The sequence below is a fragment of the Hibiscus syriacus genome, unplaced genomic scaffold, assembly GCF_006381635.1.
Source record: "Hibiscus syriacus cultivar Baekdansim isolate YM2019G1 unplaced genomic scaffold, ASM638163v2 tig00111166_pilon, whole genome shotgun sequence".
NCBI lineage: Eukaryota > Viridiplantae > Streptophyta > Magnoliopsida > Malvales > Malvaceae > Hibiscus > Hibiscus syriacus.
The window spans coordinates 116,841-261,019 of record NW_024063008.1 but is presented as its reverse complement, the minus strand read 5'-3'; the positions used below and the strand labels follow the sequence as shown (position 1 = coordinate 261,019).

General features: G+C 35.4%; 9 protein-coding genes, 1 long non-coding RNA gene and 2 pseudogenes across 14 annotated transcripts in view; 6 read left to right on the top strand and 6 right to left on the bottom strand.

Annotated features, from left to right (window-relative positions):
* Window positions 1-33,165: 33,165 nt before the first annotated feature.
* Window positions 33,166-35,815, top strand: LOC120155130 (protein NRT1/ PTR FAMILY 6.3-like). Its single transcript, XM_039166697.1, has 5 exons — window positions 33,166-33,319; window positions 33,405-33,582; window positions 33,691-33,730; window positions 33,824-34,410; window positions 34,742-35,815. The coding sequence occupies exons 1-5, from the start codon at window positions 33,208-33,210 to the stop codon at window positions 35,595-35,597; spliced, it is 1,773 nt and encodes a 590-aa protein (XP_039022628.1). The 5' UTR covers window positions 33,166-33,207; the 3' UTR covers window positions 35,598-35,815.
* Window positions 35,816-57,830: 22,015 nt separating this feature from the next.
* On the top strand, window positions 57,831-60,922 carry LOC120155272 (annotated as a pseudogene).
* Window positions 60,923-63,419: 2,497 nt separating this feature from the next.
* LOC120155322 (acid beta-fructofuranosidase-like) lies at window positions 63,420-66,929 on the top strand. Of its 2 annotated transcripts, XM_039166872.1 has the most exons (7): window positions 63,420-63,908; window positions 64,083-64,091; window positions 64,935-65,791; window positions 65,890-66,051; window positions 66,139-66,374; window positions 66,461-66,548; window positions 66,633-66,929. In XM_039166872.1, the coding sequence occupies exons 1-7, from the start codon at window positions 63,518-63,520 to the stop codon at window positions 66,840-66,842; spliced, it is 1,953 nt and encodes a 650-aa protein (XP_039022803.1). In that variant the 5' UTR covers window positions 63,420-63,517; the 3' UTR covers window positions 66,843-66,929. The 2 variants fall into 2 exon arrangements, with proteins under 2 accessions (XP_039022803.1, XP_039022804.1); XM_039166873.1 differs by lacking the exon at window positions 66,461-66,548 and having other exon boundaries at window positions 63,421-63,908; window positions 66,633-66,791.
* A 3,544-nt stretch (window positions 66,930-70,473) lies between these two features.
* Window positions 70,474-73,898, top strand: LOC120155131 (monocopper oxidase-like protein SKU5). Of its 2 annotated transcripts, XM_039166699.1 has the most exons (10): window positions 70,474-71,037; window positions 71,193-71,302; window positions 71,377-71,647; window positions 71,732-71,870; window positions 72,083-72,449; window positions 72,642-73,007; window positions 73,100-73,178; window positions 73,295-73,494; window positions 73,582-73,716; window positions 73,759-73,898. In XM_039166699.1, the coding sequence occupies exons 1-9, from the start codon at window positions 70,897-70,899 to the stop codon at window positions 73,679-73,681; spliced, it is 1,773 nt and encodes a 590-aa protein (XP_039022630.1). In that variant the 5' UTR covers window positions 70,474-70,896; the 3' UTR covers window positions 73,682-73,716; window positions 73,759-73,898. The 2 variants fall into 2 exon arrangements, with proteins under 2 accessions (XP_039022630.1, XP_039022629.1); XM_039166698.1 differs by having other exon boundaries at window positions 73,582-73,898.
* Window positions 73,899-77,242: 3,344 nt separating this feature from the next.
* Window positions 77,243-77,905, bottom strand: LOC120155164 (NAC domain-containing protein 7-like). The gene is made up of 2 exons (XM_039166743.1): window positions 77,513-77,905; window positions 77,243-77,482 (listed from the first exon to the last, which is right to left on the bottom strand). Exons 1-2 carry the CDS (start codon window positions 77,849-77,851, stop codon window positions 77,258-77,260), a joined length of 564 nt encoding a protein of 187 aa, XP_039022674.1. The 5' UTR covers window positions 77,852-77,905; the 3' UTR covers window positions 77,243-77,257.
* Window positions 77,906-77,944: 39 nt separating this feature from the next.
* LOC120155271 (NAC domain-containing protein 7-like) lies at window positions 77,945-78,564 on the bottom strand. The gene is made up of 2 exons (XM_039166844.1): window positions 78,342-78,564; window positions 77,945-78,243 (listed from the first exon to the last, which is right to left on the bottom strand). The coding sequence occupies exons 1-2, from the start codon at window positions 78,499-78,501 to the stop codon at window positions 77,945-77,947; spliced, it is 459 nt and encodes a 152-aa protein (XP_039022775.1). The 5' UTR covers window positions 78,502-78,564.
* An 8,963-nt stretch (window positions 78,565-87,527) lies between these two features.
* On the bottom strand, window positions 87,528-100,769 carry LOC120155269 (vacuolar-processing enzyme-like). The gene is made up of 4 exons (XM_039166843.1): window positions 100,538-100,769; window positions 100,286-100,450; window positions 99,949-100,190; window positions 87,528-87,549 (listed from the first exon to the last, which is right to left on the bottom strand). Exons 1-4 carry the CDS (start codon window positions 100,586-100,588, stop codon window positions 87,528-87,530), a joined length of 480 nt encoding a protein of 159 aa, XP_039022774.1. The 5' UTR covers window positions 100,589-100,769.
* A 6,844-nt stretch (window positions 100,770-107,613) lies between these two features.
* On the bottom strand, window positions 107,614-111,338 carry LOC120155185 (vacuolar-processing enzyme-like). 3 transcript variants are annotated; one of them, XM_039166768.1, is made up of 9 exons: window positions 111,074-111,338; window positions 110,822-110,986; window positions 110,483-110,725; window positions 110,166-110,365; window positions 109,966-110,014; window positions 109,639-109,851; window positions 109,345-109,569; window positions 109,082-109,251; window positions 107,614-107,770 (listed from the first exon to the last, which is right to left on the bottom strand). In XM_039166768.1, exons 1-9 carry the CDS (start codon window positions 111,296-111,298, stop codon window positions 107,680-107,682), a joined length of 1,581 nt encoding a protein of 526 aa, XP_039022699.1. In that variant the 5' UTR covers window positions 111,299-111,338; the 3' UTR covers window positions 107,614-107,679. The 3 variants fall into 3 exon arrangements, with proteins under 3 accessions (XP_039022699.1, XP_039022700.1, XP_039022701.1); XM_039166769.1 differs by having other exon boundaries at window positions 109,345-109,548; window positions 111,074-111,335; XM_039166770.1 differs by lacking the exon at window positions 107,614-107,770 and adding an exon at window positions 108,368-108,388.
* On the top strand, window positions 107,743-108,340 carry LOC120155186 (auxin-responsive protein SAUR36-like). The gene has a single exon (XM_039166771.1). It carries the CDS (start codon window positions 107,844-107,846, stop codon window positions 108,330-108,332), a length of 489 nt encoding a protein of 162 aa, XP_039022702.1. The 5' UTR covers window positions 107,743-107,843; the 3' UTR covers window positions 108,333-108,340.
* Window positions 111,339-117,954: 6,616 nt separating the features above from the next.
* On the bottom strand, window positions 117,955-118,715 carry LOC120155268. Its single transcript, XM_039166841.1, has 2 exons — window positions 118,136-118,715; window positions 117,955-118,091 (listed from the first exon to the last, which is right to left on the bottom strand). Exons 1-2 carry the CDS (start codon window positions 118,713-118,715, stop codon window positions 117,955-117,957), a joined length of 717 nt encoding a protein of 238 aa, XP_039022772.1.
* A 3,604-nt stretch (window positions 118,716-122,319) lies between these two features.
* On the top strand, window positions 122,320-123,119 carry LOC120155368 (annotated as a pseudogene).
* A 14,409-nt stretch (window positions 123,120-137,528) lies between these two features.
* Window positions 137,529-144,179, bottom strand: part of LOC120155216 — a 10,331-nt gene continuing 3,680 nt past the window's right edge. The window contains exons 4-5 of the long non-coding RNA XR_005518950.1: window positions 138,322-138,372; window positions 137,529-137,561 (exon numbers count right to left, since the gene is read on the bottom strand). This is a non-coding gene — a long non-coding RNA (uncharacterized LOC120155216). The remainder of the gene's footprint in view (window positions 137,562-138,321; window positions 138,373-144,179) is intronic.

Below are 144,179 nucleotides of genomic sequence, written 5' to 3'. Positions count from 1 at the left end.
ATTTTTTTTTGAGGCAAAACGCTTTAAGTGAGGGGGAGTAGAGTGTAGGATTGAATTTCATTTCGCTTATCTTTATGCTTTGAATCTAGTATGTGTTGGTTGAATTGGTCGGAAATTTCATTAATTATCTTTGTCTTGTTGAAATTTTTTGGAATGCTATGCTTTGCTTGGGAACACATAATTGTTTAGGTTAGGATATTCTTGATAACGAATAGCATGAATTGTGATAAGTTGGTAGTTTTGTGATATTCCATGACTTTGTTGGTTGAAATGTGATTAGCCCAATGCATGAAACAATTTGGTGAGATTTGAGCCTTTACGAGCATATCATTTTCGCTCTCATTTTGTTTGATTGAGTGTGTCGAATTTGGCATTGGTATTCTAGAACCTGCATGTTAAATACTGTCGAGATTACACATGAACATGATGCTTAAAAATGATTTGGGCACCTTAGGATTAACCATTCCGTTTCCCCACTAAATAGCCTACCCATGCATATTTTCCCTTAGTTAAACACTTTTGAGCCTATTCCCGCTTCTTTGTTTTCACCATATTCATAAACCCGAGCCTTTTTATTTTATCCCTCTTTTCTACCTTTTTCAGGGCAAGTGAATAATTTTTGCCATTGTATTCTCCATCAAAAAAATGTTGAATGAAAAAAAAAGCAGCTGTTCGAAAAAAGAGAGACTGTTCGAAAGAAAAAAAGAACACAAAAAAAACATGAAAAAAAATGCAAGACAAAACAACAAAATTGTGAAAAATGCATTTCGATAAGAAATTTGTTGTTTGATATTTTGTTGTTTTTTTTTTATCTTGTTGTGCTTAATGTTTTGATGGAGTTGAGATTATTATTTGTTAGTTCCTTGCCTTGAACATTTCGCCTTATGTTTAGCCTTTTCCCCACCTTTACCTAAGCCCCGTTACAACCAATAAAAGACCCTTTGATTTATGCATCTTGTTCTTATTAGTAGTGGAGATTTGATTTACTTACAGGCTTATGGTAATACTGTGTAAATTCTGACATTGAGCGTTTCTTTACTCCAAACACATGGAGTGATTTGAGTGAATCCCGGTAAGGTATTGAGTTATGAGCATTGAAATTAATGAATGAATGGATATTACAATTGCACTTGACTTGTTCTAATTGGTGATGTTCAATTGATTGATTTCTTGACTTGAATAGTTATTGTGGTCTCTACCTTGCTTCCCTAAATGTGAAACTTGAGAAAGAATGTTTAATGAAGTTTTTGACTGATTTGGTTAATCATACTTGAGGACAAGCATGAGATAAGTGAGGGGGAATTTGATGAGTGTTCAGAATAGTTAATATTTGCTCGTTATTTCTTCAGTTTTGTGGATTTATTGCTGTTGATTTGGTCGTGTTGTGCTTGTTTTCGTACAGGTCATTGTTTTCCAGAATTTGTGACAAAACGGGCGAATTCTGCATTTTTTTATTATTTGGTCACGGCTGGAGACATGGGCACGACTCTGGGCACGACGCGGTATGACGTGGCAGTTTCTAGAAGGTCCAGTCAGCGGCGGTTTCTAGAAGACTTCTTCCGCACGCCTTCTGGAAGATTGACGAGTAGAGTTGCATTAGGAGACTAGTTTAAGTTTGAATTTAAATTTAAAAACAATTATCTTTTGTATTATTTTATTATTTTCTTTGCTTATCCTTTAGGCTTTGAGAGGCTATAAATACCCACTTGGGGTAAGCCTAAAATCATCATTCAGAATACATTCTTCTTTTCTCTCTAGTTTTTATAAAAGTTTTCTCTTTTCCTTTTCAAGTTCTTTTTATTTTTCTTTATTTTCAAGTTTTATTTTTATGCTAAGTATGAATTTTGTCATGCTTAGCTAAACTTTTCATAAGCCGAGAGCTGTCGCGATGATTCAATTCCAACGGGAGAATTGAAACGGTCCCTTAATATCTTCGGAATCTCTCTCTCAATCTCTGCGCTTATTTTTTCAAAATCAAAACAGTTTTCAAAAATCGAAGATTGACTTTGGTCAAGAAGTTGTTGCGATTAAACGTGTGGGAGGAAGATTCGGCTTATAGAAAGCAATTCGACTTCCTGGGAACACACTTGGCGAGATAGCTTCGCCAAGAGGGAATTGAGATCGGAATTGACGGTTATAGAAACAACAATCCGAGTCGGTCGCCACGAACTTAAACGGTATTTGATCTACGACAATAGATGTTGTTAGAATCAACTACCGAAGCTGGAATCAAAGATTGCCTTGGGTATTCGGTATACAAGATAGAGTCACAAGGATAGCCCTTGTAGACAAAGTAACCGACGTGAATCCCGAAGAGAAAATCTTATTCGATGATCTAAAAGATATTGAATCAAAGCGAAGCTTGAGGCTACTTTTACCGTATTTATTCACAATCTTCATACTCTTATTTTTATTTAAATTGTTTTTTTATTTATTTTTACCAATTTAATCTCATATTACAAACCCCCCATTTTACTATTTTCGCCTGGTTAGAACCATTCAAACATTAAATTATGATTTTCTAAGTCCTGAGGATTCGACCCTTATTTCTCTATACTACGTATTTCCTTTATTTATTGATTGAGAATAATGAATTATTTTGACATCGAAAACGACAGTTGTCAAACTCCCTCAAGAATATACCCCAATTCTTGATAACACTCTTTTCTCAAAGAGAAATACAAATTTGCAAACTTACAAGAAAAATCTCACAAGGCAAATATGTTTGCACAATTCTAGAACAAAGAAAGAACACTCAAGAATATATACAATTGAGCACAATAAGTGTTCTTGAAAGAAAAATGAATATTGAATGAAAAATAGGCTTGAAATGCTCAAACTTGAGGTTTGATGCTTTCTCTTTGATTCTCTCTTGATTCTAATTGCTTGATGTTTCTTGTTATTGATCAATGGCTTCTAAGCTTGCTTAAATACACCTTGAATCACTTCTGAACGTTGGGGATGATTAGAGAAAATAATATAGCCGTTTTAGTGTGAAAATAATTAATAAAACAATTTTGAGCGTGGGGGAATCGATACCCCCTATGGGGAATCGGTTCCCTAAGTGTAAAATTCAAATATTTCGACCGTTATACAAGGGGGAATCAGTTCCCTCCGAGCATACTGGAATTCTCAGAGCCAAACCATTCAGGGGGAATCGGTACCCCCTTGGGGGGGAATCGGTTCCCTCTGAGCAATCTGGAATTTTTGGCTTTGAAATGGTTCGAAATACTTTGTAAAATTATTTTGAAATTGTTTTAAGATTAAAACTTAATTTTACACTTTGAGTAAGGATTAAAAATGATCTTTGAAAGATTTGGAGTAATGTTTTGATATTCGAATAATTGTATCGAATATACTTAGAAAATCATTTGGAAAATCTTAAAATTCATTTAACTTAATTTGTTATATCGAAATATCAAAATGTTTTCAACAAAGACATAACCTGATAGTCTTACTTCAGGAGTACAGAGAGGTGTTCGCCTGGTCGTATCAAGACATGCCAGGATTAGACACAGATATGGTAGTCCACAAACTTCCTATCAAACCAGAATACTCCTTAAGATCAAGGAAGAAGTCAAGAAACAATTTGATGCTGGTTTTCTTCAAGTAGGCAAATACCCGGAGTGGGTGGCCAACATAGTACCTGTGCCAAAGAAGGACGGGAAAGTATGCATGTGTGTCGTTTATCGGGACCTTAACAAGGTAAGTCCCAATGACAACTTTCCTCTGCCACACATAGACACTCTGGTGGATGATACAGCCAGGAACAACTACTTTTCATTCATGGATGGATTTTCGGGGTATAATCAGATCAAGATGCATCCTGAAGATATGAAGAAAACCACTTTTATCACAATGTGGGGAACTTTATGTTACAAAGTGATGCCCTTTGGATTAAAGAATATTGAGGCAACATATCAGAGAGCCATGGTGACCCTGTTCCATGATATGATACACAAAGAAATTGAGGTTTATATCGACGACATTATTGTCAAGGCACAGACCGAAAGTGAATATGTCGAGCATTTGAGAAAGCTTTTCCAGAGATTGAGAAAGTTCCATCTCCGACTGAACCTTAGCAAGTGTACCTTCGGGAAATTGTTAGGCTTCGTGGTCAGCAGAAAAGGCATTGAGGTTGATCCTGACAAAGTTAAGGCTATCCAGAATCTACCTCCCCCCCGAACACAGAAAGAGGTCCGAGGTTTTCTGGGCAGATTGAATTATATAGCTCGGTTCATATCTCAGTTAACTGCTAAATGTGATCCAATCTTTCGCCTTCTCCGAAAAAACAGCCCTGGAGCATGGGATGAAAACTGTCAGATTGCATTCGAGAAGGTGAAGGAGTACATGTCTAATTCTCCTATTTTAATGTCCCCCATCCCAGGCAAACCTCTGTTATTGTATCTATCCATATTCAAGAACTCAATGGGGTGTGTCATGGGTCAACATGACGAATCTGGAAGAAATTAAAGAGCCATCTACTATCTGAGCAAAAAGTTCACCGATTGCGAGGTCAGATATCCTCCTATTGAGAAGGGTTGTTGTGTTTTATTCTGGGCTACGAAAAGACTTAGACAATACATGTTGTATCACACCAGTTGGTTGATTTCCAAGCTAGATCCACTAAAATACATGATGGGTGTACCCGCTCTATCTGGAAGGTTAGCTCGATGGCAGATGTTATTGTCTGAATTCGACATCGAGTACGTGAATTAGAAAGCAATCAAAGGAAGTGCCATATCAGATTTCTTGGCAAATATAACCGATGAGAGTTATGAGCCCTTAAATTTTGATTTCCCGAACGAAGACTTGATGGCTTTATCCTTAGAAGAAGCAAATACTTCAACAGATAGTTCCTGGAGAATGTATTTCGATGGGGCATCAAATGCACTAGGACATGGCATCGGGGAAATACTGATCTCTCCAGATGGGAGTCACTACCCATTTACCATCAGACTGAACTTCGATTGCACCAACAACATGGCGGAGTATGAAGCCTGTGTCTTGGGAATTCGAGCTGCACTGGGGCAAAATGTAAAGACCTTGCAGATATATGGAGATTCAACATTAGTAATCTATCAGCTCCGTGGAGAATGGGAAACCAAAGATACAAAACTGATGGAATACCGGAAGTTAATACTGGATCTGCTCGAATTCTATGAAGTCACCTTCCACTATGTGCCAAGAGAAGAAAATCAAATGGCTGACACTTTAGCTACCTTGGCAGCCGCATTCAAAGTTGGCGGAAAGTCTGAAATGATGCTAATTGACATGCAGTTGTATGAGTACCCGGCTCATTGCTACCAGATTGAAGAAGTAAATGACACTAAGCCTTGGTACTACGAAATTTTACAGTATATCAAGCATCGAAGTTATCCAGAAGAAGCCACTGAAACTGATAAAAGAACCATCAGAAGGATGACAGTGGATACGTCCTTGACAGGGAAGTCTTATACAAGAAAAGCCATAATCAAGTTTTGTTAAGGTGCGTCGATGTTGAAGAGACAAAGATGATAATAGAAGAAGTACATGACGGAGTTTGTGGAGCACATGCAAATGGACATATGATGTCGAGACAAATAATGAGATGCGGATATTTCTGGTCCACACTAGAAAGTGATTGCATCAACTATGCTAGAAAATGTCATAAATGTCAGATTTACGGTGATAAAATAAATGTTCCACCTCATCCGCTTCATGTCATGACATCACCATGGCCTTTTTCTATGTGGGGCATGGATGTAATTGGGCAAATCCATCCGAAAGCTTCGAATGGTCATCGTTTCATCCTTGTAGCTATCGATTATTTCACTAAGTGGGTAGAGGTTGCTTCCTATGTCAGTGTCACTCAATCTGTTATCTGTAAGTTTTTGAAGAAAGAGATCATATGTCGGTATGGTTTACCTGAAAGAATTATTACTGATAATGCTACAAACTTGAACAATAAAATGATGAAGGCTGCTTGTGAGCAATTCAACATAAAGCATCACAATTCTACTACTTACAGACCAAAGATGAACAACACAGTAGAAGCATCAAACAAAAACATTAAAAGGATAGTGGAGAAAACGATCGAGACTTACAAAGACTGGCATGAGAAGTTGTCTTTCGCTTTATTCGCTTACCGAACCTCAGTACGAACCTCGACTGGGGCAACTCCATTTTCATTAGCTTATGGAATGGAAGTAGTACTGCCAATTGAAGTAGAAATTTCGTCGTTATGGGTCTTGACAGAAGTTAAATTGGATGACGCGGAATGGGTGCAATCCATATACGATCAGCTTAATCTGATAGATGAAAGGAGACTGAAAGCCATTTACCATGGTCAGATCTATCAGAAACGAATGATTTGAGCACATGAAAAGAAGGTACGCCCGAGAATATTCCGTGAAGGAGATCTAGTACTAAAGAGAATTTTGACAGTTCAGAAAGATTTCCGAGGGAAATGGACGCCAAATTAGGAAGGACCTTATGTCGTGAAAAAGTTCTTCTCCGGAGGAGCACTTGTCCTGGCTGAAATGGACGGACCTGACCTGCCACATCCTATCAATTCAGATGCAGTCAAGAAATACTTCGCTTAGGATGAAAACCTGAAAGGGCATCCTAAGTCGGAAAAAAAAAGGAAAAACGTTTAGGGTGAAAACCCGAAAGGGCGCCCTAAATTGAAAAAAATGAAAAAGAGAAAAAACAAAAGAAAAAGAGAAAGAGCAAAAAGGTGGGTTCAAGATGAAAACCCGCAAAGGGCGTCTTGTAACCAAGGATGGGTCCAAATTGAAAACCCAAAAGGGCGATTTGGATAATTCAAGGAATCCAGACGGTTGAAACTCCCCGGCATCTAAATTTCCCACAGACTCAACAAGTCGGAGAAAGGTTACACTCTCTTGAATGTTGTCGCATTTTCAAAGATCCTTTGGCAAATGTTGTATTCAAGGTCACCTAACGGCTTTTCAGCTCGGAAGTGCCCACATTATTGAAATCTAAGACATTCATTTACAACTCGTCATATCTTCACCTTCCAGAATGTTTGTCATGTATTATTTGTTCTTTTTTCCCATGAATAAAAGACAATCTTCTTCTCTAGACCAATTCCTTTTGAGCATCTTGGATTGAGCTTAAGCTTAATGATTTATTTACTAATGCAAAAGATATTCGTATATTACTGTACAAAGATTCATTGAAAAGTACAGGTACTCGGAAGCCGATCAAGGCTCATGCACAAACTTGAGTTGGTCGAGAAGTATTTCTCAGATCAAGAATAAAAAACATCAGATTTGAATATTTGAAGAATTCAACACTAGGGATCGAAACTTCAAGATTCCAGACAGATTTTAGCTAGAGTCAATTTCAACTTCACAGCGAAGGATATTGGACTCAAGACAACAAAAGTTCAACTTCGCAACGAGGGGACGACTGGTTGTCAACAAACAATCTCCCAATTTCAGAGCCAATAGCGAAGGATATTGGACTCGAGACGACACAAGTTCAACTTCACAACGAAGGGACGGCTGGTTGTCAACAAATAATTTCCCAATTTCAGGGTCAATTTCAACTTCACATCGAATGATATTGGACTCGATACCACAAGTTCAACTTCACAACGAAGGGACGGCTGGTTGTCAACAAATAATTTCCCAATTTCAAAGCCAATTTCAACTTCACAGCGAAGGATATTGGACTCGAGACGAAACAAGTTCAACTTCACAACGAAGGGACGGATGGTTGTCAATAAATAATTTCCTAATTTCAGGGTCAATTTCAACTTCACATTGAAGGATATTAGACTCAAGACAACACAAGCTCAACTTCACAGCGAAGGGGCGGTTGGCTGTCAACAAACAATTTTCCAGTTTCAGAGCCAATTTCAACTTCACGGCGGAGGATATTGGACTCGGAACAATACAAGCTACTTGGATTTCAACTTCACGACGAAGGATATCTAATTCTTATGCTCAACTTCACGACGAAGGGGCCATATACATATACAACTTCACAATGAAGGGTATCATACCCCAACGGATTGACTTAACTTCACGATGAAGGGGTCATCTGTAACATCACAACACCAAAGTCTTCAAGTCAAGTTCCACCTTCACGACGAAGTATCTTGAGCCATAAAACGATTCAGAGGCCACTTTTCAAAAGCTTTGAGCTCGTTTTCAACTTCACGACGAAGGATTTCGTGCTCAGAATTTTTCAATTTTGACTCAACCTCACAATGATTTCAACTCTACGACAGAGGATATTCGATATGGATAAAATTTTTGTCTTGTAATCTTTGCTCCATTTTCGTTACACGATAATGAGCAAAGAAGGGCAGCTGAAGACACCAGATTTTGTCCTGCCAACCGAGGAGTCTTCATGTAACCAAAAAAGAAGAGTTGGATTAGGACTCAAATACTAGTCTAAAATAGAGTTGGATTAGAACTCAAATACTAGTATAAAATAGTATTTTTTTAGTACTATAAATAAGCCTTGTAATTACCACACCAGGGGACACGATTATCATACGGGATTACGCACACACAAAAATACCCAAAGCAAATATGCAATAAGCCCCAAAGATTCGCTTGTAATTTTCAACAGAGAAATAAAAAAGGTATTTTTACTTATATTGCTTCGATTCTCGCTTGCATGTGGCTTGTTTCACTTCTTCTTTTTCGTTTTTACTTTGAAAGGGCCGATGAACACATGGGAATCGAGATCTTTTCTCTTAGATCTACGCTTCCCCGAGGCTTATTTTGAAAAACCGATTTGATTTTCGGTTAAAGGAGGGGAAGAGCTTTTTAAAAATCTATATTAGTCCCTTTATTTATTATATGGATATTTTATTCATTTATTTTTATTCATGTTATTATACGTATATATATATATATATTAAATTATTTTCATTGATTTTTTTACTATATTTTATTTATATATATATATATATATATATCTTTAATATTTTACTTATAAGTCTATTATTATTATATATATTGTAATTATCTTTATCTAGTTATATTTTTTTTATACTTTTAATAGTTTATTTATATACCTATTATTAATATATATATATATTCTTAATTATTTTTATTTGATTATTTCTTTATTTACGTAATATATCTTATAACTTTATATATATATATATATATATATTTTTTTTATTTTCATTTTTTTATTCATTATTTATTTTTTAAAAAATCTTGTGTCTTTATCATTATTATTATTAAACATTATATATATATACTAACTTAAAGGGCCCATTTTTTTGTTTTATTTCTAACTAAAGTCTCTCCTACTTTCTCTTTTTGTCTTATTTCTGACTAAAGCCCCCCACTTTCGGTGAAGTGAGAGGGTAGCTTTTCTATTTTAAATATTTGTTGTATATATATAGCTTATTATTTTATTAATACTTTGATGTATATATATATATATATATATATATATATATATATATATATATATATATATATATATATATTCCTTTTCAAATATTACTATATATTACTTTACTATTTTTTCCCTTATCTTATTTATTTATTTTATTTATTTTCCTTTTATTTTATTCTCTTTATCTTATTTGTTTTCTTTACCTTATTTATCTAACACATTTCTCGATTTTTAAGGATATTTTCAAATCAATCTAAAGTAAGTAATCAGGATCAAATTTTATCTTTTTATTTAAAATTACAATTTTCTTAATTTAAGACAACTGAAAATTATGTGGTACCGAAAGGGCGGTTCAATGGTGCTAATTCTTCCTTGACCGTAACCGACTCCCGAACTCGACACATTTCTGGTACAACGCAGATCAGGTAAAATGGTGTCCGACCCACCTAAATTCGTTTTAAAGTGATCGGTGGCAACTCCAATCCACATTTTGCTAATCCCCATTAGATTGCAAAACCATTATCATAAAAGAACAGCATGACTACAGATGAAGCTACAATGTGGATCCTGACCAGGTAAACGAATTAGTGTGTCATCTTATAATCAAATGAAACAATGTACCAAAGAACACGATAACGATGTCGGTTTAATTGCCACATCAGACAATGACATCGTGTTTGTTCTAAAAATTATAATGCGTGGTGGATGATGAAATCTTTGGTTACCCTAATTATGTCCCAATGCTGAATTTTTTTTTAAAAAAAATTAGTCTATAATTAATCCATATAACTATTTTATATTTTTCATTGTTTGACTTGCAAGAGTTTGTGCCGTCCATTCATTAGGCAATAGATTATCATTTCAAAACCAGTTTACATATATGAAAACTTGGGGCGACCCTAAGTTCTTTTTCCTTGTCTTAATTTAGAAAACAATAATAGCACATCATCCAATTATAGTATTACACGTGGATAAGTTTGATTCTCTCTCTTCTATTATGGGACTATTTTAGTGAGAAGTCAACGTACCAGAGTGGTTTATCGTTTTCGATCTTCGAAGTTTTGTGAACAGCTACAGCTTAGCCACTTGTCATATATAATTTGTGCAGTGTATTGGCTCTTGGAGAAGGTGAAGAAATACATGAATATTCTACTCTGTTGTCATTACAAAACCTTAATGATACAAACATTTAATACATTATAGTGTAATTGCTGTCATTACGAATCCGAAACAGAAAAAGGAATTGGACATGCGAAGATGAATTGAGTAGTACCAATAAGAGCAATAGCATTTTTTGAAAATTTTATATAATTTTAATATTTTAATTTTTATTAATAATATATTTTCACTTATAAATCTATCTTTAATATATAAAAAGTATTTTTTTATTGACTTGTTTTCTTTTTCTTTATCTTTCTAGTAAACTCAAACCCTAAGGCTGGATCAGTGTGGAGAAAGCATGAGTGGCGGAGAATGAATCCGAGAAGAGAGAATCTTAGGAATCAGAGTTGTCGGGTGTTCCATTTGTGGGGACGATTAGGTTCTTTCGCTGGCAAACATGAAATGACCTTTCCAGAATCCAAAAACCAATGCTAATTTTTTTCCTGATTAAATATTTGGTGCAATTATTGCTTTAATGTCAGAGTATCCACTACTACAAACTAAATACAATCCAGCTATTCATTTATAATTATAATTAGATACATGTCACCCTCTTAACTATATTTTAGAACATATATCCTCTTATTAATTCAGTATATGTAAATATAAAATAGAAATGCTCCAAGACGAAAGCTTTGCGTTAGCTATTAGAATGAAACAAATCCTTAAACTTTAGTTAAGTCAATTTCAGTATTACTTGTATTAGTATATTAGGCCTCTCGTTTTCATCTTAATAATAAATAAATATTTTATTAACTTTTATTCTATTTTCTATAACTGTAACTTTTTCTGACCATTAGAATTTGAAATTAAAATTAAAAGAATGTAACCAAAAATAAAAATTATTTTTATTGAAGTCGTGGGCAATAATAGAATGTTCATGCGAAAGATAAAATCCTCACGAGGAAGCCGGTGCAGCTTCATGCGGACGTTGTCATGCAATGATAGATCTAGAAATACTTTTTAAGGTAGGCATATATATATATTAATAATAAGAAATTTTCGTATGAGATAAACATAAATAAAATTTTAAGATGAACACCGATAATAAAATGAACAACTAATATAAAAAAATTCTGATTTCAAAATAAACACGTACTCACTCTGATCAAGCCTTATATTCGTCACTAATGTGATGTAAGGAGGTGCACCCACCTATATCCCCCAACTTTTCTGATTTCACCCCATCCTCTCGTCTCCTTCTCCAATTAAATTCCATTTCCACAACAACAAACCCTTATGATAACTTCCCAATATTTTTGCATTTTCATTCAAATACAATCTTCTAGTAATTTCCGCATCAACAAAATTTTAGTTATATAACTAATTAGGAATATATAAGTGAAAATAAAATACAATTAACAAAGAATATATCATATACAAAAGACAATATTTAATATAGTTCATACTTTACTTATCTCTATGTGTGAAAGAAACAATAATCAACTATAAACGTAAAATTCATAAAGAATACAAATACATAAAATTCTCTTATATCTTGAAATTTAACATTCTTCCAACACTTCTACAAAATTTATATATATAACATAAAGTTTAAAAATTAAAAAAATCGTGAAAATGATTAATCTTTTTGAAATAATTATCTCCCATACATGCTCCATATTCACATAGAAAATAAAATTTCGTCACTAAAAATCCTTACTTTATGAGAATTATTACCTAAATAATTCTAATCACCAAGTAATATTCAATCACTAATATTAAAATAAAATTTAATTTAATTATTAATTAAAATTTAATTAAACATGTAATATAGCTCATGTTGCTAATTAAACACAATAGATATATCAACGCTCAATCAGTCAAAAATAAAATCAAACACATAAAAAAGATATAATTCAATTACACAATATAATTTTTTTTAGTTTTACATACATTTAAGACCGTTGGATGGATGAAAATAGACGGTTGAGATTATCAGTAGAAAAGAAGAAGACATTCACTGGAAAATAAACAAGAAGTCGTCATCTATTTTTACCTTATTGTTTTAAATTTGTGTAAAATTAAAATATCTTGGGATTTACATAAGAATTTACAAATTGTCCACCAAAAGTGACGATAGTAGGATTCAAACTTAACTTTACAAACTCAAATTTCTAAATAGCAACCACTTGAACCAACACTCATTGCCAATATTATCCTATATGATATAATGAAATTTTAGTTTTTGATCTTCAACATCATGAAATTTTTTAATTATAACAATGTAAAATAAAATAATACTCAATTTATAAAAACATATTAAAATTAAAGCGTCTTATGTATTGATATATTCATCCAACTCAGCAGATACGATTAAAAAAATAATGAAAAGCAATGAGTCATGGTCATGCAACATATACAGTAAACCCATGGCAGTAGGTGGGTAGGGACAAGTGCAACCAAGATTTTGACCTTCAATTCGTAAGCTGGTCAGGGGCATTGGGTGGTGTTCATAGCATGAGAAATATGAACCGTTACGAAAAGATTTTGTAATGGATATTTCCTAACATGGTTTCTTACAATTGGTGATGCTTAACGTTTGGAAGAGGAGATCGACCAAATTAATGTCGCTTTTTGCGTGACTAGTAATAATGATTAATGTGAAAACCCAAAGCAACTTGTATTAAAATATCAGTTTCTTTTAGGAAAAAAGTTAATTTAATAAAATTAAGTTTTATGCATAAAATCTTTAACAACAATTATATCGACTTGGAAATAATGGATTCCAATTACATCCCGAGTGGTAGGCGAATACCGGCTTCAAATACTGAAAAAAATTATTTTATTTAATTTTGTAGCTGCAATTAAGAGTTAATTATCATTTTATTAATTTACTAAGTAACTGTTGACCGAAGTTTAAGATTTTAGTTAATGGAAAATGAATAAGGTCCTCTAGCAAGTTCGGTCGAGTATAAAACATTTGAAAGAGGAGCAAAACTTTTTTTAAAAGGGATTATTTTTTTTATTAATCTAAGATAAATATATAATAATATCTTTTTATAGAACACATTTAACAATTTGACATTGATCGCTTTTTAGATGATAGTCCGTAGAAATCAGTTGTTGAGTTGTAATTATTCTTAGTTGTGTTGTACTCTTTTCCTCCAATTAGGTATAGGGAGGTTTTTAATGAGGCACACAACTTAGGTCTTGGGTTTCGCTTTTTCATATCCTTAATAAAACATATTTTGTTGAGCAAAAAAAAAAAAGACATTGATCGCTTAGATTTTTTGCATTTGTGGTGTTCGAACTCGAAAGTCAAGGAATAATAACAACTTTTTTATCACCTAAGTCGCTTAATTCACGCAGGATTGCATATTTAAATGAGTTGATAATTTGTGTGCATAAAAGGAAATGTTACATTTCCTAAAAGTCTTGAGTTTGAGTAACAATATATGTAGGACATATATATATTGTTAATAAGTTAAAAAATTTTGAACATTAGGTATAATTAAAAAAATAATAGTTGACGTGATATTACCTTATGTTGACACGTCATCATCACTATTAATTTTTTTAGGGTGGGTGACCAAAATAAAATCAAAACGTAACGTTAAACATGATTTTAAAACAAAAAATATTAGGTAACAAAAATGAAATAAAAGTGATAGTTGAGATACTAAACGTATAGTTTACCCTTGTTTTTATAATATGTTATTTACCTTTACATAGTGTCGGAACCGTCTTTCGGTTGGGCCCCGGAATTGGGCTTCGACTTAGAAAAATGTGGATTGGAGTCGCCACCGATCATTTATTTAAAAATAAATGGGTTGACCGGGTACCTTATTTCTTACCTGATCTGCGTCTTACCAAAGATGTGTCGGATTCGGGAGTCGGTTACAGTCAAGGAAGGGTTGGCACCCTTGAACTGCCCTTTCGGTACTATATAATTTCCAGTTGTCTTAAATTAAGAAAAATTGAAAGTTTAAATTTAAAGGTAAAAACAATGATCCAAGCTACTTACTTTAAATTGTTTTAAATTGCGCCCTTAAGAGAACCAAAAAACACATTAGATAAAAAGAATGAAAACGAAATAAAGAAAGCAAAATGGGAAAACAAATGAAATGATGAAAACAAAAGAAAAATAACTAAATAAAATAAACAAATAAATAAAAAAGGTAAGAATCATCAAACAGAAATGAGTAAATTACATAGAACAGAGGGAAAAATGATGTTAACAATGCAAAGAAAAAAAAAATAATAAATAAACAAATAAACAACGGGGTTAAAAGAAAAAGGTAAAATAAGTAAATAAACGAATATAACAATTATGCATGTGGACAAAATGTGTACTGAGAAATAATAAAAATAATAAATCAAAGGTGTAATATAATAAAAAAAATTAGAATATAAATACATAAGATAGTAATAACGAATATATGTATTGTAATAATGATAAATAAACAAAGGGAATAGGAAGATAAAAAACGTAAAATAGTGTATATATAAAAATAACCAAAAAAATATAAGCGATAAAAAATACAATTAATTATATATGCATACAAGTATAAGGATGGTTTGAAAGAGATCCAGTTTGGGGTCGAAATTAAAAAACGTAAAAGTCAAATTTTGGGTCAGAATGAAAGTTTTGAAAAAGCAGAGGGCCAAACGGGAGTTTCCCCATTCTATTTTGAAAACGCGTGGATCTGGGGTGAAACCGAGTAGGCAAGCGGGTCTTAACCGACCCATGGGTCGTGCATATATGCTAACGCTTAGGGTTAATGCTTCATTTTCCCTTCTTCTCAAAAAAAACGTTCCCTTCTCCTTTAATATGTTCTCGCCTGTTCTTCAGAAATGAAGAACAGGGCCATGGTTCTTCGTGAACCTGTAAAACGCCACCATACGCCGCCTCGCCGTCACCGTTGAACGGCGCCGGCCGTCGTTCATCGGCTGTAAAACTCGCGTTTTTATATATTTTTTTTTGATCTCGAAAGCTTTTTGAAATTCCTTTCTAAAAACAAAGATTGTTTTTCAAAAATCGACTAAAAAAACGTAGATCTGAATTTTTTTTTTTTTTTTGAAAAACGAAGGGCCTCCCTCTCGTTCCTCGGCCGAATGGTTCTTGGTGGTTCAAAAACTCAACAATAATGGCATGCAAGCAGTGTAAGGGAACCGAATCGAAAAACAAAGGTAAAAGCGATACCTTTTATTTATTTCTCTTTCGAAATTTACAAGAGATTTGCTAGTTTCCTGTGTTTTCTTGTGTACCCTCTCGTAATGTTTGTGTATCTCGTGTGTGTGAGATTGTGTGAAAGTTACTGTGTATGGGCTCAAGTGTAAACTCTCTCTGTAAATCCCCTCCTCCTTTTCTTTTTTTTTCCCTCCTTAAAACGGGTTTGATTACACTTATTTATAGTAAAAACCTATTTTGAGTCCTAATAGGACTCTAACATTTGTTGGTTGTGGATGAGCCTTGCGAGATTCTTGCGTCGTTGGTGGTGTTGATGGGGACGTTGGATCCGTGAAGTGCGGCTGAGGAAGACGTGATGAACCAGGGGACTTCGGGGCTTCTGGATGAGATGCAAGAAGCGACGGCGTGCTAGGGTTTTCTAGAAACCCTGATTTTTAGAACGGGTCTTGGGTTACACGTGATGTTGGTTTTGTTTGTGATGGGCCTGTATACAAACATGAAAAATACATAAGTATGCATATTATATAATATAGTTAGTAACTATCATATAATATTTACAACAGATAGAATTTAGTGTCTTCAGCTGCCCCTCTTTGCTCATTATCGTGTAACGACAATAGAGCAAAGATTAAAAGACACAAATTTCGGCCATATCAAATATCCCCTGTCGAAGAGTTGAAATCCGATACGGAAACTGATTCGTCAATACGAAATGACCCCCTCGTCGTGAGGTTGAGTCAAAACTGGAAAATTCTGAGTCTGAATCCTTTGTTATGAAGTTGAAATCGAGCTCAGAGTACTGGAAGTATTTCATGGATTGTCTTCTAGCCAAAGATACTTCGTTGTGAAGTTGAAATTGAATCTGAATGAAATTTTGTTGACAAGCAGCGGTCCCTTCGTCGTGAAGTTGAACTTGCGTTGTCTGGAGTCCAATATCCTTCGTTGTGAAGTTGAAATTGGCTCTGAGATTGGGGAGTCGTTGTTGACAAGCAGCGGTCCCTTCGTCGTGAAGTTGAACTTGCATTGTCTGGAGTCCAATATCCTTCGTTGTGAAGTTGAAATTGGCTCTGAGATTGGGAAGTTGTTGTTGACAAGCAGCGGTCCCTTCGTCGTGAAGTTGAACTTGCGTTGTCTGAAGTCCAATATCCTTCGTTGTGAAGTTGAAATTGGCTCTGAAATTGAGAAATGTTCGTTGACAACCAGCGGTCCCTTCTTCGTGAAGTTGAACTTACGTTGCCTGGAGTCCAATATCCTTCATTGTGAAGTTGGAATTGGCTCTGAAATTGAAAAATGTTTGTTGACAACCAGCGGTCCCTTCGTCGTGAAGTTGAACTTACGTTGTCTGGAATCCAATATCCTTCGTTGTGAAGTTGAAATTGGCTCTGAAATTGAGAAATGTTTGTTGACAACCAGCGGTCCCTTCGTCGTGAAGTTGAACTTGCGTTGTCTGGAGTCCAATATCCTTCGTTGTGAAGCAGAAATTGGCTCTGAAATTGAGAAATGTTCGTTGACAACCAGCGGTCCCTTCGTCGTGAAGTTGAACTTGCGTTGTCTGGAGTCCAATATCCTTCGTTGTGAAGTTGAAATTGGCTCTGAAATTGAAAAATGTTTGTTGACAACCAGCGGTCCCTTCGTCGTGAAGTTGAACTTACGTTGTCTGGAATCCAATATCCTTCGTTGTGAAGTTGAAATTGGCTCTGGGTAAAACCTGCAAAGATATGCATATATGTGATGTTATGGATGTCATGCTCTTAGGTATGCCTAAAATGCATATGCAACACATGTTATTCTGGGCTCTGGAGAGTAATCTCGATCTCCGGTGGCCTGTCGTTGTTGACTCTTGAGCTTGGAGTTCCGATCTCTGATCTTGAATTCTTCAAATGTTTGATGATTTTTTTTTTTTTTTTGAAGATGCTCCTCAACCCTCTCAAGCATGTGCATGAGCCTTGATCGGCTTCTGGATACCTGTACTTTTCAATGAATCTTTGTACAGTAATATGCGATTATCTTTCATAAAAATAAATAAACCATTAGGTTTAAATCTAATTCAAGATGCTCAAAAGGAATTGGAGGAAAGATGGTCTTTATTCATAAGGGAGGAGAAGAACAAATAATACATAGCAAACATTCTAGAAAATGAATACACAATGATGTGTAAATGAATGTCTTAGATCTCGATAACGTGGGCACTTCTGAGTTGAAAAAGCCGTTTGGTGACTTTGAATGCAACCTTTGCCAAAGGATCTTTGAAAATGCGACACAATTTGGGAGGATGCAACATTTCTCCGATTTGTTGAGTTCGTAGAAGATTCATGTATCGGGATGTTTCCACCGTTGATATCCAAATCGCCCTTTCCGGGTTTTCAACTTGGACCCATCCTTAGTTGCAAGACGCCCTTTTGCGGGTTTTCATCTTGAACCCACCTTATTTCCTCTTCTTTTTCTTTTTTCTTTTTTCAATTAGGGTGCCCTTTCGGGTTTTCACCCTAAACGTGTTTTTTTTTTTTTCAACTTAGGACGCCCTCTCGGGTTTTCATCCTAAGCGAAGTATTTCTTGACTGCGTCCGAGTTAATGGGATGTGGCAGCTCAGGTCCGTCCATTTCAGCCAGGATAAGGGCTCCTCCGGAGAAAGCCTTCTTCACGACATAAGGTCCTTCCCAATTTGGCGTCCATTTTCCTCGGAAATCTTTCTGGACTGGCCAAATTCTTTTTAGCACTAGATCCCCTTCACGGAATATTCTTGGGCGCACCTTTTTGTCGTGTGCTCGGATCATTCGTTTCTGATAGATTTGACCATGATGAATGGCTTTCAGTCTTTTTTCATCTATCAGATTAAGCTGATCATATCTGGATTGTGCCCACTCTGCATCATCTAGTTTGACTTCTGATAAGACCCTGAGAGACGGAATCTCGACTTCAATGGGTAGCACTGCTTCCATTCCATAGGCTAGTGAAAATGGAGTTGCCCCAGTCGATGTACGTACCGAGGTTCGATAAGCGAACAAAGCAAAAGGCAACTTCTCATGCCAGTCTTTGTAGGTTTCAGTTGTTTTCTCCACTATCTTCTTAATATTTTTGTTTGCTGCTTCTACTGCTCCGTTCATCTTTGGTCTGTAAGCAGTGGAATTGTGATGTTTTATGTTGAACTGTTCGCAAGCAGCACTCACCATCTTGTTGTTCAAGTTTGTTGCGTTATCGGTGATAATCCTTTCAGGTAGACCATACCGACATATAATTTCTTTCTTCAGAAATTTGCAAATAGTGGATTGAGTGACACTGGCGTATGACGCAGCCTCTACCCATTTCGTGAAATAATCAATTGCTACAAGAATGAAACGGTGACCATTCGAAGCCTTCGGATGAATTTGCCCGATAACGTCCATGCCCCACACAGAAAAAGGCCATGGTGACGTCATTACATGAAGTGAATGGGGTGGAACATTTATCTTGTCTCCATAAATCTGACATTTATGACATCTCCTAGCATAGTTGATGCAATCGCTCTCTAGTGTGGACCAAAAATATCCGCATCTCATTATTTGTCTTGACATCATATGCCCATTTGCATGCGCTCCACAAACTCCATCATGTACTTCTTCCACTATCATTTTTGCCTCTTCAGCATCGACGCACCTTAGCAGAACTTGGTTATGGCTTTTCTTGTATAAAACCTCTCTGTCAAGGACATATCCAGCTGCCAGCCTTCTAAGGGTTCTCTTCTCGATGTCAGTGGTTTTTTCTGGATAACTCCGATGCTTGATATACTGCAGAATGTCGTAGTACCAAGGCTTAGTGTCTTTCACTTCTTCAATTTGGTAACAATGAGCTGGGTACTCATACGACTGCATGTTAATTGGCATCATTTCAGACTCCCCGCCAGCCTTGAATGTGGCTGCCAAGGTAGCTAAAGCGTCAGCCATTTGATTTTCTTCTCTAGGCACGTAGTGGAAAGTGACTTCGTCGAACTCTTCGAGCAGATCCAACACGAGTTTTCGGTACTCTAATAGCTTTATATCCTTGGTTTCCCACTCTCCTCGGAGCTGATAGATTACTAAGGCTGAGTCTCCATACACTCGCAAAGTCCTTATATTTTGCCCCAGTGCAGCTCGAATTCCCAAGACACAGGCTTCATATTCTGCCATGTTATTGGTACAATCAAAGTTCAGTCTGCTGGTAAATGGGTAGTGACTCCCTTCTGGGGAGACTAGAATTGCCCCGATGCCATGTCCTAGTGCATTTGATGCCCCATCGAAGTGCATTCTCCAGGAACCATCCGTTGAAATGCTTGCTTCCTCTAAAGATATGGCCATTAAGTCCTCGTCCGGGAAATCAAAGTCCAGTGGCTCATAGCTCTCATCAGTTCTGCTTGCCAAAAAATCGGATATGGCGCTGCCTTTTACCGCTTTTTGGCTCACGTATTCGATGTCAAATTCAGACAAAAGCATCTGCCATCGGGCTAACCTTCCGGATAGAGCAGGTACACCCATCATGTATTTTAGTGGGTCTAACTTGGAAATCAGCCAAGTGGTGTGATACAACATGTATTGTCGAAGTCTTTTTGTAGCCCATATCAGGGCACAACAAACCTTCTCAATAGGAGGATATCGGACCTCGCAATCGGTGAACTTCTTGCTTAAGTAGTAGATGGCTCTTTCCTTCTTCCCAGACTCATCGTGTTGACCCAGAACACACCCCATGGAGTTCTCGAATATGGAGAGATACAAAAACAGAGGTTTTCCTGGGATAGGGGACATCAGGACAGGAGTGTGAGACAAGTACTCTTTTACCTTCTCAAATGCAGTCTGACAGTTTTTATCCCATGCTCCAGGGCTATTCTTTCGGAGGAGACGAAAGATGGGGTCACATTTGTCGGTTAACTGAGAGATGAACCGAGCTATGTAGTTTAGTCTGCCCAGAAAACCTCGGACTTCTTTTTGGGTTCGTGGTGGAGGTAGATTCTGGATAGCCTTAACCTTATCAGGATCGACCTGTATGCCTCTCCTGCTGACTATAAAGCCTAGTAGTTTTCCAGATGTTACCCCGAAGGTACACTTGCTAGGGTTCAGTCTTAGTTGGAACTTTCTCAATCTCTGGAAGAGCTTTCTCAGATTCTTGACGTGTTCACTCTCGGTCTGTGTCTTGACAATCATGTCGTCGACATAAACCTCGATTTCTTTGTGCATCATGTCGTGGAACAGGGTCACCATAGCTCTCTGATATGTTGCCCCAGCATTCTTTAATCCGAAAGGCATTACTTTGTAACAGAAAGTTCCCCACATTGTGACGAAAGTGGTCTTCTCCATGTCTTCGGGATGCATCTTGATCTGATTGTACCCGAAAATCCATCCATGAATGAAAAGTAGGCGTTCCCGGCCGTATTGTCCACCAGAGTGTCTATGTGTGGCAGAGGAAAGTTGTCCTTGGGACTGGCCTTATTAAGGTCCCGGTAATCGACACACATGCGTACTTTCCCGTCCTTCTTCGGCACAGGCACTATGTTGGCCACCCATTCAGGGTATTTGGCTACTTGGAGAAACCGGCATCAAATTGCTTCTTGACTTCCTCCTTGATCTTAAGGAGCATTTCTGGTCGCATTCTTCTCAGTTTTTGCTGCACTGGTTTGAATTCTGGTTTGATTGGCAGTTTGTGAACAACCATATCTGTGTCTAGTCCCGGCATGTCTTGATACGACCAAGCAAACACATCTTCGAACTCCTGGAGTAAGGCTATCAGGTTTTTTCTTGCTTCAGTCGAAAGAGTTGTGCCGATTTTAACCTCTTTTCGATCTTCCTCAGTGCCCAAATTTAAGATTTCGATCGCCTCCTCATGTGGCAGTATTTGCTTTTCTTCTTTTTCTATCATTCTCAACAATTCGATAGGCAAGTTATACTCTTCTTCATTATCGCCTTCTTCAAATTCCCCAAGACAAATGGTTGATTCAAAATCCACCTCCGGATCAGTGTCATTAGTGCCCACATTATCGTTATCTGGGAACCTGAAAGGAGGAAGATGTGTATGTGAGAGGATAATATCCCACACGGAATGGTCAAGAACTAACTTTGAGAGTAACTGGAAATGAAGTACTGGAATGAGGGAGATAGATAATAAATAAAAGAAACATTTTTGCCATGGAAAAGAAAAATGCATCCTTTATTAAACTTAAACAAAACATTTATTCACCCTTACAAAAGATCACCTATTGCCCCGGGTATAGGCAAATAGGGATAGTTCGAATATACTCTGAAAGATTCTTGTAAACCACAGGTAGTTCTTCCACCGACCAACTGCTAGGCACGAACCCATGTGGCAGAAGGCATATCCCGGATCTATCTCCGTTGTCAACATCTTCTGTGGTCACGGCATTAACGCTCAGATCTTCCAGAGCCGTTTGTAACTCGGACATGGTGGTCTCAAACACATAACCACCTGACTTAAATGTTCTGAAGAGCGGCGGGAATGTCATAGGCTTCCATTGGAGTTCGTTTCCAGTCAATCTGGCTATCCTTCTCTCCCGGTTCTTCTGGATCTCCTTTCTCTTTTCATGATAACAGGGCTGAAAACCGAGCCCAAATTGGTCTAATTTTGGGATAGGACGTACAGGGTTGATCATTCCTTGCAAATATTTTCCAAACCTCTCCCGGTTCTTGCGCCTCGGCCTAGGGTTTGCTTGATCTCCATCCTTGTGCATTTGGAGAGTCGAGGTCTTGGGATTCTTTTCCTTCTGCCACGAATGTGGCATTCACAAATTCCAGGGAACGGAACGAACATTCTACCGCTTCCTCGCCTACTTCGATGTATGGAGCCTCTGTGGTCACGCTTGCTACGATATCTTCCTCAGCGTTGACAATTACTAAGGCCCCATCAATGACAAATTTAACTTTCTGGTGCAACGTGGAGGGTACTGCACCTTCTTGATGAATCCACGGCCTTCCCAAAAGACAGCTATAGGACGGCATGATATCCATCACAAGGAACTCAACATCATAGGTGGCTGGTCCGATGGTCAATGGTACCTCAATCTTTCCAATTACCTCTCTTTTGGTCCCATCAAATGCTCGGACCACATTCTGACAAGTCCTCATATGAGAGGTATCTACTGGTAGCCTCTTCAATGTAATCGAAGGCATCACGTTCAGGGCTGAACCATTATCGATTAAGACACTTGGTAAAGCGTGCCCCTTACAGTAGGTAGTAATATGTAACGCCTTCGTTCGGCCTCTTCCTCCGGATGGAATCTCATCATCTGAAAACGAGATGAGATTATCAGCTTGAATATTGTTCACCAGTCGATCCATCTTGCTGACTGGTATGTCTTGTGGTACGAACGTTTGATTAAGGATATTCAACAATGCTTCCCGGTGTGCTTCCGAGCTTAAAAATAGTGCTAGCATTGAAGTACGTGTAGGTAAGTTGTGGAGCTGTTCTACAATGTTGTACTCGCTGTGCTTCAAGATCTTGAGGAACTCTTTAGCTTCTTCCTCCTTTATAGGTTCATTGACGACTAGCACATCTTCTTTGAATGGCTCCAGTGGTCTTTGCCCCACTTTGGAAGTACTCACCTGACATTCGTACTTCCATGGCACTTGCCGATTGTCCTTATATTGAAAGGGTCGCGGTGCGGAGATTACCACCTTGGCTGGTGTTGTCACTGTCATGCTTGCCTTAGGGGTAATTATCAAAGGACTTCCCCTACTAAATTTTCTATCTGATGATTCTCCGGTGGCACAAACATCTGCTTCCCAAGAATCTTGAATTTCTTCGTAAAATTCCAACTCCTTTCGATCCATCATGAGCTGGACTAACAATCTGAACTCTGGGCAATCTTGCACTTTATGCCCTTCTTTGTTGTGGTAACAACAATGGTTACCATCTTCATTTTCTATCGTACCTGAATATGGTGCAAGAAATCCTGCTTTTACCATTTGGCTCCATACCCAAGCCAAAGGAGATTTGATTTCCGAAACACTTGATTTAATTCTCCTTCCCCTTTCAGTAGTAATGGCATTGATTCCTGTCTCCTGATGATTGGGCAAGGGATTCTGAGCGACGTTTGGTGCTCCGGAATTGAAAGTGATCCAATTCTTGTTTCTCATTCTTTGCACAAGTCTCTTGAATGCGAGACAACTTTCAATCGAATGCCCCTGCACACCGCCATGGTATTCGCAATGAGCGCTCTCGTCATACCATTTCGGGTAAGGGGGATTTATTGGATTCATAGGATAAGGCGACACTGCATGAGTGTCGAAGAGCTGTTGGTATAATTCTTTATACGTCATGGGAATCGGGTCAAACTGCTCCCTTTCCCTTTCTCTTCTCGGTTCTCTCTGGTTCTGTCTAGAAGTACCGAATGGTACAGCTGCTGTGGAATTTGAGCTTGAGATTGTAACCCCCTTGTTGACGTTGTAGGTGTTCACATTGTTGATCTCTTGCTCCTTGTTTTTCATAGGAGGTTTTTTACTGGAGTCTCCTCCCTCAATCTTTCCTTGTTTAATGGCCAACTCGATCATTTCACCGGCCATGACCAAATCTGAGAAACTTCCCGACGTGATTGCTACCAAGTGCCCGAAGTAAGGTGCCTTCAAGGTCTGTACAAACAGCTTTCTTGTTTCCTTTTCATCCAAGGGTGGATGAACTTGCACAGATAAATCCCTCCATCTCTGTGCGTACTGTCGGAAACTCTCATTGTGTTTCTTCTCTAGGCTTTGTAGCATGACCTGGTCTGGTCTCATATCGTTGATATGCTTATACTGCTCCAAGAAAGACTTGGCTAAGTCTTTCCACGTTTTGATATGAGTTCGGCTAAGCTGGTTGTACCACCGAATAGCTGAACCGGACAGGCTCTCTTGAAAACAATGGATCAGGAGTTGGTCATTCCCGCCATATCCTGTCATCTTTCGACAGAACATAGTGATATGGACTGAGGGGCAACTGTTCCCGTCGAACTTCTCAAACTCAGGAATTTTAAACTTTGGTGGAAGCACCAAGTCTGGAACTAGGCTTAGCTCCATTGCGTCCACTCCATAATAATCATGGTCTCCCTGGACCATCTTTATTTGATCTTCTAATATTTTTATCTTTTCTTCCATCTTTTTGGCTTTATCTTCCTCGTCAAAGTCTGGGACATGATAATCATCCGGATGATCATCAGGGACGATTGTAGAAGTTTGCATCTTCGCATCAGGTGCAACTTTTGCTTTGGTAACGAGTGAGTCCCCGGGTAGTGCTACTTTCCCTTTAGTAGCAGATGCGTCCCCGGGTAATATTCCGGGTGAGATAACCACTTGCGGGGTTGGTGGTATGGCCACCCCCTCAGAAGAGATGCCCCCTGATGCACTAGCTTGTTGTAGACCCGACAACTTGGCTACGATTTGGTCGACCAAAGACTCCTGATTTTCTTGATGGACTCAAGAGTACTTTCGCTGTTCTGAGCCATCTTATCTTCTAGTTCCTTTTGAAGTCTTGCCATGTGTTCTTCGATCTTCTCTATTCTGGCTTCCATTTGTCTCTTTTTTGCTCGAGTATTGTGCGGGTGATGTGTATCTGATGCTTGCGGTGGTAAGCTCGGTGTCTGAGACATGTTCTGTTAGTTAATACGAATGTAAAAACATGGAGAATATAAAATAAACAAACATGAAATATAAAATGCAATGAATGCAATGTATGATGTATGCAATTGGAGGCATTGATCCAGAAAAGTGTTCATTATTATAAATAATCCTTATTCAGACAAAAATGTTTTATCTTTTAGAGACATAAAAACAGATTAAAGGTACATTTGGACTAAATCCTCTAGACCCCGAACAGCTTCCAGTAGGTTGACAAGTCTTCTGCCTTCATCTGTCACTGGTTGAATGCCTTGTCGAACCACACCAGCTTCCCTTGCTAGACCGTGAAGATGACGGGCTGCTTTTTGCACTTGATCCAGGAAATCTCGTATGGTTGCGTCTCGGGCCCTCACCCTTCGTTGTGCTTGTTCCCAACGGAAACGCCATTGTAATCCTCCGTCGAAAGGCACTATCTGAAGCTCGTTTGCTTCCCTCTTGAACCCATCTACAATAGCTTCTAACTCAGCTATTGTCTTGCCATCTTTCTCATGTTGTTTTTCTAAGTCAGCTATCCGAACTCTCAAGTGCTGGTTCTGATATTGACTATCTGCCAAGCGTCTTTGGGCAGTCTTCATCTGTTCCTTCCAAGCTTTCTCATCAGGCCCCTCAACTTCCTTTTCAGGCTATGAGCTTCGTCTTTCCAGTATTCAGAGGTTACCTTCAACTTGGAGTTATCCTTGACCTTATCTTGATACCCCTTTCTCAAGTCTTCGAGCTCAAAACGGACTCTTTTTGTTCTTTTTCCAGTTTTTCTGCCCGATCTTTCTGAGAGTCAGCATCAAGCTTCCACTGATAACGTTCAGCTTCAAGTTCCTTTATTCTTTGCTTCAGCTCATTATTCACGGCTTCAAACTCGGTCTTGGCTATCTCGAGTTCAGAAGGGACATGCCTGAGATGTTCTTCCATGGTCCGGGTGTCATCACAGTCTGGCACCGGGATATTGTCATTCTTTCTCAATCTTCGCCACTCCATATAATCCGGAGTGAGCATGCTTCTGGCAGCTACAACATCCATCCGGAATACTTTCCTCCACGATTCGGCTGCCTCTTTGATCATCTTCTTATAGCTGTCGCCGTGATACTCAAACTCTGACCTAGCTAACCCGCATGTTACTGGGACAAACTGACGTGCTCCATACTGTCTAAGTGCTAATAGCGGAGCATACCCGACTGCTCCCCAAAGTCCAAGTAAGGTCACAGTGTCGGAGTCACCACACCGAAAAAGAACATCACTGAGGAATAACCAAGGGGCTCTCCAAACAATATCTCGGTCTTGAAGATGCGTAAAGACCTTCATCCATTTTTCTTTCGAGGCGCCTTCATGCCATTTTAAGGTAATAAATTCACCTAGAGGTGAATAGGTGGTGCTGAAACGGCGGTAGGCAACTCCGTTAGTCTTCCAGAAGTGGCTGTGAATCCAGACCTGAAGGAGCTGAATACACCCGGTAAATCTTCCTCCGCCAGTTCTTCGGCAATGGTTGAGCGATCGAAAGGTCTCGGCCAAGATGGCTGGTGCTGGGTTAACTCGTTTAGAAAGTTGCTCAAATAGTTCCACCACGGCAACGTCAATGCACCCCAAAGCTTTCGGAAAGATAATCAAACCGTACAGACCCAGTGCAAAAAGGTCTATAGTCTTCCACTCATCAGGGTGGTTTTTCATTAGTTGCTTTATTTGTATCCATTCAATTCCTTCTCCACCGCCTCTACGCTGAGTCTGATCGATTACCCATTTCTCATCTACTCCTGCAACTTTGGCCAGTGCATTCTTGAAGGGCTGACTTTTGATGTGTTTAATGTAGGCTCGCTCAAGCTTGATGCTTTCGCAGTGTAGTAGAGTAGTATACTCTTCGATAGTAGGCACCATGTCTTCCTGGTTAAAGGTGAAACAACTATATCCCGGATTCCAGAATTGAATTAATGCTCGGAGTAAGGGCTCATCAGTCTTGACATGGAGCAAGAGGGCGATATCACCATATCGTTGGCTGAACTTCTGCTTTCTGTCATTTTTCCAACTGTCCCAAATGTTTCGCAGCTCCTGGACATTATTCTGTTTCAGGCTGACAGCGGCATAACTAACCAGTTCTGACACATAGTTTCCCTGAAGACTGTCTCCCTTCTCTTTCTGAGCCTTCTCGGACCATAGTCGTGCCTCAGCGTTTTCAATCTCTTGTATTACAACACCTTTGTCCATTAACTCGAATTATTTTGTGTATAACAAACGTTTTTTAGGGATCAATAGCCTCTTGTAATGATGCAAATGCTAGAAAACAAACACAAAGGCAAAAACGTTAGTAAAATAGAAATAGATAAAAATAAATAAAAATAAATGGTAAATGAAAAAACATAAAAAAAAAGGTTAGGAAAGAAATGTCCTAGGTTTTGGAATGTGGTTTTGGGGTAGGCTCTATATATTCAAAGCCTCCCGGTTTGGGTTCTAAAAACGGTACTCGAGTTCTCCTTGCTGGTGTCCCCTTGGACCGACCAGACCCTTAGTCCGAAACCCATCACAGGCTTGTGTGGACTAAGTTAAACTCGAGGGGACACATTCCCTTATGCCCATACGGAGAATAAATTCACACGAAGGCATAAGGTATATGAATCCCGAAGGCTACTTGCTAGGCCCATACGGTGAATAAATTCACACGAAGGCGTCGCTTTCACCCCCACTTAAAACGGGTTCGGAGCTCGGGTTTAGAGCCTTAGATGAAAAATGTTTGGAAAGCTGAAATCATGAGAAAACGATTAGTACAACTATTTACTCGAAAAATATAATCAAAAGTAAGCAATAAGGATCGAAATTTTACCTTAAAATTTAAACTTACCCTTTTCGTTAAAAAGACAACTGGAAATTACCTTAGCCTAACTCGCTTACCTTGTCCCCAGCGGAGTCGCCAAGCTGTCGGAACCGTCTTTCGGTTGGGCCCCGGAATTGGGCTTCGACTTAGAAAAATGTGGATTGGAGTCGCCACCGATCATTTATTTAAAAATAAATGGGTTGACCGGGTACCTTATTTCTTACCTGATCTGCGTCTTACCAAAGATGTGTCGGATTCGGGAGTCGGTTACAGTCAAGGAAGGGTTGGCACCCTTGAACTGCCCTTTCGATACTATATAATTTCCAGTTGTCTTAAATTAAGAAAAATTGAAAGTTTAAATTTAAAGGTAAAAACAATGATCCAAGCTACTTACTTTAAATTGTTTTAAATTGCGCCCTTAAGAGAACCAAAAAACACATTAGATAAAAAGAATGAAAACGAAATAAAGAAAGCAAAATGGGAAAACAAATGAAATGATGAAAACAAAAGAAAAATAACTAAATAAAATAAACAAATAAATAAAAAAGGTAAGAATCATCAAACAGAAATGAGTAAATTACATAGAACAGAGGGAAAAATGATGTTAACAATGCAAAGAAAAAAAAATAATAAATAAACAAATAAACAACGGGGTTAAAAGAAAAAGGTAAAATAAGTAAATAAACGAATATAACAATTATGCATGTGGACAAAATGTGTACTGAGAAATAATAAAAATAATAAATCAAAGGTGTAATATAATAAAAAAAATTAGAATATAAAATACATAAGATAGTAATAACGAAATATATGTATTGTAATAATGATAATATAAACAAAGGGAATAGGAAGATAAAAAACGTACAAATAGTGTATATATAAAAATAACCAAAAAAATATAACCGATAAAAAATACAATTAATTATATATGCATACAAGTATAAGGACTGGTTTGAAAGAGAGATCCAGTTTGGGGTCGAAATTAAAAAACGTAAAAGTCAAATTTTGGGTCAGAATGAAAGTTTTGAAAAAGCAGAGGGCCAAACGGGAGTTTCCCCATTCTATTTTGAAAACGCGTGGATCTGGGGTGAAACCGAGTAGGCAAGCGGGTCTTAACCGACCCATGGGTCGTGCATATATGCTAACGCTTAGGGTTAATGCTTCATTTTCCCTTCTTCTCAAAAAAAACGTTCCCTTCTCCTTTAATATGTTCTCGCCTGTTCTTCAGAAATGAAGAACAGGGCCATGGTTCTTCGTGAACCCGTAAAACGCCACCATACGCCGCCTCGCCGTCACCGTTGAACGGCGCCGGCCGTCGTTCATCGGCGGTAAAACTCGCGTTTTTATATATTTTTTTTTGATCTCGAAAGCTTTTTGAAATTCCTTTCTAAAAACAAAGATTGTTTTTCAAAAATCGACTAAAAAAACGTAGATCTGAATTTTTTTTTTTTTTGAAAAACGAAGGGCCTCCCTCTCGTTCCTCGGCCGAATGGTTCTTGGTGGTTCAAAAACTCAACAATAATGGCATGCAAGCAGTGTAAGGGAACCGAATCGAAAAACAAAGGTAAAAGCGATACCTTTTATTTATTTCTCTTTCGAAATTTACAAGAGATTTGCTAGTTTCCTGTGTTTTCTTGTGTACCCTCTCGTAATGTTTGTGTATCTCGTGTGTGTGAGATTGTGTGAAAGTTACTGTGTATGGGCTCAAGTGTAAACTCTCTCTGTAAATCCCCTCCTCCTTTTCTTTTTTTTTTCCCTCCTTAAAACGGGTTTGATTACACTTATTTATAGTAAAAACCTATTTTGAGTCCTAATAGGACTCTAACATTTGTTGGTTGTGGATGAGCCTTGCGAGATTCTTGCGTCGTTGGTGGTGTTGATGGGGACGTTGGATCCGTGAAGTGCGGCTGAGGAAGACGTGATGAACCAGGGGACTTCGGGGCTTCTGGATGAGATGCAAGAAGCGACGGCGTGCTAGGGTTTTCTAGAAACCCTGATTTTTAGAACGGGTCTTGGGTTACACGTGATGTTGGTTTTGTTTGTGATGGGCCTGTATACAAACATGAAAAATACATAAGTATGCATATTAAATAATATAGTTAGTAACTATCATATAATATTTACAACAGATAGAATTTAGTGTCTTCACATAGTTATTTTATAAAAGTAAAATTACATTTATACTAGTATAAATAAGTTTAATTTTCTTATTAAGTCAGCCGACCAATGTTTACCATGGTTTCCAATTCCAAAGTCGGACGTCCCAAAAGAGGAGGAGGTGTGCGCATCAATCATTCGTGTAGTTAAATAAAAGCAAAGCCAATCAGTGTAGGCCATATGTGTCATTTTCTCTAATTTTGACTTTTTCTCAACATGACTGAGCCACCGGGTGAATTCACGAGATAATGTTCTCGATTTTTTTTTTCACGATATGGTGCACACACGAGATTAATTGTTGGAATGGGGTGAATTATACAGTGATCATAGGACGCCATGCAATCCAGGCGATCTTGTAGGACGCCATGCAATCCAGGCGACATACGGGAACATACGAGCCAATGGTTCTCCCCATGCATACGAGCCATACGAGCCAATGGTTCTCCCCATGCATACGAGCCATACGAGCGTTCTCCCCATGCGAGCCATACGAGCGTTCTCCCCATGCGAGCCCCATGCATACGAGCCATACGAGCGTTCTCCCCATGTGAGCCATACGAGCGTTCTCCCCATGCGAGGTGGTTCTCCCCATGCATACGAGCCATACGAGCCAATGGTTCTCCCCATGCATACGAGCCATACGAGCGTTCTCCCCATGCGAGCCATACGAATATGTTACGCACATCAACAAATAATTCAATAACTGCTATATTGGTTGACTCATGTAATCCAACCATGGTTCCAATATCATCATCTTCTTCAAGTGGAACTGCAGCATATCTGACTGGGTTAGAGCATATCATAAACCTATACCTCAAACCATCCACTGCAGCTCGAATTTTTCTTTCTATCTTATGCTTCATTTCTATAAATGTGATGTCTTTTTTGAACATCATATTTATTGGTTTTTGAGACTGAAAAACTACTCCGACCTCATTTTCCATAATCTGTCCATTATAATGGACAATCGTGAAAAAGTTGTTGCTCATTTTCTCTACAAATAAAAAAAATAAATTAATTTAGATTAAAAAATTAGATAAGATAATTTCATAAATTATTAAATATAATATAATATACTATTATATTAATGATCAAATAAAAGTTATTATTTAACTTGATTGATTGCTTACTAATAAACCTAATAATGATTTGATAATTACTATTAATCTAATGATTGATATTTAATGATTTAATAATATATGATTTAGTCATAATCACTAATAATTATTTATTATAAATATTTAATGATTTAGATTTGATACTAATCATTTAGTAATTATTACTAATAATAATGATTAGTTTGATAATATTTTTTTTTAAAAATATCAAACAAATTTGTTAGGCAAAACTGTCGAGATAATGTTCTCGAAATAATTATTTCGCGAGATAATGCGTTGTCCGGATTATTTCATTCAATTAATTTTTACTTCTTACTAATATACACATACAATGTAAATTAAACAAAATATTTTTAAAACAACACTAAATATTTTTAAACACAATATTTTTTAAAACGGAAATTATCTCGCACAAATTAGTTTATATAATCTAATATAAACTTACTAACTAACTAATTTACACATACACAACAACAACAAAATGGACAACAAAAAATAATAAATTACTCACGTCTTTATGCCTTCTTCCTTTACTTTCTTTTCCTTCCTTGTTTCTTTCTTCGAATCAATCTGTACGTGGGCAAATATTGTAAAATAATGTCATGTATGTGTAAACAAAATATTTATTTAAACAACAATAGCTCCCACAAATTAATTTTATATAATCTAATATATTATAATATACCTTAAACTAATAAACTATTTCTTTATTATAATATAACTTAGTTAAAATAACAAACTAATTAAGCACTAATTAATTTTTTTATAATATAACTTCAACTTCAACGAACAACCTAATATACGTTTAAAGACACTAACAAATTAATTAATATTTTTTATATTTAATAACTTAAACTAAGAAACTAATTAACTAATTTTTTATATAATATAATATATAACTTAAACTAATAAACTAATATAATATAACTTAAACTAACAAACTAATAATTTATACTAACAAACTAATTAACTAGATTTTAGTTTTAAGCTAAACCCGAAACTAACAAACTAATAATTTCATATAATAAACTAAATTAAACAATAAAAAAATTACCTCAACTATGTTTGAGCCTTTATCTTCTTTCTCTCGACAAAATTTATATGTGCTGGTTCTGCTTGTGCTTCTACCCTATACCCCATATCCTTTATATAAAGCAACTGAGCGTTAACTATTGAGCATTGAAAGGCTCACAGCTAAATTAACGCTGCAATAACGTAATTATAGATGCAACACATACAGAGCTACGGGTGCAGGAATCTCTGAGCTATGAGCTATGATGCAACGCATGCATGCAGCTACAGGACCTTGGTCGCCGAGACTCCATGGCGACCTACCTACCACCGTCACCTACACCGTTCGCCGTGCATATCCATGCACAGTTCCCACGTCCAATGCACCATCCCCTCCCCCATGCATTCCCACGTCCCATGCATCCCCTCCCCCATGCATTCCCACATCCTATGTTGATCCCTCCCCCATGCATTCCCACCCCATGCATCCCCTCCCCCATGCATTCCCACGTCCCATGTTGATTGCATGGCGACCTATTCCTTTGTAATACACACAGGTCGCCCGGATGCCATGGCGACCTTCAAGGTCGCCCGGATGCCATGGCGACCTCCAAGGTCGCCCGGATGCCATGGCGACCTCCAAGACCACTGTATAATTCACCCCATTCCAGCAATTAATCTAGGATGTGCACCATATCGTGAAAAAAAAAAATCGAGAACATTATCTCGTGAATTCACCCCTGAGCCACACCCTCTCTCCCTCTATATAACCACCCTTTGCTTCTCATCGTCGCCACAACTACTCCTTTCATCTTACCATTGCGTTCAGAGCTTTTTTCACTTTCTCTCAAACAATGTCTCTCCCGATAATACAAGGGAAAACACTCTCTGATGCCTGGAACTATAGGGGAAAACCCGCCGACCGCTCCAACTCCGGTGGCTGGACCAGTGCTGCCATGATTCTAGGTCTTTACATTCTTTAGTTTGTGCTTTGCTTTGAATTCTTATATACTTTTGGTTTGGACCTAATTAAGCATATGGGGTTTCTCAGGTACTGAAGCATGTGAGAGGCTAACCACGTTAGGTATCGCTGTTAATTTGGTGACGTATTTGACTGAGACCATGCATTTGGGCAGTGCTACCTCAGCCACCACCGTCACCAACTTCCTAGGCACCTCCTTTTTGCTCTGTCTGCTCGGTGGTTTCGTAGCAGACACTTTTCTTGGCAGGTTTGCCGGCTTCTCCGACTCTCGAAACATTTTCTAGTTTCTACAGTACTTTCCCATGCACCAGCTCAGTTAAGTAAATAACTTTTATGAATTCTCTCCTGTTCACAGATATCTAACCATCGGAATCTTCGCCACCGTTCAGGCAACCGTAAGATTCATACCCTTAATGAAGAATTTACCCGATAACTAAAACGTCCACTTTTAAAGCTAAAGCTGATTTTTTTTTTACGTTGCCGATCAGGGCGTCACCATCTTGACAATCTCAACAATAGTCCCAAGTCTAAGGCCTCCAAAATGCAACAGGGACGGTTCAACAGCTTGCACCCCAGCTAGCGGCATGCAACTCATTATTCTCTACTTAGCACTGTACATGACTGCCCTTGGCACCGGGGGACTCAAGTCCAGTGTCTCAGGGTTCGGGTCAGATCAATTCGACGATTCGGACCCCGAAGAAAAATCCCGGATGACAAACTTCTTCAACTGGTTCTTCTTCTTCATAAACATAGGCTCGCTCTGTTCAGTCACCATCCTGGTGTACATCCAGGACAACTTAGGGCGTGAATGGGGGTACGGTATCTGTGCATGTGCTATCGTGATAGGGTTGGTGGTATTTCTATCGGGGACAAGGCGGTACCGTTTCAAGAAATTGGTGGGCAGCCCACTAACCCAAATCGCCGCCGTGTTTGTCGCTGCCTGGAAGAAGAGACATTTGGAGTTGCCATCTGATGCGTCGCTGCTTTTCGAAATTGATGATGCAGCTGAGGGACTGAAGAAGAAGAAGAAGAAGAAGAAGAAGAAGCAAAAGTTGCCCCACAGCAAAGAGTACCGGTTAGTAACTAGCAATTTTCTTCTCTAAATGTCAATTTTAGCATAATATTTAAAACAAGAGGTATATATATTTAGTATATGAATAAAAAAAGAGATCACGAGCCACCGAACCAGCTGTTCCCTAATCGTTCATCACGAATCTTGTCTTCGAAACGATTAATTTACACCTCCCCCAGTTAAAGGGTCAGACATGTTGGCTTAGTTGTCCAAAGCCTGTTCACTTGCCTTCCATCACGCTCTGTTAATACTAACCAGTTCTTTTGTAACACTTGCTTTTAGATTCTTTATTGCTTCATATTGATCATAATCATAAACATGGAATTTTGTACAGTTTTTTGGACAGGGCAGCGGTCAAGGATCCATCTGTTGCCGAGGCAAACAAGTGGAACTTAGCTACCTTAACAGATGTTGAAGAAGTGAAATTGGTGATAAGAATGTTACCCATTTGGGCAACCACCATAATGTTTTGGTCCGTCCATGCCCAAATGACAACCTTTTCAGTGTCTCAAGCCAATACCATGGACCGTCACATGGGCAAATTCCAAATCCCACCTGCATCACTCTGGGTTTTCTTCATCGGTAGCATTCTCTTGACAGTCCCAATCTACGACAGAATCATTGCTCCAATTACCAGAAAGTTTCTTAAGAACCCACAAGGTTTAACCCCTTTGCAAAGGATTGGTGTTGGTTTAGTTTTGTCCATTATTGCAATGATAGCCGCTGCACTTACCGAGATAAAGCGGTTGAAAGTCGCAAGCTCACATGGTCTTACGAACAACCCATCGGCTCAAATCCCGATGACGGTCTTCTGGCTGATCCCCCAGTTTCTGATAGTGGGGTCTGGGGAGGCCTTTATATACACAGGGCAGCTCGACTTTTTCTTAAGGGAGTGCCCTAAAGGGATGAAAACAATGAGCACGGGTTTGTTTTTGAGTACCCTTTCATTGGGGTTTTTCTTAAGTTCTTTGTTGGTGACCATAGTTCACAAGGTGACTGGAACCAAGCATCCATGGCTCCCAGACAATCTGAATAAAGGGAGGCTCTATGATTTTTACTGGCTTCTGGCAATTATGAGCTGTTTGAACTTGGTAATTTACTTTGTTTTTGCTAAGCGGTACGTGTACAAGGACAAGAGACTTGCTGATCATGGGATTGAATTAGAAGAAGCAGAGCCTACCTTCCATTAACGTGAAAACAAGAGACTTGGAGTGGAACAAAATCACTTTCATTAAGATTTTGTGTTTGTAACTTTGTAATATAAGTCCTTCGTTGGACGTTCAAATAAGTTTGGAACGCCCTTTGCATGTACAAAATGGATGTGATGGGAAAGAAGAAAGTCAACCAAAAGGAAGAAAAAAAGTATGTATATATATATATTTGCTTTTGTTTGAAAACGATAAGTTGTATGAGTGGCAATACAGGATAAGGTAGGCAAGAGTGACCTTTCGTTCATCTGAAAAGTGGGGAAAATGCATATTCTATGGTTATGGAATTAATACAAATATTATTTAAACTTTCCATTATCATCCATGCAACTCCTTAAAAAATATATGACACAATAACAATCAATGAAGATCGCATGTTGGAGCAATCACGTAAGGATAAATCCTGGGCTATTTTGTAAGCTGAAAGTAAAATAACGCGAAAATCAATATAATATAAGTATTGTACAAAATATAAGATATAATGTAATTTGATTTATTTATCTTTTACATTCAATAATAAGATAAATAAATCTTAGTAAAATATAAAGATCATAAAAACTAAAAGTTAATGAAACCACTTATTCCTTATAATTCAATATATATATATATATGTGTGTGTGTCAAAAATCCACTAATGAGTTTAATCGTTAAATTTTTTATTATTAAATAAACTTAAATACTAAATAATTTATTATTATTATAATTATAATAAAATATAATTTAATTTTTAATTGATTTTTAATTAAACTTTGAATTAATATCTACCGTCCTATTTATTCATTGTCGGCTAGTTGGGCAAACATGAATGCGGATCATCCATCCAGTTGTGTTACTGATATTTATCTCCACTCCCCAGCTTGGTACACAATTAATTTTTTTATTTATTTATAAAAAAATATTATACAAATAAGACCCAAATCTCTTTCTTTCTTTCTCATTGTGATAATTTTGTGGAACCCATAATAATTTAAGAGACACTGTCGGTTTAGCTGGTGTATCAGTATTGTTTCTCTGTATTTAATCTTAATGAAAAATAGTGCAATTCATAAAAGTTCTATAAGCAATCTTTTATTAATGACTTTTAAAATAATACATAAATAATTTATTTATTTTATTTAATATATAAAGAAATGTGGTTAAAATACTTTTTGTTATTTTAAAAAGTAGCACGAACCAAACAATCTTGGTGGTAAATTAATTGTTGCTATTCTTTGAGGTCTCAAGTTCAAGAACCACGAATGACAGGGGTGTAAGCATTTGAAAGTAATCTTTAAATATATATCATCTTGTACTTACCCAGATTAATCAAAATAAAAAAAAAATTAAAAGTAATTTGTTGTGGTAACTCTTAAAGAGTTTAAAAGTAATATCACATTGGAAAGGGAAATATTTTTGGATGGGTTTACAATGAGTTTTTCATTTCTTTCCTGGTTGGATGTGGAATGACAAGTCTCTCGTACATACGTCAACGTCGCCATCCAATTCATGTTTGTGTAATTACATGTATTTGACACATACAACACGTTATCCTTTTAGTAAAAATCTGCGAGAATTTCTTTTAGAATTGTAAAACCAAAATGAAACCTTCTTAACCGCTATCAATCACAACATATTTTCTGGAATTCTTGTATGTTGTTTTTATTAGATTGATTGTGAATTGTCTACAGTATTCATTTCGACGTTTTACTGGTTTTGTAATTGTTATAGTTGATTAATCCTCATTTTATACTGGTGGTCTTAGCTTTTAAATGTCAAATGTTTTCAACATTTTCAACGCACTGCAAAAACCATTTCTCTCTCATCGTTTTTACTCTCAAAAGCCCTTTGCTTTCTTTCAAGTTATGTTCCTTAGAGAAAAGCAGTAACGTCTAAGTCCGTTCTAATTTTCACGTGCATGAATTTTTGAAGAGATCATGTTAACTTCGAGAAACATTCATATATTATAGTGGTTACATATATTAAGACAAATTCGTTTCTAAAATAATAGTTTATCACGATACGGATTTTGTGATGTTCTTTATTATTTGTTTAAATTGTCATGTTAGTAATCTCTACCAAAATTTTACGAACTGCAATCAGAGTTGCTGCATTATTGTTGGTACAACGATAACCCAAGAAGTGATTCCATACAAGGCAATTACACAAAATTGTCTTGGAAAGGAATATGTTACCGAGTTTCTAAGGTCAAAGAGTAACTTCTACATGTCTATCTGCACAAAAACAGAAATAGAATTACCAAGTTTCTAAGAGTTATCTAGAATGACCGATTTTCTCTACTGCGTGCCTGTTTAGTTTTTAGTGGTTCGAGACGAACATAGAATTAGGTACTTAACAACAAGTACTAAAAAATTAAATCATAAAAACAAGAAAAAACTATTCAATAGTAAATAAACATTAAGAAATTTTATTAGACATCAAACTACTCACACAAAACAAACATGATTCTCTTTTAAGAAGGTACATATTAGATGTTAACTTATCTTGTCAAAAAAATAATAAAAGAATAATTAAGTGGAAAGTAAAAAAAAGTAATTTAAAAATACCATATCATCATCGCTGTTAATTTTTTAATTGTGGGTAATGAAAGATATATAACGTTAAGTATGATTTTGGAAAAAAAATTGGATGATTAAAACATAAATAAGATAATAAATAAATAGTTTATCTTTTTCTAATTATACGTGAATTTATAATTTTGGGTCTGACTCCTGGGCAAGTGTCCCTCTTGACTAGGCTCAGAGACATGCCTGTCTACCTGTTAGTCCGATAAGACCTTTAAGAAAAACTCTATAAATTTCTAATCAGCAAATAACGAGAGATGATTTGTATACATGTTAATAATATTTGGTATCCGCAGGTCACCTTGGATCAATCAAAGGGGATCACAATTATTGAAACAAAAGGCACATGGGACTAGGAAATACATACCGAAGTATATCTGCTTGTTAACCAAAGTATTTGATTAAGAAATACATACCCACTTATTAAACAATCAAACCTTGAGGTGTGAAATAATGATGATAGCATACACATTTATAACTAGAATCGTGATTTATAAAGGTTGATACGAAAGCTTCTCTGCCAAAGGAGGTCAGTCTGATTTTATAGAGCTAATTGTATGACTAGGTTGATGATTTACACGAGGAACTAGGCCACTAACTTCATCAATTAACAACAAACCATGCTGTGTTCATAAAAATAATCAACTTCCTCATCCAATCAGTAACTAAAATACCTTCAAAATGTGAAAATGGATGCCAAAGCTCATTTGCATAGCTGATCGACGAATATAACCATGCGCAACGTAAAGCTTGATGAAGCAAAAGAGACGTATGCAAACATTTCTCAAGCTTAGAAATTGTACACAAAAACCAAATTTTGAAAGCAATCCATAAATATATGATTCGCTTAAAATGCATAATTGCAATTTGAATTATCAAAATTTTACATCAGTTGCCATAAAGCAAATAATCCACTCCCCTCATGTAAAAAGTACAAACTTTGGCAACAAGAAGCAACCCCATACCTCTGAGAACGCTTCCTAGAACCTCAAATACCGAAACGCGACAATCCCTTCAAGCGCCCCGCCAAAACGTCGAAAAGGAAATGCCTTCCAAGTAGAACCCTTGAAGTAGCAGTCATTATAGCCCAAACCCATACGCCTAACAGAACGAAACCGGGTTCAATTTTCAACCAGCGTTGAATAAAATCCAAATAATAATCTTTTTCGCGAAATAAATTTATTCCTAACATTTTTTTTTTCTGTCACACTGTTTGTTAAGTGGTCCACTTATGTTTGACGCCAACAACGATAATTTCAACACCAACTTACAAATTTGCATTTTGATTTGCGTTGTGTTGAGACAAATGCCTGTCTTGTTTTTAAATTCTCAATTCTTGGGTAAGTAACTCTCTACTCACTGCTTTTTTAATTTCTTTAGCACATTATTTGCTTCGTTTTCTTTTTCCAAAATTTCATAAACGGGCCTGGACCCAGTATTCTCGGTGGAGAACAGCAAATAGAAGAAAGCTGCCTTCGGTTTCCTATTTCTGCTAATATTTTAAAATGTTTGCAACAACGACATTGTTGAGCACCAAACCAACATTATCACCAACACGTCTCCTGTTGCACCATGTGCAATTATATGTTTTTATCCATCAACATAACCATATACCAATTACACTTGTCTTAATAATTAATCAAACAAAACCATATAGTGATTTGTCAGTGAAGTTCTTAAAACTTTATCCAAACCCAAAAACAGTCATTTTGAAAGTACATAACAAAATTGGTCATCATCTTGAGGACATTTACAGTGTCAACTTGAGTCTGAGTCAGTGAGTTTTGCAGGTGAAAATCTTTGTTATTGATATTAAAACTGGGTAAATTGTTGGAATAAATCTGAAACACAAGTCCAGACAAAGCCTGACTATTTGTTTCATTTAAATATGTGGTCATTCAAGCCAAATTGGTCTTCTTCTTCTTTCACATTACCACACACAAAACAGTCATCCACGATTTGCAATTAATTTTGCCCGAGGAACTTGTGAAACTGTCTTGTCTTCCTTTTTTAAATTAACTTATCCCTTCAAACAAAGTCTTGATCTTGTCTTTTCCCTCTCTCTTTCATGCAACTACTCATTTAAAAGAGAGTTTTTTAGACTTTAGGGCTCATCTTCGAACTGTATCGATGCCGCATATATACGTCTAGTTAATTAGGTGGTAACCGTGGAAGGGGACCCTTGTCGTTTTCGACAATGGCTCCGGAGGGCTTGGTCAGAGTCAGTACAAGCTTTTGATGGACCACCTTTGTAAGAGGCCGACCATGTCCGGTGGTTTTGGTCCATTCGTACTCGCCCATGGAATAGTGTCAACAATTTTCAAGTGAAAAGAGTTTGTTTGAAGTAAGTTTTTCACTTAAATGCTGTTGCAATGTCTTGTTAGACATGTAAAACATTGACCATAGGTACAGAAATGGTCCCATGTTAATAGGATAACATTCAATTTATGAGGTGTTTTTTATTGGACAAAATTATTTTCATCTTCAAGTTGGACAAATATCTCGTAATGAACAAAGCTCGATAGTCTTTACATTAACTATCGTGTTGTCTGCGGAACTCATTTTAGATATGTTCAATCCTTAAAAAACATATCATACAATGAACGTGGTTGATGCAAAGATCACTTAGTTATGAATTCTTTTTATTACTTTGAGGTGATTATGAAGTAGTATTTATTTATAATTTTTTCAATCAATGATAACATACATATATCTTAGTCCCTAGATATGTATATGTTTGAACTCGAAAGCTCTAGAGATAAAACAACCACTTTTACGATTGAAATCGTTTAATAGTACTAAATAAAATTATAATATTTTCAAATATAAAATTAAAAAAAAATTATGAGTTAATGTGACTGCCCAACATATGATTTCAGTGACATGGGTGTTGGACTTTTAAAATCAAGTATGATCGAGAATAGTGATTGGAAAATGATCGAAGGCATTTCAAATTTCAGCCACAAATTTACTATTATAATTTTTTTCAATATCGTCTGCATATGATTATATAGATCCAACGATTAATTCAAGATTTTTTTAGGGTAAAATATATTATTCATCAGTGAATTTTACTCGTTCTCCTAATTTATTCATTTTACTTTTAATTTTTTAATTTACTTATTAAACTTTTGAATGTTCTTGTTTTGGTCCCTCTAAATTATTTTATTATTATTTTGATAAGACATGATATTTTTTTATTATAAAATTAATTTAAAATATTAAATTAAAACCTAACAATGGTCGTCCACTATTCGTCATTGTTGGACGCCACCATCGACAGTCGTAGATGGTGTCCGTTTCGTACCATATTTTATTGTCCGCTTCGTCTCGACTCCTTGAGTTCAAATTCGGCCTCCATTTTGTCGGAACATGTTACAAATCAAATCAAAAGTGAGGAAATCTAAATGTCGTCGGCCGTAGATGGTGGTCATTTAGTCCCAAATTTCATGGGTCACTTTGCCTCAACCCTTGGATTCGAATCCGACTTCTATTTTATCGGAACATGCTCCAAAGTCAATGAATTGGAGATCAAAAGTAAACAAACCGAAATGTTCAGTCGAGATTCATATATTTTGGAACATTTTTCGGTGAAACAACCACCAGATTCGAATTTAGCATGTCAAAGCGAGTGTCTCGGTACAATTTAGGATTTCAATTCCGAAGGTCAACGATAACGAGAAGGGGCGATGATGTCTTTTTAAATTTAATAATAATAGAAATATTATTTTATTATTTATTTTAAATTATCTATATATAATAATAATAATAAATACCACGTCATAGAATAATAATAAAATAATTTATAATGACTAAAATAAAAGTAATTCGAAATTTTAATGAGTAAATTAAAAAAATTAAAAGTATCAACAACAACAACAACAAAACCTTATTCTCATGTGTAATGGGATAAGGGGGAGGTAGGGTAGTAGGCTGCCCCCAATGCCAGGATTGAGAGCAACTTCCGTGGAAGACCTCCGGCAGTCAGAAAATCAAAGATAAAGATTAAATGTAATGCATGTATAAGTAAATAAATAAATACATAGTTGAACAGTCTTCATATGCAGGCTTCATATGCGCGTCTGTAATGGGAAGTAATCCCTATAAATAAATTCCTGCGTAAAAATCTCTGCATATAGACAGAAACGTAAGACCCACTAAATTTAAAAAGAGAAAACCAGAAGATAAGGATACACAACAGTCAACGATAACAAGCTACGAGAGAGAATAAAGTCAAATGGGTTAAAACCTAAACTAAGGCAACACTACTCCGCTACCCTAGTTCTAGGCCTTCATAAAATCTAATGACAGAAACGTATATAAAGTATAAGTCATGGAACTTATTACAAAGGCGTTAAAAAGAAGACATAGATGTTATACCATATGTCTGTGACCCGCACTACTCGGCTACCCTGGTCTTAAGTCTCCATACTTTTCTATCAGATGTCATGTCCTCGGTAATGGCTAAATCCTTCAAATCAGATCTCAAGCAGTCTTCCCACTTCCGCCTTGGTCTTCCTCTCCTTCTGGCACCGTCGACTGTAATAAACTCTACCCTCCTGACCGCATCCGACGGTTGTCGCCTTTGGATATGCCCAAACCACCGTAGTCTTCCCTCCCTCAATTTTTCGGATACAGGCACCACCCCCAAGGACATCCTAATAGCAGAGTTTGGTGTCATGTCCCACAGAGTTCTACCACATGCCCATCGAAACATTCTCATTTCTGCGCCTCCATCCTTACGTGATCCTTCTTGATTGCCCAACATTATGATCCATACAGCAGCGCTGGTCTTATTTTCATTCTATAAAATTTTCCCTTAAGTTTTAGAGGCACCCTCTTGTCACACAAAACTCCAGTTGCAGCCCTCCACTTTAGTCATCCCGCCTTTATACGATGTGTATATATATAATAATAATAATAATAATAATAAATAACACGTCATAGAATAATAATAAAAATAATTTATGATGACTAAAATAAAAATAATTCGAAAGTTTAATGAGTAAATTAAAAAAATTAAAAGTATAATGAATGAAATAACAAAGAGAGTAAAGTTCAGTGACAAATTGTGTAGTTTATCCTTTTTTTTATAGATTTCGTAAAACTGTATGGAAATTTTACAAGGTCTAAAATATTAAGCTACGAGATGTCTGATGATGAAACGTGACGCACATTAAAAGAAGGTAGGTAGTATTGTTATGATTTGATTGCGTAAAACAAGTAAACATTTTTAAATTAATGTACGTTCTTTATTATATTGTATGTAGAAAGATAATAAAAGAAAATAATTTTTTTTCTTAAAATAGAGACAATATTATATCTACATAAATTATTTCTTAATTTATAATATATAACTATTTTAATTTAATTTCTTTTGAAAAGAGTGATTTTGCTTTTAATCATCGATATCATTTAGGGGGCGTTTGGATGGAGGTATTTAGGATTCCCGGTAGGAATATTTTTTTTCTAACCAAGTATACCCATGTTTGGTTGAGTATCCTTTCCCAAGTCAAGGTCATACTTGTTTCCCATCAGTGAATATGCTTGGGAATGTTATTCCCTCACACCCCTTAGGTATTCTTTCATTCTGTGTGTTAAGGGCTTAAATACCCTTTTTTTTCCTTTTCCATTACGATATCTTTCTATGTCTCTCTGCCATTTTTGTGATCGTTTACCATCCATTTTCATGTATTAAGGCCTCTGCAGCCATCGTCCCAAGCGAAGCTTCACGCCGTTGTCGCCTGTTTGCAGACACCAACATGTATGTCTCTCTTCTCCTTCGTACTCTGCCATTTCTTGATCCAAAACCATCCATTTGTGTGTCATTTTCGTAGCAACATACATTTTTGAAATATTTAGAATTTATCTCCGTTGGGTGCCATTTTCTTCTCTGTTTGTTGTTGTTGCTACTGTTGTTTGTTTCTGATTAAAAATCCATCGACTGTTAGGGTCCATTTTATTCTATGTTTCTTCTCGGGTTACAGTTGTCTCATTCGTAAGGAATAAAACCCTTTTTTCTTCTTCTTGTTTTTTTAATATACTTTTGTTGTCTGGGTCTATGAAAATGTAGGATGAAGATTGCTTTCTAATCAAAGCAAGCTGATGTTTAAGCTTTACTCCAACTTTCTTTGGTCTGAGGCAAATCTAAAATCTTAGACCTGGCCATGTGAGGCTGGAGATAAAATTTTATGTTTTTCAAATCAGTTCCGATTGCAAAAGCAGTAATTGTTGCATACCCTGGCTATAAAAAGTTAAAAATATAATATTATATCAGTAAAAAGTTAGAGAAGGTGGAGCAGATTCCAAAATGTTTCCCCTTAAAATTGTAACCGCAGCTGGGATTAGGAACTTTTGGAACCCATCTTCTTTGGTTGATTCAATTTGGTCTGTTTGAGGTTCTTCAATTTTTATTTATTTATTTATTTTGCTTTCTTGATGTTTGCATTTTTGTGACACCATTAGGACCATGATAAGTGGTAAGATTACATTGAACATTATACTAATCTTAATCTTTAGGTAACTCCAAAACATTATCATTAGAACTGATTCCCTTTAGTTTTGTAAGGTTCTACTCCCCTCAAATGTAGTTTCTTGAAAGTTCTTGTAGGAAATCATTCTGGTCAGATATAAGCAGTAAACATTTATCATCTCTAAAATATACTTATCTTGAATGCTAATTTGTATGGAATATAAATCTGCTTATCATGTATGAATAGAGTGGATATTCGCCTTACTGTCCAGCCAGTAATGCAACATGTATTAGCTAAAATATTTGTATCTTGAATAATCTCTCTTCAATTGCTCAAGTCCAATTAATTTAGCCGACATATAAATTAAGATGTAGATCATTCTATTCAAAGCATCAACAACCTTCTATTTACTTTCTACTTAGATTTTCATTATGGGTAGTGTGGTTAAGTATGTCTTTCCAGGTTCAACAATCTTGTCATTTTTCCTTGCCACATTTGGGCCACTATCATATATTGTTAAACAAGAAAATAGCAAGTGGTAGTCATAGGCACAATGTTACCCCACATATCATCTTTATATACAAAGTTCCACAAAACTACTAGTAAAAATCAATATGCAGAATTAGGTGCAGTGGTATGATTCTTGCATAGGGTACAAGAGTTCCCAAGTTATATGACCATAAAATTGGGAATTAAGTCAACTCCAAAAGTGGAATAATATAGAAGCTATTCCTTAAAGCTTTAAATATATAGGAAACCACAAGTAAACAAGTGGAAGTGTGGTCGTTAATATGATAATAAGTCTTCATGTTACAATGGTAATGACTAATGACCAATCATGATTTTGGCATTCAGCAAATTAAGTATAATACAAGATAGGTCATTTGCACCAGGCACACACCTATACCAATCACTTTTCATTTGAAAAGTGTATCATATAGTGAAAATGCCAAAAGACAACCCGATACAAGTGCATGTCCTTATCATGAAAAAGCTCGAGTAAATTATATGAGCAAAACTAATAGATAAATCATCATAGATCACTTAAAACCAGAAAAAAATTAGATACATACACATATAATGCCATGTGTATCATTCACTGGAGAATTTATCTTCCGGTAACATAATAGTGAAATAAAATGCGATCAGAATTAAAAGAATGTACATCATGAAGGCTATTGACACTCTGATAATAGATGAACTCACAAGGCATAAAACTCATCTACAAGTGCTAATGGTTCATCAACTAATGTACAACATTCAACTCACCAACAACTAAGCATATAGCCATATAACCATCCAAATTTATCAGATTCTTGAAGAAAAGAGCTAATGATTGAAAAGAAATCATGTTAAACATAAAAAAATTGGGTACTTCAGCTAGTAGTATAATTCCACTAGCATTCATCTAGCAAACAGTTTAGCGGAGAGAATCCAATCAAAATTCACAAGGACTTGAAGAAAAATAGATAACAAATAAAAACACATTCTATTAAACATCAATCATTGAACATGTAATCTAGTCGTATGATTCTCTATTCAAGTATGAGAGGTACTAAGTTCAATTCTGTAAATGCACCAAACCCTTTATTTTTTCAATTTCCAAAATTTGCAACTGCAAATCAAATAATTGATCATCATAATCTGGCTTCAACTGAAAATCTGCATTGTCAATTGATTAAGAGTATACTGATACATAAATTCAAGTGTGGTCGGGTGGATGTGACTCTTTTCTATCATAATATACAAAATCCAAGAACTAACTTAACCCTAGGCTCGAAGCAGTTGGAAAAAAAAATCAAAGAATGCTTGTGAAACACTAAAATATATATGTAGTAATTGAGAAATCCTCAGTCGAAAACATCCACTTACCTTGTACAAAAATCACGATAAATTAGTAAACAGTATAATAGAAAAATAACACGAGAAGTCGTTAAGGTCCATAACAGCAACTAATAAGTGGTTACTGGTTAGTTTATGAGGAGTAGGGATGTCCATTTAAATTACTGGAAAATGGAGGAAGAACGAAGGGAAAGCTTGAAGTAGTTAATTTCCATGGTTTTCTTGTTCAACAGTATATGATAGTTAGACTCTGTAGAAATATGAATATAATTAGGTCTTATTTTGTACTGAATTTTGAATTATTACAGAAGTCAAAACCACCGAGGCTGCTGAATCAGCTAAATAATCAGACGGAGTGAGTAGTTGTTTGATATTGTCTTTCATCTTCTAACTGCAGCCATGTTAAATTATAGAAATTTATTGTGGTGCCAACTGCCTAGTTGAGGTCTTGGCGGTTCTTTATTTTGAGTCTAGGTTCTAAAACTGTTAACAATTGCCTGTAAGTTGAGGTCAGATTGCTTAAAATGTATGACATTTCTATGTGATATGGTTGATACCCATCAATAGGGAAATTTGGACAGATGGGCAGTAAGATTATAATGTCTTTAACAGTTGAACTGGTCAGAATTAAAAATTTCAATTGCTCTTTCATGAGATCTTACCAGTTATTAAATTTGAAAATCTTTTCCTTGATAAAAAAATAAAATAAATAGAATTTCAGGTTTAAGTTACTTAAAAAAAACTAGGAAGCGAGTAAAATGGTTAATAGGGTTGTTTTTAAGGGTGAAATAGGTTGAGGTTTAAAAGCAAAAAAAGAAATGTGTGGCTACCTACTTGTTTTACAGTAACTTGCTGAACTGTATTGACATAGTTGCTCTTCTATCATCATTTTGTTATGGTGCCATTTTTATTGTGTTCAATTATTTTTATTGTGATGACAAACAATGTTCTTGTTAAATATTATTATTTTCTAATATTAAAATATTTGTTCATAATAACAGTTATGCTCTTTACCAATGCGAAAGAAGACGCATATCGCCACAATTCTTATTTTACAACTGCAAATGATGGATTGTGTGTCATATGCTTATGGTTATTTCAGTTATTCTTAGAAAATATAAAAAGCGACCTAAAATAACTTATGCACATGAAAGACTTCATAGACATAATATTAGATCACTTAATTTACATAAAATTGTATTTGAAAGTGATCGACAAAGTGTTGATAATTGTCGAATGGATAGAGAGCATTATCAAATTGTGTCACCTATTACAAAGTCAAGGTGGGTTAAAAGAGAGTCGATATATGTCTATAGAAGAAATGGTTATTACTTTCCTTCATATTATATCCCACCATATTAAGATTAGAGTTTTAAAATCAAACATTAAGATCTGGTGAAACAATTAGTAGAGTTCTCCATACAGTTAGCTTCAGTCTTGAAACTACATCCGATCCTTTTTAGAAAACCATAACCGATACAAGATAATTCAACAGACGATAGATGGAAATGGTTTAAGGTATTGTATCATAATTCTAAACTTTCTTTTAAGTTAATTAGTAATGCTTAATACATAATGGATAGTAATAATGCAATTTAACTTTATTTGATGAATATAGGGATGTTGGGTGCTCTAGATGGAACGTATATTAAGGTCAATGTAGCTGCAATCGATAAACCTAGATACAGAACAAGAAAAATGAAATTGCGACAAATGTACTTGGTGTTTGCACACAAACATGCAATTCATTTATGTTTACCTGGGTGGGAAGGTTCTGCAGCTGATGATAGAATACTCAGAGATGCCATTAGTAGAATAAATGGTTTAAATGTTCCACAAGGTAAATTATTAGGTCATTAATATATATATATATATATAAAAGATGTATGTAAAATCTTCCAAGTTTTGTATATTAATTTACTTTTAAATTAAATAATATAGGGTGTTACTACTTATGTGATGCTGGATACACGAATGGAGAGGGATTTCTTGCACCATATAGAGATCAAAGATACCACTTGAATGATTGGAGAGAAGGACACCAACCTACCACCCCTCAAGAATATTTCAACATGAAACATTCTCAAGCTAGGAATTGCATTGAGAGATGCTTCGGCATATTGAAAGCGAGATGGGCAATTTTAAGGGAAAAATCATTTTATCCAGTGAAAACACAATGTAGACTTATTTCAGCTTGTTGTCTTCTCCATAATTTCATAAGATCTGAGATGCCAATCGATCCTATTGAATCTGACTATACTGAGGATAGTAGTCATGTTAAAGAGATTAATGAAGTAGAAATGATCAAACATTGTGAGCCAAGCAGTGCTTGGACTGAGTGGAGAGACAAATTAGCAGAAGATATGTTTACTAGTTGGTTGGCGTCATGTACTTTAGGATAGATGTTATTTTATGTTATGTATGACTTCCACCTTCTATTTTATCTAATGTTAGTGGTCATTACTTTCATATATTTGACATCTTTATATTTTATGGCATAAACTTTATTAAATTTTCTGTAATTCTCTTCTATAAAATTCGAATTTTATTTGTTATGGATATTCATTACTTATGTCATTCACTACATTTGATTTATATTATGTTACTATTTTAAATTTCATTTATGATTAGTATTGACAATGATGACATGTTTTTATTATGGTATACATTTTTTATATACATCTTAGATTGTTTCGAAGAAAAATATGTCAACATCAAATATGGAATCTCAAAGGGGGGAAAACCACCGACATCTAGAAAGGTTAAGTCTTTAGTAACTAAAAGGACATGGACTAAAGAGGAGGATGTTGCACTTGTTGAATGTTTACACATTTTGGCTGAAGACCCATATTGGAAAGCTGATAATGGAATATTTAGATCAGGTTATCTATCTAAACTTGAAAAGAAGTTAGAAATCAAGCTTCCAACATCACAAATTAGGGCCCATCCACATATTTAATCTAGAGTGAAGCTACTCAAAAGACAATACAATGCTTTATCTGAAATGTTGAATATTGGAAGTGGATTTGATTGGAATGAAGAAGAAAATGTTTAACTGCACCAAAGGATGTGTTTGATGATTGGGTTAGAGTAAGTATTTTAATTGAATTTATCTTCTTTCCATACTCTTTCTTATCTACTTATCTTTGTAAGATTTATTAAATTTGCGATTTTATTATATTGTAGAGTCATCCAACTTCTGCTGGATTGAGAAACAAGTCATTTCCATTCTTTGATTTGTTCATATATTGGAAAAGAAAGAGCTACAGGAATAGAAGCGAGACAGCAGCTGATGCAGTAGAACATATTGATGTTGAAGACAATGCATTTATAGATGCATTACTTGAATAAGATAGAGTAAGAGATTCTGAATCAAGAGAGGATGTTGGTGCTTCAACTTGCCAAACATCTGATGCCACTGCCTCTGCCCCTGCAATGAAAAAAGTAGCTAGCAAGAAAAGGTCTCGAAGTGATGATGGGTTAACCGAGCTTGTACAGGAGATAAGTTAGTTTGGTGCTGCATACCGAGAAACTGCCAAAGAAATTAAGGATATTACTGCTTTATTGAAAAAGGAGGCAGAAGGAAATGATCGAAGAATGTCGATTTTCACAGAAATCATGAAAATTGAAGGCCTATCCAATGATGAAATGCTTACTGCAGGAGAGTATATCAACAAAGATGCGCACAAGGTAGATTTCTTCTTTTCTTTGCCAAAAGAATTCAAAAAAGATTATGTGATTAAGCATTAGTTGAATGCATCACTTTAGACCATCCTTTTGACTGTGGTCCTTCTACAATTATCGATCTCTTTTTGATTATGACTTTAGAATATGGTCCCAACTTTTTTGTGTAGCTTATCCAGGTATATGTCAAGCTTTTGACTTGGAGAATTTTTGTGTATATAATATAGCCAACATATATGATTAAGTTTAGAATATCATGGCTATTATCTTTTGTAAGTCTGAACTTGTACAAACTTTGATGGTTAATGTTATACTTCTTTTTGTTATGTAAGTTTATCTTATGATACTAAAATGAAAGTTTATCTAGTTACAGTGTTCATAGAAAATATTTGTGACAATGTTAAATAACATTGTTTAAAGCATTTTCATTTTGCCTCTCTCCATCAATTCAAAATATACAAATTCAATATCTTCGATAGTTGTCAGCTCGGGGATTTCACAAACCAGATCAGTTACCAAGAATCACTATTTTCCTTTAAGATTAACTTATGTCATTTATGTTAAAGATTATGTATTCTTTGCTTTATATTTTATTTTTTTAGGTTTGCAGTACATAATCCTGAGCGATGACCTTAAAATATTGTTTTGAGGTTTTTTTTGTTGAGTTAAAGATTGGTTTGCATATGTTTTTCCTTTAGATAAACGGTCTGGAATTTGTAGAAGTGAAAGGTATTTGTTAAGATTAGATTTCTAGCTAAATTTTTGCCTTGAATTACAGCCGATATATTGTGAATTCAAAAGGTATGTGTGTGTTGAATTTTTTGTTGAGAAATTGGGTTGCTAGTAGAATACATATGTTGGTAATTTTTGAAAGTGTATATGATGTGGGAATGAATGTAAATAATAGTAATAATGATAACAACAACAAGTAATCTGTTAAACTTCTTTTAAGTTTAGGCCGGTTATCCCATCTCCAGACACTCTCATTGGCTGGTAATCATTTAAAGGGGGCAATTCCTCCAAGCTTAGGGAATTTGAGAAACCTTGTGATGGTGAATTTAGGGAGAAATTCCTTGTCAGATCCTATCCCTTCTACTTTCAAAACTCTTATTCATTTGCAGTCTTTTGATCTCAGCTTCAACTCATTGTCTGGTTCTATCCCTGAATTTATAGGACAATTTCGAAACATTACTTTTATCGACCTATCCGATAATCACTTATCAGCTCACCGACCCATTTCCATGTTCAACTTGGTCATTCTATCATATTTGTCATTGAGCCACAACCAGCTCACTGGAACCATCCCGGACCAGATAGGGAATCTTAAGTCTCTCACTAGCCTTTCATTGAGTAGCAACAAGTTTATAGGTCACATTCCAGCATCTATTTCAAGATTGCAGATTCATGTTTTTACAGCACTAACAACATTTTTTTTTACCTTTTTCCACTAGTAATTTCAAGCACAATTTTACTAATAACTATTACGGAACAACATTGTTTCAGTATGAAGTTTTAACTATATCTATGATAAATAAGTTATATTTTTATTACTTACCAGCTTTGCATAACCATTACATTGAGACAATTAATGCTATGAAATAACACTTTTGTCTTTAGAAATGTCGACACAAGAAAATTTGAGGAGCACCTCTAAAGATGAAATCTTGTCATCATCACTACTGCTAATTCATGAAACTTTACTTTAAAGAAGAAAACTCGCTTCAGCCTTCTCATGTCAAAGAAGACAATATAGCATGATTGCCATTTTAACTAAATTGGTTTAAGTTAATTAAATTCTAGCTCCAATGAATACTAATTTTAAATAATGATGAATATCAAGGACTTACTTCTTCCAACAGACCCATTTTAACAACCTTCCTTTGCAACCTAAATTTCATAAATGAAATGCTTAATATCTAAAAATTAAAAATAAGAACCATCTGAATCACATGAATGAGAAATGTGTACCCCTGTAATAGAGAGTTGTCTGCCAACTTAAACTCATGGAATTAAGCCAAAAAAGGCTAACAGAAGGGTCCTTACATGAATAAAAAGAAAGCAGTAGAAAGATGTTTAGGGGCATTGGCATCTTCTTTTCGAATATGATAATGATGAATGACGGTGAAATATAAAATTATAGACAATATGATTTTTAGTGTTATATTTTCTTACTTATTTGAATTATGCTTTTGTAATATAAATTAATGAGATAAATAATAATGATAAAGTATGCAGAATTAAGTATAAATATAAAAGATAAATAAATAAATTATTGTATATAGAAGATATAATAAATATTATATCTTAGATAACAAAAATAATTTACATCTTTTTATTATTATGAATATCTATGAAGAATTTCCACAATATAAACATTTAGTTAAATGTTGATGTAAAATTTTAATATATTTTTACATAAATTATGTAAAATTTAATATTAATTAAAATTAAAATAATACATGATATATTTAAATACTCAAGTAATATATTATCAACAAATATAATTTTTATATAAATAATTTTTATTTAAATATTTAGAATTTCACTTGTTAAAAAAATAAATATAGAATAAGGACAATTTGGTAAAATATACATTTCAGTAATATTTTATTCTTCCAACCAAACACTGTAATCTTACATTCCTGACAAACCAACCAAACACAGTAATGTAACATTCCCAGTAATCCTATTCCTGGTAATCTTTTATTCCCACTGGTAATATATATTCCGTGAATCAAACGTACCTTAGTAAATTTATAACATCATTATTTAAAATATATACTGTGGTAAATATTTAGGTTGATAATGTGAAAAAGGGTAGAGAGTTGGTTTGGTGGAAAGCAACGAGATGCCGGGGGGGTTGGAAAGAAGCCCTATAAGTCCTAAAGGCTCGTATGTTGGCCTTGGAATTCGTTCTTCTCTTGTCTTTTGTTTCTTCATAACGACGCGGACAAAGGGAGCCCATTTCCTTTTCTATACTTTACACCTTATTATTATACTCGGCCGTGTCAGCGCCGAGTCAGGTCCCCTCTCGTAGCATCACCCTTACGTCACTTAAATATTTTATTAAAATAATTATAAAATTATATTTATTTAAAATTATATTTAATTATTAATAATATATACACACTTATAAATGTAACTGATTATAATCATCTATTGACACCAAATTATATATATATATTAAAAACTGTAATTTAGCAAATAAACGAAGTACAAAAATTTGAAAAGGAACAGCTTTCCGATGAAAAGGTTCTGCCTTGTCAGCATGAGAATGATTGGGCATCTAGTGTGTGAGGACGGGGCTAGGGTTTAAGTTTTGTCTTTTAGGGTAGGGACAAGGACAGACCCTCGTGTATCCGAGGTGGCTGGTCGCTGCAGCCAAACCGTACTCCCGACTTTTGCAATTCCTTTTTTGTTTTTCTTTTTCTTCCCCCACATGATACTTTACATCTCAACTGGGCAATGTATTACGTGTTTAATCATTATAAAAATATGTTAACCAATATATTAACGATATAATGTTGCTTTCTTCGTAAAAGATACGTAATATGCTCGGGATCTCTAAAAACTTCTTTAATTATTTAGTACTAACCATGGGTACGATTGTGCATGAAACAAGCATAATTGGAACAACTTGGTCATTCTCATACTTGTATACTCTACTCTACTACTATTATTATTATTATTATTATATTATTATTATTATTATTATTTCTTTGTAAAAATATCTGCTTAATCTAATAATGGAAAAAATAAAACACCCATATAATAATATTTATTATACTTTAAGATATATTTATTTTTGGACAAGGGTGGGTGGTTAATGCATTTCCTTTTGATGAAGCCCCTATTCCTACCACTCCTCTTCCTTAAGTTTATGGCACTTCAAAGTGCCTCGCAAAGAATATAAAACTCACCTTAAATTAACTTAATTTAAATAAAACTTATCTGATTATATGAATAAAATTAACTTTTCTTTAAAAGAGTTAATGGAGAGTGCCTATAGCATATATCGAATAAGCAAATTGATGATGTTGAAGGTAGAAAGGGAGGTGGCATGAGACAAAGATTTGAAGCCAATTTTCAAACAAAACTTGAGAAATAAAAAAAGGAGGAAGTACTGGGCAAGCTTTGAAGAGAGGGTAGCTAGGATTTTGTTTGGTCGGCAATTCCTTGGCGGAGTTTGATAATTGCCAACCTTTACCAACTTTTTGCCTCTATGGATTCGAAAATGACATCAATAAATCCCTTACATTTGGTGCTACTTTACCTAATTACCTATTAATTTATCTAATGGGTTTTGTTTTACAAATGAAGAACACATGTTTAGGTTAAATAAATTCCCCTTTACATTCCACTACAACTCTAATACCTACTTCCTTACTAAAATCTTTAGGTGTTTAGCCACTCAAATCTCATTTCTTAAATGGGTGACGAAAAACAGTGACAAAAACATTAATAAATGTAAAATTTCAATGTTACATCATGATTATGGCGTTATAGCGTCATGTTACATGACACAGTGGTGTCACATTCCTTGCCTTCATACATTTTGGCTATCAAACTACATGACTGTCGGTAAATACATATAATTTTTTTATTAGACATATACTATTATTAATTGTGATAAGAAGGGGATTTTTTTTCATTATATATTTACCCCTAAAAGAAGGTATTTTCTGAGGTCCACACAACACATGGACTAAACTATAGCTTGACCTTGGAGAAGAATCGTGAAAGGCTTTATTTATGGTTCACGTGATGAAGTTAAATTAGTTGAAATTCTGTAGCTGTCTAAATCCCTGTGATGTAACTGTAATCTCGATAACTGTTACTAATAAAAACTTTCACGAAAATCAGCTTCATGTTTTCCACTTGCTCATGTTGCTGTTGCTAGTCAGAAATTAGGGGCATAAATACTTTTAAAATTACCAACCACATTTGGCTGTTCTATAAATTTAAATGAATATTTCTATATTACTTTTCTAAAATAAACATATATGCATTATCCATAAATAACAATGCCCCGAATACATAAAAGATAATCAAAACTAAAGTAGGAGACAATGTTGAAGCATAAAGGGCGATAAGGTGTGCATCACCATTAGCAGAGCGACGTACATATATGTTGAATACGGATATGGGATGAGAATCTAGTAATTATCTAGCGTCGGCATAGAAGAAATAGAGCACAGAGAGGTCTCGATGATGATCCTCAAGCTGTCGGACAATATTCATATAGCATCACATTCAACAATTACAGTAAGAGAACTGAATTCAAGAACAAGTTTGACACCCCATAAGATGGCATGGGATTCAACAACACCTGCATCAAACGACACAGGCAAAGGCTGACCACACAAAACATGCACAATGCAATCAGCCGGTGGCTTGATCCAATAGGTAATTTTAATCCAACCATATTTTTATATTTCTTAATATTAATAATGTACAATATAATTATTAATCGATGTCGAACTCAAAGAATAACCTCAGGTGATGTAGGATATCATATTTATAAAATTATATATGGTTATTTAGATTCAAACATTATTATTTGTAAGGTGTGTGAGTTTATTCGAACATAAAAATTAAATACAAATATTATAATAAAACCACAACAAAGAACCTTAAAAAAAACTAATTGATATCTTCCTCAATTACACAATTAAGGAATAAGGAGCCAGTCTAAGATTGTTAATAAAAAAAGGAAAATTAAAATACATTCATATCAAATTAACTTGATTTACTCCTTTTTGGTAAAAACTTAGATTTCACTCAAAAGTGAATCAGCATCAGCATTTTCCCCCATTCCCCCCCCCCCCACGTGGTGTGAATATGACATTTAATTAATAACCAAGTAGGGATTCCCTAATTTAGAGTAATGAAAAGGAAATAAGGGGTAAATAGTAATTACATCAATGTCTTTGCCCAAAAGGAGCCTGGGTTCTTTTCGTATTATGAAATGAAATAGTTCCCTACAAGTTATTTAATAAAATATTTCAAAGACAGCTTGTGCCCTACATGGAAAATATTATGTTTAGATGGAAACTAGTGAAATAACTCCAATCATATCATATTCTCTACATTTATTACAAATAACCTAGCTATCGAATTATGAAACTTATACAAGCTAATCTACCCAACACCCACCCTACCAAATGATTAATGAATTAGGACAGTGATTAAGTAAATGTAACATGAAGAACTTATAAAAAAATGTTCATGACAAGACCTCATTGTAGCACTCTCGTGACAAAATAAGCTTCTAAAATGTTGTATCTCATCCAGTTTTTTTTTTATGGAGTTTATATTTACTGCCGTTCCTTTATTTATCAAGCACTAAAGTTTTTGAAGTTTTTCGAAGTCTTCAAAGTCTACATCCTCTAACTTATTACTATCTTTTAAAGATTCACACACGCCGACCACAATTTATTCTCTTGACAAAATCTCAAACATGCTTACGTAGTCTAACATAGTCAAATATAGCGTTAGACAGTCATATTCATTCAACTTGCCAATGTACGAGGAGATATCATGACCTTAGACATGACACTAATATTATGGATCACTGTAGAACTCACAGTTAAAGTGAAAAGTGAAATTCTTCTTCTCAAATTCTTTTTGATACACTTCAAATATAATTACTAGACGACATGAACCGTTTATAACTTTATCATCTTATACATATCATCGATCGAGAATCTATAAACTATAATTTTTCATCCAAATTATAAAAATTTAAATTACCTATAATATGACAACTAATTTATTACCATCAACAACAGTTTTATTACCAAGATACTAGGTCCAATCGCCATCATGCATGGTAAAATGTTTTAAACATTGCTTTCTGGAACGTAGTAGAAGATCTGTCATCATCATTCGTCTCCCCAAGAAAATTTTTATATCTATATTATCATTTATGAATTCTTTTTAATACATAAATTATTTAAAATTTAAATTTATTCCACAATTAATCATCGGACATTAGCAACAATTAATTAAAAAATATACAAATTTTCATTCTTGAATACCGAAGGTTAAGTCAAAACTGATACCATATTCTATTGTTTCTTTTACAAATTCTTTTAGTACTTTTTTTACCGAATAAAACGGCAGCTTAAATTGCGAAGGCACGTGATTTATGGCACGAGATTTGTGCTTCGAATCATAAACAAACTGTGGGAAAAAAGGCGAAATCTGCTTATAATGAGTAAACTGGACAATAATGCGTTAAAACAATTTCTAATTTTTATTAAAAAAAAGAGGGGGGGGGGGAATACGGTCACCGACGACTGCCAGCAATGCAAGAAAGAGACGGCCGTGGACCCGAACTGACACGTGGCCACATCACCTAATACTCTTACAGGTGGCATTGCTGTAATAGGGGTCATATTTTCTTATTTATTTATTTTTGAAAGAAAAAAACCCAAGTTATGTTGATAAACACGTTCCATCCTCTTCAAACGCTATAAATAGGTAACCATATTTGTCTCTAAATCCTCCTCCTTTTTTTTGTTTATATTCCATTTTTCTCTCCCATATTTGTGTCTCTGTTCCATTTCCATAGCTGGTTTTCTGGTGTTTTTGTTCTCCGGCTTCGTCGATTCTAGTAACAAGTGCATTTTATAAACCGGTTCTTGCCTGGGTTTCACCTCGTTATCCAGGTTCGTTTACATTCAGATTTCTGTCTTTATAGTTTATCTGTTAGATTCTTGTTTCTTTCTCTGATGCTTTTAAGGATTGAGATCTTTAACTCAACTCACAATAAGGTCTCGATAAGGCATGCGTGCCAAATGAAAAATGATTTGTTTTGTTTATTTGATTTTGTAAAAGTTTCTATTTTGTCGGTCCCTACCTTGGAAGGACTAGGTTATAAGATTATTGAAAATTTAGAAACTTGTCTTAATCATTTTGCAGACTGATGTTAACTCTCAATAGTAAGAAATTGATGATGATTGCCCGAAATAAAGATTTTTGAAAATTCCATATTGTTGTTTGAATGATTTGATTGCAAAAAAAAAATTATTTATATGATTGAATGATTTTCTTTCAAGACTTGACATTTTCTTTGGTCTTGTCCATTGGAATGTCCTTATGAAGAAAAACCATTTTTAGGAAATTATTTTTTCATGAAAAAAAATGAAAACTTTATTAGTTATCATAATTGTTACATGAGATTATATACCATGAATAGTATCCCAGCTCTTGTTTCATTTAGATTTTGGACTTAATTGTACATATATGATCTGGTGACGAATTAGGTACTGTCCTCTCGAGAGCCTTTGCACAAATAATGTTCTGTTATCTGCCATAAATGCGGTGTAGCTTTGGAGATGTTAAGGTACACATGTTTTACTTGAGCATCATGAACCGCAAATCTCAAATTTATAACTTGCTGATTTGATATTCTGAATTTATGCTTTGATGTTCGACTGCCAGTTTCGAGGAAGCCTGCGATTGATGGACTACTCACCAACTAGAAGTGATAAGAAAACATTGAAGAGGTGGTTTTTCATTGACAAAAGAGTCGGGTAAAAAGTTTGACAAGGATTCAAGGTTCATTACTGTACTTTACAAAGCTGATTCCGTCGTAAAAGATACGGTTTAACTTGTTATTAGTTTATTTAAAAGTGGTCTGAAACTAATGGAGTTGAAGTCGAATCATTCATCTCCTGTTCTCACTGATCCTATTCCTATGAACAATTCGAGACTAGGCATCCATTCGAATCTGCTTTCCTATCAGCAATCAGGAGAATCTTTGCCCACAGGCAAGTATATGACGATTCCCAGGAAGAAACCTGGAAAGCTTGAGGATGTTTGGTCCAACGGTTGGCTGGAGGCAATGAGATCATCGTCGCCCCCTCGTAAGAAGTTAATCAAGCACAAAGACTTCAATATTGATGCTGCTGTGGATGATTTCGATATTGCTTATTGCTCCTGGATGGTATGCATGTATCTAATTGTTGATATGTATATGTAATTTTACTTGTATTATACATTTCACTAGATAAACTTACTTGCTTGTTGTTATGCTGATTGTGCAGACTAAATATCCCTCTGCGCTTAAGTCTATTGACCAAATCTCGAAAAATGCCGAGAACAAAAAGATTGCCGTTTTTCTAGATTATGATGGTACCCTTTCTCCCATAGTAGATGACCCGAATCGGGCAGTTATGTCTGATTCTGTAAGTATGACAATTCATTTGGTGCATGCATATATTATTTTTGGTTGCCTACTTCTTCCTTTGATTGAAATTTAAGGGGAAAAAATCTTTATTTATTTGCAGATGCGCTCTGCTGTCAAAGAAGTTGCGAAGCATTTCCCAACAGCAATTATTAGCGGCAGAAGTCGTGATAAGGTAGATGGTAGATCATTCACGAACTTTCTTTTGTTTCTAATCCTCTGTAGTTATCATCCAAATCCGGTTATGATATGGTTTGATTTACTGCTTTTTTGTTTTTATTATTTCAGGTTTATGAATTGGTAGGACTAACTGAACTTTATTATGCTGGTAGTCATGGGATGGACATTATGGGTCCTGTGAGTCATGCAGAGTCTGATGACCATCCAAATTGTGTTAGATCAACTGACCAACAGGTAAGGTTGTCAAATAGGTTGTTTATATTATAAACTTCATTCTCGATTTCATGTTAATCCTTATCTTATATAACAGGGAAAGGAGGTGAATCTTTTCCAGCCTGCTAGAGAATTCATCCCTATGATCGACGAGGTGCGTAAACGCTAGGATCACACACATTCCATTCACCTCTTATCCATAGACCATGCTTAAATTGAACACGCTTGGCTTGTTTTGCAGGTTTTTAAAACCTCGTTGAGAATACTAAAGATATTAAAGGTGCAAACATTGAGAATCACAAGTTTTGCACCTCTGTACATTATCGTAATGTAGAAGAGAAGGTGAGATGCATAGTTCCAACATTGTACCTGAGATTTAGTCTACCTAGTTACTAATTCCAACATGTAAATGCAATTTTACTCTGCTTTTTCAGAATTGGCCGACTATCGCACAACGTGTTCATGATATTCTGAAAGACTATCCTAGTTTAAGATTAACTCATGGGCGGAAGGTATGTTTTTTCAACGGAACTCTACCCCTTCTGCTGGTTCATTGACATTTGTGTTACTATTATCATAAAACTCTACCATTTTACTTCCTTGCATATATATGCTTATTTTTCTTTTTCTTCAGGTTTTAGAGATCCGTCCTGTGATTGACTGGAATAAAGGGAAGGCAGTTGAATTTCTGCTTGAATCCCTCGGTACTTCGCTTTCTCTCTGATATTCAATGTTAATATAATATACTTTCGTTTAGTAGTATAATTTATGCAAATTGATGCAGGACTAAGTGATAGAGATGATGTGCTTGCAATCTATATCGGAGATGACATGACTGATGAGGATGCATTCAAGGCAAGTATATAACTGTAATTGCAGATTTTATCCAAAATATTTGTTCAGGCTCTAAATACAGTTTTTAAAACTTTGTAAATCAGGTTATCAGGGAATCAAATCTGGGTTATGGGATATTGGTGTCTTCAGTTCCCAAAGAAACCAAGGCGTTTCTCTCTCTGAAGGACCCATCAGAGGTAAAGCTAAGCTCAAGAAATGTTCATATTTCATTTGTTTCAAGACACGGACTAACATGGGAATCGTGGTTCACAGGTTAAGAAGTTTCTCAAGGCTTTGGTGACATGGGACTAGTATGAAAAGGCTTGAAGAAAAGCAGCACAACTAAGCTTCATGAAAGAGGAGCACTTTATTATTATTATTATTATTATATTTATTTTCTTTTAGTATATTTTACATTGAAAATCTACAATGAATCCGGCCATTCCAATGCAATTGGCCATAGTATTCCAAATCTTTTGTCAGAAATTTGAAAACATATATTTTTAATTGATAACAAATTCTTATTTATATAAATATATGCCCATGATATATGTGGTTGCTTCTCGATCCTCATCAATTGGTTTGTTTTGATGATAGTAAAGTTTTTCTAAGGTTAATTGGCATGTTATATTGTTCTGTGTTGAGCTTCGCAAAAGGCTTTAATCATGGTTGATTTGAATATAGATCGTTTGTCGATTGTTGATCACTACTGTTTACTGTCGATTGTTGACATGTACTACTCTTATTACTGCTACAAGTTGTTGATGGTTTGGTTTTAAGTTGGTTATTGAATGTTTGATATACAATTGAATTGAGTTGTTGATTAAGTTGGTGTCGGTGTTAGTTCTTTTGTATCTACTGTTTTCTTCTTGCTTGTTTTGCATCCTCGGTTCGGTTCGTTGGGTATTCTTCATCGACTGCTACTTCTTCTTTAAGGTATTCATCGACTGTTACTTCTCCTTTAAGGTACACATGAAAACTTAGTTTTCTGTTACTTCTTCTTTAAGGTACACATGAAAACTAAGTTTTCAAGAAAGAAAATATTTTGGGGGAGGGTTTAAGAGTTTATTAATCATCTTATCTTTCTTAACTAGATAAAAGAAGGTGTTTCCGTGTCTAAAAGAGATCAGAGTTTATCTGAGAACTATAGCTCGATATCTTATTTCTAATAAAAAGAAAATTCTTTAGTGACAAAGAAGAATAATGGAGAAAGACAATTTGAATAAATATTGTTTGACATCTACATGAAAAATAAAAAGCTAAAAAAATAATTTAAAAAAAACCCATAATTAAATATTTTTTTATATTAAAAAAGCTGAAATATGAGGACTTTCATTTACCCACCAATCAAAAGTATTGCATGTAATCAAATAATAACCAAAACCCTGAAGAGCCCACCCCAACAATCTATTTCAATAATTGTAGCCAAAATCACGTACGTTTTGCACTAGAGCCTTCCCCATTGGTCCACGTATCTTGTTTTCACGACAAAAGAAAAATGGTGATCTTAAAATTTTCAGAACTCCTAGGCCGGCGCAAACAGTTGTTCCCCCGAGCCATGTGGAATCATGGAGGGACAGGCAAGAAATAAAAACAACACAGGAACATGCGATCTGGCTCACCTTCATGAAGTATATTTGTATTGAGCTCTGTAAATAAGTGATTAATTATCTTAATATACCAGCGAAATCAGACAAGGGAAGCAGAATCATCGATTATATTTTGCATGTGGCTATGAACTACACTGATTAATGTATTGGCATTTTAAAATGAATTATTCAACTCTTGGCTTTGGTCGAACCAGCTCTTTTCACATCCTAATCACCACTTACTCGTCCATTATTGTTTAACCTAAGACTTTAGTAATTGACCGACCAAAGACTTCAGTTTTCTGGTAATAAATACTCGCAAATTCAATTATTGACTATTTTAGATGTTTATTACCTTTGCTGTCACTATTAAATATTTAAGATATAAACTTTATTGTATTTGAATCTATATAATTAATGTTTTAAAAATCATTATTAATATACTTCCATAGATGCAAATACGCAATTATTATTGGTATAAGCCAAATATTCGAATTAATCCTCCCCGACTGAGTGGGCTGTTAATATAAAATAAAAACAATAATGGGCTGTGATAGCAAATCATAAACCTCATAAACTCTACAACAACATACACGAGACTTGTCCAACTTCTGTCTTGTCTACCACAACTGCATGACTAACATGATTGGATCATATGATTTCAAACAGTAACAGCTAATACAATTTATGGCACTTCAACTTGCCCACAAATCATATGAAAATATAGGGGGGCAATTTACCCTAAGAGAATCTAACTTCAATTTTTCGAGGGAATTATTGGAATTATGTAATTCTAATTTTATTTTGATTTGATTTAAAAGGTTGCTTATGCGATCTCATTAATGAACAAATAAAGTTAAAAGAAAAAAATAAAGATATGATTAATGTCTTACAAGTTCAAACAAAATCCTTACTAATAGATCTTATAACATATATACTCAGTTTGTATATGATTATAATTGTATTAAATGTCAATTAAAAATAAGAAATTTAATTTGAATAAAATTTGAAAATTAGAGCTAATAATTAATTGAGTAAATCATGAAAACCCCACGTAAACTAAATCTTTTACTATTAAAAAAATATTAAAAATGTAAGGTAAATTTTCTGTTTTTCTTTTGGTTTTGGTCCTTATCATAGTCCCGTCAAATCTCAATCATGGAAACCACCCAGCTTCTTGGCCAAGCGAAGCATTGCCACTGCCCTTATATAATGCTCGGAACCTAACTCCTCAAACATACTCAGCAGTCCTCATCTCTACTCTTTCTAAGACCGTGTATTCTTTGCTTTTGCGGTTTTCTTTTTTCTTATCTGTTATACCGAATAATCGGCAATGGTGGATACGAGGGCGTTCCTTCCGGTCTCTACCTCCGATGGCTCCAATTCTTCTGAGCCTCCTGCAAATCGCCGCAAACCGATGAAAGTGCAGCTCTCAATATTTTTTGGGTTGTTAGCTGTTGGGTTGTTGGCGGCTGTGTTGACAAGTAACAATGGGTCAGATTTCGTAACAGGAAACGAACACGGCTCATTGGCTTCGTCGACCACCACCAAACCTGAACCGTTACGGCCGGGTTCACGAGGGCCGGCCTCCGGGGTATCAGAGAAAGTGAACCTGCTTGTCGGGAAAGATAATGAGAACACGGTGGCGTTTTCATGGAATAATAGCATGTTGTCATGGCAAAGAACAGCTTTTCACTTTCAACCTGAAAAGAACTGGATGAATGGTATGAGAATGAAAATTTTCTGGTTTTATTTCCATTGTTCATATAGTTCCTTAGTTCACTGGATCTGGGTTTCTGTTTTTCTTTAAACATGTCCAACATTTTGGATTTTTTGCATGGCTGGGTGCTTGTTGTACGTTGTTCTCTGACATGGAATCTGATTCCTTTCTGCTTCAGATCCTAATGGTAAGCCCCATCTTTTTCAATTTTGTTAATGCAGTTCTCTCTATAATTTTGTATGACATAACTTGAATGGAAGTGAGTGAGACCTTTATGATGTATTATTACTCTAATGTTAAATGGGTAGAGACTTTTTTCTGGGGCCAGACATTATCCAACGAAGAACTTTATGAACGGTATCTAATTGAATATACAATTAATTAAAAATTAAAGATTAATTAATTAATGTTTTAGATTCCATAATTTCTCCATCATTCCCAATTAATCCAAAAGATGACGTCACCTTTTCTATTAATTTATGTAATATTAAATTTTAAATTCAATTATTCTTACAGATATAACATCCACAAAAATTAGATGTGTCATGATTATTTTTTGTTGACAGCTCATGAAAAGATGGAATTGTTTGTTTATGTATATTCTTACTCTGATTTGTCAAATCCAGCCTAATGTTCTTATGGATTTGGACTGTAAATCTGCAACGTGCACATGACTACCTGTTGCATTATAGCTTTTCTTTCTTTATATAGAAAGTTCACGACTGAGTGGCTAAAAGTTGCTATTATAATAAATATAATTATTTGTTCCTTTCCCCTTCTGAAATGAGTTTAAGAAATTGAAAGTTTGTGAATTCCCGATGAGATCTGTAAAAAGGGAAGAAACTTTAAGTTCTTGTCCATTAATCATAGGTATATTTGGTTTTTGACAACTAAACTTCTTGTATTTGGAGTTGAACTCATAAAGAGCAAAAATGGCATGGCAATCTGTTCCATAAAGAAATGTCAGAAAAAACTTAAACGACATTAGTTTATGGCTTTCTGAAATTTTTTTGGTTGCAAATCATAACAGGTCCATTGTTCTACAAGGGATGGTATCATTTCTTCTACCAATACAATCCCCGTGCGGCTGTGTATGGTAAAATAGTTTGGGGTCATGCTGTATCCAAGGACTTGATCCATTGGCTTCACCTCCCATTGGCAATGGTTGCTGACCAGACATACGACACGAACGGTGTCTGGACCGGTTCCGCGACACTCCTCCCAGATGGCAAAATTGTTATGCTATATACGGGATCCGACACCGAGCATGTTCAAGTTCAAAACCTTGCTTATCCTGCCAACCACTCTGATCCTCTCCTTATCCATTGGGTCAAGTACGATGCGAACCCTGTTCTTGTTCCACCACCGGGCATCCTTAGCAAGGATTTCCGTGACCCTACGACCGCCTGGTTGACCTCTGAAGGGAAATGGCGCATTACCATAGGGTCGAAAATCATTAAAAGTGGCATAGCTTTGGTGTATGATACTAAGGACTTCATAAACTATGATAAATTGGACGGTTACCTTCGTGCTGTGGATGGAACTGGCATGTGGGAGTGTGTCGATTTCTTCCCTGTTTCGAAAACGGAAGAAAAAGGATTGGACACATCCGTTAACAGTCTTGATGTTAAGCATGTGATGAAGGTTAGCCTGGATGATGACAGGCATGATTACTACACTATTGGGACTTATCATGAGAAGAATGTCACATTTATTCCCGATGATACTGAGCTTGATGTTGGCATTGGACTAAGGTATGATTATGGTGTATATTATGCTGCCAAGACTTTCTATGATCAGAACAAAAACAGAAGAGTTTTGTGGGGCTGGATCGGTGAATCCGATAGTGAAGCCGCCGATGTGCAGAAAGGATGGGCATCTGTTCAGGTAAAAAAATTTCTGTTTCATTGGACCATAGAGGCATAGACTCCGTAAAGCATTCAGATTTCTTCAGTTTCTAATGTGCTATTTCACTATACTCACAGAGCATCCCAAGGACAATTTTGTTAGACAAGAAGACCGGTACTCATTTGCTTCAATGGCCAGTGGAAGAAATAGAGAGTTTAAGGTTAAACAGCTACGAATTTAACCAGGTGACAGTCCAGGCAGGATCAGTTGTTCCTCTTGACATCGGCGCAGCCACTCAGGTTCCTATTTTTCTCACGTTTTCATGTGTATCACGATACTTCATCGACCAAGATCCTGTTAATCGACAAGATTCTGTCATGTGACAGTTGGATATCATAGCAGAGTTCGAGATCGATAAAGAAGCTTTAGAAAAAGCAACTGGGTCCAATTTAACATTCAGCTGCAGCAGCAGTGGTGGAGCTGTACAGCGTGGGGCATTGGGACCATTTGGTCTGTTGGTGCTTGCCGATGACAGCCTCAGCGAGCAGACACCTGTGTATTTCTACATCGCCAAAGGATCCGACGGCAGCCTCAAGACGTTCTTCTGCAACGACCAATCTCGGTCGGTACATATATAAACCCAAAGCCTTTCTTAATGTAACACGAGCCATCGACTCACCTATTATCACATTGTATTTGATATTTCAGATCATCTGAGGCATCGGATGTTAATAAAGAAATCTACGGGAGCATGGTTCACGTACTAGAAGGCGAAAACTTATCCCTCAGAGTATTGGTGAGTAAAAAGGTACTTGTTTCATGGTACAATGGCATTATTATGAGAACAAATGGACATGAAAACGGTAATGTTTTTTCGCAGGTGGATCATTCGATTATCGAAAGCTTTGCTCAAGGCGGAAGGACAGTGATCACATCTCGGGTTTATCCGACGAAGGCGATTTATGGAGCTGCAAAACTGTTCCTGTTCAACAATGCTACTGAAGCGGGTGTTAGTGCGTCACTTAAGATTTGGCCAATGAACTCTGCATTCATTAGGCCATATCCAAATCTCGAGAACAACTCCCAATAGAACCGATGAGAAATGCAAAGCTCGCCATTGTTTCTTCTTCTATCCTTCAAAGGCAAAATGAAGTATCTTGTATTTGTAATGCATCTCTCTTTTCCATTTTTTTGTGAGGCTAATAAAATAATTTATTAGAAATTGAAGAGTTTACTTGATTCTGGCGACTAACCCATTGCACGGTCGAGCAACTAAAGATTTATTGGTTTAAAAACTAAATTATGTATTAAACCTTGCTATTTCTTTATTTTTAATTATTAAACCTTGCTATTTCTTTATTTTTAATCTTTAAAATCATGATAAGAATTTATCCAGTGATCTAGAGGTTAAGAGAAATAATGTTCTCCTTAAAAGTCTTGAGTTCGAGTAGTTACGTTTACAAGTAGGGATGGTCATGGGACGGGTTTTTGGTCCACCCGACCTGAGAACAATGAATCCTCCACTCGAGACCTGACCAAAACAAAATTTCACCGACCTGATATATAACTTAAAAATCCGACCCAACCCGAAATAATAATAAAAAAAATATTACTTTTATTCAATAAAAGCAGTGACTTAATTGAAAAAAAAATATAGAGAGAGGGTATTATTATAATTATTCATAAATATATAAGGAAAAATTATATTTTTTTGGGTCAGGTCTGGTTGGATATTTTTCACCCTAAACCCGACCCGGCCCGGCCCAAACATCAATTTTAAAAAAACTCGACCCTAATTCAAATTTTTAAAAAAACTCGACCCGATCGAGTCGGATCGATTCGAAACCCGTCGAGTTCGGGTCTCATACACATCCATATTTACAAGATATGTGTGTGTTGTCAATAATAATCACCCAAACCATTTTAAAAAAAATCGTAGTCATAAAATATAAATTATAAAAGTAAACAACGAAATTACATGAGACCGAATAAAATTAAAGACACAAATATTACAATTATATCCAAATTTTGATTTGATGCATATGTATCAACTTTGATTTTATGTAATTTTAAATCTGAGATTTTGTTTTATCTAATTTTCATAAATTATTAACACTATTATCAACGGAACATTATTATTGTGTGTGAACAATATTGGATTCGATTTGATAAATAAAAAATATTCAAAACAAATTGGTCAAGTCAAATCAACTCAAATTAATGTTCAATTTTTCAAATGTGAATAAATTGAAATTCTCAAATTCAAACAATTCTATTAAACCAATTAATAAAACAATGTATTCATTATTAAATTTTATTTTATTCTTTTACTTTTCATTAAATGAAATGACACCCATATTTTAACTTTATTTTTTTACGCTTAGCTTTAATTAAAATTCTTCCACTCTTGTAAAATGGAGGCAAAATTCAAATCCCATTTCTAATTAATCAACCCCTAATTTTATGATGACATCGACAAGTATTGTGGGTTCATAAAATATGTATAATTTTCTTTAGAGTTCATCTATACAAGCATTTAAAAAAATTAATTTGAAAAATATTTTGATTAAATTTAAATTTAATTTAATTTGAAAATGTATTAAATTAAGATCAAGAAACATGATTCATCAATTTAATTAATTAAAAAATTCACTCAGTTCTATTAAATATCTACCCTTAATTCTTAGATTTATATTTTAAATTTTTAAATAATATAAATAGATCTTTATCTTTATTTAAATTAATCCAAATTTAACTTATGGTGTTTTTATTTTCCTCGCCCTTAAATTATGTTCAACATAAAATAAAAAACAAAGAGTAGCTTTCAACGTTAAAAACGTAGTGGATGGTCCATAAAGAAGGAAAAAGGAAAATGAATAAAATAAAAACAATGGTGGAGCCAATCGCTGCTGGAATTATGGAACCGTTACCCCTTTTTTCAGTATTATTAGTTGAAAAAAGTCAAATTAAAATGATAATATAGTGTTAGGTACAATATAAGAAGTTTTTGTCTCTTTGAAATATGTATTATAACATTATGAGGTATACGTATTTTTTACCCATATTTATTTGTTTATTTACAAGTACGGGCGAGCGTATAATTTTATGTTAGGTGTAAACTTATAAAATTTTAAAGAATAACGAAATTATAAAATTTTAAACGACAAAAACAATTATTAATAAAAAATATAAAAAAAATTAAAATATAATAGAATTTGAAAATTCCACATGTCATTGTCCACTACGTTCTAGGCCTCCAAAGCACAAGAAACACACAATGTAAAGGAATAAATTTTATTTATTATGTAAAGGATATAGATAACATATATTTTATAAAAAAATAATTAGAATTTAAATAATATATTTTAAAAACTTAATTAAACATTAAAAAAATGGAAAATTTAAATTAGACCCTTTCGAACTAAATCGTCACTGTGTTAACCAATTCTAGTTCAAGTATGTACTTGAAGTTTTAACTCATGAATAAAAGCTGGCCTTTGCTATTTTATTTTTTCCTTCCAAGAAACAAACAATTTCATTTAAAAAAAAAGTATTTATTTCAAAAGGAAGTTTGCCTTTATTTGTCTTAAAAATTTGGTTTTCCTCCATTTTAATAATACCTTAGTTTATGCTGTTAGATACTTAGATTAGATTTTGGGACAAAGGGTTTGGTAACCTAAACATTTTCCACTCACTAATTCAACTATGTCATTAACATAGGCAAATTGTCCATAAGTATATGGCAAATCTTATTTGGATTTCACTAAACCTAGCTTAATCATACTCCTTCATAAAACAAAACAAAAAGGTTCATCCAATTGGTTTTGAAAGTGAAAGATTACTTTTATTAATACGATGGGATTATAATGTAGTATCTAGACGTAAGATTTTTTTAATTATTGACATTATATCCACTCTGCATATGTAAATGTTTGAACCTGTGAAACTTTTAAGAGAACAACACTCTCTTTTATCATTAGTACCGTTCAATGGGATAAAAAAATAAGGCAAAAGGGTAACTTTTGTCCCTATAGTAAACCCAATTTATCATCTTAGTCTCTATCGTATTTTCGCATCAATTTAGCTCTCAAAGTTGTTCAATTGCATCATTCTATACCTTATCCCTCACTTAAAATCCTAAATTGGGGGTTTTAAGTTAGGGTTCATATGTTATCAATTTAGAGTATTAAGTTAGAGGTAGGGTATAGAATGATGTAATTAAACAACTTTAAGGTTAAATTGAAGCGAAAAATACGATAGAGACGAAAATGATAAATTAATTATATTACATGGACAAAAATAACGCTTAAGTCAAAAAATAATAGAAAAAATAAATAAAATGTCAAACAACAACAGTAAACTCTCCTATGAACAAGTCCTCTTCATAGTATTTGGCATCTCGAGGTCGGTAAATGTTAAATTGTACAAGAGCATTCCGCAGTCCCCCATTGTCAGTTGGTTGCTCGTTAATGGAAAATTTACCAAAAGAACTTGGAGCAATGCATGGAATTAAAATAGAAACATAATCATATTAGTGGGTTTATTAGTGAGGAAGAAGGTAGCTTAGCCGCTACTGCAATTTATAACAAAAGAGAAGAAAAACAAGGGTCATTGATATCACGGCAGGGGTCCACAGGCGAAATCATGTGCCGGCAATCATGTCGCTCTTTCATGGGATCCGATTCCAACGTCTCAATTTCTTCTTCTCCCATCCAACCAAAATCCACATCCGTCAACATGTCTTTTACAGAAATCTGTGGTGTTAAAACATGATGTATGGCACGGACAAAACCCTCTCATACTGCCACTTATGCGTATTTGTGAACTGGCGACTGCCTGTCACCCTCTCTTTCTCTCTCCATATGCTTAAAGTTCTTTCTTTTCTCTCTCTATCTTCATCTTATGAATGATGACTGGTAATGGGTGACCGACAAAATGCTTTGGCCTTTGAGTATTCATCATTCGCCTCCATTTTTCTTATCCTACTAAACAAACCCAACTCACAAAGCTACATTTTTTATACCCTTTTCTATCTTTAGAGCCTCTGCACCTGGTTTCTTATTCTCTGTCTTTTGCCTACCGGATAATGTAAAACCAGTCAAGTTTTAGCTAAGTTCCCTCTAAAAAACTTTTTTTCTTGAAAGATGGCCTTGAATAAGTTCTTGAGTCTGTTTCTTATCAATATTGTTCTGCTCTTGAGCTCGTGTTTTGCTGAAGATCCCTTTGTTTTCTATGATTTTGAGGTCTCTTACATCACTGCTTCTCCTTTGGGTGTTCCTCAAGAGGTCTGCTCGTGTTTTGCCATTATCTACTTTATCTTACTATATTTTCTTCATGTGGTTCTCTAGCTCCTTTTTACTTGCTCAGTTCAGTGAGATTTGGTGTTGTTGTTGAACTGTTTAAGTTCTATAATGGTTTCTGTATATGCATTGCTTTGTAGGTTATTGCTATTAATAAAAAGTTCCCTGGCCCTACTATCAATTCAACTACTAACAACAACGTCGTCGTCAATGTTAGAAACAAATTGGACGAGAGTTTACTCATGCATTGGTGAGATCTTAGTTTGCAATAATCTTTGTTAAGTGAAACCAATAGATAGTGTGACTGACTGCTTGGTTTTATAGGTCTGGGATTCAACAGAGGCGTAGTTCATGGCAAGATGGGCTACCGGGGACTAATTGTCCTATTCCTCCCAAGTGGAACTGGACTTACCAGTTTCAAGTTAAGGACCAAATTGGGAGTTTCTTCTACTTCCCATCACTGCATTTCCAACGAGCGGCTGGTGGTTTTGGCGGCTTTATCATAAACAACCGTGATATTATTCCTATTCCTTTTGATGCCCCTGACGGGGACATTACGATTTTAATAGGTGATTGGTACACACGTAACCATACGGTTAGTACTTTGTTGAGTTACTGGATTTTATAGTTATGTTTTACTTTTCAGTGTGTTCTATGATGAAACTTTGTTTTGTTTTAGGCATTGAGGAAGGCACTTGATGCTGGAAAAGATCTAGGGATGCCAGACGGAGTTCTTATCAACGGCAAAGGCCCTTACCGATATAATGATACTCTTGTACCTGATAGCATCGTTTATGAAACGATTAACGTCCACCCAGGTGATTATTTATGAAATGCAACTACTTAACTTCAATTTCACAGCAGAGTTCAGCATGCAGCCTTCTGTCTGTGTTGGGAGTATTCAGTTAGTCATGTTCTAAACTGGACTGGCAGTTAGATTCATGCATATAACTAACTTAATATGTTGTTTACCTTTATGTTTATGCTGTGTTTTTCAAGATCCTAAATGATAACATTATATGCTGGGCAGGGAAAACTTACCGCCTTCGTGTGCACAATGTGGGAATATCAACCACGTTGAATTTCAGAATTCAGAGCCATAATTTGCTTATCGCGGAAACTGAGGGGTCGTATACGGTGCAGCAGAACTACACTAGCTTAGACATACACGTCGGACAGTCTTACTCTTTCCTGCTAACTACAGATCAGAATGCAAGTAGTGATTACTACATTGTAGCTAGTGCACGGTTCGTGAATGAATCACAGTGGAAACGAGTTACCGGTGTCGCTATTTTACGTTATTCAAATTCCAAAGGAAAGGCAGCTGGTCCTCTCCCTGATCCACCGCAAGATGAATTCGACAAAACCTTTTCAATGAACCAAGCGAGATCTATCAGGTTAATTTTCGTTGTGGTTCAAGTGCTCAAGCACATTTCTCCCATGCATGATGGTGATACTCATTGAGACTTCAAACAACGTATTAGTCAAAAACATGTGTAGTATTGATCTTCGGGTTATCGGTTATCTTCAAAATTTCGAAATACATTAGCTGGTTACGTCTTCTTACTTTCTGTGCTTAAATTCTGCAGGTGGAATGTATCTGCTAGTGGTGCTCGCCCTAACCCACAGGGATCCTTTAGATATGGTTCAATCAATGTGACCGACATTTTTGTGTTGAGAAACAAGCCACCTGTGACTATTGGTGGAAAACGACGAACAACGCTCAGTGGGATATCGTTTGCCAATCCTGCTACACCGATCCGGCTTTCTGATCAGTTCAAGCTTAAGGGAGTATATAAGCTTGATTTTCCTAAAAGACCACTTACAGGTCCACCTAAAATGGAGACATCGGTAATCAATGGAACGTATAGGGGATTTATGGAAGTGATCCTACAGAACAATGACACCAAGGTGCAGACATATCACTTGAGCGGATATGCATTTTTTGTTGTCGGGTAGGAATTCGTTTCCTTTAGGAATTGTCATCTATAAACATATTGGTTTGTACTATGATTTTGACACCAACTCTTCAATTATCTTGTTGCAGAATGGATTATGGTGAGTGGTCTGAAAATAGCAGAGGCACATATAACAAGTGGGATGGCATTGCCCGCTCCACAACACAGGTAGGTCTTTGGAACATGCTTTCAGTTTAATTGAATTGAATTGAAGTTTTCTAGTAAAACGCATGCTGGATTTTTTTAATGAAACTCACAAAAAATGTGACTTCTCTGTCTTGTAGGTTTATCCTGGTGCATGGACAGCAATCTTGATATCACTCGACAACGTTGGAGTCTGGAACCTTAGAACAGAAAACCTCGACTCGTGGTATCTTGGCCAAGAAACATATATCAGGGTCATGAATCCGGAGAAAACGAACAAAACCGAATTCCCTATGCCAGACAACGTCCTCTATTGTGGCGCCCTAAGCAAAATGCAGAAGTATGCATATGTGAAAGATTTTCTTCAAAAGTTGGCTTTAAAAACTGATAATGTCTAGTTTCTAATGCTACTTGGTTTCTTTTCCAGGCCACAGGATATCTCTTTCGCAACATCAATCACAGGCAGTAGATCAAAACTGTTTGTCACGGTGCTGATGCTTGCCTCTGTACTTCTCCTTTTCCGCTAGTTGTTCTCTTTCAGGGTGTCGGTTCTTGTCATATCCTAGTTTGTCACGAAAGGTTTGGGTCTGTGTGTTAATTTCAGGTGTGTAAGTAGTCTTGTTGATATGAATCTTGGGTGATTTTGACATGTATTTTGTTCTGTTCTTGTTTAATTTATGAGGGACATCATTCTTTCAATACCTATAATTTATGTACTGCTGACAATTCATCAAAATTTCAATACAACTTAACCTCTAAGCTTTGAATAAGTTCTACACACATGAATATACATGTACGTACGTGAGTGTACAGATACGTATGTATATGTTTATGCCCAGGTGGGTTCGCATTGCACAATTGATGGCCTTCACTGATATGGTTGGTGGTTGTAGTAATGGTGAAAGCGTTGTTCATCAATACAGCCATTTCATTCAAGGTTTTTCATGCAGGTCAACAATGGCATTTCATCGCATTGCACAGTTGTGAGTAATTATTACTTTTCGGCCTTATGGGGCAAGAATGGTAACATCTGACTCAACATATGTGACACAAACAAAGCAGAGAAGGTAAAAGATAGGTGGTGCTGGTCCCATTTTCTAGGCCCATCTTTGGTAGCAGAAAACATGTAGCTGTCAATCATGCTAGAAAAGCAGCTGGATTGCCATTTGCCCTTGTGTAAATTTGAGTGGCCCAGTGTTCTGTTAAAATTGAAGCATACCCTTTATTTTCCCCTAGCTTTTTATTGGGTGATTATGCCTGCCCAGTTGAAGACTTGGAAGTGCGAAACGTTAAGCAGATTACAATGGTCATTTACTCTGTCAGGGTCACTGTCCTAGGCGAGTCAGTCTTTTACCTGATTGATTTGGGAATCGGAAAGATCCCTATAACCAAGATGAGACTCTTTAATTCACGCATTTCATTTCTGCCTTTTGTATGACAAGTGGGAAGATGGTCGAAAACCAAAAATGGCTCTTTTAGATTGTGGCTTTGCTCAGTTTGGAGTGCATTTATCCATGTTTAAGACTGTGTGGGGAACTACTCTTGCTCTTCCTCATAAGCTGCACTGTTTCCACTTTACAACTCAGACTTGACTCATTAAAGCAAGAATTGCAGTCAGTTTTCAGAGGCATAAGTAGTGGAATCTGGGTCGATTTTCTTCATTGGATCACAGCTTCTAATGCTGGAACAACCCCGTTTTTGTCAATCGCTGTTCATGGATAAAAAGTTTTCTATTTATGCTATAAATCAAAATGCAACCTCAACCAAAAAAAATTCCCTTTTATGGTTGTGTCCCTCTCTGCATTTTGCAATTTTGGATTTTCAATTTCAGTTTGTTGACGAAGCCAAGTATCAGAACGTAGAAGATTTTGATTGACATAACATCGCACTTGGCTGGGCCTAGATGGATGTTCAAGCTTAAATCACCAGGGCCTAATTCAGCCAATTTAATTCACTGGGACTTGAGATTTGCTAATACACCTCCAAAATTGCTTTTATACAATTCTTATAAATTTTATAATACTTTACAACTTTTTTACATTTTTACATTTTATATTTATTTACTTTTATAAATTTTATAATATTTTTTTAAAATCACATTTTAAAAGTATTTTTTATAATTTTGTAAATATCTTTTATTTTTGAGTTTTTGTTTTTTGTTTTTTTTAAATAAGGTTTAAATAACAGGATTCAGTAATAGAAAAAATAAAATACTAGCATCAATGATATCAGTATGATAGTTATACGATATTTTGTTGTTGGTTTTGGTTAATTTGATAGAAAAATATAAATTCAATGGTTAAAAAGATATGAAAAAATTGAAGGCCTAAATGATAAAAGTTACAAAGTTTAAGGGGCCAAAAGTTCATTATGCCAAAAAATAGACATAAAAATGGATAAAGTACAAGGTCTGCCGCCGAGGACTGTAGAGGTCTTGGGATTGGGAAACCTAAAATTTAGCGCACTGGTAACGATGCTACACATGGAGTTCTTGCTTTCAAATATGGTCAATTATGTTATTTTAGTCTGCAAACAACATTTTTAATAAACCCTAAATTATTTAGCCACACCTGGATCAATGTGCGCATGAGCTGCTGGCTATGGCTTCTTTTACCAGAAGTGAACAGAATTAGAGACGAAGCCATGAACTAAAGCCCTAAAGCTTTGTTCTTCATGATAAAACTGGAGCACGCCCAATGATATTGTCTCTCTGAAAATTATTTTTCATTGCTTTAAAGTGATACATTGTCATGCTTGGCTTCAACCCAAGTAAAAAGGATGTTCTCTCAGTCAGCAACAACCAATGAACAATACTACTTTTCTTGCCTCTTAAATCATCCATTTTTACTCAAAACCTCAACTTTGGTTTCCTTCCTCCACGTATTTAAACATCACCTTGTCTACTGCCGCCATCCCTCTCCCTGGCTATTCTTTGAACAAAGATAGTTTCTTCAAGTTCAGCTCCCATGTCAGCTTATCGTCAAGGCCTGGGGCTGGGCACTGCGGTTTATTCTTCACATTTTTCATGTCAAATAAGGGAGTGCTGTAGGTTTCAGTTTCAGATATATATAAGTTTCCCTGTTTCTCGTAGTTTTGCCATAAGGGTCTAACAAGTTTGCCAACCTGAAGGAGATGGAGTCTAGCTGAATATCTGAATCCGTCCTGTTGAACAGGTTCGTAGCTAAACCAAAGGTAATTGTTCTGGGAACAAGTGGTAAATACTAGAAATTTAGCATCTAAATTCTGTGTCCCAAACTTTGAATTACTGGACTATATATCAGAAATTTAGAATTCTGTAGCTCAATATTTGTTCTTTCTTCACAATGTATAGTCTAATCTTTTCTTGGTAAGTCGAAAACTTTATTAACATCCAAGATACAAAACTAGCATAAAATAACAAGTTCAACCCAATGAAATAACGCTTGTTACAAGTCACATTCGAACACCGGAAGCGAGCATGTCATGAGAGCATAAGTTGAAATTATCTTCTTTAAACCTCACAATTCTCATAATATTTTGTTCATTTTATGTCCAATCTAACCCAACTCAACCCGCCGCACATGAGCCGTGATGATATGCCGGATTAACAGAAGCTGAATTAATCTTTTTATACTTCACAAATCATGCCAACAGTATCCGTTCTGCGTTTATATGAAACTACAAAGATGAGGATAATGGTGTGGGACTTGTGAGTGTCGTGCTCTTCCGCAAAGGGATTAAATTAATTCATTTTCAGAGCAAACTTTTGAACCAACTAATAAAGGATTTGTAAACTCTTCTGTGTATCTGAAAATTTCTGAAAGGGTGATTAAAAGTTTTAAAATAAATAAATACATAATACGAACAAAGATTTCATTAAAGAAACCATCGTAGGTATATCAAGATAAAAATACATTCAATATTAGGCCGACTCAGTCCCAAAGAACTGTCGGCCATAGTAAAAGTAGTAATTTATTTGTACTTTGAGTAGTAATGTTTATAATAACTGCTTGCCTGGTTCATAGCTAATGCAATACCATATATTGTTGTTTTATTATGTACAGAAACCAGTATTAAACACATCCTTTCTTATAAATTCCCTTCTATAATTAGTATATATGCTTTCATTTCCACAGGCCAATTTGACAACTCGAAGTGGACATAGAGGTATGTTCTTGATGAGAAATCCCTGGCCTTTTGGATTCATTGGCTAGCAAATTCATTTGTTCAGCCACTTGAAAACTGGCGTCTGCATTGGAATAGTTGTTTCCCTTGGATGCCTCCTCATGGCTAAGCTGAGAGGCAACGAATTTGTCAAGAACTCGCCAGTCGGTCACCTGGTCCACCGCCTGCTCGCCGTTGTAAACCGAGTTCAGATTTTGCTGATGCACCACCGGGTTCATGTGCTCTTCCTGTGTGAGAGTCGACAACTGCAAAGCGCTTCCGTAAGGAACAACCGAGTTGCAGCAGCTTACACTCGCAGCGGATTGTGGAACTCTGGGACTTTCCAAGTGAGGGAGTTGAAGGAAAGCGTCATGAGGCAAACTGTGTTGCAGTTCAAGCTCTTGCTTGCAGGGATAATGGTGATGGTATGGTGATGGCGGTGATGCATATGGCTGTGGAATTCGCCTTGGGGATTCAAGTTCCTGCATGAACGAGACTTGCTCGTCGTACCAATACGAAGATTCATATTCACTCACTTTTTGCACCGTTGTCATTGGCTTCTTGAATACCCTGCAAACCGCCCATCCTTCTTCCTGGTGGAATAACAAAGACAACAAATTGTAATACAACTTTTTCTTCCAATGTAGTTATATTATATACATAGATATACTTACGTGAGGAGAACCATTTTCATTAGTTTCGAGTCGATACTCGTGTATGATCCAATCGGATTTTTGTCCACTGGGTGCTCGTCCTTTGTAGAAGACTAGGGTTTTTCTCATACCAATAAGGCAATGTCTGCAGTAAATAGCCTTATCTCTTCCCGTAGCTTTCCAAAACCCTGCTTTTGTTGCTCTATTAGTGCGAGTACCTGTTGGATATTTCTTATCTTTGTGGCTAAAGAAGTACCATTCGTTTTGTTCCTCAGTTCCGATTCTGCACAATTCTTATGATCCCCACAAAACAAAACATAATCAAATAATCTAAACATTTGTAAATCCAAGAAGAATAAAACATGAGGATTTTTATTGCATTTTTTGCTACCTTGCAGATCCCATGGTTCAATTTTATAAAGATCAACATCTTTGATGACATCCAGATCTATCCTTTTTGAAGCAACTTTTTTTCTGAGATAATAGTCAACCAGTTCTTCATCCGTGGGATGAAACCTAAAGCCTGGAGGAACGTTTGAAAAGGTATTCATATTCTTCCAAAGAAAGATCAATCAAAACCTGCATTAAAATGTCGCATTATCAGCAAGAAAAGTAATTCATGTTATTCCAAACAAGAGGGTGGGGTTTCCCAGCAGATAGCAAGGAAATAACAGCAAAAGGAATTCATTAATTATATCTAATTATGAGTGGTTAACTTGGATGTACTTGTAAGGCAAGTTTTCTCGAGATGGAAAGTGTTATCATTTCTGATACTTAACCTTTCTATTAACATCCCTCCATACGTCTAAAAGTTGGCTACGAGATCTTCACTATGCTAACACCAAACAACAATTCTCAATGGAAAAGAAAAATAAAACAGTTAAATACATCATATTGTATCTTTCATAGTTTCATAATTTCATTGCTTAACGTATACCAAAAGCATCCCTCACTTCAATCTTTGTGACCTTTGGGAAATGATCACCCGTGAAAGGAAGAAGAAACAAAAAAACAAAAAACAAAGAAATAAAAAAACAAGGAAGAGAAGCTCACGGTACCGGCAAGCTTCATAATTCTAACCAACTGAAACTGGTTAATCCTCAGAGATCTGACCGAAAACCAGACTCATCATGTGTTTGCACCAAATCAACTTAAGGCCTAGAAACTTTGAGCTAACTTTTTGTTCACTCTCTCTTTTTAAACTTTAATTGAAGCAGACAAGCAACGCAGAAAAGAAAGCAGGAGAGATCATGTAAGAAGATTAAGGTGGTTTTAAAGAAAGAAAAGTCGTAACCCTCGGGAACTGAACTGAAACCCCACGGCCCCCCTAACACTTTTGTGGACTCAAGAACTTGTCCACTAGTTGTCGGGAAGGGGCAGAGGGAGATCACAAGGAAAAAGAAAATAAAGGGAAATGAAGAATGGGAAAAGAGGAGGAGATGGGGTTAAATAAGAAATACACATGCCCTAAAATGCTATCCCTCTCATATATTCTCTTTCCTATATTAAGCTTAATTACTGCAAAAGTCTTGCGGGAAAGAAGGGAGGCGGATAATGGTTCAAGGAAGATCGAGAGCGAGAGTCCTTGACAAAGATATATGTAATATTACAATTACAAAACAAAGAGAAAGAGGAGTCTGCAAGCTTCAATGCCATACCCAACAGCTACTGATATATTTTATCATTCTATTTATAATAATTTATTAACTTTTTAAAAATATATTATGTGATTATGTTATCACTTCACAATTTAAAAGGTTCTTATTTCTTTTCAAAAATTCTCAAATTAAAAAAAATTATATATATATTTTTAAAAATATTTAATACAAAATGGTGGAAATATAGTTTTTAAAATGAAGTGATATCTGAAGAAACAATTATTCATATTTAACTATCAAAATTAGTCAAATAGATTAATTGATTTAATTCAACATTTAAGACTTTAATTAAATAAAAAAATCAAATATTTTATTGATTTTGTTAAAAAAAATTAAAAGATTAAAAGATTCTTAAATTATTATTTTATTTTGCCAATGTCTTGATACAACTAATAAAAATTAAGGTTTCAAATCTGTAAGACGAAGCCCTATTGTTCCAAGCATTAATGTAGGTTGCATGCTTCTCAACCCAATTAACGCTTTCTTTACGACGACCATCAAATCTGTGCAGGTCGTCATGCGTCTCAACCCAATTCACTGGACGACGACCATCTAAGTTTTGGAGGAGGTCATGATCCCATGGACTCCGCGGAATAGGTTGGTGGAAGTGGAATTGCCTCAGCACTCTATCCCCAAATTGGATCTCAACAAAAGCAAAATTGATCAATGGTGTAACAGCACACCAAAATTGAAACCCATCTAAAATATCGTGCGGTATCAACGCAAATAATTCTTCATTCATGTATGGTCTCCAATTAAACTGTAAAATTACAAAAACAATAAAATTTATTTAAATCAAATAATATAGTTAATTTAAATAATAATTAAAAAATACAAATTATGCATACCTCCTTTTTGGCCTTAATGTCGATCTTCAACCTGAACTCTTTAATGTTGTTGTGCACCAACCCTGTGCCTTCAATTTTATGCCTCCATCTGTATATCAATCAAAACAAAAATAGAGACATTTTGTTCAATAATTTTAATCAAAATAAATATTTTTTAATTAATATTTATATTAAAATAGAGGATTCATATTACCTTCCGGCAAGTGGAAAGTCAACGCAGTCCGACTAATCGGTGTCAAAAAACGGAAGTCTATGCCAAGCCCATGATTGTAGCAGCAACAGACATCCACCGATTTCTACTGTATTATTATCATTCACGACTAATGACGCCTTGCACATCTCACGATACAAGAACGCCAATATCGCCGAACCCCAGCTATATTGCCTACAATTCTCAAAATTTGTTAAAAAAAGAAGATACTGAGTGTGAACATAACTACCGGATTTATCAGGCATCAAAATTCCCCCAATCAATTGTAATATATATGCTCGTGTTGCATATATAATTTCGTGCTCCGTACTATTTGATTGAAGTTGAAATTCATTCTTCAACCATGACAACCTCACCCGCCACCCTTTACACTCTGGTGGTACGGGCGCTTTCCCAAGAAACAAGTTGCAAAGTTGTTCCACCTTATTAAACTCATGTGACATTACCACCGGCATCCCATTAGTTTGAACCCCGAGTTGCATTGCCACATCCTCCAAAGTTATCGTGCATTCGCCACACGGCAAATGAAACGTGTGCGTTTCTGGTCTCCAACGTTCAATCAACGCACTGATCAAACCTGGGACCAACTTGTAATCTCGCACAAATGTTATATACCAAAATTCAGCCTCTTGCAAATTTTCTTCTATTAGTGGGTGTGGCTTGGGCACTTTATGTAGTCGAAGACGAAGGACTTGCTGCTCGTCCTCCTACAATTAAATATTTCAAAAAAATTATCACAATCATAAAATAATATTCAAATATTTATTAATTATAATTCATTAAACAAATATTTTATTCACCATTATTCCCAAATGACTTGAAATATGTTCATTGTCAAGCCTCAACAGTGGAATTTGGTCAGCCATTAGAATGAATCTGTAAAAAAAATTAAACAACAATATTTAAAAAATCATTTAATATAATCTAATATAAACTAACTAACTAATTTACAACACTAAACTTTAATATAATAACTTATAATATAATAAACTAATAAACTAACAAACTAAACTTTTTAAAATATAAGTTAAACGTAAACGCTAAACCCTTAAACAACTAATAAAATATTCTTTTATATAACTAAAACTAACTAATAAACTATTTTTCATTATAATATACTACTAATAAACTTACTAACTAATTTTTATATAATATAAATTCAACAAACAATATAACTTAACTATTTAACTAACACAAACTAATTAAATAATTTTTTTTATATAACTAACTATTAACAAAACAAACTAATTAATTATTTTTTAACTATAAACTATCAAATATACTATTAAATAATTTTTAATTTATGTATACTATAACTTAAACTAACAATCATATAACCCTAAACTAACAAACTAATTAAATGCTTTTTGTTTTACCCTAAACCCTAAACTAACAAATTAAACATTTATAATAATAAACTAATTTAAATATAAAAAAATTTACCTTATCTCCCTTTCTTCTTCTTACTTTCCTTTCTCCCTTTCTTTCTTTCCTTTCTCCCTTTCTTTCTTTCTCGGCTGCAATCTCTTCCCTTCTTCTGCAATCTTCTCCCTTTCTTTCTTTCTTTATAACCGGCTGCCTCAATTATTTCACCAATAATTGTACAATTGCAGCTATGATATCATCAGCTGATTTCACGCAGCAATGGTTCAATTATTGTACCAATAATCAAATGGTTCACATGCATGCATTGGCTCAAATGGTTCACATGCATGCATCGGGAGCTGTAGGCATGCAGCGGGGAGCACGTGAAGGAATCTATGTGGCTGTGCTTGTGCATGGATGATGGGAATGGCGCCGAGACTACATGGCGACCTACAAGGTCGCCGAGACTACATGGCGACCTACAAGGTCGCCAGGACTACATGGCGACCTACAAGGTCGCCAGGACTACATGGCGACCTACAAGGTCGCCTAGGCTGCATGGCGACCTCTTTATTCCTGCATGCTCCCCATTGGCTCGTATGGCTCGTATATGGCTCGTTGCATGCTCCCCATTGGCTCTCTATTCCTGCATGCTCCCCATTGGCTCGTATGGCTCGTATATGGCTCGTTGCATGCTCCTCATTGGCTCGTATGGCTCGTATATGGCTCGTATGTCACCCTCGTATGTCACCCCGTATGTCGCCTGGATTGCATGGCGTCCTCCAAGGTCGCCTGGATTGCATGGCGTCCTATGGCGATCACTGTTGAACTCACCCCATTCCAACAATTAATCTGGGATGTGCACCATATCGTGAAAAAAAAAATTCGAGAACATTATCTCGTGAATTCACCCGGCGACACCTCTCCAAATTAAAATTTTCAAATAATATTGAAAATTCTTTTAAAATTATTAAATTGACTCGCCTAAGCTCCCAAGTCCACGTCAATAAGATGTGATAAAAGTAAAAGATAAAAGTGGGTATCATTACATACATGATTGATTTTTTTTCTGTCAGGTAGAGATAATTATCTCTTAAGATAATATACGTTTAAAAGATTTTTAATTTTTTAATAATTAATATTTATATATCCCTTTAAACTTCGTGTTCGAATCTAAGATTTTAAAAAATAATAATCATACTTTTAATCATTAAATTCACTTGGTTTATGTTTGTATACATGATTGATACAATAAAAAAAAGGATGAATTATATATATTTTCTTTAACAATTCTTCAACATATAAAAAAGTTGATAAGAAGAAATTGGGTAGTAAATTTTAAGCACATACTAAGGGAGGCCAATCGCGTTGCTGATTGTGTCGCCAAACAAATATGGAAACACCAAGAAGATACAACTTTTCTGCAAAATTACTCAAAGAAAGCCGAGGAGTTGTTATTAACTGATATAATGGGCAGCTAAGCGGCCCATTCACCTGTATTCAACAAAAAAAAAGATGAATTATATATATATATTTCTTTATCAATACAATTTATTTGATTTAAAATTTAAATTTGAATTAATCAAAATTTGTTAAAAAGATATTTCTAATCTTGTTTTTCTTAATCAAAATTTGAATAAGAATATTCTATTCAAATTATTTAAGGTTTTGATATGTCGTTAGCCATAAATTTTATTTTAAAAAAAAACACTCATTTGGCATGTTAAAGCCATCTCATTTATTTCATTTCATTTGCCATGTTCTATAAATAGTGGAGAGTGGAGCCCACAACACAGAATTTATATATCGGGATCTCAGGGACGTGGCGGCTAATGGTCTGGCGTGGACAAGCCCGCAATCATTAGGCTCACCGTTGTGTATTGCAGGCTGCTTCTTTCAAGTGGGCCCTACCCGTTTTCCATCTGATCTGGACCCCACTTTTACCGTTATCTTCGCACTCTTATTTATTGATTATCATTAGCGCTGGTGGTTTCTATAAATAAAAATTAATTTATATATAGACTTAAGTTTTTGTCCAACTATGCTTTATTAGGTGTAATTTTAATGGTAATCTTCAACTATGTTAAATGCTTGCATCTCCTTTGAAAAACTAAAGAGGTCCATTTATATTATGATACAAAATAATTACCATAAACAATAGAAAAATATAAAAGTGCAGTTTAGCCTTTGTCTGGGGTTGAGGGATGCCATTGAAATTTAGCAACACTTGTTTATTTACTTTTTTGTTGGAACAAAGTATACATAGGATAGAAGTAAAGCAAAAGTATGAAACGTTATCCAAGTGTTGTCTTGGCCCCACCGTTGTTTGCTTGTCATTGTGCCATTCGACCCTAAAACGCTTTACATATATCATGAACCATAAGATTGGCTGAATTTTTAGAATAATGAACTCAAAAAAAATCATTACTCGAATAATGTAGTGTAAAAATTATTTCACGAGATAGGGCGAATGCTACAGGAATTCCTAAGATGCGCTGCCGTCCTGGCATTCCAAGTCAAGACGCATTGTCCTCCAAGGGGGAGATGCATGGCAAGGTTGCCACCGTCTCATGTGCGCTGGTCCATTCACGTGGTCAGAAAAATCTCACGTGTCTCCTTCTCGCGTGGCCTGCAAAGTCGCATGGCATGCCTCATGTACGTGCAATAGGTAGCTGACATTCAAATGATAAAAGTTTAACCCATACCCCTATGCTATCCTAACACATACCCTGTAATAACAAGTTGAACATTAAAGAAATTCATTTCAACTATATATACGTAAAAATGAAATTGGGGCAATTGCAATTCAGAAAATTGATAGAGGGAGTAGAAACAATTGCATAGAAGATTAACAGAGGGAGAATTTCAAAACAATTTGTGTGCTTTTCTTTCGATATTCTAATTTGAGTATGCATTATATGGTAAATTGATTTAAATTCATGCTATTTTGTGTGAAATTAGTGTAATAAATTTGTTTTTTTTTTGTTTTTTGCAGAACAAAGGTGAATTAAGTTTGAAGAAATTTTATTTGAGGTCTTTTACTATTGATTATTATGTTAATATTATTTTTATAAATATTTGTTATTTTTACGATTATTGTTATGTTAATATAATTTTTGTATTGTATAATATCAATTTTACGATCTATGATCATAATGTACTATAATTTTTTCATTCTAAATACAAATTTTGAATTTGTAGAGAAAATGAAAAACAAGTTTTTCATGTTTGTCCGTTATAATGGACATATTATGGAAAATGAGGTCGGAGTTATTTTTCAGTATGAAAAATCTATAAATACGATGTTCAAAAGGGACATCGCATTTGTAGAAATGAAACATAGGATAAAAAGGCAAATTCGAGCTATAGTTGGTGGTTTGAAGTACAGGTTCATGGTATGTCCTAATCCAGTTAGATATGTTGCAGTACCAGTTGAAGAAGAAGATGATATTGTGTTGAACCATGTTTTATAATATTTTGATATAACAAATTAATGCAAAATGTTTTTGGGCTTGATTGAATTTGTTCAAAGTTTTCAAAAATAATTCAAAATCCATTAAACTAGAATTTGAGCACAAAATAGTTTTTCTGAGTACGTAGTACCAATATTTTTCTTACAGTATCGATACTGCATGAACAATACCGATAATATTCACGTGGTACCAGTACCAAAGGTAAGAGAAGTATCGATAATCTCTAGGTAGTATCGATACTACAATTTATTTTCCAAATAACTAAAATCCAGAATGCAAAATAGGCATTGATACTCAAATGAGTATTGATACTACTTTATATAGTAGTATCGATACCGTGAAGCATAGTATTGATACTGGTCAAGCCCAACAGTCTTTAACAGCTAGTTTATTTAAATATTACAAAGGTAGTATTGATACTCATTAAAGGAGTATTGATACTCCATGTCTTGGGCAATTTTATTGTAGAAAATTAATCCCCAACAGCTTCAAAACATCCACAACAACTAAAAATAGTCACAAACTCATTCCAACATATAAAAACAAGTTGATGACACTTGAAAAAGGGTTAGAACACCTATCCAAGTATTCAAACACAAGAGAATAACTTTTCATTATTATTTTCCTTTTTCTTGTAAATATAAGTGTTTTAGTGTGCTTAATCTTGTAAACACCCTACCTTTTAGAGGTTTTCTTGTTTACTTCTTTTATACCTTTGTATAACGGTATTGGTTCTAGCTTAGCCTGTGAAAATCTAGGGAGTTGTAAAGGTTATCTCTTAATCATGTAAAAAGAAAGAACAAATTAGTGAATTTGTTAGAAAATCCTTAGTGATGAGCTAAGGTAGTGGATGTAGACTTGGTTGAGAAGTTGAACCACTATAAATCCTTGTGCAAATTTTCCTATCCTTTATACTCCTTACTCCTGAAACTCAAAAGCCAATTCACCCCCTCTTGGTAAATTATTTGGTTGATCGATTGAGCTTCATAAAAATCCCAACATATTGGAACCATAATTGGATTACATGGGTCAACAAATATTTCAGTTATTGAGTTATTTGTTGATTTGCGTAAGATATCTGATGTTCCTGGGTCATCAAGAAATATGGCTGGAGATTCATCTCAAATGGCTTTCGGAAGTGAGATTGATGACCCGACATACAGATTAATAAACAATTTTATGGCGCTATTGGAAAGTGGAAATGAAGTTGGTGGAACATCCGCAACAACAGAGTACGAGGAGAGAAACATATATAACTCGGAATTGAATGTTGATGTTGATGTTGAAAATCGATGGGGAGAAATACATGATGATTCCAGCGAATATGAAGAAACTGAGGAACAGATTTTGGCCGACGATGATAATTTTGGTTGTGGTTGTGCACCTAACCTAGCCACTGATAAAGTTCTGACACCGTATCAACCTACCCCTCACATGTACGAGATAGACTATGATGCGATGAGGGCACCAGAATTCCCTGACATGCCAAATATACCTCCATACCACATGGTTGAATCATTCAAAAATTCTGGTGAATTTTTGGTTGGGATGCAATTTAGAGAAAATATGAAGTTACACTGACGATTAAAGAGTATTGCATTAAAGGCCATGTTGATGTCCATGTTGCAGAGTCCAACCAAAAAACCATATATGCGAAATGTGTTAAATACGACCCAAAGTGCAAGTGGAAGATCAGAGTCCAAAATTCAGAGGCAAGATATGCTTGGGTCATCACAAGGTACAATGGTCCTCACATATGTTTGCGAAACTCAATCGAACAAGGCCACTGACTATTGGACTCCGATGTAATATGCGACTACGTGAAAGTGTTGTTTGAGAAGAATCCAAGGATCCCTTGTTCTAGTTGCATCTATTCAAAGCTAATTTGTATAACAACTAAAATAACACAAGGTTTGGAATGCAAAAATGAAGGTAATGAAGTTGACATATGCAGATTGGGATACATAGTACAATGAGCTACCACATTTATTACAAGCAATGAAGCGATTTATCCCAGGAACTTTAGTGAAGTCTCAAACCATACCTGCATATGACAAATAATGTTAACTTATTATAGGGAAAAAATATTTTATAGACTCTTTTGGACATTCAAGTCATGCATAGAATGATTAACATTTTGCAAACATATGATCTAAATAGATGGTACTTGATTGTATTGTTAATATAACCATATATTGATAGTGGCAGTTGCGCAAGATAGAGTTCAGGAGGAGAGACGCATTGCCGTATAATTCGTAACATATGGTTTTTAATGATGTAATCAGATAGTGAATTAGAAAAGTGATTATTTATTTATATATATTTTTAGAAAGTGTAGAAAAGTGCCATTTAATTGAACGTATTAGTGACAAGAGCAAACAAGGTAACCAACCAATGAGAGCTAATGACAACTAAAAGGAAAAAAGAAAAATAGTTCTGAAGCCCGTTTTTTCTGTAATGCAACATATGACATTTTCGAATGTATAAGGAATATTAGCGGTACGACATGATTTGTTAATAAAATTATTTTGATTTTGTTGGTTTGAAAATGATTTGCGTTAGTAACGAGGGAAGGAAAAGTGGGGTGAGCTGAATCTCAAGTAATGGTGGGGTCTGAGGTTAATCATTGTTGATGTCAACCCATTATTGTTTCGGTTCCCCACGTTTAACAAGCGGAAAAAGGCCTTTTTTGCTAACAATTTGCTCACCATTCACTTTGGCTACCTATCTTTTACGTGGGCAGCTACTCAAATCTGAATCTTCTAATATATAATATCTTTTTTATCAGATTATTTAATGAATTCAAAACTAAATTTATCACTATTATTATATTTGATTGAACAAATTAATAAATTTTATCCAAATTAATGAACAATAACAATTAAATGTTATATTTTGAATTTTCCGTTTATTTGATAAAGTTATTATTGTAACATGCAAGAATGCCTAGTTGATAATATTATTATTATAACATATAAAAAATATAAATTTAAATGTATTTAAGCACACAATATATTTCGACTTATGGGTGGGGTTATTGTTAAATAATTTTAGTATTATATGTATATATTTATATATAAACAACATTTTTTTCTAATGGTTTTGTCTGTTTTTATGAACTTATTAATATTTTTGTATATAAAAGTGGGGGACTGAACGACATCAAAAAGAGTCAATTAAAATATATTATTCTAATAATATTAGTGACAGGCCTTTCTGGTAATATAATTTTCCTTGTAATTAATGTGGAAAGTGGAACCTTGAGCAGCCTTTATCAAATCTAAATCATCAAATCCCATTAATTTTATATAAAGTTTGCCTATATTATTTTCTTATAATTCAAGCAATATTTTGCTTAGGAGGAGGAACACGGTGTTGGATGCTAATGGAAAATTTGCTTAAAATATTTTGTAGCAATAATTACCATTTCCACAAGGAACAGCATTCATACGTAGAGCACAAGGTACGTGTGTGTATATATTCATACGTAGAACACAAGCTAGAAATATATATATACATATATACACGCATAGAGCACCATGTATGCATAGATATATGTAGTTCATATATTGAATTATATAAATTTATGTCGACACCATTTTTCGTCCGGGCAGGGAAAGACCAATACCGACTTGGAAATTTTTCTTTGAAAAGAATTTTGAAATGTGAGGAGTCGTCACTAATCATTTAAAGTGCGATTGGGACATCGTAAAAACCATGTGATTTTAATAAAACATTTTATTTTTATTTACTGCAGTTGTGTGGAGCAGCTGGGTAGTGGTGGCGTGTGTGAAATCCCTTTGGCATTGGGGCAGAAAACGGCGAGTGATGATTGGGGTATTGGGGGCGACTATCCTAGAGTTAGATTTAGGTTAGGGTTGGGCTTGGTTTGAGCCCCGGGTCAAGTCTTGATTTGAGCTTTGTGTTTGGGTTTATTTCGAGCTCCAGTTGGGGTCTGTTTGGGTTTCAGGTCTGGGTTTAGTTTGGGTTTAAATTTAGGGTTGGTTTAGGTTTCAAGTTGAGTTCTATTTGGGGTTGGTTTAGGTTTCAAGTTGAGTTCTATTTGGGGTTGGTTGGGTTGGACTTGAGGTCCGTTTGATTGTTGTAAATGGGGTATGTAGGAAAAATGACTATTACAATTTATTATTTTCCGCATTATATATTTGACCAAAATTCATGTAAAACATTAATATTTATCACTTAATTAAACACCCATCAACATATGTGAACATTCAGTCTTCATGTTCAAAACAAAAGAAATCACATCCAGAGACAGGCGTAGGATATAATATCAAAGAATGAACTTATAAAATTTTTGAAAGATGAACATATATTATTAATATAATATATTAAAAAATAAATTATATAAAAATTTAAAATTAAAAAAATGGTTAAACAACTACTCTTTTAATCCATCCCTGATCAACATCTGCCTTAATTAAGTTGCCATTGACGTAGCAACCCAAACAAAAAGCCAGAAAAATGGTTCAACAGCTATCTGGCTCACTATGCCAGTTCATGTTCATTCTACAAATATCAACAACTGGGTCATTTATGGGTTTCAAATGCTAATGATTTTGGGGCAGAAGTAAACGACGTTGGGCCATTCTGATCGGTTCGCCTCTACTACTGTATCATCTTTATTATGCAATAAATCAAAATTTTAAAATAATTTAATTGATTATAAAATAATATATGTTTATGATTTTTCCCTTAATCATTATAACGTACACATACACTGCATATGTAATTGCTCGAATTAAAAATCTCAAGAAAAAATAACATTTACGAAGCTAATTGATGTGATCACAATAAATTAATATTAAAATAAGTTAGTTGACTTGATCAAATTCTTTTACTTATTGTAGCTGCGGGTGGACCGCCAACAAGTACGTTGTACCTGCAACTACCCGAACAGATGAAACAAAATTATAAGCTACAAGGGCTTAGTTAGGTTCTGAGGTATAGAAGTAGGATAATTACGTTTTACCAACCATTAGCAAATGGTGATCCCTCCAAGGTCTAAGCCTTGCAATAATCGTCATCGGCTTGGAAATTTACTAAATTTCGCAAACGCAATAGTGGTTGTCCACTTGTGTATGCAATTTCTGCAAGTAAATTTGTCGCCTTTAAGTAGATTAATGTAATAAAGCAGACAAAATTAGTGTATGATCCATGTTTCGTACAATAAATTAGATATACACAAAAAAATTGATTACTGTCTCGTCACCATTGACGCAGATTTTTTCCCTAGTTTTATTATATTCATGCTATTTTTTTATTTTATAATTGTGAGTTAGGTAGATTTAAACCTTGGAAAAATTGTAAGAAAGAATAAATATTAGGTAGCATTTATATGTTTATATAATTAAAGATGAATAATTAAGTAGAATCTAATAATTAAAAAAAAGTCTTAATCCTCTATACTAATTGAAAGAACGTAATTGAAAAATTGAAAAACATAACTAAGGAGCATACTTATATAATTATATCAAAATTCACATATCCTCTGAAAGAACGTAATTAAAACTGACTTAAATTAATTTTAAATTAAACTTATAAATATCCCAATCGGACACACTTCTAGGTAATTCTGTCTCTTTTCAGCACTAAATGAAAATTTGGCTGTAAGCTGTCATTGCCATGAGTGAATTGTTTGTACCAGAAAATGACACTACAGAGCTGCAGAACAAAGGCCTGATTTCACGCCTCATGTCTTTCTGGTTTATTTGTCTTTTCCTTGTTTTGGTAGGCACAATTTTGGCACTTTTATTTGGATTACCATTTTTGTTTTTGTGTTTATCCGTAGAAAACAGTGAAAGGTTCTCCATCTAAACTAAGCTAGCAATGGTTCAACAGAAACTAAATATGAAAGAATTATGGAATAACGGCTGTGCATAGGGATGTAAACGAACCGAATCGAATTTGAGTATTTTTTAGTTTGATTCGACATAAAAACTTTAAAATAAAGCTCAATCGGTTTAAAAACTAGTGAGTTTAAAATTTTCAAACTCGACTAGAATTCGAAACCATGAATTGAAACTCGAAAAAACTTTAAATAAAAAAATCTTAAACTAAACTCAGTTGAAGCTCAACTGGAACTCAAACCTTAAGTATATGAAAAAATGATTGTTCATTCGGTTAACTCGGTCACCGACAGAACCGAACTCCCATTAACCGAACTAACCAAACTTTTTTTCTTTAACCGTTAACCGTACCAAACTTTTTTTTAATATTAACCGAATTGATCAAAGTTCGGATATTAACAAAAAAATTTATATAATTTTTTTAGTTAGGTTAATTTGAATTTAATAAAAGTATTTTTTATTTGAGTTAAAATTTAATTAGGTTTTGATAATTTAATGAGTTTAGTATCGCTAAAAAATAATTAAGTCTTAATTCTCAATATATTTGAGCTTAACATATGTATTTAATATATATAACATATATAATATTTAATATTATCGGTTAATTCGGGGTAATTAATTGTTCATCGACAGAATTAATTCGGCGACCGACTGAATTAACTAAACTAATATGGTTCGGTAAGTTAATTTGGTTAAACTCAAAAAATGAACACCTCTATATGAAATCTAAACTATATTTTTTTTATAAAAAAAAGTCAACACATGAAAGTTAATATTATTACTAGTTTATTTTTTTTAAATTAATATATTATTTTTTTTTAAGTTGCTCGTGAGCTTTTTGAGTAGAGTATCAAGTAACTCGTTTTGGCTCATTAAAAACTCGAGTCGAGTCTTTTTAAGTAGAGTATTTATATTATTGCTCGTGAGCTTTTCAAGTAGATTATCAAGTAACTCGTTTTGACTCATTAAAAACTCGAGTAGAGTCCTTTTAAGTAGAGTATCTATTGAGTTTTGATCAAGTCGATCTCAAGTAGCTCACGATCTATCTTTTCTCATTTGCAGTTGGGCAATTTAGACCCAAACTAGAGACAATGACATATTTACAATATCCTATGATCGGATGACCATATTATACCTTTTAATAGTTAAAAGACTCAATAAAACAATACTTTATAATTTAAAGAGAAAACTCAACAAAATAATATTTTATAACATAGTCAAAAAAATCTCAACAAAAGAGTTGAACCATTTATGTATGAGAAGTTTTACCGTGCGTCAACCTTAATATACGTCTATAAAAAGACGCTACTGGTTTTGTTATTATTTTTTAACAAAATCGGTAAAAAATTACCTAAAACATTAATGTTTTTTAACATTTCCGGCAAAATGCCCAATAATAACAAAATCGGCAAAAATAATAATGTTTCTAGTAATTTTTTACCGATTTTGTTAAAAAATAATAATAAAATCAATAGCGCATTTCTTTAACTGTATATTAACGCTGCTGCACGTGAGATTTTCCCTACTAAAAAAAACTCAACAAATTAGTATCACCATATATGTACTTTAGCCTACAAAATTATACCAATACTCGTAAGGGATATGCTAATTAGACATTGCGTGGTTTATAATAAGAGAAAATAACCTCAGTGACCAAAAATGCCTTATAATATACGATTTTAACCAACTTTTTTGGATTTGCCAAAATGACCAACAAAATCGCAATGCGAAATAAAAATCGCAACGCGATCTCCAGAATCGCAAATCAGTTCCCAGAATCGCAACGCGATTATGAAGAATCGCAATGCGATAGTACAAATTCGCATTGCGATTTTCCATAATCGCAACGTGTTAGGATTTTTGGAAGCTCGAAACGACAACCAGAACGATTTGCAAAGAGGGGTCGGAACGATTTTGTGTTTAGGGAGTAAGGAGATTGAAAGATAGAGAATTGAATAGCGATTTATAGTGGTTTGACTTTCTCAATCAAAGTATACGTCCACTACCTTAGCTCCTCACCAAGGATTTTCCAACAAATTCACTAATTTGTTCTTTCTTTTGAGGACAAAGAGATAACCTTACAACTCCCTAGTTTTTTCGGGCTAAACTAGAACCTTCCCTAGCTTTTACACGGGCTAAGCTAGAACATTTCCCCTTTACAAAAAGGATAAAAGATGTAAACAATAAAACCTCTCTAAGGTAGGTGTTTACAAGAATTAAGCTCACAAGAACAAAATATTTACAAGAGAAAGATGAAATAAGAATGAAAAACTCTTCTCTTGTGTTTGATTACTTGGATAGTTGTTCTCTTACTTCTTCAAGTGTCCTTAGCTTGTATTTATAGCTTGGAATGTGTTTGAAGTCATATCTAGCCGTTGGGGATGTTTTGGAGCCGTTTGAGAATGATTTTTCTACAAAAATAGGCTGCCCAAATGGGGGGGAATCGGTACCTCTTCATAGGGAATCGATACCCCTTCATAATATTCAAATATTATGACCATTGGGCTGATGAACAGTGAGGGAATCGGTACCCCCTTGGGGGGAATCGGTTCCCCTTTTACATATTGGAATTTTTGAGCCTCGGGTTACTGTTCAAACAGTGGTTTACTGTTCAAATAGTAATTTACTGTTCAAATAGTAAATTACTATTCATAAAAACATTTTTGTGCTCAATTTTAAATTAAAAGAACTTTGAATTATTTTTGTAAAATTTGAATAAATTCAATTAAGTCCAAATACATTTTGTAAATTCAATTCAAGTGCAAAAAACCATTTTGCCTTAAATTGTTATATCGAAACATAGTTCAACACAACGCGAATATGAAAATCGCAACGCGAACATATAAATTGTAATGCGATTCTGACTATCGCAACGAGTATCCGTAAAACCGCAATGCGTATCCGTAAATCGTAACGACAATACATAAAATCGCAACGCGTATCCGTAAATCGCAACGAGAATACGTAAATCGCAACGCGTATCTGTAAATCGCAACGAGAATACGTAAATCGCAATGCGTATCCGTAAATCACAATGTGAATACGTAAATCGCAATGCGAATACGTAAATCGCAATGCGAATCTGTAAATCGCAACGAGATTCTGGCTATCGCAATACTGAATTTCAAATTCGCAATTCGATTTCTGAATTCGCAACAGGTTTTAATTTCGCAACACAAATGTTTTGGGTATATAACTACGCAGCAGCAGCGACTCATAACCTAAATCCCTAAATCGCAACTTATTCCATCTCCATCTATCACTCTCTCCGGCGACATCCGTTCCTATATCCAACGACATCCTTCCCCATCCGGCAACAGGTTTTAGTTTCGCAGCTCGTTTGTTTAGTAAATTAATTTACAATAATGAAATCATCTAATGTTGATCATGTTTGGATAGATTTGTGTTTTGGAGGGTCATGGGAGAATGTTCATGGTGTTTTACAATATATGCCTTTACCCATGAATCTTCAACTAAAACTGTCACTAAAAAAGTTAACTTATGAAACTCTAATGTTACGTGTTGCAAATAAATTGAATTAGAGCCCCTAAGTGGATTTAGGCTATCTTATCAGAGAAATGGTAAAGTTTATTTGTTAACCGACAATGAAGATGTTGAACGATTCATTGCTTACATTAGTGTTTCAAGTGATGATGTTACATTGTATGTTGTTAAACCTAGAAGTAGTGAAGTTGGGTCAGTAGCGGGTAGTAATCAACTAAGTTTTTCAACCCTAGTTTATGGTGCTCAAAATTTAATGGTTCCACCACAATTTCATCACCAAGCAAATATTGTTTCACCATATTTCTAATACCAAACACAATCTCAAACCCACAACCTTTCCCTAATCCAAATCCCAATAAACTTTCAGCACCAAATTCCGGTTTTCGTATTGACCAGTTAGACGATGATGAGCCAACAGAAAAAATTATGAGTACTAGTCAGTATTCAAAAATTGATCTTGGTCAATACCCGGACTTTGATCTTGGTCAATAATCGGATTTTGATGATTTTTCAGAAGAAGAAACAGACCTTGCGTGTAATGATTTTGATATTGGTCAATACCTAAATTTTGATGATGAAACAGCCGTTGTCGAGGAAGATGTTGTTGATGATAATGAGGAGGAAGTTACGACTGTAAATGAACATGTTGAACATCCATTCTGTAATTCATATAACACTGAAGAAGAAAAGAAGAAGAAGAAACCCCCAAAGAAAGTCCCCAAGAAAATGCAACGGGAGTATAACTGGAATATGCCAGAATTACTTCAGATACCGGAAGAAGAGTTGGTAAGATAGCAGTTGATTGTTACACAAAAATTATTCGTATCAAGAAAGATGATTGTTTTGATACAAAGGAAGACTTGAAGATAGCTTTGTATACGAAATGTGTGGAAGATGGCTATCAACTAAAAGTTAACAAATCAAGCAAAGATCGTTTCGAAACAAGGTGTATGATGACAAAAACTGTATGTGGGTGTATGATTGCAAAGAGGATAAAAGATTGCGAAATGTTTTTCAAGTTAGGACTTTTATTGATAAACATACATGTTCAAGAACCCAAGTTTTCCTCACCATAGACAGGCAAACAAAAAGGTGTTGGGTGGTTTTCGGCTGAGTTAATGTTTTTGAATGGTAGGGTATATCGGGGACATGAAATTATGACTGACATGAATGCTCGGTTCAAGATTAGTATCTCATATTCTCAAGCTTGGAGAGCCAAATGTTATGCCGTGGAATTGTTGAGGGGGTCGCCAGAAGCATCGTTTGCCCACTGCCGGCTTATTGTCACAATTTAAAGCTGAAAATCCTGGGTTGGTAACTCATATCAAAACAGATAGAGATGGACGCTTTGAGTTGATGTTTATCGCCATTGGTGCTGCGGTTAGTAAATCATATAATTTGTTGACTCATTTTTGTTAGTTACATGCATTTCACATTTAAATGATTATATTCTTGTGTATATGATTTTGTAGATTCGTTCGTTTATTAATTGCATGCGCCCAGTTATTATAGTTGACGGAGCACATTTAAAAGGTCGATACCTTGGAGTAAACTTATTAGCAGTAGCCATGGATGCTAACAATGAGATACTGCCAATAGCTTACGGGGTTGGCAAATCTGAAACCTCTGATTCATGGACATGGTTTATGGGGCATCTTAGGGATTGCATAGGTCCTATTAGCAATCTGACAATCATATCCGATAGGGCAAACTTAATTGACAACGCTGTTAGAAGGTGTTTCCCAGATGCTTTTCATGGACTTTGTGGTGTTCATTTGTATAGAAATCTAAAATCAAGGTCTACTGGTATAAAAAATCACAAATGGACATACTGGAAGGCTGTAAAAGCTTATCGGGAAGTGGATTTTAATAAGCATATAAACTGTTTAAGACGTGTTTTGCCTCAGTGTGTTCAAACACTAGAAGATGTCGGGTTTGAAAGATGGTCAAGAGTACATCAACTTGGAGCAAGATATGGTTTCATGACGTCTAATAGTGCAGAATCAATCAACGCTCTAAGTCGTCATTCCGGAAATTACCCATTACTATGTTAATGGAGTTTTTCGAGCCTCTATTCAACAGTGGTACTACAAGAAAAGAAACCATGCATGTATTATTTCTTTAAATTCGTAACTTATCATATATTTTACTAAGTATTATTTATTTAAATTTACAGGAACATTGGAACATCGTGTTACACCATGGACAGAAAAAAAGACAACGAAACGTGTTGTGAAGTCAACGTCATGGAGAGTTGAACCATGTTCAAACACTTTGTTTGAAGTACTGGATAATAACTTAAATGGGCTTGTCGATCTAAATGCAAAGACGTGTAGTTGTATGAAATGGCAAACATCTGGTTATCCGTGTGGCCATGTTATAAAAGTTTCTCTTCATCTAAACCAATATGATTCAAGCGCATACGCTATGGATTGCTACACTACATAAGTATATCAATATACTTATGGCGAGATTGTCTACCCTATTCCACATCCTTCTGAGTGGGACATACCAGATGACTTACAAACAGTTTTGTCACCAGCCATAGACAGAAGACTACCTGGCCGACCAAAAAGTCACGATCGTATACCGTCTAAGGGTGAAGAGAAGAAGAGATCGACATGTAGTCTGTGCAAGGAAAGTGGTCATACAAGGTTGACATGTGGATCACCAGTGCCATCACAATCATCTTTTATAATTTGAAAATTATAAAATTTTCAAACTCGACTAGAATTTGAAACCATGAATTGAAACTCGAAAAAACTTGAAATAAAAAAATCTTAAACTAAACTCAGTTGAAGCTCAACTGGAACTCGAACCTTAAGTATATGAAAAAATGATTGTTCATTCGGTTAACTCGGTCACCGACAGAACCGAACTCCCATTAACCGAACTAACCAAACTTTTTTTCTTTAACCGTTAACCGTACCAAACTTTTTTTTAATATTAACCGAATTGATCAAAGTTGGATAAACAAAAAAATTTATATAATTTTTTTAGTTAGGTTAATTTGAATTAATAAAAGTATTTTTTATTTGAGTTAAAATTTAATTAGGTTTTGATAATTAATGAGTTTAGTATCGCTAAAAAATAATTGAGTCTTAATTCTCAATATATTTGAGCTTAACATATGTATTTATATATATAACATATATAATATTTAATATTATCGGTTAATTCGGGTAATTAATCGTTCACCGACAGAATTAATTCGGTGACCGACTGAATTAACTAAACTAATATGGTTCGGTAAGTTAATTTGGTTAAACTCAAAAAATGAACACCTCTATATGAAATCTAAACTATATTTTTTTTATAAAAAAAGTCAACACATGAAAGTAAATTATTACTAGTTTATTTTTTTAAATTAATATATTATTTTTTTAAGTTGCTCGTGAGCTTTTCGAGTAGAGTATCAAGTAACTCGTTTTGGCTCATTAAAAACTCGAGTCGAGTCTTTTTAAGTAGAGTATTATATTATTGCTCGTGAGCTTTTCAAGTAGATTATCAAGTAACTCGTTTTGACTCATTAAAAACTCGAGTCGAGTCCTTTTAAGTAGAGTATCTATTGAGTTTTGATCAAGTCGATCTCAAGTAGCTCACGATCTATCTTGTCTCATTTGCAGTTGGGCAATTTAGACCCAAACTAGAGACAATGACATTTACAATATCCTATGATCGGATGACCATATTATACTTTTGAATAGTTTAAAAGACTCAATAAAACAATACTTTATAATTTAAAGAGAAACTCAACAAAAAATTTTATAAACATAGTCAAAAAAATCTCAACAAAAGAGTTGAAACCATTTATGTATGAGAAGTTTACCGTGCGTCAACCTTAATATACGTCTATAGAAGACGCTACTGGTTTTGTTATTATTTTTTAACAAAATCGGTAAAAAATTACCTAAAACATTAATGTTTTTTAACATTTCCGGCAAAGTGCCCAATAATAACAAAATCGGCAAAAATAATAATGTTTCTAGTAATTTTTTACCGATTTTGTTAAAAAAAATAATAATAAAAGATTAGCGCATTTCTTTAAATGTATATTAACGCTGCACGTGAGATTTTCCCTACTAAAAAAAACTCAACAAATTAGTATCACCATATATGTACTTTAGCCTACAAAATTATACCAATACTCGTAAGGGATATGCTAATTAGACATCGCGTGGTTTATAATAAGAGAAAATAACCTCAGTGACAAAAAATGCCTTATAATATACGATTTTAACCAACTTTTTTTGGATTTGCCAAAATGACCAACAAAATCGCAATGCGAAATAAAAATCTCAACGCGATCTCCAAAATCGCAAATCAGTTCCCAGAATCGCAACGCGATTATGAAGAATCGCAATGCGATAGTACAAATTCGCATTGCGATTTTCCAGAATCGCAACGTGTTAGGATTTTTGGAAGCTCGAAACGACAACCGGAACGATTTTGCAAAGAGGGGTCGGAACGATTTTGTGTTTAGGGAGTAAGGAGATTGAAAGATAGAGAATTGATCAGCGATTTATAGTGGTTTGACTTTCTCAATCAAAGTATATGTCTACTACCTTAGCTCCTCACCAAGGATTTTCCAACAAATTGACTAATTTGTTCTTTCTTTTGAGGACAAAGAGATAACCTTACAACTCCCTAGTTTTTCCGGGCTAAACTAGAACCTTCCCTAGCTTTTACACGGGCTAAACTAGAACCTTTCCCCTTTACAAAAGGATAAAAGATGTAAACAATAAAACCTCTCTAAGGTAGGTGTTTACAAGAATTAAGCTCACAAGAACAAAATATTTACAAGAGAAAGATGAAATAAGAATGAAAAACTCTTCTCTTGTGTTTGATTACTTGGATAGTTGTTCTCTTACTTCTTCAAGTGTCCTTAGCTTGTATTTATAGCTTGGAATGTGTTTGAAGTCATATCTAGCCGTTGGGGATGTTTTGGAGCCGTTTGAGAATGATTTTTCTACAAAAATAGGCTGCCCAGAATGGGGGGAATCGGTACCCCTTCATAGGGAATCGATACCCCTTCATAATATTCAAATATTATGACCGTTGGGCTGATGAACAGTGAGGGAATCGGTACCCTAGAATGTTTCTTCTTCAAGACTTCAAGAAAATCCATGGCATACAGAAATGGCATATTTGGCATCCCTAGAACCCCGGGGCCTCCATGATCCGAGTAGTATATGAAGATTCTGTCATTGGGATTGCTATCAACAACCTTTCCACTTCCACCACTCAATGCACTTCTGTTACCAAGAAGTACTGCATACAAATTTGCAGCGGTAACATGCTCACCAGTGTAATCCTACCATTCCATACAGACCCATCAATATTAACTATAAAAATTAAGTATGCTCAAACACCAAGTTGAGTGGAAAGACTAGTATCAGTCTATATCACCTTAGGAACACCAGCATAAACATCATCGCCTTGGGGATGGTTGATGATGATTCCTGGCCTTGGATTCAGGTCATTCATGGCTATGTCATCGTTCATAAACACGATGATGTTCTGTTCCTTCAATCCTCCTTTCCTTAACAGCTGATAGGCGTGGCATACATCTGCCTGCACTTGCATCCCCATGTAATCAAACCAGTATTACAGACTAAAAGTAAGTGGTATTATAGTTGATAAATGCTTTATTAATATTACCTGATGCCTGTAATTACCAAAGCAGCTGAACCAGCCACGAGAACAGCCCATCTTGTTCCGAGTTCCTGATCATCAACACCTTGCGGCTCATCTGAAGGCAGTCGGATTCCAGATTCCCAGTGGTTCAACCGGGCGTCTCCACCAACGTTTGTGGCTTCAAAAAGCAATAACAGCAGGAAAAGTAAAGAGGGATTATTGTGGAAAACAGAACCTTGTTTCCCCATGGATGTTATGTTTTGATGTAAAGAGAAATGAAAAGCGAAAGGAGGCAGTGGGATAGAGTATAAAAATAGTGGGGTAAAAGGGTGTAAGATGCATGCAACACAACAGGTTGACACGTGTGGGAAATTCAGAACCGTGGGTCCATTATTCCTGATTCTCCAAACAAATGTTGATATTTTCTGGTCTGTGATGACAAACACGTACACGTTTGGTTGTTTACAGTATGCTTGTTTTTGGTATTTCTTCTGGGGTTTGAGTTGCTTAAATCTGATGATTAAGGGAAAGTAAAAGAGTATTAAGGGACAAGGACATGCTTGGAAGCGAAGAGTTTAATAGTGTGGAAGCTTTGACTGCCTCGGATTTGGAGGATATGTTCCTTCCAATATCTGTAAACCGTATAGTTCAATGATTAAGAAACATGCTTCATGGGAACACTCAATCCCCCTTATTGTAAAATTGGTCAAATTATAAAGCGGCCCCTCTTCAAGTTATCTATTTATAATTTGATGCACGATTATATTTTTGCTCCTAAAATGATGAAATGGTGATTTAGTTCTTTTAAAAACTGTAAAATTATATTTTTAACTCTCTACTATATGTATAATTCAAGTTCAGCTCCTAGAGAAATTACCTTTCCCGTGAAAATCTTAACAACCATCAATCCTCTAACCAGAAAAGGTTAATAGCAGCCTAGCCCAGTTACAAACAATGCAAAACCAACTAAAACGAAATATAGAGGCCCATTTCCCCTTGTTTTCTGCATAACAACTAGAGGAAAAATTTTCATTGAAAGTGTTGCGGAAGACGGCTATCGGATATAGAAAAATCGTAACAGATAGAGATGGACGCTTTGAGTTGATGTTTATCGCCATTGGTGCTGCGGTTAGTAAATCAATATAATTTTGTTGACTCATTTTTGTTAGTTACATGCATTTCACATTTAAATGATTATATTTCTTGTGTATATGATTTTGTAGATTCGTTCGTTTATTAATTGCATGCGCCCAGTTATTATAGTTGACGGAGCACATTTAAAAGGTCGATACCTTGGAGTAAACTTATTAGCAGTAGCCATGGATGCTAACAATGAGATACTGCCAATAGCTTACGGGGTTGGCAAATTTGAAACCTCTGATTCATGGACATGGTTTATGGGGCATCTTAGGGATTGCATAGTTCCTATTAGCAATCTGACAATCATATCCGATAGGGCAAACTTAATTGACAACGCTGTTAGAAGGTGTTTCCCAGATGCTTTTCATGGACTTTGTGGTGTTCATTTGTATAGAAATCTAAAATCAAGGTCTGCTGGTATAAAAAATCACAAATGGACATACTGGAATGCTGTAAAAGCTTATCGGGAAGTGGATTTTAATAAGCATATAAACTGTTTAAGACATGTTTTGCCTCAGTGTGCTCAAACACTAGAAGATGTCGGGTTTGAAAGATGGTCAAGAGTACATCAACTTGGAGCAAGATATGGTTTCATGACGTCTAATAGTGCAGAATCAATCAACGCTCTAAGTCGTCATTCCCGGAAATTACCCATTACTATGTTAATGGAGTTTTTTCGAGCCTCTATTCAACAGTGGTACTACAAGAAAAGAAACCATGCAGGTATTATTTCTTTAAATCGTAACTTATCATATATTTTACTAAGTATTATTATTTAAATTTACAGGAACATTGGAACATCGTGTTACATCATGGACAGAAAAAAGACAACGAAACGTGTTGTGAAGTCAACGTCATGGAGAGTTGAACCATGTTCAAACACTTGTTTGAAGTACTGGATAATAACTTAAATGGGCTTGTCGATCTAAATGCAAAGACGTGTAGTTGTATGAAATGGAAAACATCTGGTTATCCGTGTGGCCATGTTATAAAAGTTTCTCTTCATCTAAACCAAGATGATTCAAGCGCATACGCTATGGATTGCTACACTACAGAAGTATATCGATATACTTATGGCGAGATTGTCTACCTTATTCCACATCCTTCTGAGTGGGACATACCAGATGACTTACAAACAGTTTTGTCACCAGCCATGGACAGAAGACTACCTGGCCGACCAAAAAGTCACGATCGTATACCGTCTAAGGGTGAATAGAAGAAGAGATCGACATGTAGTCTGTGCAAGGAAAGTGGTCATACAAGGTTGACATGTGGATCACCAGTGCCATCACAATCATCTTTTCCTCTACCAAAATATGGATCCTCATCAAAATCCAAAGCTCATATGGTGTCAAGCAAAAGGCAATCAAAATCGCAATCATCTTTAAAATCCCAATCACAACCGGCTTCACCTTTTGGGACTGTTAACTTAGGTGATTTTTTAAATGCAAACGTTGTATTATGTGGATTTTATGTGTGAACTTTTAACATTTTTAGTTAGGCATGTATTAGTAACTTGAGTTTGAAAATTGCTATGATTTGTTCAGTTGTTATCACTTATTAGGCATTCATTTGACTATCGCAACAAGGAAATGACGTTCGCAATCATCTTAATTTCTATCGCAACGCGGAAATTACTATCGCAACGAGAGAATCACAATGCGAAATGAAAATCGCAACGTGAAAATCGCAACGCAAAAATGACTATCGCAATGTGAAATGAAAATCGCAACGAGAGAATCGCAATGCGAAATGAAAATCGCAACGAATGAATCGCAATGCGAAATGAAAATCGTAACGCGAATTTAGTTTCGCATTGCGATTTTGTCGTTGCGATTTTAATTTCGCATTGCGATTCTCTCGTTGCGATTTTCATTTCGCATTGCGATAGTCATTTTTGCCTTCAACATAATGCAGATTGAAATCAACAAAATCAACCATTACATTTCAATCAATTAAACAAGCACAAATAAGAATTATGTTCACATCAATTAAACAAATCAACTTTTACAAATCAATTAAACAATCAAAAAATAAGCAATAATTCTTATTTCCTCATCTACTATTGAATCAACTTTTGCAGCCATACATCATTTTCACGCAGCTCACTTCTGAGATTAACCTGCAGAAACCAAACATTTGCTCAAACAACACTTTCTACACATCTAAAACCTACAAACAATAAATTATTGAATTCTAGGTACTTAACCAAACATTTTTAAACCAAAAGCCTATAAATTACCAATTGTTTATGGACACTTTCATAACGCGGATGCAGGTAGGAAGTGTCTCGCATATATCGCTCTAGCCATAAAATGCCGAAACCACAAGCCTATTGCACCTCTATCTCTATTGGTGGGAGGTAGAAAATGTGTACTTCCTGTCGTCAAACGCTCCAGGCACATGTATACGAGAGGACCACAATCCCCTCTGGGTTCCTTCGTTTGTTGTGGCGCGGTCTCATCTCTGCTAACTGTAATATTGAGCTTCTTTGGCTTCTTGTTTCCAGAACGAGTCTAATAATTTATCGCATCCAAGAATTTAACCAAATGAGAGCTCCATCCCTTAATAATATCTCTTAAATCAGCCAATGATATGTAATTTATCATACTGTCATATACTATTTCCTTAAGGGATGGGAGCTGAAGCTCGACGAGAAGCCAATGTTTACTTTCCAAAACAGGGATAAACACCTGCAATCATAAGTAATAATTCATTCATTTGTGCACTTATTTATGAATACCTTTAAACTCAATCTAAAATAAATACTAACCTTATCGACCTCCCACCATCCAGGATAAAGTTTAGCTTGTCCATTGCCCAACGCAAATGATTCATCTCGTTGATTCTTCAAGTGAACGACGTTAAAAGACGTCGGCATAATTGTATATTGTGTATTTCTTTTTATTTTTCTTAAGTTTCCTAATTATTAGAAGACGTGACACCCACGCATCGATATGCTGTTTTACAAAAAAAAAGACATATATTAGTAACTTACATAAATTTAAAAAAAAAAATCAAATTGAAATATAAGAAAAATATAAGACTTACCCTCCATCGAAATAGCCATTGTCTTCGACCCCTAATAATATGCCCCACTAAGACCGATCAAGCAACAAATAGATATCATCGTTGAGCTTGCATATGTCAGTGATACACCCTTGGCTCCGCTCATGTAGATAAAAATCAACTGCGGTCTTAGCCCAAAGGGTGTTATCCAGAATTGTGTCTGGTAGTTGTCTCATCTCCACTTCAGATACCGGAATGGTACTGGCCGGTAACTCATACGAGAGCCAACTCTCATCCATCATGTCCGGCACGTCAGAGGGTTTCTCAAGAATCTTACATATGACGCCATGTGAATCGGGGCTCTTGAATGGTGGGAGGGACCTCTTCAACGATGACAGTGGCCTCTTGAACGGTGGGAGAGGACTCTCAAGGAATGATAGGGGCCTCTTCAACGATAGGAGTGGACTCTTGAGGGATGACATGCGAGTCGGGCTTCTTCTTGCGGTGTCTTCTTACTATTGGGGTGTATGGAGACTTAATAGCACGTGCACGCCGTCTGATGCGTGAACTCTGTCTTGCAAGAAAAACCCGACGTAAAGCATCCACCTTATCGGGCCACTAAATAATTAAATACAAAAATCAGTAAATAAACAAACATGATATTTAAACAGTGAAGATATACCAAAAACAATAAACATAAAGAGTAGTAGTTTATTCTTGAAACTAAAATTTGCAACACTGTTTTGTCTTTTGGTTGAAATGAAAATCGCAACAAGAGAATGAAAATCGCAACGCGGAAATGACTATCGCAACGAGAGAATCGCAACGCGAAATGAAAATCGCAATGCGATTTTGGTTTCGCGTTGCGATTATCTCATTGCGATTTTCATTTCGCGTTGCGATTCTCTCGTTGCGATTTTCATTTCTCTCGTTGCGATAGTCATTTTCTTGTTGCGATTTTCATTTTCATGTTGCGATTTTAAGTTTAGAAACTATTATTCTTCTGCAAATTGAAACTTTAATTGATTGCATTACTTCAACCAAAAGACAAAACAAAGACAAATACTAACTTCACAGGGTTAAAGACTAAACAGTTTAGCAGTATTGGCGGCAATCGAATGAATTTAATAAGAAATCTAAGTGAAATGGTTAATCTATTATTGAAATTACCAGTAAACTTATCATCAATTTCAATATAAAAAACCTAAAATAATGCAAAAATTTTAAAATAAAAATAATTAAAAAAACTAACTCTCGGAGGTTGATTTTCCATTTCTGAATGATTGTGAGGGATTTCGCCGGAGATAGGGACGGATTTCGCCGTAGAGAGTGAGAGATGGAGATGGGACTGAGTTGTGATTTTTTTTAGGTTTTAGGTTATGAGTTGCGATTACGGGATATATTGTGAACGGTTCAGTGTTCCGATAATTAATATTCGTGTTTGGAATTTGAAAATAAAATACTCGTAGCGATTATAATGGCGCTTTAAAAATCGCGTTGCGATTTACGGATACGCATTGCGATTTTACGTATTGTCGTTGCGATTTACGGATACGCATTGCGATTTACGTATTCTCGTTGCGATTTACAGATACGCGTTGCGATTTACGTATTCTCGTTGCGATTTACGGATACGCGTTGCGATTTTATGGATACTCGTTGCGATAGTCAGAATCGCGTTGCGATTTATATGTTCGCGTTGCGATTTTCATATCCGCGTTGCGATTCTGGAAAATCGCAATGCGAATTTGTACTATCGCATTGCGATTCTTCATAATCGCGTTGTGATTATGGGAACTGATTTGCGATTCTGGAGATCGCGTTGCGATTTTTATTTCGCATTGCGATTTTGTTGGTCATTTTGACAAATCCAAAAAAAGTTGGTTATGTTCAAAAGTTTAGGGTCTAATTTAAAATGAGAATCATAGTTTAGAGACATATGGTGCAATTAACTCGAATAATTAATAAAAAAATATTTTATGAATTTATGTATTATTAATTAAGATATGATAAAAATATAAATACAAATTTAACTTACAAAGTACTAGAATTATGATATAATATTTAAATTTGCTTTTATTTTTTATTATTAAATTAATTAAATTTTATTTTAATAAAATATATGAAAATTTAAAAACATATTAAATCAAAGTAGAATCGAGTTTCCAATTTTTTATTATTATATCGAATCAGAATTGAATAAGCAAAGATTCCAGTAATCGGATTGCCAAACCTAGTTAGACAAATAATTAATTTAAATCCTGCCTCTTGGGAAACCGTAGAGCCGCAATTCGATCTTCAGTCCGATCATAGGAAAGATTTGTCAATAAAAAATATAGACCACATTTCTTAAAACAATTGAGATATGAATTACGATAATAATATTAAAGGATGTATTACAAAATCAATATGCATAACACAAACATTTTTAGCATATTATTTAGTTTTAAATATTTATAATATCCAGGAAATGATGTATGTTTTTATGTTAGAAAAACGAATTTATAAAATTTTAGATGAAACAAACTTATAAAAATTTAAGAGGTAAAAATAGATAATTAAAAAAATATACAAAAAACCTAAAACATGAGTAAATTTAAAATTTCATGATGCGACTGCTCTCACCCGTCCGTCCTCAATCATTCATGATAACATCAATTTTGAAAATTTCATTTAAAAATAATAAATTATAGGCTACGTTCACTGAATCATTTTTGTAGAATCATTTCGATCACTCAACTATTTTGTTTAAAAAATTATATCTAAATTTCAGTTTTTATTTTGTTTTAAAAAAATATAATTGGATGATAAAAAATAACCGAAAACATAGTTAAATGACTAAATATTGAATTTACCCTGAATTCTATATTACTTTTGCATCGCCGCTTGTTGGTCACTACAGCGCGCCTGCCGCCGACCATTACCATATATTTTCTGCGATCTCTGTTTTCTTTTTTCTTACACCACAGTAAACCTAAAACCTGACACCGTAGAAAAATCTTCTATATAAACATCTCTCAATCTCCTCCAAATAATGCAACCTTATTCTCTTGTCCTCCTCCAATTCTCGAACCAAAGCATCCCCCATAACCACCAAACTCAAAACCCCTGAAGAAAAAACACAAAACGAAAGAGAAACAGAGGCATTAACAAATTTGTTTAATTTTCATTTCTCAACGTAATGATCATGAAGAAAATCAGAGGGTTCAAGCTTGGGCGCAAGCTAGTGAAGGTTTTAAATTGGATAATACGACCTAGAAGAAGAAGAAACTTGAGGAATAGTTTCTTGGGAAACTGCAGCCCTCTAACAAGACTATGCTCTTTCGCGGCGTTTCTCCGACGAGGAACCAAGGGACTGTGTGATTCGGAATCGGATCCGGGTTACATTCAATTGGGAGGAAAGGAAGCGAAGCGGGTTGGAGTTCCGAAGGGGCACCTTGCCGTGTACATCGGCGAATCGGAAGGAAATACGAGGAGGGTGGTGGTGCCTTTGATCTATTTTAATCATCCTCTATTCAGTGAGCTGTTGAAGGATGCGGAGCGGGTTTACGGGTTAAATCAATCGGGTGGAATCACGTTGCCTTGCGGAATTTCCGAGTTTGAGAAGGTTAAGATGAGAATTGCCGATTGGGATCATTGCCGACGGAAACAACACCGCCGTTATTTGTAATTTTACGTTTCGCCCCTAACTTCGGTGGCGGGTAAAATTTGATTCAGCTAATTTTTCTGTAAATATAGAGAAGATGTTCATTATTCAATTGTTATACATTTCAAATAAATAAAACAGTTTTTACTCTAAATATATACACAAACATTTTATTATATATTAACGAAGAAAACACAATCACCCTAAAACAAACAAAAGGAACCAGGAAAGAGAATCCCCAAATCCCAGTTACCAACTGCTTAACCTGTCAGATCGGTGCATATCTTTGGGAAATTATATTTGGGGTCCTCCATTAATGACATTCTTTTATCTCAATATTTAATATGATTACAAGATCTTTGATTAATGAAATAAATCAAAAAGTCCAGAATTATGATCTTATGAAATAATTTGATTCCCAATAATAGTGGTAAGAGGGGAAGAACATGGCTAGAATGATGAATATATAGGTCAACAATCAAAGAAACTAAGGCAACAAGTTCCAATCATAGGTGTTTATTTTATAATAGAGGACCAAAATTTGCTGACCTCACATGTATAAGTACCAAATCTTGGCCTTGAACTAATCTTTCATTTACCCCTACTAACCCATGTACCTTAGCCCATTTTTTTCTCTTTACTTTTGGACTTAAACATTTAGAAAACAGAAGCGTTTCCTTTGTTTTTAGCAACATATTTATGCCTTCAACTACTCTTGAGAGGTTATTTACGTATGATAATATGAATTAATATCCATCAATCAAGCGCTATACCCATGGTTTGAAGGATGCCATGGTCTCGGATCATGACCACCGCATGCCGCGAAGCATGCTTCCTCCATTAAGGACCGAGAAACACCATTGTTGCAAATGTTGGCAAATGCACGCATGTGCTTCATTCCATATTGAGTCAGTGATCCGCAGTGTATCTCGAACAACCGGACCTGGAGTCAACATTTGGTTTTGCAACTTAATTGAACGTTCAAGAGCAGAAGGAATATGGCTAGTTAAATTTTGAGTGAAAGAGAGAGTAATACCATGTGTTTCAAGCACTGCCAGACATCAACGAGCGGCAAACCGGGTTCCCTGATGGCGTTGAGGATGGCAGAGCCTTTTGCTGGCCCATAAAGGAGTGTTCCAATCAAGTCGATGCTGCCATCCAAGTGGATTCTATGCCTCATGGTCTCAGTAATCTGTGTCATTATTTCTTTCTTCTTTGATCCGTCTTCTGAATTTTTGTACTGTATAACAAACGAGACGACCTACATCGGTATCATTTTAAACAAATATCCCATGAGGGAGAAAAGAAAAAGGATAGGGCTCAAGCTCACCATATACCATAAAAAGAGAACATCTGCATCTCTCTGGTTAATAGCTTCCATGCATGTGTTGTGGTTTAATTCATTAGGAGACAAATTCACGGTAGCAGGATCAAAGCCTTGATACAAATAAAGTTTCTCAGCTTTAATGCTTGTATTCCCGTATTCCATCACATGGGATCCACCGATCGCATCGGCGTTGAAATTGGAAGTCCGTTCCCTTACCTGCATTATGAAAATTCAAGAATAATCATACATTAGTATTTCCAATGAGGACTTAAGCAGACCATAACTCAAAATTATAACAGCAATAGTTTGCATAAATTTTGTGCTGCTTACTGTTTCATATTGTTGCTCTACGGTTTCCCTCTTTAGATTGTGAGTTTCACTGCAGATCATAAGAAAATAAAAAGGCTCGGAATAGTTTTTGAAACATAAACTAAAACCAAAGTCCAATTAAGATGATAACTGCAGATCAATAGGATCGTGACCGACTGGACTCGTCTTGAAAGAGTTCAAAGTAGAATAAGTGCATATACCTGTCCTCCATCCAGGCTACACTATACAAATCTCCTAAACAAGTGATGAACTCCGGAGGTGGAGGAGGATCCATCCCAGGACAATAAGTTCCCCAACTACTCTCTTGCGCATTCGACGCCGTTGTTACATAAATGTTAAGATCATTCGGCATTATGCCTTCGAAGATACTTCCACTCTCACAAGCTTCTACATATATAACCTGGTCGCATCAGAAATGCAACATAAAAGGTCATCATACAAGTAATATTCATCAAAAGATTATTGAATTTATCGAACTGCAGAGGATGGTTTGTTTTGAAACTAGAAGATCTGTTACCGTCTCTCTGTAGCTTCCAGCTGCATGTTTCTTCTTCAAGACATCAAGAAAATCCATGGCATACAGAAATGGCATATTTGGCATCCCTAGAACCCCGGGGCCTCCATGATCCGAGTAGTATATGAAGATTCTGTCATTGGGATTGCTATCAACAACCTTTCCACTTCCACCACTCAATGCACTTCTGTTACCAAGAAGTACTGCATACAAATTTGCAGCGGTAACATGCTCACCAGTGTAATCCTACCATTCCATACAGACCCATCAATATTAACTATAAAAAATTAAGTATGCTCAAACACCAAGTTGAGTGGAAAGACTAGTATCAGTCTATATCACCTTAGGAACACCAGCATAAACATCATCGCCTTGGGGATGGTTGATGATGATTCCTGGCCTTGGATTCAGGTCATTCATGGCTATGTCATCGTTCATAAACACGATGATGTTCTGTTCCTTCAATCCTCCTTTCCTTAACAGCTGATAGGCGTGGCATACATCTGCCTGCACTTGCATCCCCATGTAATCAAACCAGTATTACAGACTAAAAGTAAGTGGTATTATAGTTGATAAATGCTTTATTAATATTACCTGATGCCTGTAATTACCAAAGCCAGCTGAACCAGCCACGAGAACAGCCCATCTTGTTCCGAGTTCCTGATCATCAACACCTTGCGGCTCATCTGAAGGCAGTCGGATTCCAGATTCCCAGTGGTTCAACCGGGCGTCTCCACCAACGTTTGTGGCTTCAAAAAGCAATAACAGCAGGAAAAGTAAAGAGGGATTATTGTGTAAAACAGAACCTTGTTTCCCCATGGATGTTATGTTTTTGATGTAAAGAGAAATGAAAAGCGAAAGGAGGCAGTGGGATAGAGTATAAAAATAGTGGGGTAAAAGGGTGTAAGATGCATGCAACACAACAGGTTGACACGTGTGGGAAATGTTCAGAACCGTGGGTCCATTATTCCTGATTCTCCAAACAAATGTTGATATTTTCTGGTCTGTGATGACAAACACGTACACGTTTGGTTGTTTACAGTATGCTTGTTTTTGGTATTTCTTCTGGGGTTTGAGTTGCTTAAATCTGATGATTAAGGGAAAGTAAAAGAGTATTAAGGGACAAGGACATGCTTGGAAGCGAAGAGTTTAATAGTGTGGAAGCTTTGACTGCCTCGGATTTGGAGGATATGTTCCTTCCAATATCTGTAAACCGTATAGTTCAATGATTAAGAAACATGCTTCATGGGAACACTCAATCCCCCTTATTGTAAAATTGGTCAAATTATAAAGCGGCCCCTCTTCAAGTTATCTATTTATAATTTGATGCACGATTATATTTTTGCTCCTAAAATGATGAAATGGTGATTTAGTTCTTTTAAAAACTGTAAAATTATATTTTTAACTCTCTACTATATGTATAATTCAAGTTCAGCTCCTAGAGAAATTACCTTTCCCGTGAAAATCTTAACAACCATCAATCCTCTAACCAGAAAAGGTTAATAGCAGCCTAGCCCAGTTACAAACAATGCAAAACCAACTAAAACGAAATATAGAGGCCCATTTCCCCTTGCTTTCTGCATAACAACTAGAGGAAAAATTTTCATTGAAAGTGTTGCGGAAGACGGCTATCGGATAGAGAAAAATCGTAACTGATAATTTGAGAAAATAAAAATGAAGATAAAGAAGACACAAAATTTACGTGGAAAACCCCTAAATAATATAGAGTAAAAACCACGGGTAACGGTAGAAGAATTTCACTATGAGAAAATAGGAATTATAACCTCTCTCGATTTACCAAGGAGAAAACAATGATAATTCTCTTTTGATAAAAAAGAGAAAACAACTCTCAAGAAACTCTCTAAATTCTCTCTAGTATTGGAAGAAAGCTAGAATGCTTTGGGATGATTTTGAAGCTAAATGAGCTAGGGTATTTATAGTAGAAGCTTTAAGGACTAATCTTGAAAATACCCTAAATTACAATGACTAAATGTGAGATTTTGTCATGTCACTTTTCAACCATTATTAGTGCCACCTATGAACCATTATTGTTGCCAACTTACAATGCATTATGAACCATTATTATGCATTATACAACTATTATTAGTTGCATGACAACTAATAATTTTGCATGACAACTAATAATCTCCCACTTGAAGATTTGATTGGAACAATCATATCTTCACACCATTCTTTCTACCTTGTATCATCATGTTGTTTACGTCTCTGACATGCCACAAGAGGATCGACACCAGGTAAATTTATCAGCATTGATCGCTTTCGTCATGAAATCTGCTATGTTGTCTTTTGTATGGATCTTCTGCATATCTACCGTCCCTTCTTCCACCTTTTCATGAATGAAATGGTACTGAACTCGTATGTGCTTTGTCCTTGAATGAAATGTTGGATTCCTTGCTAGATGCAAGGTGCTTTGACTGTCACAAAACAGAGAGACATATTCTTGATTGTGCCCAAGCTCCTCCAATAGCATCTTCAACCAAATTGCTTCTTTACTGGCTTGTGTAGCTGCTACATATTATGCTTTTGTTGTGGATGTAGCCACAACTGACTGTAATTTTGAAACCCAGCTTACAGCTCCACCAACAACTTTAAACACATATCCTGTAGTAGATTTGCTTTTATCCAAATCCCCTGCATATTCAGAATCAACATACCCATTGATAAGTAAATTTGATCCTCCGTAACATAATGCAATATTTGAGGTCCCTTTGATGTATCTCAGGATCCTCTTTACTGTATTTCAATGCTCTTTGCCTGGATTTGCCATGTACCGACTAACCACTCCCACTGCTTGTGCAATGTCTGGTCTTGTGCATATCATAGCGAACATTAAACTTCCCACTGCCGATGCATACGGTACTCGAGACATCTCCATCCTCTCTTCTTCACTGCTAGGACTCATACTGAAGGATAATTTGAAGTTAATAGGAAGAGAGGTAGAAATTGGCTTACAATCTTGCATGCTGAATCGTGACAAGATCTTCTTTAAGTAATTCTTTTGTGAAAGCCAAATCTTCCTATTACTTCTGTCTCGGTGAATTTGTATCCCTAGAATCTTGTTTGCTGATCCCAAATCCTTCATTTCAAATTCCCTAGCCAGTTGTGCCTTCAATTCTTCAATATGATCTTTGTTGGGTCCTGAAACCAACATGTCATCCACATACAACAACAATATAACAAAATTGTTATCACCAGACCTCTTGAAATAAGCACAAGGGTCTGCATTAAGTCTGTTGTATCCAAGGCACATAATGAAGGAATCAAATCTCTTATACCAATACCTTGACGCCTGCTTTAGACCGCATAGAGATTTGTTCAACCTGCAAACCAAGTTCTTCTTTTCTTTTTCTTCAAAACCTTCAGGTTGGAGCATGTAAATCTCTTCTTCAAGATTTCCATGAAGAAAAACTCTTTTAACATCTAGCTGCTCTAGATGTAAGTTCAATGTAGCACATATTGCCAAAACTACTCGAACCGTTGTTAATCGAACCACAAGAGAAAATATTTCATTGAAATCAATACCTTCTTTTTGAGCATATCCTTTGACCACCAGTCTTGCACGATACCTCTCAACTTGATCGTCACTATTTCGCTTGATTTTGAAGACCCATTTGTTACCAATTGGCTTCCTTCCTTGTGGTAGTGTCACAAGGTCTCATGTATTATTTTTATGAAGGGCTTCAATTTCTTCTTGCATCACCATCGTCCACAATGAAGCATCTGAGCTGTTTATTGCCTCCTGATATGTTGATGGCTCACCGTCATCTGTTAAAAGGCAGTATGCAATATTACCTTCTATAACATAATCTGAGTGCCAATTGGGACGTCTTCTCACACGATCTGATTGACGAGTTATTGAAACTTCAGAACTCTCTGGTTCTTGTTCATCATGTGCTGGTTCTGCTTCAGAAGAATCTCCTTGTTCAAACTCCTTTTCCACATGTATCTGTGTAGTCTCTGATTTTTCAGCGCTATCATCATCTTCTTTTCTTTGTAGCTTATCTTCTACAAAGATAACATCCCTGCTAATGATCACTTTGCGGGCAGTGGGATCCCACAAGCGATACCCCTTTACTCCATCAGCATACCCCAAGAATTTGCATTTCCTGGATTTTGGATCCAACTTTGAAATTTCTTGGGCGTTGTACATCACGTACACAATACTTTCAAATACATGGAGGTTTGAATAATCAGCTGGTTTACCAGTCCACATCTCCATTGGTGTTTTCAGCTCTATTACAGTTGATGGAGCTCGATTCACCAAATAACAGGCGATATTGACTGCTTCTACCCAGAATGATTTTTCTAGGCCAGCATCCCTCAACATTGCTCTTGTTCTTTCTAATAAGGTTCTGTTCATCCGCTCTGCTCTGCCACTCTATTTTGTTGAGGAGTGTTTGCCACTGTGAACTGTCTTTTGATGCATTCTTTCCTGCAAAAGTCATCAAATTATTCACTTGTGTATTCTCCTCTATTATCTATTCTAAAACACTTGATCTTATTTCCAGAATCAAGTTCCACCCGCGCTTTGAAGTTTTTGAAAGTGGAAAACACATATGACTTCTTCTTAATAGGGTATACCCAACATCTCCTGGAGTAGTCATCAATAAATGAGACAAAGTATTTTGCTCCGCCTAGGGATGTAACTGGTGCTTGCCATACATCAGAGTGAACCAATTCTAGAACACTTTTGGCTCTAGAATTTGACGTGTTGAATTTCAACCGGTGCTGCTAACTTGTTATGCAATGCTCACACAAAGGAAATGATACTTTTGTTAAGCCTGGAAGTAGCTTTTTCTCCACAAGGACTTTCATTCCTTGTTCTGACATGTGTCCAAGTTTCTGATGCCATAACATTGCAGAATCTGAACTACATGAGGCAACAGAGGTTTCTGCTTCTAGCAAAGTTTCTCCCTTCAGCATGTACAAGTTTGCAGCTATCTTTTTGTCTTTCAGCACCACAAGCGCTCCACGGAACACCTTCATGATTTCTTTCCTTGTTTCAATCTTACTTGCATTATTATCCAACAATTCGTAGGATAATAAATTTTTCTTCAGGCCTTTCACGTGCCGCACATCTCGAACAACTTTAATTGTTCCATCATACATCTTTAATTTGATGGTTCCCACGCCAATGATCTCTAAGGCATGATCATTTCAACTATACACAGATCCTCCTGAGACAGGTTCATAATGATGGAACCATTCTCTTCTTGAGGTCATGTGATATGTTGCTCCCGAATCAATGAGCCACATATCTGCATATCTCTTTCTACCTTCCACGGTGGTTCACAGCATAGAGCATCTCCATCATCTGAAGTGTTTGCAGTATTGCCTTATGGATTGGAGTTTTTATTTAGACTCCAACAATCCTTCTTCAAGTGACCCATCTTTCCACAGTTGTAGCACTTTAAATTCTTCTTCTTGCTTCTTGACTTCGATCTACCATGTTTGTGACTGCTGCTTTGGCCACGTTCTGTTGATCTCCCTCTCATCGTTGTCAATGCTTCTGCTTGTTGCAGATTTACTTGTCTGTCTTCCTTGTTCTTGCGCCGATTTTCTTCTTGTAGAACAACGACTGCAACGTCATTGAAGACTAGACTGGTGATATTACTGTTTGTCAAGTTGATGATGAGTTGATCATACGAATCCGATAGACTTTGAAGTAGAAGTTCAGCACGTTCTTGTTCTACTATTTTACAGCTTAAGGATGTAAGCTGAGAAAATAAAGTGTTCAGTGTGTTTAAGTGCTTCATCACTGAAGTAGATTCTGACATCCGGAGAGTGTACAATTTCCTCTTAAGGAAAATTTTATTGTGCAATGATGTGGCCTCGATGCTTGACAATACTTCATCTGCTAATGCTAGATGAAAGTTTGCCATAGCATTCCCGTCCATTTCGATCCATTTGTTGTCATCTGTGAAATCTACCGGCCTTTCACTGATAGCTGCTAGACAACCGTCTTTCCTCAGGATGGCCTTCAACTTCAATTTCCACAATGAGAAATTTCTCCCATTAAATTTTTCAATATCAAATTTCGTTGCCATAGCTTCTATTACGGATAGCTCCCACTATTTCACTATCGTGAATATTTCTCTAGAACCTTCAAAGAATGGGTAATACCTTCTTACTTTCTTATGTTGGAGGATCCACCTTTTGGTGGCATCCACAAAGAAAATAAGCAGATATTACACACTCAAATCTGGCTCGGATACCAATTGTTGCGGAAGACGACTATCGGATAGAGCAAAATCGCAACTGATAATTTGAGAAAATAAAAATAAAGATAAAGAAGACACAAAATTTACGTGGAAAACCCCTAAATAATATAGGGTAAAAACCACGGGCAACGGTAGAACAATTTCATTATGAGAAAATAGGAATTACAACATCTCTCGATTTACCAAGGAGAAAACAATGATAATTCTCTCTTTATAAAAAGGAAAAAACAACTCTCAAGAAACTCTCTAAATTATCTCTAGTATTGGAAGAAAGCTAGAATGCTTTGGGATGGTTTTGAAGCTAAATGAGCTAGGGTATTTATAGTAGAAGCTTTAAGGACTAATCTTGAAAATACCCTAAATTACAATGACTAAATGTGAGATTGTGTCATGTCACTTTTCAACCATTATTAGTGCCACCTATGAACCATTATTGTTGACAGCTTACAATGCATTATGAACCATTATTATGCATTATACAACTATTATTAGTTGCATGACAACTAATAATTTTGCATTAAAACTAATAGAAAGGACAGTGTCCCGCTATTGGTTACAAAACGATAATGTACATTGAGACTAGCCACTGATAAGGGCATTTACACAAATTATACTTAAGCTAAATGCTAGTTCTGGCCTCCAAACATTTAGTCAACAGTTAGGTATACATCATAGGGAGCAGGGGAAGCTAACTGAGAACTTGGAGTATCATACAAAGAATTGTTCAGCTTATGAAATGATCGTCATTCGTCCATGACGGCCATTTTATCTGGATTCAAGCCAGGAAGTGATTTTTTATGGAGGAGTTTCAGAATCGCTTCAGTTTTCCCCAGAACATGAGCTGCATGTCACACACTTTTTTCCCTTTCTTCTATCGTGGTGGTCGAACACTTGATCGTAATGAACTGCTTTAAGTTGGTGAGACAAGCAGCCAATGTATCAGAAACCATCACCGTTATGGCTTCGAATAATCTTTCCGTGATCCTGTAATCTTTGGCTTCGTAGTCTAGCAGAATGGATTGGCATATTCTATACATGGAATTAGCAGCCAATACCTTGATAGGCCACTTTGAAGGGTCATCCAGTAGGCACAGATTCGCATTGCACTTCTTGAACTCCATGAATATATTCTTTTCTGAATCAGAAAGTATTTCCATTATTTCATTTGTGTTTTTTCCTTGGAGAGACAGTTTGCAAAAGGTCCACATTTAGCCACCTATGATACAACTCGACTCATAGCCACACAACATCCGCAACCTTCCTGACGTTTACAAGATTCCCTTGCATGTCCTCTATGTTTCTGACATACACCAAACCTTCATTTACTCCAGCTATAAGACGTTTGATCGAGCAGCTTTCGATGTTTGGAACTGCAATTACGATGCTAGTCAGTGCACCAAAGAAAGAGACCAACAATTTGGAGCTTCTTCGGTATCTAGAGAGGGTACTTTGAAACTATCAAACTCGGTAAGTCCCTTGAATCCTTCACAAGGTCTTGATAGTTCCAACAGTTCCATGAAATATTTTGGTTGTTTCTTCTTTGCTTTCCGCCTCCAGTAATCAGTAGCATCTCGATTATCCTTCATCACTACCTCAACCAGCGAATCTTCACCTTCGAGATGCAAAACAAAATGGCTGAGATCTAGCTTTGTGATATGGGGTAACTCTAATCCTGAGTCATTCCCAATGCTGTTATCAGGTGTGAATTTCATCAGCTGGTCTCTACAGCGGTCGTAACATAACAAAATCCCACCCATAAAATAAACCGAGATTAAACGAATTACTTTGCTGATGAACACAATTCCAGCCTGAATCCCAATACACAAGCTCAGAAATTTGACCTTTGCATCATGGACAATTCTCCTGCATAATCTATTACGTACCGGTATGTTCAATGGGCACTCTTTCATCTCCACCAATGTCCTAATCCAGTATTCTTCTAGTTTGTACCATATGGTGTTGTTACCTTTCTTCTTGCTTCTGGTTGGACACATGAAATTAATAGCAAACCATCTTATTGCAGGGGCAATTTACCCATCCCAACTGCAACGGCCTGTGTAAGTAACACTAAATTGATTGACCACTTATAATCAGAATCCCCCTTGCAGAACTTAAAAGACCCAGCATCAGATAAAATCGAACCATGGCTTCGGCTAATGTCGCAGCACTCAACAGACATAAGGCACCCGAGGCAGTACATGTAACTGATCTGCCAATAACAAACTGAGGACTACAAGTATAAGTCATCATCCAATATCTCATCAACGCTTCTCTGAGTTTATCTTCTAATGAGTTGTTGGTTTCATTCGCCACCGAGCATTCTTTCTGAGCCATTTCATACTTCTTTTTGTATTTAAGTTCTAAATAGTGCTTAATCGTCGGAACAGTCAAAGCCGAAAAGCTTAAAACAACAAGCAAAACAAGCATGAGAAACATTATGACAACATGCTCCAACTCAAACACAAAGATGACACCAGTACCAAGCTTTTTTTTATAAGAAACTAAGCCTCATTAAAAATCCCCTTCATACCCACCGCTATACAAAAGTTCTTCAACGGGACATCGGAAGAAAGAAAAGAATACCTCAAATATTATTCCAAAAAGAATTACACCTTATACAACTACAGGCTGTTACAACATCACCCCCAACTTAACCTCCACCCACCCTACAAACACATCATCCAAACAAAATTACTAAACAATTACCCTATACTCGACTTAGCCAAACTGTCAGCCTCTCAATTCACAACCCTTTTTACAGACCTTATAATAATACTATGTTCCAATACAACACTGACAATTTCCTTAACTAGTTGTGAAAACACGGTAGGACACATTTCGGAGTCTTAATCTATTTCACTGCAATTGCAGAATCAGTATAATTAACAACCCCTATCACACCATTCTGATTTCACAAACAAAGCTAAACCAGCTTGAATGGCCTTCACCTCAGCTAAGATAGGCGGACCTGGACCGGTAGATGCCGAAAATGAACCCATAATCTTACTCTCTTCATTTCTAAGGATACCACCAATTCCACTACTATTTAAATCACTTGTCACTGGCTCACTGCCCCATCCACATTAATTTTGAAGAAACCCAGGGGTGGGGGACACCACGAGACCATTGAGAGATTTATCTTCATGGACGGATTATTTGAATTAGCTAACTTCGTCACCAACAAGGCAATCTAAGAGAATTGAAAAATTAAGAAATTTCGTCGAAAATCATGCAGTCACTCTATATATAAAAATAAAGAACAAGTGTTTAAGATCAAGATTTCCATTTTTAAAAACCACATGATTTCGACACTTTCATATTGATCACGAGACAACTACTAAAATAAAATTCTAAATAATAAACTTTGAAACTAGACTTCCCAACGAAGATAAGAAGATATTAGGATACCCTAATATTTGGAAGGACCGTGGATAGGTTCCACAACGGTAATCACAAGTATACCCAAAGTTATAATATTGGTAAGTATTTCTTTGTTCTCCATAGTTCCTAGAAGGCATAGAGTTACCCACTACTGTACAGATCAAGGCGGTGCTGCTGAGCTTCGTGAGCTGATCTTGTCCCCGAGGCATGAGAGTGTTCAAACCGATAGTTTGACGGCCACGGTTATTATTATCAAGGAAGTGACGTTGATGGTGAAGAATTTGCAAGGGAACCAGAGTTTCCAATGGCGGAATCCATGGATAACGTCGGCAGCCATAGCCACCGCACAGGTGAGAGACGCCGCTGCTATGTAGACACCAATCCAAGGCAGTGATTTACTGAACTTGGCTTCATTCAGGACCCCGTCGATGCCGCACCCAAGCTTGACCATCTTCTTCCCGATGTTTAACTGTGTTGAGGATGCATACATACATATATATATAACCCTCCGCCATTGAATTTCTAAGGTCTCTGTTCGTCTTTGTTTTCAAGTTTAATTACTGTTTTGGAACTTTGATTAGTGAGGATTTGAATTTTTTTTTTGCTAGTGGTGCTAAGGGTAAAAATGATAATTAAAATTGGTTAACCCAAGGAATCTTATTCAAATTTGATAACCTTGATTCTGAATTATTTAGTGGCTGATGCTGTTATTTATCTAATTAATATTAATTTATTCTTTATTCATTTTTTTCCCAAAAGTTAGGGGCTGTTTGTTCAGCGTTGAATACTGATTCAACAAAATAGTGCTGAATGATTCAGCATCAAAGTACATTCTGAATGATTCAGAGCTATTATCAAACAGCATGTCACATTCAAAGCTAATTCATACAGAACCTTTGAATCATTCAACAATTAATCATTCTGAAGTAAACAAACAATCCCTTAATTTAGCGGCCTTGTTAATGCAGTCAAAACGCCACACGGTTTGCGGTGTATATGGTAAAGGTACACATATAGTTGATCATACGGAGTTGTTTTCTTAAATTTTTTATTATTAAAAATTATTTTCTCAAATAATTTTGAAATCGAATTTTATCATATTCATTCAACAGGTTAACGTACAGTTCAGATGACATTCAATTTTTATAAAAAAAATGACAATTTAAAAACATATGAATAGTAAGATAATCATTTTATAACTTTTAATAATTTGGACTTAACAAAACAACATCTTATAATCGAAAAATATTTGTGTACTTTATTTTAAATACTTTATATTATTATTAAGGGTTAATTACCTCATTCATACATGAACTATACCTAATTTTATGTTTCATACATAATATTTAAAAATTCTCGATTTCATACATGATGTTTTCTATCGTTAACTGGTTCACCCATTTCTGTGACGGAAGGTGATATGACACTTTAAATGGGTGCCACGTGGCATTCCCGTCACCCATTTCTGAAGTTTCACGTGTCATTTTGTTAAGGGTTCCACGTCACCTTCTGTGACAGAAATGAGTGAACCTGTTAACGGTATAAAACATCATGTATGAAATCGAAATTTTTTAAACATTATATATGAAACTGAGAATTGAGTATACTTCAAGTATGAATGGGGTAATTAACCATATTATTAATATGTTTTAATATTAAATATAATAAATTTGTGGGTAAAAAAGGAGTAGTTTAGATATGTTTAAAACATTTTATCATATTTATTTTGCAACATCTCATTTAATCTAATAAGCCGAAATATATTCCTAATTTTATCCATCGGCTGTGAATTAGGGTTCTCTGATTGCCAAAAAGAGAAGAATTAAGGTTATCTGTTTCGATTGATTCGCAAAGCAGGAGGCCCCTGTTTCAATCATCGTTAAGTAGCAAAAAGGTAAGCACACTTTTTCATCTTATTCTTGGATCAATACATTCAATTTTGGGTATAATTGTAGTCCCAATAAATTAATTAAATACCTTAATTACAATCTGGTTTCTGTTGTTTTGAAATTCGATTGCTTCACATTACCAATTGCTTTTCGATCTGAAATTCCTGTTCTTGTTAATTTTTTTCTTGTTTGTAAGTTCAAACCTAAGTTCAGTTTCCGCGTTAAGTTTACATCCGGCTATTGCTTTATGTCGACTCCAAATTCCGATTTTTAAACCTACTAAACTATACGCTGGTGATTTTCCATTGAATTTTAGAATTGAGTTGCTATGGGAGGTCATGGAGGTTAAACATCTTACCCCAGAAACGTTGGAATGTTTATAACTACGAGAACAGAGAAAGTACGGAAAGATGAAGAAGCTGCTGCAAAAGAAGAGCAGCTAAAACGTGAACAGGCAAGGAAAAGGGATGCCGAGTTCCGACTTGAGCAGCTTCGGGCTGCTCGTGGTTTGGCTCCATTAAGTAAACCTGGAGGTTCAGAAACTGCTGCTGAAGAGCCTGAAGAGGTTGTTGAATCCGAACCCAAATCTGGTCACATTAATCTCTTTGAAGGGATTAAGATTTTTGATCCCATTAAAGTTACGGGGAAGGAAGAGGGTGCTGAGAAAGATGGGTTCAAGAGGAAGAAATTGAAGAAAGAGGAGGCTACACCCAAGGTTGTGGCGCCGGAAGACGAGAAGTATAGATTGGGTTATGGGGGTTGCTGGAAAGGGAGTAAAGTTGCCATGGTACCTGGAGAAGCGGAATGTAGATGTTGAAGAGGGGAATGGCAATGACAGGTCAGAAAGAGTGCAGAAGGATGATGGAAGGAAAACCGGGAAGAAGACACTAGAAGAGTTGCGGGAGAAGGAGAGAGAACGGGCATTGTTAATCAAGGGGACCAAAACGAATAGGACTCTGAAGGATACAAGGTTTTCCAGGAGGTGAGTTTGCAGAAGCCAGCGCTCAGCAATTTCATGTTTCTAAATGTTCAAATTGTCGAGTTGTATGCATTTAGGGTCTAACTGGCCTTTTGATATTTGTTAGAACATCATTGATTTATAAATTTATTCAATATAAAATTTCACCATATTTTGTAATAGCTGCTTTTGATGCTTATGTATGAAAGTCACTATTTCTTTACCAAATTATTGCAGATTGTATGTGTAGATACTCGTTTTTGTCCGGATCTTTTTTCAATTTATTATTATTATTATTATGTTTATGTTTATTATTATTATTATTAATTATGTTACATATATATTTTTGCAGCCCTAATCCCTAAGCCCACCAGTGATCTGTTACAACCGAGGCCCAAAATTAGATGACCCAGCTGCCCAGACTTAAATTACAAGACCCAGACCATGTTGGATCCGACCCGAGCCCATTAAGAGAGCCCGCTTAAATTAGGGTTTCAAAACCCTAAACTCATCAACAACCTTAGCCGCCGCCGCCTTCAACGTTCAAACTTCCCCAGACCGCTGCGTGAGCTGTCGCCGGTGAGTCCTCGAGCCGCCTTTGTCATCAACAGTGGCCGAATAGTGCAAAACATAAACCAAAATAGTGAAAATCAGTCCATATCTCACCAAATACAAACCCCAAATAAAAAATCCCTAAATCCTGAAAATATGGGATTTTCACTCAGCTATACTCAGAGAAATCAAAGCCTATCGAATAGATGTTATCATCTCACCCAAAAAGAACCGATTAAAAACGAACATGCAACAAAGAGAGAGGGCATTCGGAGGGATTCAAACCAAACAGAGAACATTTTAAAAAACCAAGCATCCATTCGAACAAAAAAAATATAGACCATTTGACATAGAGAAAAACTTACCCTTTCCCGACCACTGCATTTGCTTCATCGGAATAGGGGTCCATTTGTTTTGAAGGTAAGGGTTTTGTTTTAAAACTTTGAGGGATCGAGGGTTTGGTTTTTAGGTTGGTTTTAGGAAAAGGAATTAGGAGGGATAAGTAGGGCTCTGTGGGTGGTTGTTTTCAGGTGTCGACAGCCTCGTTGCCGTTGGGAACGCCGTGAATCGACGATTATTTGAGGAGTTTGGGGAGAGAGTTTAAAACTCTCCTTTTTCTGTTTTTTGGCTGAAACAAATGAGAAATAAGGTGTCAAAAACCCTTAAAGTGATATAAATATGCAGTGAAATGACGTCGTTCAGTGAGTATAGGGTTTCAACATGTTTTAGAAAAATGGTTAATCTCATATTTTGTCTTTTCTCCTTTGTAAACTCATACTCGTGTCATGGGCTTTAGGGGTTAATGTTATATTTGGTCCCTGTAATTTGTAAACCTTCGGTTTTCATTCATGAATGAAATTTTTTGGCTTTTCACTTTGAACTCTTATCTTGTTTAACATTGTAATTTAATCTTGTTTGTTTTAAATTTTGTATTATTTCAGTTTGGTCATACTGTTTTAGTATATTGTATTTAAGTAATGCATTTTATGTGTTCATTCCAGTCCTTTTTTTTATTATTATATGTTTTTTTTTAAATTACTTTAGTGGCCTGATATTTTATATATTTCATTTTGATCCCTTTTTGTTCACTAGTTTTTTGGGCAAATACTTTGTTTTTAGCACTGATTTGTGATTTAGTTCATTTTAGTCACTGATTTAGATGTGGTGTTTTTTCTTTGATGTTTCAATTTGGTCATGTTATTTGTATGGTTTTTTTTTTTGGTCCCCACTGGGCTTTTGGTTTAAGTATTGTTTGACCCTTTATCTTTCTGTTTACCTCATTTTGGTCACTAACATATTATGGGTTATTTTCATTTTAATGTCTGTATTATTTAATATTTTCAATTTGAACTCTAGTTTATTTTGTAATTACTGTTTAGCCTTTTTAGTTTATGTTAATACCATTTAGTTCTTTTTTTTTTTTATTTTAGCCCCTCAAGTTTCTGTTTTTTATTTAGACCCTTAATTTATGTTTTTACTATTTAGCCATTTAAATTTATGTTTTGGCCATTTAGTCCTTTAAATTCTATTTGTACTATTTTGGTCCATTGAGTTTGTGTTTGCTATTTTGGTCCTTTATAATTTCAAATACTTACTTTTGCTATTTATATCTCGATTTGTAATTTTATTTGTTTTCATTTCAATCCCCTATGTATGCACATTTGTAAATATTGTTTTTTATGTTGTAAATGTTTTATTTTACATCATATGTGTTCTATATATTTCTTTAAATATTAAGGTTATTTGAATAGTTTCGAGAACGCGAATTTGTAGAATGGGCGTGGAAAGTATCACTTGATCGAAGTGGTACAATCCAATACGACATTCGAACAAATACAAACTTGAAATAAATCAATTTTATTTTAGTAATTAATTTATTTTACTGATACAATGTTTGTTATTTTAATTCACAATTTATTTCATTGTATGTGAATGCAAATCGTCGATTTTTATGTATATTCATTTATTTATTAATGAGGGAATATTCTTTATTGATAAGAAATAGTCGAGTTAGCTTTCCCGATGGGGATTACTATTTCGAGATTTCCTTTCGAGTTAAAGAATTTTTTGTAATTAATTAATTCGAAACAAATTAATTAATTTTAATAAATGGATCACATTTTAATTATCGATGCGATTTATAGTTTCCACCATTACGACGATATGTAAGCGACACAATACCAATTTTGGGCGTTGTGGGGTGCTCACCCTTCCCCACACGTCACCGACTCCCGAACTCGTTTTAATACGATTTCTGGTAAACGCATACCATTTTTGTCTTAAAAATGATTTTTTTCTTAAAATTGTTTTAAAAGACGTTTTTAGGTATTCGACCTACCTAACCCAAAGGTCGATGGCGACTCCCTTTTCAATTTAATTCAAATTAATCTAAAATCACCCAATTTTCCAACTTTTCCAAATAAAAGTCATAATCGTTTTTAAAAATAATATTTAATTGTTTCACCTAAAAATGGTTATGACATCTTGGCGACTCTGTTAGGGACGGTTTTTTATGAGAGTCAAGCTGTAAAGTCGCTTACACATTGTCGTTGTGGTGCAAATTATTAATTCGGGTCTTTAGTTAACTTATGATCCGTTTATTGAAGTTTTTAATTGCTTCATTTTAATTTTCATACTAACATTTTAATTTTGGCTTTTCAGATTGTCCAAGTTTTTGTCGAGTTTTTATTTTCCATTTTTTGAGTCAAAGGTAGGTACGTTCCTCCTCACACACATCACTGCATTTGCATAACATGAGCTCTAGACACGAGCTTTGATCCAAATTAGTCAGGGTGATTGCTTTACTCTCGTAAGAATTTATTCTTCGTATGAGTTTTAGCAATTAACCCATGTTCGGGTCTTTAGTTAACTTATGATCCGTTTATGAAGTTTTTAATTGCTTCATTTTAATTTTCATACTAACATTTTAATTTTGGCTTTTCAGATTGTCCAAGTTTTTGTCGAGTTTTTATTTCCATTTTTGAGTCAAAGGTTAGGTACGTTCTCCTCCACACATCACTGCATTTGCATAACATGAGCTATAGACACGAGCTTTGATCCAAATTAGTCAGGGTGATGCTTACTCTCGTAAGAATTTATTCTTCGTATGAGTTTAGCAATTAACCCATGGGATACATACCTTATACCTTTGTAGGGATTTATTCCTCGTAGGGGTATAAGGCATGAATCCTCGAATTGAATTCGTTCCGTTCGAAACCTGTAATGGGTGAGGATCGAGGGTCTGGCAGCCCAAGGGGGGCACCGACATCAAGGACAATTCAAGTCCTTTTTTGTTAGAGCCAAAGCCATGCATATAATGACCGTAGAGTGATCACCCTAGATAGATATACGAATCTTGTCGTCGGTAGGTATCCAAAATAGGTGTACACAAAGGATGAGCGTTTCTGAACCTTTCCTTTTGTTTAAAATTTTTTTAAATAAATGCATGCAAACTAGATACTATGCGGTTAGGATCATTTCCTTGAAATAATCATTTGGGTAAATAGCATGTCCGGGTAAGAATGTATTTATTTAAAGCATGTTCGGGTAAATCATGATGGTGTAGGTGTTATATTCATCTTTGAATAACATTGTACCGCATCGATTGTCTACATGTATTAACTAATTCTTTTCCTTTTGTTTGTGTATACTAAATTATTTCTTTCTTTGTTTATATCATTTTTCATCATTTGTGATTGCATTGATCATCATAATGCAAAAGTGGATTCGTAAGGGGATATTCGAGCGAGAAATTTTCACAAGAAGAGGTGAAAATTTTCAATCAAGCAGTCATGTTTACAGGCATGCATCGAGGGTTCAAAGAAGCTCAAAATACAAGAATGAGGTTTTATCGAGATCGTGCATCATTCGGGACTAAAATGATGATCCACTAATTCGAGGAGTAATCCAGCAGTAGATTTTTATCTACGATCCTACTAATATAAACCACCAAAGAGTGATGCACTAATTTCAGCACCTTCGTGGCATTAACGGAGTTTAGTTTACCAAGCATCGAGGGGCATCAAATCTAAATACAAAGATCCGAGATGAAGTAGTGAACTCGAAGATTGTGCAATATTCAAGACTGAAACGATGATCCATTGAGCCAAGGAGTAATCTAACAGTAGATTCTCATCTACGAACATTCTATCCCTAACCATCAAGGAGCGACGCATTGACTTCATGACCGTCGGGGCAGTAATGGAGTTAGATTACAGAATGCTTAAGGGGCATCATTTTCAAGGATGAAGATCCAAGACGAGATAGTGATCCACTTCAGACTCAACATCTAAGCAAAGGCATGTTTGTAAAGTGGATTGTCGTGTAATGTGAAGGCTTTTATTTCTGGTGAAAATTATTCTCTGATATTCATCGTTGGGATCAACATTTACATGCATTTGCATCTTTGCATTTTGCATATGCATTCATTATTCATAAAAACGTGGAACTAATTCATGGAGAATTCGATGGACGTGATCTTGATCACGTGACGACATTGAGAATAGAAGCAAGATTTGAACAAATAAGAAGCAAGAAGCTAAAGCCAATACGATGGAAGCTTGTTCGGCTGGTTATAAGACTGAGCCTTCCAAGATGATCTGAGAAAAGAGTCCCCGTTCCCTAAGGTCTACGATATTGATCTCGTGTAAAACTACCACATACGAAGCCCCGAACATTTTACTGAGAAATTGTAAGGCACTAAAGCGCAAGATCCAAAAGTTGATTTACTCAGGGGCATGGACAATCAAAGATGGATAGGAGCATTGCATCTACCATTTACATCTATAGAGATTGTTTTGTTTGAACTCGTTTTTGTTCAGTCTTTTATATTTTCTTAAATTTTTTAAATCTTAATATTTGAATTTATGTTACCTTCTAAGGTTGAATAATTGAACGAATTTTAATCTTGAGTTCTTTGAATATCAAAATGACGGATTCTTTTAATTTTCAAGAATTATAAATTTTTGACATATGTCAAGATTAGACCTTTCTCATCTGTCTAAAACCCCAAAATAAAATCTTTCGATTCTTTACCTGAAATAATTCATGGTCATTACCAAAGAACCAAATTGTGATATTCATTTCTTTAAGACCTTGAAATATTGCATTTTCCTTGAGACTTTGAACATTCTTTCTGACCTTGAAACATTGCCTTATCTTTTTGAGTCACAAAAAAGTCATACCATAACTTTCTTTGAGCCAATAAAGTCACCATCATCTTCTTAGGCGTCAAACCGTCATAATTTTCTACCAATAAAACCTAAAGGCATTGAGTACACTGTTCACTTGAACATGAAATTTCCTACAAGAAGAAACAATGTGGGGCATCTTGAAGCGATCTTCTGAGGACGAGCCTGAGCAATTGAGACATGATGAGAGCAAGAAGCAAAATAAGAAAAATTAATTCAAAATAATTCTATCATACATTAATTATTTTTCATGTGAATAAACAATTAATCCTGAAAATCTATCCCCCTAGGGATACCTCTTCTGCAATGACGTCTGTGTATGAAATGATGAACGACTTTCTTTCTTTATCCCTTCACAACAAGAGAAAATATATATCCCTTGTGACCCCCTTTGAGCCAGAATTATGATATTTTCTTCTGATTCAACCCTAACCAAGGATCACCTTCCACACTTGGGGGCAAGTTGGAGGCAATCAGCTCGCATGAGTGAAGACATTGATTTAGATGAGATACCAAAAGGTGAACCAAATACAGAGTGCAAAGATCATATCAAAGCGAAGAGAAAAAAAGCAAAAACAAAGAAAAGAGCAAAGAACAAAAAGATGACAAATAGCACAGACAATGAGTCCCTCGACTCAAATGACGCATCGAGCTTCAAACTGTGAGATTGATCAAGCACAATCACTCCAGAATCACTTCACTCAAAGATCATGGAATAAAGAGAAAATAAAGAATCATACGAGCATATCAAATTGAGTAAGACAAGATTAAAGGCATCATAACGAATTGATCCTTGGTTCAATTACCTTAAACACTTGTTGGGCCTATTTATCCATCTTTCATAACGTGAACCATGGCTACATACGTGCCTTAAAAGTCTCTTCTAATCATACATGGATTTCTAAACATAAGAGAATACTTCAGATTTCATCCCGCCCATCAGGATTAATCTTTTATTTATAAAAAAAGATTTTCTAAAACCTTTAATGCATGATAGAGGAAAAATAACAAAGGAGGTTCAAGACTTAAATTTTTAATAACGTCTTGAAACCAAAGGAGGAATCGAGTTGAAAACCTAAAAAGGTGGCTCGAATATGAAGACTATTGCATAGGAGATGATCACACAAATCCCTTGATGAGGAATCGCACAATCTGAATAAGATCATGAGAGCTGGGAGTCGGAGAACACTTCCATAAATGAGTACAGAAGCTACTCCATCAGATCAGTGAACAGCAAATAAATGAGAATACCATACCTTTGACCAAAAATAACCACTTGAGATTTTTTTATCCTTCCTTACTTAACCATTTCTCAAAGATAGCATTGATCTTGACACTTGTTAAATAGCTATAATTTATTGAAGGATTAACAGTGTAATTAATTCTTTGATATCCAATGAACTCTTGTTCTATGATTTGTCAATTGTGAAACCTTGAAAGGGGCAATATTTTCAAAACTTTTGATTAAATATTTTTCAAAACTCTTTTAATTGATATTTTCATACTTTTGAAAATACAAGAAGAAGAAAAACGTTTTTCAAACAAGATAATTCTCTGGAGGCATATCTTGGAATTTAATGAGTACCTTTCGAAGTTCAAGATGAAGCTGGGGCAAGAAAAGACAAATTTTTGGGGTAAATTTTGATGGGGCAAAGAAAACAAGTTATCTCAGGTCGAGATTTGCAAGAGTACACCCTGGTGGAAATGAAGAGAAACTGAATCAATGATAGAGTGAAGACTGATCTCGCAACCATTCTCCTTCCAGATCAAGAAAAGCGTACATACATACATATAAACTTACATACATGTGCATACATGATACATAAAATTTGCATCAAACATTTATCATCATGTGTATTAAAGACATTTTTCGCCTCACTTGAGGACAAATCAAATGAATTTCATCTTGACATCCATCATAACATCCAAGATAGTCAGACAAAAGCATCATTTTGATCTCTTAGGAAATCAAAGCTCAGAAATGACCAGATGTCTCTAACTTGAAGAAATAATGATTTGACTTCCTGAAGTCAACAATCAAGACATTTCCTCAACATGCAGGAACAATCAGACTTTCTATCTACTTAGAGGGTGTTTTTCTTGAAACAAAATTTTGTCTCGCTGAGACATTTTTCCACAAATTTTGAGAATTTAAAACAAATTTGTCTCGCTTGAGACAATTTCTTTCAAACAAATTCGTCTCACTTGAGACATTTTTCCTTTGAGATACAAATTTCGAATTTGTTTCACATTAAACAAAGTTGATCTCATTTGAGATCGTTTTCTCAAAAAACAAACTTCGTCTTGATTGAGACATTTTTTGTATGAAATAAAAATTTAAATTGTTGTACTGAACAAAATTAATTTCACTTGAGATTTCAAAATTGATTCATCTCGTGTGAGACAATTTCCCCTTTAAACACAAACACCTTGAAATTGTTCCCTAGAAACAAAATGACAGTCTTTGAATCTTTTTCTCTTGAAATGAATTTGTATCTCTTGAGACAATTCTCTAAAAAACAAATGTTACAAATGTGTCTCACTTAAGACAATTTTCCAAATTAGAATTTGTTGCCTGGAAACAAACCATCATCTTTGAGTCGTTTCTTTTGAAACAAAGGATCTTTGAGTGTTTCTTTTGAAACAAAATTTTATCTCTTAAAGACAATTTCTTTTGAGAAAAAATCTTGAGTTTATTTCATTTGAACAAAATTTGTCTCTCGAGACAATTTCTTTGAAAATACCCACCTTTGAGATCGTTTCTATTAAAATAAATTTTATCTCCTTGAAGCAGTTTCTCTAGAAATACAAATCTTTGAGTTTGTTTCTCTTGAAATAAAACCATTGAGTCGTTTCCCTTGAAACGGATTTCGTCTCTTGAGACATTTTCTCTTACACAAGATCATCTTTGAGTTTGTTCTCTGAAAACAAGGTTTTATCCCTTAAAACAGTTCTTTTAAGAAAAATCTTTGAGTATGTTTCTTTAGAAACAAATTTTGTCTCACTAAGATACAATTTTTCTCTTAAAACAAATTTGTCTCACTTGAGACATAATCTGTCTTTGAGTCTGTTTCTTTGGAAACAAAATTTTGTCTCTTAAAACAATATCTTGAGTTGTTTCTCTTGAAGCAAAAGTCTTTGAGTTGTTTCTATTAAAACAAAACAATCTTTGAGTCATTCCTTTGAAACAAAATTTTGTCTCTCTTGAGACAGACCGAGTTATCACCTTCCTAAAGATGGCCAAGAACTCTTCATCACGTATGAGTCGTGTCATCCCGACCAGATCTCCTCATCACGTAGGAGTTGTGTCACCCTAGATAACCAGCCGTCCTCATCGCGTAGGACCGAGTTTACGCCCTTCCTAAAGAAACCAAAGAACTCTTCATCACGTATGAGCAGTGTCATCCCCTGACCAGATATCCTCATCATGTAGGATCTATGTCACCTTAGACGACCCAAACTCTTCATCACGTATGAGCAGTGTCATCCCCAACAAACAACATTATCCAATTTCTACGCATAAAGGAAGAGAACAGAAAAATATGTGGTCTTATTGTCTTTGCCCTATTCTTGTTAATACAAGAATGTGCAAAGAGGGGCAGTTGTAGACACCGTTTTTGTCCGGGTCTTTTTTTAATTATTATATTATTATGTTATTATTATTATATTAGTATTAATTATGTTACATATATATTTTTGCAGTCCTAATCCCTAAGCCCACCAGTGATCCGTTACAACCGAGGCCCAAAATCAGATGACCCCAGCTGCCATACTTAATTACAAGACCCAGACCATGCTGGATCGACCCGAGCCCATTAAGAGAGCCACTTAAATTAGGTTCAAAACCCTAAAACTCATCAACAACCTTAGCCGCCGCCTTCAACGTTCAGCTTCCCAGACTGCCGCGTGAGCTATCGCCGGTGAGCCCTCGAGCCTTGTCATCAATAGTGGCCGATAGTGCAAAATAAAAACCAAAACAGTGAAAATCAATCCATATCACCAAATCCAAACCCCAAATAAAAAAATCCCTAATCCCAAAAATCCAAAAATATGGGATTTTCACTCAGCTATACTAAGAGAAATCAAAGCCTATCGAATAGATGTTATCATCTCACCCAAAAGAACCGATTAAAACGAACATGCAACAAAGAGAGGGCATTCGGAGGGATTCAAACCAAACAGAGAACATTAAAAAACCATGCACCATTCAAACAAAAAAAAAATAGACCATTTGACATAGAGAAAAAAACTTACCCTTTCCCGACCAGGCCTTTGCTCATCGAATAGGGGTCCATTTGTTTGAATGTAAGGTTTTGTTTTAAAATTTTGAGGGATCGAGGGTTTGGTTTTAGGTGGTTTTAGGAAAATGAATGAGGAGGGATAAGTAGGGCTCTGTGGGTGGTTTATTTTAGGTGTCGACAGCCTCGTCGCTGTTGGGAACGTCGTGAATCGACGATTATTTGAGGAGTTTGGGGAGAGAGTTTAAAACTCCTTTTTTTTTTTTGGCTGTGAAACAAATGAGAAATAAGGGTGTCAAAAACCCTTAAAGTGATATAAATATCCAGTGAAATGATGTCGTTCAGTGAGTATAGGGTTTCAGTGTGTTTAAAAGGGGTTAATCTCATATTTAGTCCTTCTCCTTTGTAAACTCACCGTGTCCTGGGCTTAGGGTTAAGTTATATTTGGTCCCTGTAATTTGTAAACCTTTCGGTTTTCATTCATGAATGAAATTTTAATGGCTTTCACTTTGAACTCTATCTGTTTAACATTGTAATTTAGTCCTTGTTTGTTTTAAATTTTTTATTGGTATTATTCAGTTTGGTCATACTGTTTTAGTATATTTGTATTTAAGTAATGCATATTTTATATGTTTCATTCCCAGTCCTTATTATTATTATTATGATGTTTTTTTTGTTTAAATTACTTTAGTGGCCTATTTTATATTTCATTTTGATCCCTTTTGTTCACTAGTTTTTTTTTGGGTAAATACTTTGTTTTGAGCTCTGATTTGTGATTTAGTTCATTTAGTCACTGATTTAGATGTGGTGTTTTTTTCTTTGATGTTTCAATTTGGTCATGTTATTGTATGGCTTTTATTTTGGTCACCAATGGGCTTTTGGTTTTAAGTATTGTTTGGCCCTTTATCTTTCTGTTACCTCATTTTGGTCACTAACATATTTATGGGTTATTTTCATTTAATGTATGTATTATTTAATATTTGCATTTGAACTCTAGTTTATTTTGTAACTACTGTTTAGCCTTTTTTAGTTTATGTTAATACCATTTTAGTTCTTTAAGTTTCTGTTTATTTATTTATCCCCTCAAGTTTCTGTTTTTTATTTAGACCCTTAAATTATGTTTTTACTTTTAGCCATTAAATTTATGTTTTGGCCATTTTAGTCCTTTAAATTCCTATTTGTACTATTTTGGTCCATGAGTTTGTGTTTGCTATTTTGGTCCTTTATAATTTCAAATACTTACTTTTTGCTCATTTATATCTCGATTTGTAATTTTATTGTTTTCATTTCAATCCCCTATGTATGCACATATTGTAAATATTGTTATTTTATGTTGTAAATGTTTTATTTTACATCATATGTGTTTCTATATTTCTTTAAATATTAAGGTTATTTGAATAGTTTCGAGAACGCGAATTTGTAGAATGGGCGTGGAAAGTATCACTTGATCGAAGTGGTACAATCCAATACGACATTCGAACAAAACAAACTTGAAATAAATCAATTTATTTCAGTAATTAATTTATTTGCTGATACATGTTTGTTATTTTAATTCACAATTATTTCATTGTATGTGAATGCAAATCGTCGATTTTTATGTATATTCGATTCGTATATTTATTAATGAGGGAATATTCTTTATTTGATAAGAAATAGTCGAGTTAACTTTCCCGATGGAGGATTACTAATTTCGAGACTTTCTTTTGAGTTAAAGAATTTTCTGTAATTAATTAATTCGAAGCAAATTAATTAATTTTAATAAATGGATAACATTTTAATTATCGATGCGATTTATAGTTTCCACCATTACGACGATATGTAAGCGACACAGTACCAATTTGGGCGTTGTGGGGTGCTCACTATTCCCACACCTAACCGACTCCCGAACTCGTTTTAATACTATTTATGGTAAACGCAGACCATTTTTGTCTTAAAAACGATTTTTTTTTCTTAAAATTGTTTTAAAAGACATTTTTAGGTATTCGACCTACCTAACCCAAAGGTCGATGGCGACTCCTTTTCAATTTAATTCAAAAATCTAAAATCACCAATTTTCTAATTTTTCCAAATAAAAGTCATAATCGTTTTTAAAATAATATTTAATTATTTCACCTAAAAATGGTTATGACAGTATGCTTGATGGTATCATTTATTAGAATTGTAACTTCAATCTAGTTAATCTTTGACTCTGTCCTTCCGTTCCATTATCTTGTTTCATGTAAGATATGCATAAGAATAGTGCAGTTCTCCTAGATGATCCAGTTTCGAGTAAGCAATGTCAGTAAGGTTTATATGAATTTCATTTGATTTAAAAATAGAACAAATACTATCATGAGAATACTTAAAAAATATATTTTCAAAACTATATCTGATTAGGTCTAATAAGAAAGTTCTAACTCTAAAATATTAATTATCTCAAATTGAGATAGGCCTTGGTCCCGTTCTCCCCTGTTCATGGGCAAAGCTAAAGACAAAGTCGTCAAGGAAGCTTTCAGAATTCTCAAACTTAATAATATTCTGATGCACCATCCAATAGATTAAATCATTTGGTCCATTCAGCAGTTTAGCTTTTCCATTGTCCATTATATCAACAAATTTATTTAATACAGTCTCGAGCTTAATTAATCTGTCACGAAAATCAAAGATTTTAACATTGATTGTCATTATATATATATAACCATGTTGAGAACATGAAGGTCACAACGGTAAGCTTGGTGGCCATAACATGCCGAATCTATCCAGTTTCTTCTCTGAAGGGGATTGTTTGAAGCGTAAAAGATGTCATAAATTTGTAAGAACCTGGGTTGAGGCAGAGACTCGTTTCAACGGTTTTATGGCATCGAATATGAACAGTCTCTGCATTCGAGGACCTGGCACTCTTGTCGGTACGTTTTCTGGGTTACTTTCTTTATATCAAAGTTGGTTCACCATCAATTTCCAGCTTGCTTCATCATTGTCCATAGATGCTCTGCATCTCATGTTAATTGTTTCCCAAACTTCAGGGACAATACCTTTTGGTTTATTCATTGATTAATATCTGCAAACTGCTTAAACTTATTTCGCTGCTTCCTCTATGATTCCGATGTTTCTAAATCGAATTTGTACATCGATGACCTTCCTTCTAAAGGCTCCATCATGAAAACGAAAAGGGTTAACTTTAAGCTTATGCAAACTCGAAACAAGCATGGACAATTTAAATGAAACTATTGCTGTTTAGAGTTCTATTCAATATTCAGAAATTACATTGCATAAACTTCAGTTCAGGTTATAGTGATGACTGCAAACATGGGGTGCGCCGAATGCCGAAAGAAAGTCTCTCAATTATATCTAAAATAACCGGTAGGCACTTCTAGGCTTAAGTGTATTTGGTTCGATTCGTTTTTGAACCATTTTTCGATTAACTTTAATTATCAAAATTTCATAAAAATTTAGGTTCAAAGTTTTTGTACTTTATTTGACAAAATAACTTTTTATGACTTTTAAACATTATTTAGTGGAGTTTTAAATCATTTTTATAAATATTTATTATGGGTAAACCTCAGAATCATAGGGAAAGTAAGCTTGATTCTAGAATAAAGGAAATCGTATTGTTCAACTTGCAGGACTGAAGGAGTACGTAGTGGATGTCAGCATAAACACGTGATTATAAAGGCAGATTGGGATTCGTTGGGAAGTGAAAAATTATTTTTCTAAGACCGGAATGAGAAAACATTGGCATCCACTTGAAGTCTTCAAGTTGTCTCCAGCATGTGTCGGGTGATGGCAAATCTGATCTCTCCCCAGTGTTGGAGACATCACTGTGTTCAATTACAGTTGTAATAATCAAAACCATTCTTTATGAAAATATAAATTTATCTACACGCAGATGTCATTATTAGATTCAACATTGATAAATAACTTGCGTATCTATAAATAGGAACTAACACTACCAAGTTTGCTAATTTCCACGACGCTAACTACCAAAAGCCAATTGAAGGTGAAGCAGCAGGCTCAAAGACCATGAGTTTCTTCCCTTTTCCTTCATCATACTCTCCAAATGAAGGTAAGTTTAAGTCGAGGAAAAATACTCCGAAGAACCTAGGAGATGGTCGCTTATGACTTCATGATATATCCCATAATTATGCCGAGCAAGCCGATCAAAATGACAAACATGACTGCAAGCCACCGCCGCTGCTACCTTCGCGCCTCACAAGTTCCTAAAAGACTCAAATTACAGAAACGTAAGAAGCAAGGGAGCTTTTGATTGCAGTCTCCCAAGAACGAAAACAAAAGTATTTGCTACGAACAAGACGACATATTTTTGAGAAATAGGGAAAACAAAGAGCTTTCCAATGCAGTCTCTACATGGATTTATTTACCAAGTGATCATTCACAACGGAAGAAAAGGGCAGGGAAGCACAGAATAACTAAAAGCAAAAAAAGTGCTTTTCGCTGTATACATGCAAGCATCGGTCGAGAAGGAACTAGGGAAGGATAGAACAGATAATACTTATTATACACATTTCTAACAATAATTATAATCCATATCGGTTAAAAGTCATGGTCAAATTTCCCTCACCAGTTCTTGGCGAAGCTTGTTATTTTGTTGAATGCCTTGTTCTTTCCTCAGTCAGTTTGTTACAAGAGCTCTTGCCTGCAATTATAGAGAGAATCATCGAGGGTTATTACATTTGTGCTTGTATCACCTTCACATGAAATGTATGTCATTTAGTAAAAAAAGCTTTGGGCTCTAATGGTGCAAAATCTGGCTAGGGAAATATGGAAAACTGCATGAGATTCCTCCTGTTGCAGGGTGCAAATTACAAAGTACTGAATCATAGATTTAGGCTTAGAAGCTCAAAATATACCTAGTAGCAGGGTTCAAATGACGGCCGATAGCGGTGTCCGCGGCCGTATATCTCGGTCACGGCGGTGTCCGAACCGCTATCGCGGAAATACGGTGTGAAGCGGGACACCAATAGCGGCAGATCGTGGCTGCAAGTTAACGGATCGCGGCAATAGCAGACCGCTATCCGCTATTACTCTGTTATTTAATTTTTTTTAAAAAAAGGTTTTTTATTAAAAAAAAATCAGCTCATTCGGAAAAAAATTCAAGATCGCGATATCCTCAATGATCGCAATAACATCCGTTATATCCGCAACCGTGATAAACGCGACCCAACAGAAAATATGATCGCGAACGCTATTTAAAACCCTGCCTAGTAGGTCAAAAATTTTGGTCTGAACAATATCATCTAATGAGAGCAACTGAACAAATGAATGCAGATAATTGACCTTAAACATATGAAATTACAATATTCAGATTACCAAAATAAATACTATATCAAGATAAATGAAATCAATCATGCATATGCAGAAGCACAGAGTGAAACAGAAGACGCAATTAAAAATACCTCGGAAGACATATCTTGAGCTTCAAGCCCTTCGGTAAATGCTCTTGCACCCTGCATTCAGCAACGGAATGTAAACTATTACCTGTCGCAACCGTCTTTCGGTTGGGCCCGGAATTGGGCTTCGACTTGGAATAAAATATTAGAGTCGCCACCGACCATTTTAAAACGAATTTAGGTGGGTCGAACACCATCTTACCTGATCTGCGTTATATCAGAAATGTGTCGGGTTCGGGAGTCGGTTACAATCAATGAAGGATTAGCACCCTTGAACCGCCCTTTCGGTACCAATTAATTTGTCAGTTGTCTTAATTGCGAAAATTAGAAATTTAAATTAAAACTTGAAATATTCAATTCGAATTATTACCTTTGATCGATTGAAATTACCACTGAAAATGCCAAAAAATATTAGATGATAAAATAAAAATAAATACGAGGAAAAAATTCTAAGATAAAATAAGTAACAGAGATAATTAAAAGTAGTAAAAAAGAAAATAAAAAAAATAATAAAGAAAGAAGAAGAAAATAAAATGAATAAAATAAAAATTAAAAGGGTTAGTTAAAAAATAAAATAAGAATAAGAATAAAATAAAAATAAAATAAAATAAAATATTTAAACGTAAACCATGAAAGAAAAAATAATAAATAAAACAAAAATGACTAAATTAAAATAAAAGTAAAATAGAGAGTCCAAAGTAAAAACAAATGCAATTAGTGACCAACTTGAAAGAAATAAAAACATAACTCCAGAGCTACAATATGGAACTCTCTAATGACGCATTCCCTAGTTAACCCAGAAAAATTCTATGAACTCAAAAAATCCTTTGATTTCACGGTGATTCGGTTGGATTTTTTTTGGCATTCTTTACATTAAAAAAATAAACTGGATTTGAAAATTGAATAGGTTCTGTACATATTGACTTCAACGCGGTAATACGAAACAGAGAAAATGCTCTCTGGTAAAGCCCATTTCCTGGGATTCTCTTGAGTTCATCATCGGGGCTCAAATGCGCAAGAAATGGAGCACCACGGCTCTCCTTGGCACTGAATCCCGTCGAACAGTGTAAGGAAACTTGAAACCACGTTATCTTTTTTACTCGTATCCTTGTTCTTCTCCCTTGTATTTTTTCTCCCCAGTCCTCGGTCGAGCGGATTTGATTGTTTCCGAGCCAAAACGCGAACAAGAATCAACATGCAAGGACAATAAAACGAACAAAAAGGTAAAAAATGTACCTTTCTTTTATTTCTTTTTCGAAAACTTTACAAATGCCTTGATTGCTCGTATATCTCTCTAAGTGTTCGTGTGATTTCTTGTGGCTTTGTGTGCGAATCGTGCTTATTTCCGTCGCGTTTCTTGTAAACTCTGAGTATTTTTACGTGTCACCTCCCCCCATTTGCTGGGTTTACAAGCTTATTATTTATAATACAAATAAACCCTATTTTTAGCCTTGTTTGAGTCTTAATCGAACTCTACTTGTGTTGGTTGTTGGTGACGAGCGTCGGACGCTTCGGAGCTGTTGGAGGCGAGAGACGTGCGCCGTGAAACTCGAAGATGGGACCCGTGGCTTGGAGATGCGGCGGTGGCTTGGATGAGATGAGATTAGGGTCTCTGGAACCCTAAACTGATGTGGGTCGTGGGTTTGGGCCTTGTTGGGCCACTGGTTTTGACCTGAAACGTGTAACAAAATAATAAATATATAATATATGTTTAATATAATGTATTGTAAAGGCATGACATATGGGACGAAATAGTGTGTCTACAGCTGCCCCTCTTTGCCCATAGTCGTGTAACGGGGATAGGGCAAAGATTAAAGACACACTTTTCGTTTACCACAAGTGTATCCAAATTAAAATCATCCATATAAGGGGTCGAGTCTCATCGAATATCCTCTGTTGTAGAGTTGAAATCCGATAATTGGACTAAATCACAGAATTACTCCCTCGCCGTGAGGTTGAGTTCAAACTGAGCCCGAAATCCTTCATTGTGAAGTTGAAATTGAACTCGGAGCTTTTGGTAAGTGGCCTCTGAATCATCTTCTGGTTCAAGGTACTCGTCGTGAAGGTGACCTTGATCTGAAGACTGTGGTGTTGTGGGTTACAGATGACTCCTTCGCGCGAAGTTGGGTCAATGTTTGTGAAGTTAGAATTGTATATGGCTCCTTCGTCGTGAAGTTGAGCCTGAGAATTGGATATCCCCCGTCGGTTGAAATCCAATGCAAGTTGCGTTGTTTCGAGGCCAATATCCTTCGTTGTGAAGTTGAAATTGACTCTGAAACTGGGAAGTTGTTTGTTGACAGCCAGCGGCCCCTTCGTTGTGAAGTTGAACTTGTGTTGTCTTGAGTCCAATATCCTTCGCTGTGAAGTTGAATTGGCTCTGAAATTGGGAAGTTGTTTGTTGACAGCCAGCGGCCCCTTCGTTGTGAAGTTGAACTGTGCTGCTTAAACTGGGAAATTTTGTGACAACCAGCGGCCACTTCGTGTGAAGTTGAACTTGTGTTGTCTGGTACTGGGAAATTTTGTTAACAACCAGCGGCCCTTCGTTGTAAAGTTGAACTTGTGTTGTCTTGAGTTCCAATATCCTTCGCTGTGAAGTTGAAATTGGATTGGGAAATTGTTTGTTAACAGTCAGCGGCCCCTTCGTTGTGAAGTTGAACTTGAGCTGTCTCGAGTGGCACGATATCCTCCGTCGTGGAGTTGAAATCGCGGATGGCCCCTTCGTCGTGAAGTTGAGCCTTGACTTGAATATCCTTCGTCGTGAAGTTGAAATCCAAGTATTGTATGTTGCGGGTGGACACGATTCCCTTCGCCGTGAAGTTGAAACCGTGGAGACCCTTTGTTGTGAAGTTTGGCTTCGAGTTAGATATCCTCCGTCGTGAAGTTGAAATCTACTCTCGAGCACATTGTGTTGTTTCGAGCGAAACTGCCTCATGGGAGACAAAATTTGTTTCAAAAGAAACTGTCTCAAGGGAGACAAATTGTTTTAAGGAAAACATATTCAAATATTTGTTCAAGGGAAACCGTTTTCAAAGTAGATGTTCAAGAGAAACTGTCTCAAGGGAGACAAAGTTGTTTTAAGAGAACTATCTCAAGCGAGATAAAATCTTCTAGTGAAAACGGTCTCAAGCGAGATAAATCTTTTTTAAGAAAAACAATCTCAAGTGAGATAATCATCTGCGTTAAATGAGATTGTCTCAAGCGAGACAAAATTTATATTGAAAATGTCGAGTCCGAAGATGAATGTCAACATTTTCAATCTGTCGAGTTGGTGGAAATGTAGCTTCTTGCTGCTGAGTTAAACAACCAACATCAATCTCTAAAGGTGCTTTTGAATCGAGTATCCTTCGTCTTAAAGTCGAAACTGACTCTAAAAGCTGTAAAAATATGTATATGGAAAAAATGATAGATATGATGCTCTAAAATGTATGCATAAGATGCATGTAACATGAATTGGTTTGTTTTATCTCCTGAAAAAGGTCTGATAATTGCATTGGGTTGTTGAATCCCCAACGATGCCCCAATATCCAAAAATGCCCCAATATTTTGATGTTGAATCCTCAAAGATGCCCCAAATGTTCCTCATTCTTGCTTCAACATTGATTCCAAGCATGAGTTTTGTGTCTAAGAGTCACAGTCATTTACCAAGATCCACTCTAAAGAGATTGTCTTGTTTGAAAAAATGTTTTTCTTTCTCTTTTAGTTTCAAAGTCCTGAAAATATCAAAAGAGTTTCAAAAAATGTTTAATCAGAGTTTTGAAAATATTGCCCCTTTCACGGTTTTACAATTGAGACGAATCATAAAACTAGAGTTCATCGGATATCAAAGAATTAATTACAATGTTAATCCTTCATAAATTATAGCTATTTGACAACTGCCAAGATCCAAGCTATCTTTGGGAGATAGTCAAGTAAGGAAAGGATAAAAAGTCTCAGTTATTGTGTTTGGTCAAAGGTTTGGCATTTGATGCTCAAAGGTTTGACATTGGATGCTCAAAAGATTGATGGGTGCTTGCATGCTCCTCTGCTGGAAGTGTTCCTGACTCCCAACCTTTGTTGTCACACTCGGATTGTGCGATGCCTTATCAAGGAATTTACGTGATCGCCTCTGTTGTACATTTTTATTCGAGCCGTCTTTTTAGGTTTTCAACTCGAACCCTCCTTGGTTTCAAGACGTTATTCAGGATTTACGTCTTGAACCCCCCTTTGTTATTTTTCTACCATGCATTAATTACATTTTTTGCAAACAAAGATTAATCCTGATGGACGGGATGAAATCTGAAGATAGTCTCTTCTGTTTAGAAATCCATGTATGATTAGAAGGGACTTTTAAGGCACGTAATGTAGGCCAAGGCTCATGGTTATGAAAGAAAAGGATAAATAGGCCCAAACAAGTGTTTCAGGGTGTTGAACCAAGGATCAATTCATTCTGATGCCTTCATCCTGTCTTTCTCAATTTGGATCTGCTCATATGTTTCTCTGGATTTTCTCTGGATGTTCCATGATCTTCGAGTGAAGTGATTCAGAGATTCGGGAATGATTGTGCTTAATCAATCTCATAGTTTGAAGCTTGATGTGCCATTTGTCTTTAGGGAATCTTTGCATGTGCTTTTGTCCCTTTTCTTTTTGATTTTTGCTCTTTTTCCTTTTGTTCTTGTTTCTCTTTTTCTTTGTTTTTTTGCTTTTTTGCTTCTTTTTTTTGTTCTTGATTGGATCTTCGCACTTGCCATTTGGTCCACTCTTTGGTGTCTCCTTTGATTGATGTCTTCACTCATGTGAGCAGATTTCTTCCACCTTGCCCCCCAATGTGGAGGGTGATCCTTGGTTAGGGTGAATCAGAAGAAAATACTACAGGCTCAAAGGGACAAAGGATATATATTTTCTCCTGTTGTAAAGAGATAAAGAAATAAAGCTGTTCATCATTTCATACATGGAAGTCCTCACAGAAGAGGTATCCCCAGGGGGATAGATTTTCAGGATTAATTTCATTCACATGAAAACAGTGTAGTTAATGCGTAATAGAATTATTTCCAATGAATTGTTTTTTTGCTCCTTGCTCCCAACATATCTTAATGTTCAGGCTCCCGGCGAGATGCCCCAAATTGTGTCTTAGAAGAATGCTCATGTTCAAATGAACAACTCAATGCCTTGGGTATTAAAATGTCAATTTTGAGTCTAAAAAGACAATGGTGTGACTTTATTTGACTCAAAGAAAGGTATGGGTGTATCAAAAAGATAAAGACAATGTTCAAGAATTTCAAAGGGAAGTTATGTCAAAATTTGGTCTTTTTGGTAATGATCAAGGTATTTCATTTTGGGGTTTGAGACATGATAAGAAAGGTCTAATCTTGTCATATGTCAAAAATCTATAATTCTTGAAGAGTTAAAAGAATCCTTAATTCATTTAATATTCGAAGAACTAAAGATTAAATTTGTTCAATTGCTCCACCTTAGAAAGTAGCATAAATTCAATCGTTTAAAAGATTAAGCAAACAGAATATCAGTGACGTGTTCAAACAAAACAATCCTCTAAGTGCAAATAGTATATGCCATGCCCCTTCTTCGGCTGTCAATGCCCCTGAATCCGCAGGTTTTGGATCTTGCGCTTCAGCGCCTTATAGTTCTCAGAGGAATGTTGGAGCATCCTATGTGGCAACTACAAATAGCTTCAACATTGTAGCCCTTAGAATATGTGGACTTTTTGCTCAGATCATTGGCAGGTTTAGTCGTACAACCAGCTGATTGGGCTCATTCGTTGTGAGAGTTTTTTATGATGTTACAATCTTGCTTCCATGTGGTGTCATATGGTTAAAACCACTTCATCGAATTCTCCATGAAGAGATTTCATGTTTATGAAAATACTTAAA

What these genes read in the sequence shown, in the direction of transcription:
- LOC120155186 (XM_039166771.1), top strand. Translation starts at nt 107,844, where the DNA reads ATGATCATGAAGAAAATCAGAGGGTTCAAGCTTGGGCGCAAGCTAGTG.
- LOC120155269 (XM_039166843.1), bottom strand. Translation starts at nt 100,588, where the DNA reads ATGGGCTGTTCTCGTGGCTGGTTCAGCTGCTTTGGTAATTACAGGCAT. An exon ending in TTTATGCTGGTGTTCCTAAG is followed by an intron (nt 100,191 to 100,285) that starts GTGATATAGACT and finishes ATGGAATGGTAG; the next exon opens with GATTACACTGGTGAGCATGT. An exon ending in AGGGTACCGATTCCCTCACT is followed by an intron (nt 87,550 to 99,948) that starts GTTCATCAGCCC and finishes TGTCATATGCAG; the next exon opens with GTATGGTTTGAGACTTCACT.
- LOC120155322 (XM_039166872.1), top strand. Translation starts at nt 63,518, where the DNA reads ATGGTGGATACGAGGGCGTTCCTTCCGGTCTCTACCTCCGATGGCTCC. An exon ending in AAGGATGGGCATCTGTTCAG is followed by an intron (nt 65,792 to 65,889) that starts GTAAAAAAATTT and finishes CTATACTCACAG; the next exon opens with AGCATCCCAAGGACAATTTT. An exon ending in TTCTGCAACGACCAATCTCG is followed by an intron (nt 66,375 to 66,460) that starts GTCGGTACATAT and finishes TTGATATTTCAG; the next exon opens with ATCATCTGAGGCATCGGATG.
- LOC120155130 (XM_039166697.1), top strand. Translation starts at nt 33,208, where the DNA reads ATGTCTCTCCCGATAATACAAGGGAAAACACTCTCTGATGCCTGGAAC. An exon ending in CAGTGCTGCCATGATTCTAG is followed by an intron (nt 33,320 to 33,404) that starts GTCTTTACATTC and finishes GGGGTTTCTCAG; the next exon opens with GTACTGAAGCATGTGAGAGG. An exon ending in CCCCACAGCAAAGAGTACCG is followed by an intron (nt 34,411 to 34,741) that starts GTTAGTAACTAG and finishes AATTTTGTACAG; the next exon opens with TTTTTTGGACAGGGCAGCGG.
- LOC120155268 (XM_039166841.1), bottom strand. Translation starts at nt 118,715, where the DNA reads ATGTGTCCAACCAGAAGCAAGAAGAAAGGTAACAACACCATATGGTAC. An exon ending in TACCGAAGAAGCTCCAAATT is followed by an intron (nt 118,092 to 118,135) that starts GTTGGTCTCTTT and finishes TCGTAATTGCAG; the next exon opens with TTCCAAACATCGAAAGCTGC.
- LOC120155271 (XM_039166844.1), bottom strand. Translation starts at nt 78,501, where the DNA reads ATGAATACCTTTTCAAACGTTCCTCCAGGCTTTAGGTTTCATCCCACG. An exon ending in TGAACCATGGGATCTGCAAG is followed by an intron (nt 78,244 to 78,341) that starts GTAGCAAAAAAT and finishes GGGGATCATAAG; the next exon opens with AATTGTGCAGAATCGGAACT.
- LOC120155131 (XM_039166699.1), top strand. Translation starts at nt 70,897, where the DNA reads ATGGCCTTGAATAAGTTCTTGAGTCTGTTTCTTATCAATATTGTTCTG. An exon ending in GGTACACACGTAACCATACG is followed by an intron (nt 71,648 to 71,731) that starts GTTAGTACTTTG and finishes GTTTTGTTTTAG; the next exon opens with GCATTGAGGAAGGCACTTGA. An exon ending in AACGATTAACGTCCACCCAG is followed by an intron (nt 71,871 to 72,082) that starts GTGATTATTTAT and finishes TATGCTGGGCAG; the next exon opens with GGAAAACTTACCGCCTTCGT.
- LOC120155164 (XM_039166743.1), bottom strand. Translation starts at nt 77,851, where the DNA reads ATGACAACGGTGCAAAAAGTGAGTGAATATGAATCTTCGTATTGGTAC. An exon ending in ACCCGGTGGTGCATCAGCAA is followed by an intron (nt 77,483 to 77,512) that starts AATCTGAACTCG and finishes AACGGCGAGCAG; the next exon opens with GCGGTGGACCAGGTGACCGA.
- LOC120155185 (XM_039166768.1), bottom strand. Translation starts at nt 111,298, where the DNA reads ATGGGGAAACAAGGTTCTGTTTTACACAATAATCCCTCTTTACTTTTC. An exon ending in TTGGTAATTACAGGCATCAG is followed by an intron (nt 110,987 to 111,073) that starts GTAATATTAATA and finishes ATGCAAGTGCAG; the next exon opens with GCAGATGTATGCCACGCCTA. An exon ending in CTGGAAGCTACAGAGAGACG is followed by an intron (nt 110,366 to 110,482) that starts GTAACAGATCTT and finishes TGATGCGACCAG; the next exon opens with GTTATATATGTAGAAGCTTG.